Source organism: Betta splendens, chromosome 8 (assembly GCF_900634795.4).
Source record: "Betta splendens chromosome 8, fBetSpl5.4, whole genome shotgun sequence".
NCBI lineage: Eukaryota > Metazoa > Chordata > Actinopteri > Anabantiformes > Osphronemidae > Betta > Betta splendens.
Genome location: NC_040888.2, coordinates 14,022,439 through 14,162,704, shown reverse-complemented (window position 1 = coordinate 14,162,704; position 140,266 = coordinate 14,022,439). Strand labels below are relative to the sequence as shown.

At 41.9% G+C, this 140,266-nt stretch overlaps 13 protein-coding genes across 30 annotated transcripts in view; 6 read left to right on the top strand and 7 right to left on the bottom strand.

The window, feature by feature from the left end:
- The window catches only part of caskin1 (CASK interacting protein 1), a 64,975-nt gene extending 29,805 nt beyond the window's left edge, over nt 1-35,170 (bottom strand). For 2 of the 7 annotated variants that reach the window (XM_029157734.3, XM_029157736.3), the window contains exon 1: nt 34,269-35,169. In XM_029157734.3, the coding sequence (XP_029013567.1) occupies nt 34,269-34,362 (94 nt within the window). In that variant the 5' untranslated portion in view covers nt 34,363-35,169. Of the gene's footprint in view, nt 1-34,268 lie in introns of all 7 variants that reach the window. The other 5 variants (XM_029157733.3, XM_029157737.3, XM_029157738.3 and 2 more) reach the window with 5 other exon arrangements.
- A 6,667-nt stretch (nt 35,171-41,837) lies between these two features.
- prpsap2 (phosphoribosyl pyrophosphate synthetase-associated protein 2) lies at nt 41,838-48,108 on the top strand. Of its 5 annotated transcripts, none has more exons than XM_029158204.1 (11): nt 41,838-42,104; nt 43,069-43,229; nt 44,051-44,103; nt 44,830-44,896; nt 45,104-45,276; nt 45,391-45,506; nt 45,828-45,883; nt 45,977-46,125; nt 46,322-46,392; nt 46,549-46,695; nt 46,777-48,108. In XM_029158204.1, the coding sequence occupies exons 1-11, from the start codon at nt 41,853-41,855 to the stop codon at nt 46,933-46,935; spliced, it is 1,404 nt and encodes a 467-aa protein (XP_029014037.1). In that variant the 5' UTR covers nt 41,838-41,852; the 3' UTR covers nt 46,936-48,108. The 5 variants fall into 5 exon arrangements, with proteins under 5 accessions (XP_029014037.1, XP_029014036.1, XP_029014034.1 ...); XM_029158203.3 differs by having other exon boundaries at nt 41,903-42,075; XM_029158201.3 differs by having other exon boundaries at nt 41,995-42,100.
- Nucleotides 48,109-48,519: 411 nt separating this feature from the next.
- On the bottom strand, nt 48,520-65,227 carry LOC114860005 (neurabin-2-like). 3 transcript variants are annotated; one of them, XM_055510723.1, is made up of 16 exons: nt 65,081-65,213; nt 62,947-64,995; nt 61,442-61,846; nt 61,149-61,357; nt 60,677-61,066; nt 59,950-60,585; nt 56,611-56,743; nt 56,045-56,165; nt 55,162-55,266; nt 54,736-54,871; nt 54,194-54,337; nt 53,871-53,924; nt 53,546-53,677; nt 53,234-53,331; nt 53,060-53,156; nt 48,520-52,724 (listed from the first exon to the last, which is right to left on the bottom strand). In XM_055510723.1, the coding sequence occupies exons 3-16, from the start codon at nt 61,758-61,760 to the stop codon at nt 52,671-52,673; spliced, it is 2,628 nt and encodes an 875-aa protein (XP_055366698.1). In that variant the 5' UTR covers nt 61,761-61,846; nt 62,947-64,995; nt 65,081-65,213; the 3' UTR covers nt 48,520-52,670. The 3 variants fall into 3 exon arrangements, with proteins under 3 accessions (XP_055366698.1, XP_055366699.1, XP_029014030.1); XM_055510724.1 differs by having other exon boundaries at nt 62,947-65,020; nt 65,081-65,187; XM_029158197.2 differs by lacking the exon at nt 62,947-64,995 and having other exon boundaries at nt 65,081-65,227.
- Nucleotides 65,228-66,379: 1,152 nt separating this feature from the next.
- Nucleotides 66,380-76,709, bottom strand: carhsp1 (calcium regulated heat stable protein 1). Of its 2 annotated transcripts, XM_029159444.3 has the most exons (6): nt 76,617-76,709; nt 76,453-76,505; nt 68,420-68,555; nt 68,061-68,169; nt 67,834-67,956; nt 66,380-66,875 (listed from the first exon to the last, which is right to left on the bottom strand). In XM_029159444.3, the coding sequence occupies exons 3-6, from the start codon at nt 68,508-68,510 to the stop codon at nt 66,713-66,715; spliced, it is 486 nt and encodes a 161-aa protein (XP_029015277.1). In that variant the 5' UTR covers nt 68,511-68,555; nt 76,453-76,505; nt 76,617-76,709; the 3' UTR covers nt 66,380-66,712. The 2 variants fall into 2 exon arrangements, with proteins under 2 accessions (XP_029015277.1, XP_029015276.1); XM_029159443.3 differs by lacking the exon at nt 76,617-76,709 and having other exon boundaries at nt 76,453-76,610.
- A 1,100-nt stretch (nt 76,710-77,809) lies between these two features.
- nat15 (N-acetyltransferase 15 (GCN5-related, putative)) lies at nt 77,810-82,322 on the bottom strand. Its single transcript, XM_029159469.2, has 7 exons — nt 82,099-82,322; nt 81,281-81,396; nt 80,920-81,049; nt 80,451-80,547; nt 79,819-80,053; nt 79,482-79,647; nt 77,810-79,397 (listed from the first exon to the last, which is right to left on the bottom strand). The coding sequence occupies exons 2-6, from the start codon at nt 81,388-81,390 to the stop codon at nt 79,491-79,493; spliced, it is 729 nt and encodes a 242-aa protein (XP_029015302.1). The 5' UTR covers nt 81,391-81,396; nt 82,099-82,322; the 3' UTR covers nt 77,810-79,397; nt 79,482-79,490.
- Nucleotides 82,323-83,884: 1,562 nt separating this feature from the next.
- Nucleotides 83,885-86,485, top strand: dnase1 (deoxyribonuclease I). The gene is made up of 9 exons (XM_029159468.3): nt 83,885-84,069; nt 84,138-84,276; nt 84,501-84,589; nt 84,967-85,050; nt 85,161-85,276; nt 85,394-85,506; nt 85,605-85,759; nt 85,837-85,930; nt 86,013-86,485. Exons 2-9 carry the CDS (start codon nt 84,139-84,141, stop codon nt 86,058-86,060), a joined length of 837 nt encoding a protein of 278 aa, XP_029015301.1. The 5' UTR covers nt 83,885-84,069; nt 84,138; the 3' UTR covers nt 86,061-86,485.
- Nucleotides 86,328-88,954, bottom strand: eci1 (enoyl-CoA delta isomerase 1). Its single transcript, XM_029159467.3, has 7 exons — nt 88,795-88,954; nt 88,086-88,208; nt 87,875-88,002; nt 87,639-87,785; nt 87,413-87,534; nt 87,112-87,290; nt 86,328-86,796 (listed from the first exon to the last, which is right to left on the bottom strand). Exons 1-7 carry the CDS (start codon nt 88,835-88,837, stop codon nt 86,630-86,632), a joined length of 909 nt encoding a protein of 302 aa, XP_029015300.1. The 5' UTR covers nt 88,838-88,954; the 3' UTR covers nt 86,328-86,629.
- Nucleotides 88,955-89,418: 464 nt separating this feature from the next.
- Nucleotides 89,419-97,205, top strand: LOC114860689 (uncharacterized). Of its 2 annotated transcripts, XR_008695404.1 has the most exons (6): nt 89,419-89,518; nt 90,004-90,227; nt 91,406-91,581; nt 92,498-93,296; nt 93,379-93,563; nt 94,802-97,205. XR_008695404.1 is itself a non-coding variant. In XM_055510944.1 (4 exons), the coding sequence occupies exons 1-4, from the start codon at nt 89,960-89,962 to the stop codon at nt 95,407-95,409; spliced, it is 1,851 nt and encodes a 616-aa protein (XP_055366919.1). In that variant the 5' UTR covers nt 89,931-89,959; the 3' UTR covers nt 95,410-97,205. The 2 variants fall into 2 exon arrangements, 1 of the variants encoding a protein (XP_055366919.1); XM_055510944.1 differs by lacking the exons at nt 89,419-89,518; nt 93,379-93,563 and having other exon boundaries at nt 89,931-90,227.
- Nucleotides 97,206-99,772: 2,567 nt separating this feature from the next.
- Nucleotides 99,773-101,469, bottom strand: eif1 (eukaryotic translation initiation factor 1). The gene is made up of 4 exons (XM_029159838.3): nt 101,272-101,469; nt 100,521-100,684; nt 100,339-100,440; nt 99,773-100,227 (listed from the first exon to the last, which is right to left on the bottom strand). Exons 1-4 carry the CDS (start codon nt 101,300-101,302, stop codon nt 100,183-100,185), a joined length of 342 nt encoding a protein of 113 aa, XP_029015671.1. The 5' UTR covers nt 101,303-101,469; the 3' UTR covers nt 99,773-100,182.
- A 1,177-nt stretch (nt 101,470-102,646) lies between these two features.
- mfsd11 (major facilitator superfamily domain containing 11) lies at nt 102,647-109,394 on the top strand. The gene is made up of 14 exons (XM_029158304.3): nt 102,647-102,928; nt 103,392-103,555; nt 103,737-103,792; nt 103,890-103,997; nt 104,079-104,158; nt 104,257-104,353; nt 104,636-104,694; nt 104,811-104,970; nt 105,843-105,892; nt 105,979-106,044; nt 106,131-106,256; nt 106,374-106,548; nt 106,773-106,908; nt 107,025-109,394. The coding sequence occupies exons 2-14, from the start codon at nt 103,460-103,462 to the stop codon at nt 107,184-107,186; spliced, it is 1,371 nt and encodes a 456-aa protein (XP_029014137.1). The 5' UTR covers nt 102,647-102,928; nt 103,392-103,459; the 3' UTR covers nt 107,187-109,394.
- An 805-nt stretch (nt 109,395-110,199) lies between these two features.
- On the top strand, nt 110,200-120,639 carry LOC114860046 (glutamine-rich protein 2). Of its 3 annotated transcripts, XM_029158301.3 has the most exons (20): nt 110,200-110,866; nt 114,535-114,609; nt 114,832-114,909; nt 114,989-115,063; nt 115,292-115,730; nt 115,947-116,032; nt 116,158-116,285; nt 116,515-116,605; nt 116,793-117,050; nt 117,205-117,327; nt 117,564-117,632; nt 117,852-118,016; nt 118,120-118,238; nt 118,348-118,413; nt 118,510-118,611; nt 118,700-118,843; nt 119,025-119,175; nt 119,580-119,691; nt 119,851-119,979; nt 120,056-120,638. In XM_029158301.3, exons 1-20 carry the CDS (start codon nt 110,516-110,518, stop codon nt 120,184-120,186), a joined length of 2,892 nt encoding a protein of 963 aa, XP_029014134.1. In that variant the 5' UTR covers nt 110,200-110,515; the 3' UTR covers nt 120,187-120,638. The 3 variants fall into 3 exon arrangements, with proteins under 3 accessions (XP_029014134.1, XP_029014135.1, XP_029014136.1); XM_029158302.3 differs by lacking the exon at nt 118,700-118,843 and having other exon boundaries at nt 120,056-120,639; XM_029158303.3 differs by lacking the exons at nt 116,158-116,285; nt 116,515-116,605; nt 116,793-117,050 and having other exon boundaries at nt 120,056-120,639.
- A 902-nt stretch (nt 120,640-121,541) lies between these two features.
- On the bottom strand, nt 121,542-132,817 carry ubald2 (UBA-like domain containing 2). Its single transcript, XM_029158306.3, has 3 exons — nt 132,540-132,817; nt 128,324-128,380; nt 121,542-125,128 (listed from the first exon to the last, which is right to left on the bottom strand). The coding sequence occupies exons 1-3, from the start codon at nt 132,657-132,659 to the stop codon at nt 124,772-124,774; spliced, it is 534 nt and encodes a 177-aa protein (XP_029014139.1). The 5' UTR covers nt 132,660-132,817; the 3' UTR covers nt 121,542-124,771.
- A 3,920-nt stretch (nt 132,818-136,737) lies between these two features.
- foxj1a (forkhead box J1a) overlaps nt 136,738-140,266 on the top strand; it is a 5,351-nt gene continuing 1,822 nt past the window's right edge. Inside the window, exons 1-3 of one of the 2 annotated variants that reach the window (XM_055510955.1) lie at nt 136,738-137,415; nt 137,919-138,561; nt 139,426-140,266. The exon at nt 139,426-140,266 is cut by the window's right edge and continues 1,822 nt beyond it. In XM_055510955.1, coding sequence (XP_055366930.1) covers nt 138,004-138,561; nt 139,426-140,266 — 1,399 coding nt within the window. In that variant the 5' untranslated portion in view covers nt 136,738-137,415; nt 137,919-138,003. The remainder of the gene's footprint in view (nt 137,416-137,918; nt 138,562-139,425) is intronic. The other variant, XM_029160041.3, reaches the window with a different exon arrangement.

Sequence of the window (140,266 nt, the reverse complement as noted above, 5' to 3'; positions counted from 1 at the left end):
TGGCTGGCATAGTATACAGGAACATCTGCGCGGAGTATGGACTGGAAACCCCACGGTCAAAGTGGGAAACACCTCCCAAGGTGGTAGAGAACGAGCGAGCCAAGATCCTGTGGGACTTCCAGATCCAGACTGACAGAATGGTAATGGCGAACCAACCAGGCATTGTGGTGGTGGACAAAGAGCAGAGGAAAGCCGTAGTGGTGGATGTGGCAATACCAAGCGATGGCAACATCAGGAAAAAGGAACATGAGAAACTAGAAAAATACCAAGGGCTCAGAGAAGAACTGGAGAAGGCTTGGAAGGTGAAGGCCACAGTGGTGCCTGTGGTGATCGGAGCACTGGGTAAGCTCCCTGGCCTCTGGTAGAGGACACAAGCTTGGGAAGTGGATGAGACCACCCGCGTGGGGTGAGAAAGGAGTTTTTTTTTAATATATAACATATATTATATGTGTTAGAAAGGTTAACTAGACTAGGCTTCTTCACTGCCTGTAGGAATGTAACAAAAGTCCCACATTCTGGAGATTAGGACGTACAATGATTAGTAAAGCTGTACTGTAGGTGTCAGCATGTCACCTTTTACGTCTGTTTGGAAAAATTAGGACACTACAACCAAGGAAGGACATGCTGTTTATGCAGAAATGGCCACAGCTGTAATCTCTGAGGACCCAAACAATGATAGACAAGAGAAAAGAAAAAAAGAATTAAATGTTAAATTATTGGTCTCATCAAGTGAGAAATGATCAACACATACTGTACACCTGCAACCTGAGGTCAGAAATCTGTCCCTACGGTTCTACATGCCTTTAAGTTATATTATTTTTACCCTTAGGGTTTAGTTTTCCTGTCAGCTGATGATGCAAAACTGACCCACAGCTTAAATGAGCCTGGATCCAGTTTTGTGCCTCTCTGCCTCCCTGTCACACACACACACACACACACACACACACACACACACACACACACACACACACACACACACACACACACACACATACACACACACACACACACACACACACACACACACACACACACACACACACACACACACTCCCTCCAGGGTGCAGGAAACAGGACAGTCCCTCTATTGTAGAGGAGAGGAGACAGCTCTCAGCGCCACTGGGAAAGAAGCATTGATTTCTTAACAGACTATTTCTAGCCTCTAAATGCAGGGATTCATTCACGAACACTCTCTTCTTACAGTAACACACATGCACATATACAGATCAACTACTTTACTGTTACAGTAAGGTGATTATGGTAAGAGTAAGAAATGTTCAAAACAGGCCCTTTGCTAAGCTACTGTGGGTTCTGCTGTGCTCTGAAGCTTTCCGGTGTCACGACACAGTTCTCTAGAAAAATGGTGGCAGATTTACAAAATCTAATGTTTCATGTTTTCTCACAGACTCAATCTCATTGTATTGTAAATTAATTTTAGTTTCAATTCACAACAAAAATTATCTTGAGGCACATTACAAGTTACAGTAAGGTTTAAGACTTTACACAACTAAAACCCAACACATGCCACAGATACTCATGGCATTTTCAAATACATTTCATAAAACTTTGTTGTTCAGCAGACTACTAATCTAAATGATGTACAGCATGGATTACGGTTGTTTGCATGTCCAGTAAAGGTCAAAGCTCAGAAACAGCTAAGAGGCATGGTTGGTTTTTATTTGGAGAATGAGTGAGAATGAATGTTAGAAAAAGTTAAGTATAGCCGTGTAAATGTGAAACACAGGAAGTGAAGGTAAATTAATATCCTACGTGGTCTTCTGAAGGTACTGTACAGTCTGTTGGTTTCTCCGTTTTTGTACTCATGGCAAAATGGGCTAATTTTATGCTCATGGGACAGAAAAAGGCAACAGTGTCACTGTTTCTTAATATGCTGCCTCTTACCGTATGTAATATGTATCGTGCGGATGGCTGAGTATTGAGTTGGATGTCATTTTGTTCTAGGAAAATAAAGGATAAAAAGATTTCTTAGACTAGCTTAGCCTTAGCTGTGTGCCTTTCTCTTGAGTCCAGATGCTTTTTTCTCTCCCTCTCCTTCCTGGCAGTGAGGATGGAAAATAGTATGCTGGACTCTAGGGTTCCCTCTCAAAGTAGACCTGTTGTTTCCCATTCTCTCTGACTATTCCCTCCATCTCTTCAATACGCATTTATCTTCTCTTTCATGCAGTGTGTGTGGCACTTAAAGAATATTAACAGATCTTGAAGCAGGCTATTTCAGTTTGCATACATAAAAATGAAAAAGAGCTCTGCACGACTAATATAGTTGACCTGCGTCATCTGCCCTCCATATTTTCAGACATAAAAACTGCTAAAACACCAAAATAATGACAAAAATTAGGTAGCTGGCTTCAGAGTGAAGCAATGCAGTTTGAATTCAGTGACCTCTGCCCTCATTTTCTGACATCATTAAAGGACCTGGCTGCCCCACATCATCAAATAAGGGCAAAAGTTTTATACGAGGAGTCATATAAGGATAGAGAGGGTAACCATGGGGTCTCTGCCAAAATCATCCACTGCCTGCCAGACATACTGTATACACAGCACTGTTTATTGGCCTTCCCATACACGCACGCAGACAGCCAAAGTACGGTGTCATAAATGCGTACACACAGTCACAGGCATCTTTGCATCTAAACCAAATTTACATGCATTACATGTCACATTGTGAATGTCCTACTGGGATTAATAAAGTATCTACGGTACACTACAGTACATACTGTGCAAATGCCATTTCCATAAAGATAAATTCAGCTATGTACATTTGCAGACTGAAAGGCGTGTTTTTGGGCATGTACATGTGTATGAGTATGGCCACGGCATGAGCTTTTTAATCCTCATTTACCCTCTCTGCCTCCTCCCTCCATAGCAACACGTCCTAAGCAGGTAGCACTCAAATGTCATCTGCTCACAAGCACATACACACTCAAATGTCTGCACGCTTAGTCACCAGTATGGACCAGTATATACTGTAGCTGTGCATACATTGTGATTATATTTTTAATGAATCCGACCTATCTACTGACCTGGTATTTCGCTCATGCTGCTGTCAAACCCTCCACTATATTTAAAGCTTAAATGTCAGCCAACATTAATAATTTAGGCAGTCAGAAAGTGGGCTGATAGGTCCAGAGCAGCACTGCCGTTACTCAATGTCTTAAATGAGTCCAGCTCAGGAATGGCATGGCAGTGGGATTTGGGGTAATGTTGGTGGTAGTTTTACATCTGTTATTCTTTTCATCCAACTAATCAACACTCAGATAAAAACAGTTCATACTGGCCCCACAAAAGATGTCAGCCTCTACAGTGTAACACGATCTCAATACAATAGGCAGTATAGATGAAATGGCTACAGCAAATGGACAGGGACTCATAAAACAATCAATCAAATTAATTAAACAGAGGACTGAAGTAGATCAGTAAAATAATACAGTAAAGAAAATCAGCTGCCACTAAATAGTAAACACATTAGAAGAGAAAAACACCAAAAAAATTAAATTAGATGATTAGTCAGTATAATGATACTGTCAACATTTACCTGCTTGTGCAGATACACGTATTGCAGGCTGAATGGCTTTATTACATTTCAGTCTGTCGCAGCAGAACCCTGGGAAAATACTGATTTCATGATATTGCTGCAGTTGTTGGCGTGTATCTCTGCACACACACACACACACACACACACACACTGGGTTGAGTAAAGGCGGTTGCCAGGCAACAAGCATCCTCTGGCTCTTCTTCAAACACCCAAAATGAGTCAGACGCACATGGACTCACAAATGTACAAACACAAATACACAACTATTCAGATTGCTGTAATGTGAGCAGCAACAGTGTGAGTGTGTGACGTTCTTATGTTCATATGAATTGTTCAACACAGCATCTGCTTCCCCGTCTATCTAGACATTCAGCTGCCAGCTACATATAGTGAGCTAGCTCCAGTTCATCACTACAGTCAACACATTCATTACTGTAACTATAGAAGCCCTGTCTATCCTCCCCGCTGGCATGTTGGCAGCAAACGTTAATAATGTGTTTTAATTACTGTGGAACTCGAACTCTGCTATAAATCAAAGTAGACCAGAAGGACTATAAAGTTATTGAAAGGAAAGGCTGTGCTTTTATAATCATAGTAGAGACAACAAAACACAAACACATTACACCAACCACTAATACACCAGGGATAAACAGCAGCGTTCATGACACAAACGAGTGATTCTAATTTAGTGTGTTGTTTTGCATTATTTCCATCCAACCATGCTAAATAAATAAATTCCCATAATGGTGTAGTGATTTGTGAACTGCCAACAACTTGGCCCTACTTTAACTGTATAATTAGGTGATTTATAGCTGGAGTCAGGGCTTAGCTCTGAGCATCTCATTCAGTAAACACAACACTGACAAACTGACTGAGATGACATTTGGACATAATATGCACCTGGAATCGCAGATGTAATGGATGAAGATTATAAACATAGCTGAGAGTTTAACATACTGCATTTGAAGGCACAGGGTCACGTAGCAAACAGCAGTTTGAAAAAAAGGTCTGAAATGAGAACTTGGTTGATGTATTGGACATAAACATACGCATTATTCTTTAAAGATTGAACCAGCTAGATGATTAGAAATGACGAGCATACATCTCCCTCTCTGTCTCCCCACCCAATTGACACCAGGTCATCTCCGTTACTTGGAGTGCTGCCATGGGACAAATCTATTGATTGACAGCAGCGTTATTAGAAAGCGACAGTCAATAATTTCACACTGTCAGACTTGTTGAGCATCACGTGATGGATGCATAGCAATACACAGGGATGTAACCAAAACATGAAAAGCTCGACATGTAAACACATACACGTCAAAAAAAACACAATCACCAGCATACAAAACAATTCACAGATGCCATGAGTGTCAGAGAAGCTCAGAGGTGCAGCCAGCTGAATTAATTTTCTATAAATACATGTCTTTTTGTAGCACACACACGCAAGAGCACAAACACAAGAGAGAGAACTACTGTGAACTCCCTAACATGTGTGATCCTGACACATCTGTTTCTGAGGCGTTTGACAGCACATGGAGGATAAAAGCAAACACACGCTGGAGGAAGAAGGAGGATTTGTGTGTGTGTGTGTGTGTGTGCGAGCGTGCGTGCGTGTGTGCGTGTGTGTACCCATCGCTCTGATTCTATTACCTGATCCCACTTCTTCTGTTCTTCTTCAGAAAATGTCCTTTCTCTCTGATTTGAACAGTGGTGTCAAAACATTTGTTAAAGAACACGACGCTGCCCACTATCACGTGTGATCTAGATATACTGGATAAAACATGTCATTAATAATTCACGATTCATTTATCGACCTCTTCCGCTGGACTTTCAAGTCATTTTAACCAGCAGTGCTCTGTGGGGACGACAATGTGGGTCAGGAGGCAGCTGTTCTCTCACTTGAGTTCAGGCTGAATTAGCTCGACATAAGATGAATTTTAACACTTTTTCTCCAGCAGGATCAGTTAAAAATGTTTATTTGTCTGTAGAACTACTGTATTGTTTGTGTGTATTGTTTGTGTGTCATTGAGTTAAACTAATATAAATGTAAAAAGTAGGCTATAAGAGTAACACCACCTGATGGGTCAACACAAAAGTGATTTCATTCTAAAGATCAACAACTGTCAGACACACCATACGTCAGCATCCCTATGCTGACCACATCCACCACAACAATGAAAGCTTTTTAATGTGGGCCATTAATGTACAGTGGCTTTCCACCTTCTAAACACTTGATGTGAATATTAGACAACTTCTCATAAACAAGTTATATTGTAACTCCTACAGAGCGCTAAAACAAAGCCGCCTACACAAGGTTTTGCGGCAGCCTGCAGTGTTATTCTCTTATATGTGTGTAAAGCACTCTTCTTCTGTTTGTGTGTACAACAGTTGGGAAAGTGCACAAGACAGGGTGACAAGGAGTGATTAGTTCCAAGCTACTGATCCATTTGTTCAGCTGCACCATGCTCACACACACACAAAGACACGCACACACACAAAATGCATTGACTGGGCCTTAAGAGGCAGGTAAACAGGAAGTGGGCTGATTCAATTAACAGCGAGGAGAGTTTCCAAACAAATACAGTACCATCAGAGAGAAAGTGAGAGGCAGATAAAAAGACAAAGTAAAGATGGAAGAAGGGACAGGACTGATAGAGAAGGTGAATATGAGTTAAGCTGATCTATATTGAGCAACTGTGATGCCCTGCATTATTTCTATGTTGTTTAACTATATTATGATTATTATGGGTCATTAAGGGTTGAAGACACTGCAGTAGTTTGTGTTGTCTGTGGGGTCCGTGTATGAAGCTAAAGTATTGAAGCAGATGTGGAGCTGTACGTAATGATTCAGAAAGCATGCTACTAAACAATCTTGTGAGGTTGTGACTCTGTGTGTGTATATTACAGATTAAATCTATTTTTCTGTAATGTTTAGAGCCCACAGCATTCTAAATTGTTATTATAGGTGTGAAACAGACTGGATCGTTACAAAACAATATTTTCAAACTAATTGAACAAGGATTCAACCAACTGTGTTTGAAACCTGTTTGACTTAAAATAACCTAATTAGCTACCTCTCTGTAGCCAATAACATCTGCCAGTTTAAAAAAAGAAGGCTGCACTTGTGTACCTCTGTCTGAAATCAATGACTGTTTTGATAGTTACTTGAAATTGTGAGAGGTTCATCTGTTTTTATTGTGCCCAGCTCCAGAATGTAAAAGCCTGAGTAGTGGTAACTGTCAGAATGATGCCTTATGATGTTCGAATCAAATTAAATCTCCTTTTTCTCAGTATCTTCATTACTCAGTCTCTTATTTTCATCTTCGCAAGAACCCTGTTTTATAAATTGTGTGAGACTTTGAACAGAGAAGCATGTGGTTGCAGTAGTACAGTAGATGTGTGGTGTTCCCTTATGTGCACTGTAAGCTTTTACTAGGACTGTGGGTCTGTTTCCATTATAACCTGCTATTTATACACAGAGTGAAACTCTAACCACCGCTTTGACCACATACACTCAGCTTACCATGGGAGGCTGTCTCCATGGACACAAGAGTGCTCCACGATTGAGCTCTTGCAGAAACAGGAGCAGCGCTCCTATTATATAACCAGTGTTATCTCCAGCAGGCTGGCCCCATTGAAATTTTACCACAACCGATCACCTCACGCTGAAAGAAGCAGCGCAACAGATAAGTTGAAATAAACACATAGATGAGAGATCACAGCATCTTGTTGACCTTTGTGTGTTATCCACGCAAGCAACCAAGAGGAGGAACAAAGTGTGACTTCAAAGACTTCATGCTCACCTGCAGGATGCACACAACAATACTAACAATTTAAAATGTCCAATGATGTGGCAAAAAACTTCATTAACTGGATAATAACAAATACTTTTCAGAAACAGCAGTGACCTCTTGTGTGAAAGCGCGAGTATAACTGATTCGTCCCATGATGAGATGTCTCCTTGACTCCCACAGCAGAGGAAATGGCAGACATGTTTTAAATCATGTTCTATTAGCGAACTGAGCACTGAGTAAAACTAAAGTGCTCGAGGCACCATCTGTTTATGACTGGAATTGTACATCTACATCTCTTTCTCCAACCACTTATATTCCAACAGATCTGACAGAAAAGGTCAAAGTGTAGCTTCATCAGTAGAAAGCCAATCCAGGCCAGACTCTGCTGCCACCAGCACACACATGAAATATGTATTTTACTGTAAGAATTGATTATCACTGATCAGGAGACCTTGCACCGGGAGCTTTACTACTGTCACAAGCAGCACTGGTGCTCTATGGTCGCCTAGCAACTACCAAGGTTATCTCTGATCTGTAACAAGTTAATCAGAGCCATGGTTCAAATGCACATGGATGCAGGTGTCTGATCCATTTTGTGTGAATCACTCAATAGAAAATAAATATCTATAAAACAGTACAGTGACAATATAAAAAACACAATACACTTCACCGCTAAGCATAGAGCAACAAGGCAAAGAGAGAAACCAGCAACTCAGGGAGCAAAACACAAAGAACAACACCTACATAGAGTTGGACAGAAGTGGACAAAGAACTGACTGCAATGAAAAACTGCCAGCACACGAGTCATTACATGAGCGTCAGAGAGTCCAGGTGAATGTAATGGAAAGTGATGTAATGATGGGCGTGGTCAAGGTGAGAAACACAGTGACAGACAGAAAACATTACACGACTGTAACATTATATGAGTTGAACATCAACATGTCCATGTTAAGATGTTAAACATAAACAAATATAAAAAAACACTGGAATCTATGGAACTACTGTATGGAACACTGGAAATTATGGTTTGCAACATACTTAGTCCTCAGAGCTTGAGACAATTTATTCCAGGAGTTGCTGCTTCAAGTAGAGGTAAGTGCTACTAGCTAATTGTATGTGTGTATGTGTTGTAATATGTACATAACCAGACATGAACGCCACAACTAAGTGACCAATGCTGCCTGGGGAAGAAGAACATTACTTATAGATAGACAGACAATCTTTATGTCTTTAGCTGTTTGCTGCTTCATTTGCTGCTGCGTTTCCTTTTTTTTGGTGTCAATCCCCTCCACGCCAGTCAAACTGTCATCTCACATCTGACGCTATTTGCTTGGAGAAATGTTGACTACAATAACGTCCAAGTGCAGATACAGTACAGACGCCACTTCCAATCCCTGTATACTTAACACTGTGAGACACGCAGACGGCATGATGACACCCACACAGACAGGCGTGCACGCTCGCAGGCAGTGAGAGGCTTAAACAGGACCACAGCGCACCCCGGGGACAGTCACATGGCTCAGTGATCAATAGAGACCATGTGTCTGCTGGATAAAATTCTTTTCTTTTCGCTCTGCCTCTATTTTGACTACTTTCCCACTCTGGTCTCTCTTTCTGTCTCACTCTCTGTCTCTCTCTCCACTGCTCTTTTTCCAACACTCTATCATCTTCTTTTGATCATGCTAATGAAATGTATAGTGTCTTTCTTGAAAACTTTAACAATGATTTTGCTCCTCATACTTTAGATCTGGATTTCTGGTGTTCGATCTGGAAATTCTAGAACACAGAACACATGAACACAGAGATATACAGTAGTGGTTCACACAATTCACTTCATCACATATCATTCATTATTTATACCAAAATTTGACATACAAATACAGTTTGCTGGATATTTTTTGTGCTGAGATTCAAACTTATGCCATCTTTCAAATTCTTACTTACTTATTGCAGAGTAGTTACAGAAATAAGAAGGGTGTCTCTAACTCAAAATATTTGCTTTCTATGAGATAGTTGAATAATTGACAGTAAATCTGGGCCAGTATGTGCTAAACCCCCAGAATAGACATGCTGATCCTGCTTTACCCAGTAATTCATTCATAAGGATGAGAAAGGAAGAATTTGTGCAACGACAGCAATCCTGCTATCAGAAGCCTGATATATCGTACACTTGCCTAAATTACACAGTATACAGTAGTCCAATATCTCATCTCGATCAAGACTCAAGTTGAAAGATCTGCACAGTAGCACAAAAGCAACTGTGCTTGGCTAATGTTGGGTTAAATATCTGCCAGACTAAGGTTTCTGACTTACAAGTCACATGACACAGTGTCTGTATCACTGACTGAACTGCAGTGCACTGGATGTGACCTGTGGTTCTGGTTGTGAGAATATGAGTTGTGGCACTGAAGATGCCACTCAACTGATTTTCGAACAGAGGCTAAGCCATATCAGTAACAAGAACATTTTTTTGGTAATATGTCCTACTACTGTATTACTGTATCCACTGTACGCATAGAGTACAAACATGAACTTTAATGTGTAGCAGCATGCGTGTGATCTGTTATGTTTCCCAGTGAAATGTGGCAATGCTGGAGGAAAAAAAAATACACCACCCCCGCGACCCCCTTATCCTTAGCGTCATTGCTGTTCAACATCAACTGGGTATAATACTACCACTTGATCTTAAAAGAATGAGCAGGGGGTTAACTGCTGCCTTTGGGTTTCCCCTGTTATGGCAAGAGCAGAAATCACAGTGCTGGCAGCATACAGGAGGAAACGTCACGAGAAACAATGACACACACAATCCTTTCACTGTCACTGTACTGTGGGTGCCACCACCAGCACCTGGGGGACTTTGTTTTATAGAAAACAGAGAATGAGATCTACTGTAACACGGTGCAACAGCTGCATTCATTTTCAATAACAACAGGTAACATAGCAGCAGTAGTTGGCTGGCACATTCTGTTGCGTGTAAACAAATCTCAAACAAGACTCTAACTGGTATTACTGTTGTGGCTGGTCAAGGCGTAATTAACGTTGCATTGTTGCTTATTATATATATTCAAGTCATTTTAAGTAGCAGTATATATAACTTTCACTTTGTATAGGATTCAACACCAATCACTGTGTATGAGTGGGCTGACTGTGTCAGCCAGTAGCCGCTCCTCTGCATGGACTGAGCTACTATCTTATCAGGTACTGTTCATATAAAGATGTCTGAAAGAATATCTATACTGCATAAAAGCAGCTCCACTCTAAGCAAGCATTGTACAGTATAGAAGGGCTGGCTTTATTTTGAGAATTGAAATGACAGCCTTGTAGAAGAAGGGCATTAGACAGTACATGTGATCTTAATCAGGTGGCTAATGCGTCTATAGTATATTGATGTGTGTAAATATGGTCACAAACAGGGTAAAACCTAGTGTTGAGCTAAGCCGCTGTATCTCGACTTCAGAGAATCTCATTATCATCAGATTAAGCAGCTCCAGCGCAGAGTAGACTGTGCCTTAGTCAGTGGAATAAAGCCCACAAATACCATGTTAGCTGCAGAAACACCGACAAAGAAGCATGGCCAAGACAGGAAGTGATCCAGAGGGGACAGATTAAGATATGAGGCTCTGTTCGTCAAGCGTGGTGTCACATTTCAGCCAAAGAGCCACGCACAAACATCCACACTGAACCTGATGAGGCTCGTGATGGCAGCCAGTTGTAAATAAGAGTCTTCAGAGTCTTTCAGACTTAATTTGATTTTCACAACTTCATGGTGAGACATACAACTTTGGAGTCTGTGCTTGGTTTGTGGGGTGTGACAGTGGCCTTTGTGGCCTCTCTTTCTCTGTCTTTGTGGCAGCATTGTGATTAGTACACTAAAAAACAATAGCCTCATCGATACACAAACAGCAAAACCTCACCATCAGAGCACAGTTTCCAGCCTGTTCACCCAAAAGCCACCAAATAAGTTTTTTTCCACTCTGATAACACACTCTGACACTGAATGTACTGGAGCTACAGTACATATGCACTGTGTGTGTTTGCGAGGACGAAGCACGAAGACATGATGTTATCAGGTAAAATGGTACATGCAAACAAATGGAAACACGCCACAGTCAGAGCCTGGAGGCTATTTTGTTAACAGACCATCATTATGTCTCCTCTTTGGCTTCCGTCTTTAAAGAAGACACATGTTTGTCATTGAAGGGAGGGAGAGGGAAGCAGAAGAAGAGAGGATCAAAAGAGCAGTAAAATATGTAGGAGAAGAGCGAAAGAGGAAGATAAAGGCCTGTGAGTGAAACAACATTCAAAAGACAGACAAGGTTTTTGTGATGGGGCACTACTGGAGGGAAAATAGCTCACATGTGTAGAATGTGTACACACAGCTGTAAAAAAAAAAAAAAACATTACTGGCGCTGGCCTATTTGAAGGAGTCTACCTGAAGAGCAGGGGGCAGTGTGCTATAGTCAGTAGGTGTAGGAGCCCAAGGTGCACGGCCATGACAGGTGGATTGACAAGAACATACCATAGATACCAAACTGCTGGATATTTAAGCTCCAGGCAGCCAATATTTACATACTGTAGTCATCAAGAATTAGACAAAATTCTAATTTGTTATTCACACACACGCTAGCACATCATCATCATTCATGATTAGCACAATCACTGCAATAAAGGACACACTTGATATAAACAATCTTTAGGCATGACTCCAGTGCCTAAAAATAACTGTGTACTGAGCCTAAATGTATGTAGTTTCGTCTTATTATTATTATTATTATTATTCTCATTAAATTGTTATATTTTCATCGGTCTTTTTAATAATTGTATTACTTTATTATGACTTTATTTTTTAACTTGTTTTTGTTTAGTCATAGCTACAAGAGGCAAATATAAACAAAGTCTGTGTCACTTTGTTTCTAGCATTGGTGGGAAGAAACCAAATTAAAAACACAGCAGAAATAAGATAGTTAGAGGAGAGCTGGAAAACGGGCTGGAGGCTACAATGAGTGGCATGAAAATGAGATGAAGAAATAGTGATGGAGGTGACAAATTCATGTCTAGTGTGGCAGTAATCATAGCCAGGAAAAAGCCAGAGTCTGATTAGGAAGCAGACTCAGACGTGCAGCATTCGATGCATCAACAAACAACAACAACAACAACAACAACAACAACAACAACAACAACAACAACAACAACAACAACAACAACAACAACAACAGTTCATCCTGCTACTTTCCACTCCCATGCCCTACACACCTGTCCCCCTTTTTTCTGTCCGCTCCTCTCTGTCCCTCTATTATGAACCAGTGGCGTGGGCTCAAACTATTATGGAAAATGATGTTTGCTCGCTACATTTAGAGTGTGAGAGGAAGAAAGGAGGAGTAAAATACAGAGATATTGGAAGACAAAGATAGAGATCGAGACAAACGAGACAAAAAAATACCATGCACAACCTTTTATTTAAAGTTTGTTAGCAGTGAGTGTTAATAAAATAGGTCGAGGCGTATGTGTGTGTGTGTGTGTGTGTGTGTGTGTGTGTGTGTGTGTGTGTGTGTGTGTGTGTGTGTGTGTGTGTGTGTGTGTGTACGTGTGTGCGTGTGTGTCTGTGTGTCTGTGTGTGTGTGTGCAGCTACAGAAACTCTACAGTGAAAGGGCAAAGGCAGAGAAGAGAACCATGCCCTAGATTAGCTTTGACCTCTATCTTTCTCTCTGCCTCTTGTCCCCGATGAACCACACACACTATCCAAACCTCCCGTCGTCCTCTTGTTGCCTGAGACTGACAGTGAGCTGTTTCCCCAGTGGCATGCAAAATCCCTCGACGTGACTCATAAAGAACATCCCTCTGCTCATTACCATCGCTACTCCTCCTCCTCCCTCCTCCATGGGGTCCTCCACTAAACCTGCATTTGGCTCTCTAGCTCTCTCTTACCAGCTCTCTCTTACTCTTACTACCATGGTCTGCTGCTCTTGTCTCATCCTCTTCTCCTCTTTTTAATCTTCTCTTCAATTCTCCGGTCCTATCTCCATCCTCGCCCTGATCCCTAGCCTTTTCCATCCCCAGTTGACCTGTAAACCCCCGATTCCTCGCTCTGTTAGTTGCTGTCTCTTTCACCTGCTCTTCTCTTGTTTTTCTTGAGCAGTGTTGTGTTATCTCCTGCTTTCAGACTAGAAATGGGCAATGGAAAACAGCCAGTGGTACCATAGGTTAACCCTTTCCCCTTCCAATTACACATGCACACATGAAAAACAAACACATTATTGCAAACACCACACTACAAACAAGTAAATGTTGAATTTACAAGGAATACAGTACCCACAATAACTGTTGCTTCCCTTTCAGAGACAAAAACAAACCAAAGATTCTGACCAAAGAGTAAAAAAATTCTCAGATGTTAGATCCTTTAATTTGCAATATAACAATAACAGAAAAAGGAGGACTAATCAATAAACATTATAGAGCCATAGCCGTTACAATTACAGTACCAACCAAAAAGACTAAAGTACAGTGAGAGAACCAGTTCCTCTGGTCTATTCAATTCTGTCTGTCATCCAAACCTTTTCAATATCAGAACCCTTGCGCTATAAATTCAGTGCAGGAAGTCTACCAAAAACAGCCATGGCATTTGAGTTAGGAAACAGGAGCAGTGCAGGTAGACAGCAGTTAAATGAGCTTATAAAATCAGGTTGTGATGACGTTCTGGACAATTTGTCTGAGAGGATGGACAGGAATTCCAGAACATCATAATTGTTTTCTTACAAATAGCAGCAGCAGTTGCTGTTATTGTAGCTATACTGTAACTATAATAGCTAAATAATAAAGCTATCACTCAACCTTCACAGGTTGAGTGAAAACAGCTGTTCTGATTTAATTAATTCAGAAAGAGAGTAAAATAAATCTTACTTGAACACAAACACTGTTCACTGTTAAACCAGTTTGTGTAATGTGTGTATCACTCCCGCAACCCTGTGCAAGGGCTCATCTTGAGTAGAAATGCAAGCCCTAGGCTTGCTACTTGATAAGCCATGATCATTGGTTTCAGGGGTCGGTGAACAGTCAATCAGCCAAATATAAGGACAAACAGATTAAACACACACACGCTGTACAAATGCACATTTCTCTCCATGTGACATGGATATGAGTGTTCCCTGAACTATCGTGTCGAATTCAGCAGAGACGGACATTCAAATCTAAATCCTAATATAGCTCATAAACCAGGCTGGCTGTGCTGATTTAATACAGAGTCTCTCACTCTCTCTCTCTTTGTGCTGTGTGTTTATGTGGATGCTGTAGTTACACTATATCTCTAATTATTCTGCAGATCAATTACCCAGCAGTAAATTACCCTGCAACTAAACTCATCATTATCAAAAACATAAACTACAGCAGAGAGTGAGTGATGTATATGCAGCAGAACTGTGTATGTCTTTGCATATTGATTCTTGAAGCATTAAAATAATCAAATACTTCATTATTACTTTACAGTTGAGTGGCAAGTTTTAATCTTGTAAACAGGCTGCCATTAGAAAATTACAGAATGGAGGATGTGGCCCAAATTTGTGTTACAACCCAGTATACTGTATATATGCAAAATCTGGTTGACCTGGGTCACATTTCACAGACGCTACAGTAAAATGTATGAATGTGATGAGTTAGTCTATAAGGTAACTTCTACTCCAAATCTATCGTCTTTATACTGTATTATTTATTGCTATATTATTTCTGTGAAAGCTTCTTTGTGGTGATAACTGACCTGATTTTAATAATACAAAAATAACATTTTAGGTCTAAAAGATACGTCTTAAAATAGCGAAACTCCGGTGTTAAAATTAACAGAAATGATGAAGTGAGAGAAAGAGGAGGACTAAGCTTGAGAAGGCTTTGATGAGCAGAATGGTGCATCCTTCTCTCTTCTCCTAATAGAGAATGCCCAAAGAGACAATCTAACTGATGTGTACAGTATGTGTGTATATCTGTGCACTGTGGTCACAAACACAGCAAGGACCTGGTATGGATCGACTCTAGTGCATGACTGGTACACACAAGGCTATTTCTGTCTCAATGCTGGGAAACACGGACACAAATGGACAGATTAAGATTGAAGGAATGAAAAGAGGGAGAACGTCCTGATGGCAGCAGAGCAGAATAGGAGATTCAAGTGTTCTCACTGATAGACTAAACATTGATCCTATACAGTAATGTAGCTGTTATATGTAGTATTTAATGTTATTAGCTCGTGATAAGGGAGTTATTATTAGGGAAAACTAGATTGAACACTAAGGAGACTGACATTCTCATACACACTGAAAAAGCAATGTGCACTGATAAACTGTGAACTGTGCCCTATTAGGTGAAGTTTCAAACTAAAAATATCAGAAGCAGCCCTTGAAAGCCCAAATCGACCAGACTCTCACTGTATTTCACTGTCTAAAGTACAACATTTAGTTATCACACTGGTGTGGTTAGCAGCGTGATGCTGCTCTGTTTTGTCAAGTAAACCCAATGCGGCGAGACTCTGGCCAGTGACTACAGGCTTTCAAAATGACACATCTGTGTAGCGTTTTATTGACAAAAGCTTAACAGCAGCAGAAAAACGGCATCAACGTAGTATCATGGTAAGAGATGAGTAAAAGGCACCGTGGAGCACATTGATGGCCATTGTCAAGCTATCAAATAAAGGCAAGTGGCTGCAGGTCACGGGAAAGCAGACTTTTACAGTCCAGCCCCTTCACACACCCGTGCTACGTAGAGATATATGGGATGTCTGTCAGTGCCCAATGTATTTCATCCACTTGTATGTAGTCATCCATCCATCTTGGGTAATGTAAAAACGGCATTTACTGTGTTTACAGTGATCCTGTTGTGGTACAGACACAGCACTGGCAGTGCCTAGGGCTCAGGGCAGAGGGAGTCAATCTGTCTCAAGCCGCTGCTGATCTCAAAATGTTTGGTTAAATAAGTTTCTTTATTCTGTGTTTGTAAGGACGACAAACCTCTAACATTGTTGTTCAATTTAAAATCAGTGTTCACCTACAGTACAGTACTAAGTAAACTGCAGATCTCCTCTCTGTTTTGGGTGTTCATAATAGCGTTATGCCCAAGCACAGAAAGTGTCTTGGCACTTGTTATCAGGACCAAATTAATTCAGCTCTTCATACATGTACTGTAGGAAAGCATGAAGTTATTAAAAGCAAATACTTCCGTCATGTGCCATTCATTTGTAGGAAATTTGTCTTCCTCTCTACCTACACCTTGGTTCCAATGTTACCACTAATTTACTGAGAGGTAAGGGCAGTTTATTAAAATTTATATACAGGTATGTTTATCTCAGCACAATCAAGTAATAAGTAATAAGGCAAAAAGGTTCCTCAGGATCCTCACTCGGTAAATAAAGTAAAATGGTATGGTGGGCAGGGCTTCCTGTGCCCAGCAGTCATCATTGCATTACACAGAATAGGATAGGTTTACAATCACAGGAAGCCAGTCCCACAGACACAGAACCACCGAGCCTTACTGATCTAAGGCTGGTCCAACAGACCTTAATATAAACATACTCTACATTTTACTTTAGCTTTTATTGAAACTTTAAAATGTGGATGTTCATGAATATAAAAAAACTATGATAATGACAACACAACCTCTTAGTTTGGGCAGGGTTTGACAGCATTCTTAATAGGCATTGTGCTAATAGGCATTGTATGTAATACTAATGTAAAGTTAAAGGACATGAAATATCTTGGTAAGGACATTCATATTTCTAGTGGAGGAGAGTGGAGGAGTGGAGAGAAGGGGTTGGTGGAGAATGTGAAGTCTTCTGAAGCATGTAGAAAACTGATATGATGCAGCGTCAGCAGCAGCCACTTCATTTACTACAATAAATTAACCCTCAGATGTAGTTACACGGTGAGTGAAACAATTACGAGCCGCGGTTGGTGTTTCTCGTTGAGGTCTTCCAGGGGACAATCATTTCAGTTAGTACATGTTGGATGATGAAGCAGAACGTAACACTTGAAGGGATTGGTAAAGAGTAGTGGCAATGGGATACACTGTAAAAAATGCTTTTTAGAGGACAAATCTTTTGAATTCCACATTTTAGATAATGTTGTGTCAGCTGGCCAACATACCTCCATCCATCCATTTTCTAAACCGCTTACTCCCTAATGCGGGGTCACAGGGGTGCTGGAGCCTAACCCAGCTGACTATGGGTGAGAGGTACACCCTGGATGGGTCGCCAGTCCATGCAGGGCAACACATAGACAGACAACCATTCACACACTCACACCTACGGGCAATGGAGAGAGTCCAATGAACCTAATCCACGTCTTTGGACTGCGGGAGGAAGCTGGGGAACCCGGAGAGAACCCAACGGGGAGAACGTGCAAAGAGGCCCGCCCCCAGGAATCGAACTCAGAACCTTCAAGCTGTGAGGCGGCAGTGCTACCCACCGCACCAGACCAAGATGTTTATGTCAGGAGCTAGTGGAATTAAGAAACAAGTTAACTTTATAGGAAATGTAAGTTTTCACTGTCAGACCCACTATGTGGGTCTTTCTTATGCATTATCCGTTATTAGTACTGTACAGTTTATTGAACTTAACTATATCGTGAGCACAGAGAAAATGTTAAAAGACATTTGAAGTTATTTTCACATCTTAATTAGGCAGTTATAAAATTAAGAAAAGTAGTTTTTTATGAAAATTTATTTAATTAATATTTATAATTGCAGTGCAGTGATTGAACCAACGTGATCTAGTTGGGAAACCAGATGCACTGCTACTGTGTCACAATGTGAATGACTGAAACCATGTGTGTGTGTGTGTGTGTGTGTGTGTGTGTGTGTGTGTGTGTGTGTGTGTGTGTGTGTGTGTGTGTGTGTGTGTGTGTGGTAGAGTTATACAGAGAACAACAGCCCTATTGTACCTGAGTATACAGCTACTGTCTGAAGAGCTGATTTACTGATCTCCCTTCTCCATACAACAGATCATTTTACCGTGGGCATTGGGTGCAAAAGTGGCAGGCGTCTGGAGTAGACACACAGAATGTACTTTCCCTCAAAGACACTGGTTTAATTGACTCCAGGTCCTATGGTAGCAACTCCTGCAAAGATAGGTTCAGATATTGGATAGATGAAACTATGAGGGTACAGTCACTTGCACTTGCATGCTGGCATCACATGTTTTAACTGTCCTATAATATATAAATTATTCATACCATTTTTAATATTAATCTAGACCTGTATGGTAAAGAACTGATCCTTTTGCATAACTGGCATAAACAGGTTCTTGATTCTAACTTTATTGCAGCTTAAATAACAAATTGTTACGCTAGGCTTGGCAGTTTTATAAAGAACTATAAAACTGCAGTAAAATAGATTTATAGAACCTGCATCTTTATCCAACATGTCTTACCTAGACCCTCTCAATGAAACAAAGAGTGACTCAAGTTCTCAATTTTCAATCCGAGTAAGCCTCTTGACCTCAGCTGCTTCTATCTGGACTCTCTTCAGGGGTCACTCCCCAAAGCTCATTACTAAAGATGAAAGTCAACACTTTTGCTTTGCTTCTCACCTTTACCTGCTCATACGTCATGTGCTCCTTCACAAAAAAGAAAATTTGTTTAAAATGAAATAATACCATTGCAAATTTTTAGAATTGCAGCATATAAAATGTTGGATATTTGGACTTCTGCTGCAAGTCTAAACAAACTCATTTAAATGATGTAATTAATAAAAGAACAAATGCATAACTTTATAACTCAGTTTTGCATATAGACTGAACTGAAGAAAATATGCCCTCGACATACCATCCCCCCTGTGTTGGCAGTTTGCCCTGCGACCATAGTAGCATGCGCAGGGGGCCGAGAGTCCCCCAGTGGGCTGTGAAATGGATGGACGTGGATGAAAGAAAGAAAGAAAGAATGGCAAAAGAGATGATCCAGGAAAAAGTAAGATCAAGAGTGATTTGGAAGAAGCATGTGCATGGGAATTTGTGTTACCTAGTCCAAAAGGGGTTTGGGGAACAATTTGGATGAATGGACTGAAAAAGGCAGATGAGCATAGTGAAGGGAAAAACAGAGTGAGACATTGGGACAGAAGCGAGGGAGGAAGAAAGAAAGGGAAAGATGATGGATGCAGAGATTAGAAGAATGAAGGACAGAAAGGAAGAGAGAGATGTGAAGAGGGTTTGGGACAAATAAAGAATTTAATTGGGGATTAAAGAGAAAAGGGGAAGAAGAACATTTAGAATCGAAGAAAATCAGAAGAGCAGAAAAAGATGGAAAGAGAGGTGATGGATGGAAATGCTGGGGAGAAAGGAAAACAAGAGAGGACAAACAACAGCTACTCAGTGCATAATAGCCAGCGGACAGTAGGTCTGCTGTCAATCCATATTGTCAGATTACAATGTAATCCCATACTAACAAACACACACACACTAAGGCATCTAACTGGACCCTGTAGAGCTGAAGTAGAACAGCCAATGGTGAGCCAGAAATTTCCTGGCGAGTGCTGTTATAGTTGCCATGGCGATGGTTCCAGCAACACGAAGAAGAGAAAGCAGAGAAGGGAAGTGAGGAAAGATGTGATAAGAAGAGATGGGGGAGGAATAGAAAAAAAGTGAAATAAAATTGATACCAGATCGGGCGGGACCACGTCGGGTTTAGCGCCACACACACACACACACACACACACACACACACACACACACACACACACACACACACACACACACACACACGCTCACCACAAACACGAGCGTGTAGGGCCAAACCACATGTTCGCCATGTGTTATACAGCTGCATACAACCAACAGATCATACAAACAATGCTTCTCATTGGCTGGTGGACATTCACTGCTTCTCTTTGATTGGTTAATGTGCTGCAAAACAGCCGTGCGTAAAAAACCTGCTGTAGCAGTGGTATCAGAAGAGTTGACATAACACAACATGCACGTTGTGTGATACCATATAAACACACAGTGATTATCAGTCTTACTTTTTTACCTTAAAAGCAAAAAAACACAAAGCCACACTGTTACAGTTCTGTCCTCCAGCCTTCAGAGGCGCTGTTGTGTTTGTCTTGTCCCTGTCTGGTCATTATTGTCACCACTAATACCTGGTCTCCATATCTAAGTAGTTACGTACTGTAGTATGCATTGTTACCTGTTACTTTGCTTATCTGGAGCATTTACTTATATGTTACTTCATTAGTTTACTTAGCTGTTTGGTATGTATTTTGTTTGTTCCCTCTTACCTTTGTTCATGTCATCTCTATCTTTGGTTAGATATTTGTATATTTCCACTTGATTTGTTGGTATTTTTTAGTTTATGCATAATTTGTCCTGCAAGACAGTGATTTTTATTTCATACTTTTATGTTTGAGCTATTGTCCAGCAGTGCAGTGATTTTTCCCGTCCTCAGTTTCACTCTGTTTGTATTTATTATCTTTTATTCGATTTGATCTGTTTCGGTCTTGTGGGTCGTGCTTTTGGCTCCTCACTTTGTCAGTCTGGCTGCAGTCACTAAGTTGAACAGGCCTAGTAAGTTTTAGATTATGTCAGTCCTTTCTCTAACTTCTGTTCCTGTTCCTCTTCCAAACTGTCATTCAGTTAAAACAGGTAAACAAAACGAAAAAGAGAAATAACAAGAAGGCAGCTGTTGCTTTGGTAGAATCTTCTAGAATCCTTTATTTCCTTCTGTCGGCTCAGGAAATCCAGTTTCTGGCCCAGTTTGACATGACTAATCACCCTCACCAGCTCCTGACAGCAGCACGCTGCCAACCAGACTGATTCATTGAGCAGGCAGAGACACAGGGTTGGGGGTTGATGGGGCGATGGTGTGAGGGGTTGCACAGAGAGAAAACAGTGCAAAGGACAGAGCCTCTGGGAATTTATGATCTGTGTAACTGTACTAATAAATGTAAATGTACCCCCATATGCAACAAGACATGGTTCTTAGCGTAGCATTTAGATTAAATTACCTGTCAGCTGCCCGTTTTCTCATGATTAATCAAAGTCAATCAGAGACATAAACACGCATTTAGTCTGTCTCATGTTTATTTCATTTTATTAACTTCAGGCTTATATCTTAGAAGGATTAATTAAACCTGATTGATGAGTCATGAAGAGTCAAGACATTATGTAAAGAATCAATGTCTGCAGATTTTTGCATCAGCTCTGATAACTCTGTCCCACTCCCCAAAGAGTGAGAGAGGCTCTTTTGGTTGGCTGCAGGTGAAATCTGCTGATATCAAATCTGCCTGAACATTTACAGGTTAGAGTTTGTGCGACGTGAGGCATGGCAATAGAGTGCCTTTTTGCTCTACATTGCCTTGGTGTGTCTACCTCTAGCAAGCAAAAGGTGTTTCAATGTAAGGATGAGGATGTAACACACAAAGGGCAAGGTCCCATTCTGAACATGACACTTTATTCTGCCTGTTGAGATTTTCTTCTTCTTTCCCATTTTCCAAATGCTGCAGGCCTCACATTGACACTAGGGAACTCAGGTTACCCCAGCTGTTCCTGGGGTAAAACCTAAAGTCACGAGTTCAGAAATTTATTTAATGTATAATGTAATGTAATGTAATGTATTTTAAAACGGTTCAAGCCTTCTAGAGAGAGGTCTAATTTGTATACATGTATCACTCAGGCAGTTGAGAAGCCAAAGAAAACGGTGAAATATTGATGAGTTACGTGACAGGAAGAGCTTCAGCTCAGCCCCATGCTAAGCTATGAAGCTGGCAGCTCTGGTGCACCTGCAGCGTTCGCCTTACTCAAAAACCTAAGCAAACTAATTACAGACAAAAGGAATTGGTTCTATAAATGTTTGAAATGGTAGATGCAGAACAGTCTTAGCTCTAACGCGGTTCCTTGCAAATACAGATGTTTTGTTCATCATAGACACCGTTGTCTCCGGTTGTCTACTATCCTCTCAACAATTATTAAGATTTGCAGCTGTTTCCACAGACATGCTTCAAGGCTTACATATCTTCAAGCTGTAGCAACAGCTTTAACTAGCACACGTGCACCAGGTTGTTGCTCTGAGGACTTGTTACTAAGACCCCACAATGATAATGCGGCATGGGACACTTGTAATGCTCAGTGCATGACATCTTTTAAAGTGACTGAACAAAGGTTAAGGAGGCAGAGAGAGAGAGTTCACTGTCAGCACTGACTTTTAATAAAATTTATTTAAAATTTAAAATATTTCATAACAAAATCTGAGGTTTCTTAGGAGTAAGGAATCAACACATGTCATTTTGTGCAACACAACAAACACAAATGCAAAGTATTTGCGTTCCAGGCACATTTTAGGCATATTTTGCAAATCTGCTACTGTTGTGGCAGGAATCCAATATCAACATCTGTGCAACCAGTGGCTCGCACATGCACTGGCCAATGTAATAGGGTACATATACACACGCACGCACACACAGACTCAACATCTGTTCTGCTGGCCAGTCCCTTCTGGTCTTTGGTCACAGTCTTTGCATGAGGACGCACACAAGCACTCACACATGCACACACGTTATCAAAAATGCGGTTGTGCAGATATTTTGTTACACCAGAAGGTGATGTTACTGCGTACAGGAGCAGTAATGGACACATACCTTCTACAGAGGAGGTGGAAGCACACAGCTCAAGTATAAGATAATCACTTTACAAATCCATGTGTCATGGCAACAGTTTGGGGACTGGGTAAAAAAAAACATTTGGCATTTTGTGAATGTAACTCTAACCCTTTCTAAAACCAAACAACACAAGATTGAAGGAATATGCTTATAATGATGACATTGGTAATGCTACTGCAAGACTATAACACTGACTGAGTGCTTGTTGTTTGTTTTGTTTTGTTTTGTAATTAGTTGTAGATCTACTATACAATAAATGTCTGGGATGCTGGAGGACATCGTTGACTCTGAACACAACTGTTAGCTGAACCAGTTCTCTTGTTTTTTTCCTCATAAGAAACGACATATTTCACTTTACTGGCTTTGTGACATAAAATCATCCCATAATTCTTGAATCAAACAAGTTGAAGGAAAACCCAAATTTTTAAAAACTATCCACATTATAAGAGAATCAGCGAACCAGATTAACTTGACAGTATTTACTAAACTGGCCATACTTGACTACTCCGCAGCATTATTGTGCATTCCGGTCTAAATTAGTGAAAATTATAATACTAATAACTGGTAGAACCCAGAATGGACACAAACTCACTCACCTGACCTAATTTCATCAGCTGTTTAGCCCTATGTGTACAAATCTCTTTCTTTCTTTGTCTCTCTCTCTCTACAAATATATAGATATACAAGAATAGCAAGTGAGCAGATGTGATCATGGGTGCAGGTAAATTGTTGCAGCAATTTGAATTATACTGAATCCACTAGTGCTTGTGAATTCCTATGCTTGGTCCCTGGAAGTAGAACTGATAAGTACTGGGGAAGTATTTTATTTTTCGCAGTTTGTTTTTAGTTTTCTCCCGGAGGTTTGTTTGTTCATGGGGGTTCATTTATACTGTGGTTCAGAAGTATATGCTTTTGGCAAAACTGTGAAGCTTCACAATTATTTAATCACCTGAATGAGAAACTCAAGTTTGATGGCAATCAAATGTGAGTTTAATGTGAGTCTATCTGATCGTATTAATACAGGTTAATTGACATGTGTCATTGCTTAAATTAAGGTGATTAACCAAGAGCAAGAAGAGTAATAATTGAGGGTTACAAAAATCCAGAGTCTCACATACAGATAATTAAAGCCTGCTCACAACACTGAGCAGAGTTGCAAGAAGGAATGCACCACTGTCCATAAATATTATTACTGCCCTGCTAATGTTCAATTCAACTGGACCAGCCAGGTGAATTGTTCCTTGGAAGGAAAGCAGACAGTCTTGTCTTGAATGAGAAAACAGTACCTTCCCAACATTATTTTCTTGAGCCTATCCCAGCTGTCACTTAAGCACGAGAGCCACACAAGAAAGACTACCAATTACCTCTACAGGCAATTCAGAGTCTCCAGTAATCTGCATGCATTTGGACGCCGCTAAAGGCAGGGGTCCTCTTGAGTTGGAATCAGGGCTAGTAGCAGTCATTACCTCAAATGATTAAATTAAATACAGGATGCTGATCCTCCTTCCATCTGAACCTGTCCAAACTCAGTGTACGTTTTGTAAACAAGCTTGTACTTTTTCATATTACTGTGGAATCTGCACATGTTGTGCTAAACCTGATTCATATCAGGCTTGTGGATTTTGATCCAGAGATTATCTGTCTTGTTCTGTGTTCTTGTGTGGCAATTTGAGCATCCTTACAGTAGTATACACTCTATAGTATATAGTGGACTTTTACAAACGTTTGTGCTGTATTTATCATAGCAACTGCAACTTACTAAATATTCCCATCCATGTCATAGACCTAAGGGTGTGTCAGTGTACAACACATTTTCCCAAGCCCTAAGCCTGAACCCAAACTGTGTAACAGCCCTGTTTTTAGTGGCCACTCAGATAGAGAGCACCGGCATTCATTCAGATCTGGAGGCTGTGCTAAATGTATTCTCTGTGGGTGTAGGCAGAATGTAAAGGGTAGAGCTCCTGTGGAGTACAGTGAAGCCATGTCCAGACCATGTTAGTTTTAGTTTAAGACGTGAGCCTTAAGAAATGCATCATTTCCCGTCTTTATTGGCTTCTCAAACATTAATTTGAAGCAGTAACAACACACTCAGTGTTTTCAATTCACAGCGGAAACATCCTAAGGGGTTATGAAGTAGCACAGTCACACTGTGCAACAGCTAACACACACCGATACACACATTTACACTAACTAACACACACCTGCCTACAGTAATATGTAGGTGTGTGTTAGTTGCAAAGGTGCATGCAGCTGCTGTATGCGCTAAAGATTCTCCAATGACATGGCTCAGCTGTCATTTCCTGTACAGCTGAGATCCAGTGTGTGTGTCTGTATTTAAAAGTGACAACTTTTATTATACCATTATGACACACACACACACACACACACACACACACACACAAACACACACACACAGCACACACACACAGATCATGTAAATCCCCTCAGTCTGTACCTCTCTGTGCCAGTCCTGTGATGATGGTGGGGGAGAACTGTGACTGTGTTATTGTGTGACTGTGTGTATAAGCCAGCACGGTAGATGCTTAATATAATCTTAATAATCAGAGGAAAAGGGTCTCCCCCTGCCCCCACTTTGTAGCTTGTCTTTATATCAGAACTAAACCTCTTACTCCCCCATGCCCACCAATCCCATCACACATTGTGATACAGGATAAAAAGGGGAAATCTGTCCAGAGTCTATAACAAGTCTATAGCAAAGCAACACTAGACTAGACTAGACTAGATTAGACTAGACATTATAGTAGAATAGAATAGAATAGAATATGTGGCACTGCTTTATTTCTGTCCCATTGCTATGCTGTTCTCCTTTCTCATCGCCTCTGCCTTTAATTTCCCTTTCTTTGCTTCTTCATCTCACTGTTTACCTTCCCTTCCACCTCCTGTTTCGTTCCTTCTGCTGTTTCCTCTGCTCTGTCATTCTCTCTGATTTGTCATTGTCTGCTTTTTCTGCACTTTTCTATTCTGTCAGTCTCTGTCAGACTTCCATGGCTTTTCCTTTGTTTTTATTTTCCTTTCCTTCCTTTAGAGATAAACCCTTCCCTCGCTCTCATCTCCTGACCTCATCTTGTCCCTGAACTTGCCACTGACCCATTAGACTATGTGGATGTTATTTTTGGTGCAGCACATTGTGCAGATGAGTAAGTGTGTGTGCATGCGGGTGGGTGTGCACAGCAGTCAACTATCTGAATAACGGTGAGGTGGGGCTAACACTGTGCTCCCTCCATTTCGTCACAATGTTCCCTTTTCCTTAATTTCATCATTTTCAGTCTTTCATCACTGAGCAAGCTATCGCTCCGTATCTCCTTTTTCTCTTTCCTGCCTTAACATTACATCTTCCTCAAAGCAAAAATGTCCCTCTACCTCTCTCTCTCTCTCTCTTTTCCCCATCTGTTCTGTAATTCAAACACGCAGACAGCAGGAGACGGGAGTGATGATGTTTGGAGGGAAATGGAAGAAAGACCCTCATGAAACAACTTCAAGATAATAGTTAATGCAAAACAACTGGAGATGTTAGTACATGTGTCCAAATGAGTAAATGCAGAATCAGCCAAACATTACTTGTATAGAATAGATGTACAATAGACGTGACCACAGAAAGATGTTAGTTAATTTACTTTAGTTTAGGGAACTAAACTCTCAAAATACGTAAAATAAATTTTTTCTTTTTCTACTATTCTATGTTTCATCAAGTTCATTAAGCAAGCACCCCTTTGTCTTTTTAAATGTTTTAAAATACATTTAAAGGCATACTTTTTAGAAGAACCTCAATACAAATATTTTTGTATTGTTTTTTACATGGAAATGCTAAGCTAATTTATGGGTTTCATTTCATTTTAGGTATGATCCCTCAGCCACTCAGTCTCATAACTACTGTTACGGGCGAGGGTCAAACTAGACTTCACGAGATTCTAAAACACGCTCCTTAAGCGGGGAGACAAACTACAATGGCCTACAAACTGAACTGGAGGGAGGACCCAAATGCACGACCCACAGACAGGACTGACAATAAGTGATTTAATAAATAAATAGAACATACAGACTGAGAACAATACAAACTAAGGACGCTGTGACTGCAGGATAAGCCAGAAACAAAAATGCAAACTAACACATATAACTCACAGGTAAAACAAAAGATCACTGCAGAGCAGGAAACTAAGTAGCCATACTAAAACACAAAACAAGCAAACAACAGTATCCAACACAAACAGTGAACAAACACTTAAACCTGGACAGAGCACAAGAGCACGATGACACTGCAACACGTAACAAGTAACCCATAACCAGTAACAAGTAACACGTAACGAGTAACGAGTAATGCACCAACAAAGACTGTACCCAAACCAGAAACTTAAATACTTACTAAAACAGGTGATTCTAATTAACCTAATAACAGGACATGACAGGAAATGAAAAAACAAAGAACCAACCAAGAGGGCCTTAATGCCACGTGAGCCAGAGTGCCCTCTGGCTGTCTGGAAGCTGACTCACAACAGAGCCCCCCTCTCAAAGCCGGCTCCCAGACGGCAAACTTGCACGAACCAGACGAGCCGGGCGGGCGGAGGGAGGCGAGGAGGCGGGACAAACAAAACCACTTGTTTTGTACACTTGTTTGATCAAAACATAACCCCACTAACGTAACTCCCAATAGTCAAACAAGTCCCAAAACAAACTAAGGTAGTCCACAAATAACGAGTCCTCCACCAGTCTCATGGTGGGTGCCAACGAGGCAGGGTCCAACCCAGCAGCCGCTGGGAGTCAACTGGCACTCCTGGTGCCCCTGAACACGGGCCCAGCTCCCTGGTTGGGCGTCGACGGTAGAGGCAGAGCCAGCGTAGCAGCGGGTGATTATGGCGGCAAGGCAACCAGTCCGGTGGCATAGCCCCCATGAGCCCTAAGGCCCCTTGTGGACCACCGCGACGACAAACGGGAACCAGCGGCGTCCTCCCTGGACCACCGCGACGACAAACGGGAACCAGCGGCGTCCTCCCTGGACCACCGCGACGACAAACGGGAACCAGCGGCGTCCTCCCTGGACCACCGCGACGACAAACGGGAACCAGCGGCGTCCTCCCTGGACCACCGCGACGACAAACGGGAACCAGCGGCGTCCTCCCTGGACCACCGCGACGACAAACGGGAACCAGCGGCGTCCTCCCTGGACCACCGCGACGACAAACGGGAACCAGCGGCGTCCTCCCTGGATCACCGCGACGACAAACGGGAACCAGCGGCGTCCTCCCTGGATCACCGCGACGACAAACGGGAACCAGCGGCGTCCTCCCTGGACCACCGCGACGACAAACGGGAACCAGCGGCGTCCTCCCTGGACCACCGCGACGACAAACGGGAACCAGCGGCGTCCTCCTTGGACCACCGCGACGAACAGGAACCAGCGGCGTCTTCCATGGACCACCGCGACGAACAGGAACCAGCGGCGTCCTCCATGGACCACCGCGACGAACAGGAACCAGCGGCGTCCTCCATGGACCACCGCGACGAACAGGAACCAGGGGCGTCCTCCATGGACCACCGCGACGAACAGGAACCAGCGGCGTCCTCCATGGACCACCGCGACGAACAGGAACCAGGGGCGTCCTCCATGGACCACCGCGACGAACAGGAACCAGGGGCGTCCTCCATGGACCACCGCGACGAACAGGAACCAGGGGCGTCCTCCATGGACCACCGCGACGAACAGGAACCAGCGGCGTCCTCCTTGGACCACCGCGACGAACAGGAACCAGCGGCGTCCTCCATGGACCACCGCGACGAACAGGAACCAGGGCGTCCTCCATGGACCACCGCGACGAACAGGAACCAGGGGCGTCCTCCATGGACCACCGCAACGAACAGGAACCAGGGGCGTCCTCCTTGGACCACCGCAACGAAACGTGGCCTCCACTGGACCACCAGGAACCTCAAGGGTCAAACTTGGCTTGGCGACAGGAACCTCACGCCGTGCTGCCATCTGGGAAACAAGAAGCAGCCCCACCCTCAGAGAAGCGCCCTTCTTGGAGGGCAGACGTGGAGCCGGAACCAGAGCCAGAGACGAAACCAGACGTGGAGCCGGAACCGGAGACGAAACCAGACGTGGAGCCGGAACCCAACACAACGAGGTGAAGGCAACAGCTGATGTGCTGTTGCGCTGGATCGCACTGAACGGCGCCACCACCTTATGGCACCATGGTGCAGGTACTGGGAAGTTCGGCTGCGGCGTTAACGTTCCACGCCGAGGGGCCGAAACCAGAACCAGATGTTGTGCAACGGGACTGCCCCGCTGTATTTCCACGCCCTGCGTCTCCTCCAAACGCTGGGGCTGTGGAGTTGGCACATCAGTAGTGAACTGCTGATCTGCACACGTCGACGCTTCCTCCTTGAAGTGCCTTGGTGCAGGTGTAGGAGTCTGAACAGCGGCATCCTCACGCTGTGACTCCCCATCCAGTGCTCCCTCCCAAGAGCGCTGGGTAAGAGGGTCTCCCGCTGACACGGTTGCCGGCCGACGGCCAGCGGGCTCCGACACTTGGTCCTCCAAGTGCCGGTCTGGAGGAGCGAGAACAGCAGCCCTCCATTGCTGTCTCGTCGAGCGCAGCGTCTTCCGCCTTGAACGCTGACGTCTCGGGGGCTGTGCAACAGACGCAGTGAAGTTCGTTGTGCGAGCCGAATCAGGGACGCCCATCTTTGCGCCAACCCACGAGCTGGAGATGAGCGACTGTCCATGGAAGTCTGAGGACCCGGTACAAAAACGAACCTCCGAGTCTGGAAGAGGGGGGCGAAGTAGTGCGCGTTGTAGCTCATCGCGCATCGCACCCACCTCCACCCACAGCTTTGCCACACCCGGGAACTCAAACAACCAGGGTTCCTCCCACAAAATGTCATCCAGCAGCTCGACTGCAACTAACCTGGCCTCCAGCCTAGGAGCTTCAGTGGCTGCTTTCAATATGACCCCGTAGCGCATCAAAAAGTGTGGGGACAGATCTGGTCTTGCTGGATCCATGGCACTGAACTTGAACTGGTTACACACACACAGACAAACTAAACAAGTTGTACAAGCACGAAAATAAGACAAGCACCCAGTGAACACAAACACACAGCCTCACAAACAAGACAAGCTATAGTGCTAACATAGACTACCCCTACAGTAGCGCTCCACTACACTAACCGGGGAAAAACAAAAAGAAAAGGGTCGGCTGGGTCCAAATGGTTGGTGCATTCTGTTACGGGCGAGGGTCAAACTAGACTTCACGAGATTCTAAAACACGCTCCTTAAGTGGGGAGACAAACTACAATGGCCTACAAACTGAACTGGAGGGAGGACCCAAATGCACGACCCACAGACAGGACTGACAATAAGTGATTTAATAAATAAATAGAACATACAGACTGAGAACAATACAAACTAAGGACGCAGCGACTGCAGGATAAGCCAGAAACAAAAATGCAAACTAACACATACAACTCACAGGTAAACTAAAGATCACTGCAGAGCAGGAAACTAAGTAGCCATACTAAAACACAAAACATGCAAACAACAGTATCCAACACAAACAGTGAACAAACACTCAAACCTGGACAGAGCACAAGAGCACAATGACACTGCAACACGTAACAAGTAACCCATAACGAGTAATGAGTAATGCACCAACAAAGACTGTACCCAAACCAGAAACTTAAATACTTACTAAAACAGGTGATTCTAATTAACCTAATAACAGGACATGACATGACAGGAAATGAAAAAACAAAGAACCAACCAAGAGGGCCTTAATGCCACGTGAGCCAGAGTGCCCTCTGGCTGTCTGGAAGCTGACTCACAACAACTACAGCCAGTTTAGAATCTTTAATTAACAATCTTCACATCTTTGGAAGTAAACTGTAATACTTAGTACTCCCCACAGGAATCAAACTTAGGTCCTGACCACTACACCACTTTAATGTCCACACAGAGAGAAAGAGAGAGAGAGAGAGAGAGAGAGAGAGAGAGAGAGAGAGACAGCAGCAGGAGTTGAGTTCAATGACAGGAGAGGAAGGAGGCAGGCGTGGTGATGGAAGCATTTATCAGTCTCTCATGGCAGTAAACAGAGAGGGTGGGCTACACCACCGCCCTGATGCGCGAACACTGAAGCAGCCCATTAACAAACACAGACCTCAGGTCACACTCATGGTTTGCTCCATGTGTACACTGACACACACACACACACACACACACACACACACACACACACAAACACAAGTTGATTGACTGATGATGGCTCTTTCCAGACGTAGCCAGATGTGTGCGTGCGTGGGTGGGTGCGTGCGTGCGTGCGTGCGTGCGGGCGTGCGGGCGGTTGTGCGGGCGTGCGTGCGTGTCTGGTTGTGTGGTTGTGTGTGTGCATGAGTGATACAGGTGAATATGTGCAGACTGTGTGTCTGGACAAGTAGGAGTAAATGAGTTACAGCTGGGCAGAACCTTTGCTAGGGCTGGCTTCGCACAAACATACAGGTCACATCCCATCCACCCATTACCACCACAAACCAGACACACACGCACACACATACACACACATGAGCTGTGAGCTCTGTGTTTGATGCTAGGTGACAAACAGGTCTGTGTTAACATCAGCCTGGTGGTAGACTTCCTTGCTGTTTGTCTGGGACTCTCAGCTCCACTCTGTCATTATTTCCTTACTCCTTCTGCCCTGTTTGTTTTTTCTGACAGGACCGGCCCACAACCCTCTGCACCCAACATCATTTCAGTCCACCCCCCCAATCGCTCTTTGCTTTTGACATCCACAAGCGAAATTACATAAGGCTTATTAATATGTGTGTTGCACAAAGTGGGTTCTGTGATGGGGTGAGCTCCCAGTTGCACAACTGATATGGTTCTGAAGAGAAGCTACTAAAGCAGTGCTGAGCTGAGGTAGACAGTTATCCTATTGTAATTCAAGATGCATGTACATTTCATTTGCATGTGTCATGTAAAACTCCAGATGCACTATTAAATGTTCTGGTCAGTGGATGAAAAATATTTATTCAGGAGTGGTGGAGGCTTGTGTCCCTCTATAGTAGCCCCTATAGTAGCCTTGACTTTTCAACAAGCAGTCTGAATGATGCTCGTAGGATTCACAGAGATTATTCAGAGCAAAAGTAACTCTGTAATTAAAGTCTCATTTGAAAATCTCTAGCTCTATTACAGTTAAAAATTCACTTATTATTCTCTTGATCTCACTTCATCTACACCCACACAGCAAACACAATGTCACAATTATTTCTTGTTATTCAGATTTTTTGCATTTTATTTATTCAGCTGCTTGCACATTTCTTTTATATAATTTTATTGATTAATAAATGAAATAATAGATACAGAATGAAGCATTTTGTTTCAGAATGCAAAAGGAATTCTGTTTTGATAATGTACTTATTTTGCACACTGAATATAACAATTATGAGCCTATTTACTGTAAAAGATAACTGAACTCATGTTAAAAAGTTTTTAACATTTATAAATGCACTAACTGAATGTGAGATGAGTTACATTTATATAAGTGTGCATACTGTAAATATGCAGTGCACTGTAGCAGCAGCAGTAATTCCTCTGGGTTGCTTCAGTTGCTATCTCTATGCATTGAAGTCTACTAAGGATTAGCTCAAATGTGGTGCACACTGCTGCGAGCCACTGGCTTCAGAAATCTGCTGGAGTGTGTTCTCTTCATTTGACGCACTAAACATTACTGTGAAAGGAACTTCCAGTTGAAGTGCACTTCAGTGTAGCCTAAAGGTTGTTTTGTGCCCTTGTATATAATGTACTCCTGTCGGGCCCACTATTTTGGGGCACTACCTGTATGTGCTGGTCTCTCTTGGTGGCAGTGGATGCCTGTATTTTTGCACTAAAGTCTTTAAATAAAGGGGTTTCCTGCTGTAGCCTGCAGACTGGTTCCATGCCTGTCTACAGTCACTGCACCCCACTGATTGCCACAAACTGTTTTGAGGCCATGAGCTGTACTTCACAGATACCTGCGGAGAGGGGTTTGCCATCTGTGCTATAGTTAGTGTTGTACATACCAAAGTTAAAATCAAGACTGATGTTTTGCTCTTTTTAAATGCTTACCCAAATCTTAACATACATACAAGAAAACACTCATTCATACTAGTGCAACTCTCTCTGCTAACGTTCCCACCCTCAATCCTAGTTTTAAAAAATTGAGGCCAATTGTGAAAGATCCAACTAGACCAGCTCGTGCATAGGTGCCTCAGAGATTACCCAGAATAACCAGAAACACCCATGTGGGTCTCTGAAATACTGTGGTTATAGCCACACAAACATTTGGAAGATAAATGATACTCTCACTCTTTGCACTGTAAACAAGTTTAGACAGAACTCATTATGCAGTCACCACACACAAAAAAGACCCTTATTTGTAATACTGGATACTTTTATTGAAATGAGATCCACCTGCTGTGGAGTTTAGTGTGAGCACCATGTCTGATATTGTAAACCTGACTAACTGGAACAATTTTAGCAATTGGATAATGAGCAGAGCCAATTAAGGGCAAGTCAAAAGCTAATATAGCTCCTAAAAAATATGTGATATATTCAATGCTTTTATAAAATTAATTACTGGGCTGTAATGTTTTAAATCTCATCTGCTGAAATTGTAATTCCTTCTGTAAGATGCGTAAGACTTCACTCCACCCCTACCCCTCAACAACTATATCACCGTTACATATCAGCATCAGTATGGCAGCTACCAGCCTCTACACATGGATCATTCTGCAGCTCTCTCTGGCTGTACTGCATTGCCCACACATTAGAGTGGGTTGTGGACGTGAAACATTGTTGAAGGCTGTACATCGCCTACAGAAAACAAACACGCAGTGAAAGCCACAGAAGCAGAACAGACACAAATGGGATAAAATGCAAACACTCGCTGTGTGCGTTGTGTTTGACATTGAACCCTAACAAACACAAGGCCACCAGTGTCATCTCTCACTTATGAGACAGGGTCACAACTCTCTTTCCCCACATCTCCTCCACCCTCAGCTGCAGTGCACTCAGGGGTCTCAATATGTGCTGTCTGTGTCTCCTCTCACTCCACTGATCTTCTCTAATACACCCTGATGCAAGAAACCGCTCCTCTCTGAATCTCTCTCCCTCTCTCGGCTCTAAGCTTTTCACCTTCCTCAATCACACACACATACATGAACACACATCACCAGTCAGGCCTTATACATGCAATAGAATAGAATAGAATAGAATAGAATAGAATAGAATAGAATAGAATAGAATAGAATATCTTACTTGCTTTCCCTGGCCGGGGCCTTTGCAGCAGCTTCTGCACGGTGAGCAGATCCTCGGTCTTCACCGCCTGCAGCAGTTCTTGGTCCTTCCCCATCTTATGCTTTGAGCCGCTCTACTCCCGCAGCATCCTCCGACACAGCGGCGCTTCAGCACAGCCTCACCACGCGGAGGGTGCGTCTACCGCGGGCACGAACAGCCTCCCTCCTCCCCCGTTATCCCCGACTACAGAGGAGTCCCCCTCGAGCTGTGGTGGTATGATGGGATAAAAGAGACACAGAGAGGGGGAAGAGGGGGGGCGGACAGGGAGAAGGGGATGGAGAGATGCTCTCAGGTTCCCCCGCTTGAAGTGCAGCGCAGCTGGATGGAAACGGCACCGGGGCTGCTGGGCCGCTCTCAGTTCCAGTTACAGCACACAGGCGTCGCGTGCGCGATGATTTGAAAGCAAGCAAATCGTTCCTACGGTTTGCTCGTGCTTCTCATTTGTAATAACGACAAGCGCCGAATGTGTTTCCTTTGCAGTCGCGCTTCAAAACAACGATTAACCGAACGTCACAGAGTACCGGACCGAGACGATGTAGCCTCACTCGTTAGACACTGTGCGAATGACTGAGCTTTAAAAAACAAGGTGCGATCGGTGTCCGTTCGTCTCGAGGTTATTCCGCTAATATCTCGTGCTCTGCGTCGTAAAAACACAATCCAGTGCTGCTCCCGCTGCAGCCATCGCTCCGCATGCGCTCGGGTCTGTATTTGGTAGCGATTTTCTCCTCGTGGGGGTAGAGAGGGGGCACGTACACGCGCCCGCGCGCTCTACAGCTGGCCCAGCTCGTACCGCTAAATGGCTCGTGCTGCAACTTGGGGGCGGACCTGAAGCGCGGCGCTCTCCCGCCTCCCTTCTCATCTCTCCCCGACTCTGTTTCTATGGCGCTCTGCCTTCGCAACACGGAGAAGCTGGAGAGCCTGATGTACATCTGCTGCTGGAGATGCGGAAATAGTAAATGGATTCAACTCTGTCCTTTTTGGCTCGCAATTAGCTACATTTGCTTTACAGTTTTTCCTCACATGATGTCGGACTTTGATTTAGTATTTTACAATAACTAAGGCTAATGCATAACGCCTCGTCAGCAGGGATGTAGCTAGTAATTAGAGTTACCCGGGTCGATAGGGCCCCCCTCCACCCTTTTCTGGGAAAAAACATTAGATGGCATGGCGAGCAAGCATATAAAAAGGTAAATAAATCCTGTGAGGATGGAAATGTTCACAATATTAGTGTTAATGTAATTAGTTGAAACACATGACACAGAATGCAATAAAAATATAAGTATTTAGGAAAATACAGATGTGTTGAAAGGTTCCAATAAACAACAGTGTGGAGACTACAGAATTTCATGATATGATGAGATTTAAAAAAATTGTAATGCTGAGTATGTTAACCACTAACACTTGAATCTAGAAAGTTGGCATTTTAGAGATTGCAAAATGCCCACTGCAGGATTTATCCACAAATATATAACTGTACATTGCAGTTCTTCTAATTGTTGATATATTTCATTTTATATTTCATTTTGAATATATTTCAAACACTTCCATTAAATGTCAACGTTATGTTCACCTGTAAACTCAATTTCCCAGCATATGCCAGCACTTTCAGATATACAGTAAGCACATATTTATGGTCAGATTCTGTCAAACAAACTACATTCCGGAAAATAAAATATCTGTAAAGTTTATAGCCAGTGTTAGCATGTCAAGCAATATGTGCTGATGGTGCATTTTGCCAAATTATCATTTTACATTAGTTAAATGCAAGTGTTCTCCTAATCTTGTTCTGGTAAAACAAAAAAAACCCCAAAAACATATATCATATTCTGTGCTAGTTATTATTTAATCATAGAGACATGTACATGGTAGCATTATGTTTGCTGTATAAACATTTCATGAAACCTTCAAAATGATGAAACTGTGGATTTTTGATAGTTTAAAGTTTAAAAGGTTTAAACTATTCCAATTATGCATGCTTTGGTATAATGAGGCAAAAGAAAGCACATGAGAGAACATGACCCTGACTTCCAACTGAACTGTCCAGCAGCAACACCTATATTTTAGTTGTGTTCATCCTCCAGATTTTTAACTGCACTTTGCTTTCCATTGTGTGTGTGTGTGTGTGTGTGTGTGTGTGTGTGTGTGTGTGTGTGTGTGTGTGTGTGTGTGTGTGTGTGTGTGTGTGTGTGTGTTAGCATGGATGTGGGCAGTGTGCAGTGCTTGGATGCTGCTCTATGCCTCCTCCGCAAATCCAGTGAGTTATGTAAGAACGCTAAAGAGTAGCCCATATGGTACTGTGAAAGTATTTATAAATATGTCTAATGCAATAGCAGCTTACTTGGTCAGTACTAATACTGTAAATACCTTAGCTTTTTAGATTTTATTACCTGCTTTTTTCCTTTGGTGTGTGTTTCAGGAGTGTAGTTTGAGACAGGATTTATTATATGTTCAAGGAAACAGCAAATTCATGCCACGTAAACCGGTGTGTCACAATGCAAAGGAGCCTTATAGTCTCTCTCTCTCTCTCTCTCTCTTTCTCTTTTTGTGCTTGTGTAGTGGTGATGGAAAAAAAGACACAGCCCAAGGGAACTTGTCAGTTGCATATTTAATCGAGTACTGATATGATAAAGCGGTGTTTTTTGATGCTATGTCTATACCAATTAATAATAACAATTCTCAAAACCAGAGAGAATTGTCTCTACCATCTCTTTCATTTCATGACAAAAGAAATTTCTTCGAGCAGACTGCATGTTGGGAACTTATCAACAAGGGATTAAATGTTCTTGCTCATTGAAGAATCATGGCAAATACTTCCACATTTGAAAACAATATTTCGACAATGCAATGAAAGCTGAAGCAGACACAACATCACACTGCCCTCAAGTGGTCCATCTGAACGGATGTACTGAGTTGTCTCAGTGATGAATAACAGTGATGAACAATATAATATTGTAAAAAAGTAACAAAACACAAAAGTGTACTGATATTGTAAAAAGTACACACACACACACACATATATGTGTGTGTGTGTGTGAGCTTGGAAAGTGGATGAGAGACCACCCGCGTGGGGTGAGAAGGGAGTTTTTGTTATATACACATACATACTATATATCTATATATATATATATATATAATATATATATATATATTATATATATCTCTCTCTCTCTCTCTCTCTCTCTATCTCTCTCTCTCTCTCTCTCTCTCTCTCTCCTCTCTCTCTCTCTCTCATCCCCTGTGTGTATCTCTCCTCTCTTCTCCCCCTCCGCGGTGGTCTCATCCCCTTTCCAAGCTTGGGTCCTCTACCAGAGGCCAGGGAGCTTGAGGGTTCTGCGCAGTTATCCTTGCTGTTCCTAGGACTGCACTTTTCTGGACTGAGATTTCGGATGTTTTTCCAGGATCTGTCGTAGCCACTCCTCCAGTTTGGGGGTCACTGCCCCAGTGCTCCGATCACCACAGGACCACTGTGGCCCTTCACCTTCCAAGCCTTCTCCAGTTGCTTCTCTGAGCCCTTGGTATTTCTCTAGTTTCTCATGTTCCTTTTTCCTGATGTTGCCATCGCTTGGTATTGCCACATCCACCACTATGGCTTTCTCTGCTCTTTTATCACCACCACAATGTCTGGTTGGTTCGCCATTACCATTCTGTCCGTCTGGATCTGGAAGTCCCCACAGGATCTTGGCTTCGCTCGTTCTCTACCACCTTGGGAGGTGTTTCCCACTTTGACCTTGGGGTTTCCAGTCCATACTCCTGCGCAGATGTTCCGTATACTATGCCAGCCACTTGGTTATGGCGTTCCATGTATGCTTGCCTGCCAGCATCTTACACCCTGCAGTATTGCTTGGACGTCTCTGGGGCCTCTTTGCACAGTCTACACCTTGGGTCTGTCTGGTGTGGTAGATCTGGGCCTCTATGGCTCTGGTGCTCAGGGCCTGCTCCTGTGCAGCTAGGATGAGTGCCTCTGTGCTGTCCTTCAGCCCAGCCCTTTCAAGCCATTGGTAGGATTTGTGAGATCAGCCACTTCAGTTATGTTCCGGTGGTACATCCCATGCAAGGGCTTGTCCTCCCATGATGGTCCGTCTTCCAGCATCTCATCCTCTGTTCTCCACTGCCTGAGACATTCACTCAGCACGTCATCTGTCGGGGCCTTATCCTTGATGTACTATGGGTCTTGGATGTTTCATCCTGGATAGTGGCTCTCACGCTCACTAGTCCACGGCCTCCTTCCTTGCGGCTAGCGTACAGTCTCAGGGTGCTGGATTTGGGGTGGAACCCCTCCATGCATTGTGAGGAGCTTTCGTGTCTTAACATCTGTGGTCTGTATCTCTTCCTTTGGCCACCTTATTATTCCGCAGGGTATCTGATCACTGGCAGAGCGTAGCTGTTTATTGCCCGGGATTTGTTCTTGCCATTGAGCTGGCTTCTTAGGACTTGCCTTACTCGTTCGGAGGGTATTTTGGCTGTTTGCCGCATTCCTTGTTGCCTGTTCAAGGTTGCGTTTTGCCTGTGGTATTCCAAGGTACTTGTAATTGTCCTCAATGTCGGCTATTGTTCCTTATGGGAGTGAGACCCCTTCTGTGTGGATTACCTTGCCTCTCTTTGTCACCATCCTCCCACATTTCTCGAGCCCCAATGACATCCCGATGTCCGAGCTGTAATCCTGGTGGGTGGGATCAGCGAGTCGATGTGTCTCGCTCACTCTTGGCGTACAGCTTGATGTCATCCATGTAGAGGAGGTGACTTATGGTGGCCCCGTTCCGGAGTCGGTATCCATAGCCAGTCTTGTTTATTATTTGGCTGAGGGGGTTCAGACCTATGCAGAACAGCAGTGGGGACAGTGCATCTCCTTGGTATATGCCACATTTGATGGATACTTGGCAAGTGGCTTCCCATTGGCTTCAAGGGTGGTTCTCCACAATCTCATCGAGTTTGCAATGAAGGCCCTTAGAGTTCTGTTGATGTTGTACAGCTCCAAGCATTCAGTGATCCATGTTGTGTGGCATTGAGTCATAGGCTTTCTTGTAGTCGATCCAGGCTGTGCACAGGTGGTGTGTCGCATTCTGCAGTCTTGGGCGACTGTTCTGTCTACCAGGAGTTGGTGTTTGGCTCCTCTGGTATCCTTACCAATGCCCTTCTGTGCTTCGCTCATGTATTGACTCATGTGCCCACTTATCTTAGCTGCGATGATGCCCGACATGAGCTTCCATGTTGTGGAGAGACAGGTTTATTGGCCGGTAGTTGGATGGGACTGTGCCCTTTGAGGGATCCTTCATTATCAGGATCGTTCGCCCTTCGGTTAGCCATTCAGGGTGAGTCCCTCCCTTAGCAGCTGGTTCATTTGTGCTGCCAGGCGCTCATGGATTGCAGTGAGCTTCTTTAGCCAGTAGGTGTGGATCATGTCAGGGCCAGGTGCTGTCCAGTTTTCATACCTGAGACTCTATGTTGGATGTCCTGCCACTGTGATAGTCACTGGATTCTGTTCAGGGAGGTTGCTGTGGTCTTCCCTCAGATCCACCAGCCACTGTGCATCACTGTTGTGTGACGCCTCCCTTTCCATATACCCTTCCAGTACTGTTCAGTTTCCAGCCTTGGTGGGTCTGCTCTGCTGTTATTACCCTGCCATTGAGAGTACACTTTCGCAGGTTGTGTTGCGAACAGCCGGTTTATTCGTCTGGCTTCGTTATCTCTGGTGTATCTCTTTAGGCGGCTGGCCAAGGCTTGTAGCCTTTGCTTGGCAAGTTTTCGAGTGCTTCAGGTATGGTCATCTGGTTGTACCTCTTGGGCATTGGTCTTTTCATTGCACCTCTCTGGGCCTCTGTCATTTGGCTCACTTCCCTCCGAGCTGCCTTGATTTTTGCCTCCAACCTTCGTTTCCATGGTGGGTATTTTTTCTCATGGCTCCCATGGTTGCTCTTATAGCCAAGCACCTCTAGGATCACTGATGCTGAAGCGTATATCAGCTCATTGGTTTCTGTGATTGTTGTGGTAGGGATCGCTCTCAATGCTGCATTCACATCTTCCATGAGACTTTCTGATGGAACTTCACTTAGCCGTTGTAGTGGGGTTCGGGGTTGCCTGTTCAATCTCGCCATGATCTTATCTTTCAGGTCAGTTGCTGCCTCGCTCAGCGTATCTGTGCTTATTGGGGCTTCGTACCCAATTTCCGGTTGGGGAGATGGTGAAACCTCCCCTCTGACCTGGCGTCCTGGCTCCCCCTTGCCGTAGCATTTGTGTTGTATCTCGTCAATCTCAAGTTGTGATAGCAGTTGCCGTTTGTGGATGTTGGAACACTGAGCTACTAGTTGCTTCGCCGTCAGCCTTGAATGTGGGTATATATATATATATACATACATACATACATACATACATACATACATACATACATACATACACACACACACACACACACACACACACACACACACACACACACACACATACACACTCTATTCTCACCCTCCGCGGGTGGTCTCATCCACTTTCCAAGCTCGGGTCCTCTACCAGAGGCCAGGGAGCTTGAGGGTTCTGCGCAGTATCCTTGCTGTTCCTAGGACTGCACTTTTCTGGACTGAGATTTCGGATGTTATTCCAGGGATCTGTCGTAGCCACTCCTCCAGTTTGGGGGTCACAGCCCCTAGTGCTCCGATCACCACAGGCACCACTGTGGCCTTCACCTTCCAAGCCTTCTCCAGTTCTTCTCTGAGCCCTTGGTATTTCTCTAGTTTCTCATGTTCCTTTTTCCTGATGTTGCCATCGCTTGGTATTGCTACATCTACCACTACGGCTGTCCTCTGCTCTTTATCCACCACCACATATCTGGTTGGTTCGCCATTACCATTCTGTCAGTCTGGATCTGGAAGTCCCACAGGATCTTGGCTTGCTCGTTCTCTACCACCTTGGGAGGTGTTTCCCACTTTGACCTTGGGGTTTCCAGTCCATACTGCACAGTCTACACCTTGGGTCTTGTCTGGTGTGGTAGATCTGGGCCTCTATTGCTCTGGTGCTCAGGGCCTGCTCCTGTGCAGCCAGGATGAGTGCCTCTGTGCTGTCCTTCAGTCCAGCCCTTTCAAGCCATTGGTAGGATTTGTTGAGATCAGCCACTTCAGTTATGTTCCGGTGGTACACCCCGTGTAAGGGCTTGTCCTCCCATGATGGTCCCTCTTCCAGCATCTCATCCTCTGTTCTCCACTGCCTGAGGCATTCACTCAGCACGTCATCTGTCGGGGCCTTATCCTTGATGTACTTATGGATCTTGGATGTTTCATCCTGGATAGTGGCTCTCACGCTCACTAGTCCTCGGCCTCCTTCCTTGCGGCTAGCGTACAGTCTCAGGGTGCTGGATTTGGGGTGAAACCCTCCATGCATGGTGAGGAGCTTTCGTGTCTTAACATCTGTGGTCTATATCTCTTCCTTTGGCCACCTTATTATTCCCATTTTTTTTTTAATTTATTTATTATACATAATACAGATGTATTGCAAATTGATATCGTATTTAGTGAACAATTTGAAATTCTAAATATATATATATTGGCATTAACAACATTGATGCTCAACGGCTATGCTTCTGCCCGAGGTTGTAAAGACAACTTGAACGCATCTAGGCAAAGCCCTTGTCCGGATTTTGTGGCTTTTGATTGGTCGAGCTGTTCGCCCATCAACTCGGAACCTCCCACACAACAGCGGCGTCAGGGAACAGGTTGGAAAGAGCAGGAGGTTTGTAGAATCATATACTGGATCCAGGTTGTCAGCGGACCTAAGACACAAGCTGGTGAGAATTTTATCAAGCTGTGTTTGTATGTAACAGTCCTTTATGTATTTATTACTCGCTACGTAGACAGACTTGCTTTTTGTTAGGTGAAGAATCAATCTGCGCATTCAATAGCTTTGCTACGGCAAGACTGTGTTGTGCGAGCTATCGCGTTAGTTTTTCTCCGAAAACGTTAGCTAACGTCTCAGAACGTGAAAAATTTACCAGTAACTGTAGTGTATATTAAAATTGATAATGTCTGTTTTTGAATTATATATTTGACATCCACAATTCTAGACTGTGGTTTCCTGAAACTCATGTTCGTATAATATACAGCACTTGGTATGGCCAAACTCTCTGTTAGCTTAGCTTTTCGAAGCTAACCAATGTCGTTAGTGTTAATAGTTAGCATTTCCAGTTCCTCTTAGTTGTATGCACACGTTGGCTGATTTAACGCAACGGTCCCTATAAATAGAAACTAGCAGAGGTGAGATGCTGTATTTACGTTTTTATATCCTTTTATGAGCTTGTATGGTTGCAAATGTCTGATTGTAGCTCACCCTTGTGCTTGTTCTTTGTTATTTTTGTATGAACTACCCTACATGTTTGTGCAACTGCTAAACTCCTGCCGTAAACAGCATTTTGGATATGGTTCCAAATATTAATTTAAATAAGTAGCTTGAGTAGTACTGTGTGTATTAATCGAATAATGCTGGTGGCCATACATAGTAAAGGATCATTGATTGGCCTGGTCAGGCGGCTTTCAGCAGTTGTTGCCATCTTTGCATTGTGGACTATCAGATAATTAAATATATTTATTGTTATTAGTAAATATTACATTGTTATATGTAATTGTTGTTATGCTGTCAGGCTATGTGTAAGTTCTGATTACAATAACTGTAAACATTTTAATATGACTGTTAATAATTATTTTGTCTGCAAATCGTACATGTTCTACAGTTGTAAGAATTGACTAATTTCTAAAAGAAAGTAAACGCTTCTCGTTCACTGCAGGAAGGTCTCAGCGCAGCGTGGGTGCCCAGGGATCCACTGCCTGAGTGTGGCGAGAGCAGCGGCCAAGACCCCAGAGACATGAACTACACCAAGGGTGGCCTGGTCATTTTCACCGCTAACTCGCACCCCTCTAGCCGCGAGCTGGGAAAAAGGATCTCAGAGTAAGTGCACAACTTGCTGGTGGCACATCTCCCGCACACTGCATTGAAAGCAGTAAAGAAGACAAAACTTGCTGATTTAGAAAAAATACCTTATTAGTTCTGCAGGAAAAGGTTTGTTGTGTTGCGTAAAAACAAGTAGCGGCATTCATATGAGAAACCAGAAGTGTGGTATTTACTTCTACTTCCTAGCTTGTACATGGCGTTTCATCCAAATTGCTGTATATAGATGTGCTGACACGTGTATCGCGTATACATGCATGCTGGAGCTGTACACTAGATAATGGCACAGCAACATAAAACCACTACATAAAGGATTTCCTGTAACTTAGTAACATTATCTGACTTCTTCTGAGTTACTAGCTAATGCTGGTTTGTCCTACTGTAGTAAAACACACTGAAGTAAACAAGCTATAAAGCAGGTGGTTAGTTCTTATTTGCTTATACTCAGGTTACTGAGTATACAACTTATGTTACACTTGTTTTTATGAAAACTGTGACTTTTAATAAGGATCTTGTTAAAGTTGAAACTCTGATTGGTGTCAAAAAGTAAGTATTGTGTTTTTATCAAGACAGAACATTTAATAAATTTTTTTAGGATAGCGAACGACAGGAGAACCTTTAACATTATTATCTATATGTATAATGTGTATATAAATGACACCACACTTTCTTTTTTAAAGGTGTATGTTCTTATGTTCTGTTCTTTAGAAATTAATACACATTGCTTGCTTCTGATATGAATGTTAACAGGCCTCAACAATAGTTAATTTCTAGTTGTGAAACTTAAAGACCATCACTCTCTCCTTGCCCCTCTCTCTCAGGAGGTTAGGGGTGGAGCTTGGCAAGGTGCAGGTATACCAAGAAGCTAATAGAGGTAAGATTATCTGATGTAAAAACTCCTTGTTCATGGGTAGATAATATATACTATATTGTAATGTATATATGATCACAATGTTATTAGAATTAAGTCGGAAATTGTAATGTTTGTTAAATCCTCTTTCTTCAGTCTCTAGATACAGGAATTTGTGAATTTGTAGTAGTCACATCAAATCATTGATCAGGTGTTCTGGCTATTTGTTTGTAGTTCAGTCAACATTGATTAACTGCAACATTAACACTAGCCCCAGGTTGTGGTTGACTATTTGTGTTACAGAAGAGGGGGACAGTGCAGGCCATGTGCTGACAGACTGCTGTTTCAGGAATGCTTTTCAGAGTGTCTGTGTTTGGAACATCTTATCACAGAGTATTAATGCGAAATAGACAAAACAAAGCACAAGTATTCAGAGGGATAAATATACTAAATGTGCAGCCATGTAAACCTGTGTTATACTGAAGTGCATAATCAAAGTTGATCAGTGACCAGCTTCAAATGGCATTAACTGTCCAACTTTCCCAAAACATTTGAACCGTGTCTCTAGTGAACATTTGGTTCTGACTGACATTTTTGGAATGCCAACATCTACAACTTCACACTGGAGGGGGATTCACACAAAGGACTCAACTGACAGGCTTTATAAAATTGGAGGGTGTGTGCAAATGAATGTGTCTGCAAGTTTTCCTTTTGCTCTCTTTCCCTCTCACGCTATATTTGTTTCCACAGAAACACGGGTACAAATCCAGGAGTCGGTACGAGGCAAAGATGTTTTTGTGATCCAGACGGTGTCCAAGTAAGGAATAATAATAATAATAATAATAATAATAATAATAATAATAATAATAATAATAATAATTATTATTATTATTATTATTATTATTATTATTATTATTATTATTATTATTATTATTATTATTATTATTATTATTATTATTATAACATGTTTTTATTTATAACATGTTTTCCAACATATATCCTCTCTATTTTTCTCCTGTAACAGGGATGTGAACACCACTATAATGGAGATGCTGATCATGGTGTACGCATGTAGGACATCATGTGCTAGAAGCATCACAGGCGTCCTCCCTTACTTCCCCTACAGCAAGCAGTGTAAGATGAGAAAGAGAGGCTCCATTGTCTCTAAACTCATTGCCTCGATGATGTGTAAAGCTGGTAAGTTGGAGAGGAATGTGTTATAAACTAGTCATGAAGTTTGCATGTGCTGTGTTTGCTGCTGTTGAATAAATTCTGTAAAATCTTTAAAACACTGATCATGGTTTACTATAGGTCTCACGCACCTGATCACCATGGACCTCCATCAGAAAGAGATTCAAGGCTTTTTCAACATCCCAGTGGACAATCTGAGAGCCTCACCTTTCCTGCTGCAGTACATACAGGAGGAGGTAACCACTTACACAATACAGCTTTCTAACGTTTGTCCTATAGCAACTTTGAGATGAGCTCAAAGCTGTTGTCACTGGTGTGTATTTGTGGTGTGTTTTGTGGTGTGTATAAAGTTAAACAACTTTGGATACTGTTGCTGGATCTGCTCTTTGTTTCTGCACACTCAGTAGTTATATATTTACTTACTTTACTTTACTATACTTTTTTAAAAGCTAAAGCTGTACAGATCTTCAGCTTTTGTTTGCTAAAGTGTGATTAGATATTATAGATAGTATAGTTAATGTTTCTAATCTGTGTATTTCATTTCCACACATCTCCAGATCCCTGACTATAGAAATGCTGTGATTGTAGCCAAATCCCCATCTTCAGCTAAAAGGTACGTAGGATCTGTTACTCAATATATATTTTAACCAGAATGTTAATTATAAATCTTTGTTATCTGGTCTCTGTTTTTTTCCCATGTGCACAGGGCACAGTCATTTGCTGAACGGTTGCGTCTGGGTATAGCAGTGATCCACGGAGAAGCTCAGGACGCAGAGTCTGACCAGGTAGATGGACGACATTCCCCGCCTACTGTCAAGACCACTGGAGCCATTCACCCCAGCATGGAGATACCATGTAATATACACACTCACTCACTAAAAGAAAAGGAGCCCTGTGAGAACTATGTTGTATAACAGAATATTCTGCGTACAGGTTGTTTACAAAAGCTTGTGCACTGGTATTTGTTCCTTCATTGTTGGAAATAATACATATTAGCGTTTTTAATTAGTGTAAACACAGCAAGTACTACTGCCTTCCTCTTTGTCTCTAGTGTTGATCCCAAAAGAGAAGCCTCCAATCACTGTGGTAGGAGATGTAGGAGGGCGCATCGCCATCATAGTGGTGAGAGCTAAACTGCTTGTCTGTAAGCTCTAATGTTTGTTTTGAAATCATTCAGGACACAACACAAAATACACAAGCCAATTATCTTGTGATTTTTGCCCTGTAGAGGCCGCCATGCCAAGGTTAGAGTTTGAAACAAATGTGTTTGTGCCATAGGATGATATCATCGACGATGTTGACAGTTTTGTGGCGGCGGCAGAGACGCTAAAAGAAAGGGGGGCCTACAAGATTTTTGTCATGGCAACACACGGTATCCTCTCTTCTGACGCCCCCAGGTTCATAGAAGAGTCTGCTATTGATGAGGTGAATGTCAGTGGCAGCAGCTCTCTAGTGTCATGTTCATACCTTTTCACCCACTCTTGATATTTATCCTCTTTTCTCCAGGTGGTGGTGACCAACACAATTCCCCACGAGCTGCAAAAGCTCCAGTGTCCAAAGATCAAGACAGTAGACATCAGCATGATCCTGTCAGAGGCCATTCGCCGCATTCATAACGGGGAGTCCATGTCGTACCTGTTTCGCAATATAGGCGTGGATGATTGAATAGCCTGACACACACGTGTACCACTTGCCTTGTTAGAAATCTCCGGAGACATGAATGAAAAACATATACACAAGATTCTGTTTCACCTGTGTAACACAATTGTAAAGACTAAGCCTTTCCTCTGAGTGCAGCTTAACATAGAAGGTGACTGAAAACAAACACACATGTTGGTTGAACACACTGACTTTTTGTCCTTAACGGACGACTGACTGTCTCCAGTGACCCTTGTCACTCAGGAAACACCTACCTTTTTTTCCTCCATTTCTGTACCTGTAGTTCGATTTTCATCTCCTCTACATTTTTCTGTGTTTTTGTGAAAATGAATGTTAATCTTCAATTTAAATGTGTTTGAACATACTTGTTAGCACTGAATGCTGGTTTCTGATATTAGTAAAAGAGATTGTACTGCTAGAGTGCCAGTGCCTTCTACAGGACAAACTCAACACACAGGCCTTCATTACTCTGCTACACAACTGTGTCTCAGCTCATGTTACTAACTCATAATGGCTATTACAATTAATCCAGGAATATGCAGGTTTCCATTTTGTTAGCTTGTGTAGCATCTCAGAGTTCATGTCATTTTTTATGTTGTGTGAAAACAATTGATTTAGACTCCTACCAATTAGCCACATGTCTGTGGTTGCCATAGCACACTGATGCTAATCTGGTGTCATATCTACTAATTGCTAAAGCTGAAGTGGAAGTAATACAGGAAATCCTCTCTCAGTCAACTTAATGGTCTGCTACCAATCCTTTATGGAATTACATCTGTGTAATATGTATTCATAAGTCATCCATATAATGCTGTGTGCCATTTTTTTCCTCATCGGATTTGATGTTTGTTCTTGCCACATATGAGCAGCTTCCTTACAGCTGGAGAGGTGTGTGTGAGGTACCATGCAGATCTGTCCAAAAACAAGTCACCGGTTTTACTGTCTGGTCAAAAGTAGACAGTCATAATAATTTAGAAATATGTAATTTAATCTCATTACATAATTTGGAAACCTATATCAGAAACAAACTCCAACTAAGGCTGTTAGAAGTGTAATCTGAAATGTATTAAGTAAAACTTGACTGAAGCGGGTCTTTGTCACTTTACCAGACATGTTCCAAGACTGTTTTGTATTTATTTTCAGCAAGAAATAAGAATAAAGATCACCTAAGAAAAAGTATATGTTGTTTTATAGCTTTATATTTGGTTAAGATTTTTATATTAAAAATTCCTTACAGAAATACTTTTTTAAAGAATTATTAAGATTCTCCCCATCTGGCTTTGAGCCCATGGTCCTAGTTCACGTTTCATATCGTAGCTATATCTGAGTTTACCACTAGAGGAAGCCAGAGGCCACTGTATTAAAGTATCCTGTGCTGAACTAAATGAAAACTACTATTCTCATGCTGATGGATCAGTATTACCAACATGGACATGTACGTATCAAAGTACTGGTATATTATTAATATACTACTGTCAATTTGAATACATTGATGTAGTGTAATGAGCAGATCCGAGATATAGGCAACTTCCCCATCCTCCTCCTCCCCCAGGCAACAGCTGGAATAAAGTAGGAAACATTAATTCTCAATGTCGTTCATTGTGTTTTGTTTATTGTTTAATGCTGACAGACAGGTGCTGGTTCAAACAAACATGATGAGGTCAACTCAAGAACAGAAGCAGGCAGAGAAGGAAAGTCTGTTAAAGACCTGAGACACACTCACAGGTCAGTTCTTCCACCTCAGACTGTCCTGCTCCCACTATTTGGTACCGCTCCATCCTTGGTTATTCTTCACACCACACCTGATTCTAATTGATCAGTGTGTTTGAAGAAGTAAGACCAAGGGTTCATAAAAAAAAAACAATTGAAGCTGCTCTCAAATGTCATGAAAAGCAATTGTGACTTAACAATGTATTAACAATGCAAAATGAAAACCAACATTTTCCTGGTGTGATTTGTTTTATTTTTTCCTCCCAGACTTTCCAGATCCTTGATTGTAACACATTGTGAGCACAAAACAATAGTCCATCTACAATATGAAACAGGGATCCATCTCTACAGCAGTAGGGACAATAACTCTACTGGCTCCGTCTGGGTATTTTGCACATACTTAAATATTCATGTATTTAAACTGGTAACCAATAGTTACAGGACAGAATATGCCAGTTGTCCAATTAGTTTTCCACCCTGAGCATCACGAATGGCAATCACATAAACAGGGTCAAAGGACACTAGACTCGTAAGCAAGAAGAACCAGATGATGGCCAAAGGGGATCATCAATGTAAAGTAGGCACTAAACCCTATCACCTGCTGCAGCTGAGCTGCTGACAGGTCACCAGTAGGATGATGGTTGTGGGGGACAGCTCCCAGAATGCAAAGCATAGCGAGGAGCTGAACAGAACTATGACAATTAATGACAAAACATGGGTCAAGGCATCAGTCCGTCTACAATCTGTAGCAACAGGTAAATGTGTGACAGCTCTGATCTGTCAGTCTGTAATAAGTGGTAAGCACTCTTTAAACGCAGCTAACCCTAATAAGCGATGGGCAGACACTTAGCTACAGCTAGCACACATCTAGGCTTTGTAAAGGCAAAAGCAGCATGTCAACCAAGAAAAAGTCATAACAAGGCAAAGTGATCACTTGTTTGGATTTTAAACCCAAAGTGACCAGGGCTCCATTTGGTGAAAACATAGCAGTTGTACAGCTTGTATTGATATGACATAGAGATGAAACTGAAATACAAAATATTAATAGAAAAAGAAAATACTCAAGCCTATGGCTGATTTGCATTCTTTTCGTGATCCCAACACCACAGGTAATGTAAACAACCATCCCCTGTCAATACTGCTCTGATTTAACCTTCCACTGACCTTAAATCATCCCCTTCCAGTTCAAACACAAGAACAGAGATGCTGAACAAAAAACATAAGATCTGGTTAAAATCCGTTTTAAGTTAGTTAGTTTTTAATTGGAGCAACAAACAAACCAATGTGTCGTCGTTCACAGAGTTAGATTCTCCAGCTTCAACCGCTGCAGCAGGTGTCCGATCACAACGCTTGCAGTCTAAGTACTTCAGCTTTTACAAAATAAAGTCTAAAGTCTACAGCCATGCACGCGCCTCTGGAATGAAGCAAAGCACAGCAGAGCTTTAGCATGCAATTATGCTCAACGTGCTAATGGTTGTCGTGTCATGCTGACATCATCAAACCAGGAGAATCAACATTTTACCCGCCAGTGGTAACACTAAATAAAATGCACGCAGATCCCACATTTTCAGGACCATGACAACATTTCCGAGCTCATAGTTTATAAACACAACACACATAACACAGCTGGGTTTTCTGTAACAGTCTGCGATCTATTCCTGACGCCTAAAGACAAATGAGATAAACTGATCCTTTTTACTGTTTTTAGCTTCTATACGATAGTGGACATCTGCAGTTGATTAGAATTTAATTAGTCAAATGTTTATGTTAATTCAGTATGTTCGAACTAATTAGAGCTCGCCAGCAAGCTGTGCTGTTTTGATTAACAAGTATGACCTCATAGTGAATAACAGCGCTAGAGCAGCAAAATACATTGGCCATATTAAAAAATTGTCAAGTCGAGCACCATTTTCTTTAAAAAAAAATATATATATATGAACCTTGTATTTGGAACGTCAGAAACACAGCCATTGTCACTCACTGACTAAACTATTATTGATAGCAGAATAATAATATGTAGCTATATAAATGCACAGACTGAAATCAGGTGGAAGTGATTCAGGAAACATGCAGGGAATCAATGAGGCTCCATCAACATGTCCGCTGTCACACTGAGACACCTCTTATTGAGCCAACTGGGGAATATGTTAAGTGACTACACAGGCTAGACGCACCGGCGAATGTCTTTCTGCTGAGCGTTTGGAAATGATCTAATAATAAAAAATTTTAATTGTTTTAGAAAAGAATGTGGATAAACCGTCTGGACACGTTGGTTCATGGGTTCCTGAAAATGATCCTTACAGACCAAAGCATTTTTTACATAACCTATTTCGTTTCAAGCATAACGTCGACTACAATGACTTCAGTCCTAACACTGGCACTGCAACCACCCTAACCTAACCTACTAAACTAATATGTGTTTACATGCACACTTAATAACACTGCTGCTAGTTCAGCTTAAGTTAGAAAAACATTTGTCAGAAGCACGATCCTGTTACTCAGCCTTTTGTCAATTTAAATATATAATTTGAGGTTTCAAAATATAAATACAGTGTAAATCATTTATGTCCTGACAAAAAGGACAGAAACCACCATGAATTGTCAGCTGAGGCTGAAAGAAAGAATTAATAGATACTGTATAGTAAATACTGAGTTGGGGAAAAATTGCACAAAATATGTATTCTGACTTATACAAATTTAAATATTCTGGCTGCTCTTTGTTTCTGCAGGACAATGTTACCTATTAATTTTAGCTTATAAAGAACACAAAAGTGTGTGGCAAAAAAAGATCTGAGATCATTAGCTGAGAGTTTCTGTTAAGTGTATGTTTAATTCAATAAATCCAATTTTTCTTTCTAGAGCAGCTCTGCTTCTAAAAATGTTTCCCCTAATGAAGCTGATCATGCTTGTGTACATGTAAACCCACACATACTGCAGTAAACACCCACAAATATAAACCATTAGAAGCTATTTAAACAAATTTTAAACTTTTTCACACCCTGTTTGCCATTGATCATACGAAAAGAAAAAGATTTCATCGGAATCTGGACACTGAACCACTCCACCTTCCACAGCAACACATTGTCTTTCACTGGCTGCACAGCCTCACACTCGGCCAGCAGACCCATTAAATTGCTTAAGCCATTTAAACATTTAAATACATGTATAGAATATATACAAACAGTATGCCACCATGGTTCTGACCTGAAATGCACACTTCTGCCTGATTTCTTCTACCACTTGCAGAGAGCTAGTCTGAGAAAAGAAACCAAAGGCAGGGGCAGAAGCACTCTTATAATCATCAGTCACATCGGTCACTCGTCTTCTTTCATTCTTTTTTTCCTTTGGTGGCTATTTCCTTTTTCAAAATTGGCTTTTGTCACTATGGCGCAAAATTGTGATGAATCTTAAAATGAGTTGACTTCTACTTGAAATGTTTTGATTCAAATGCTCAAAAAAACACACTGTCCTCTTCAAAAGAATCCAGCTCAGTCCCAAAGAATCCAAAGTGATGGATTAGCAAAGGCAGTACAGCAACAATCATATGACAGGTGTTCTGTCTGGTTTAATTCTAGTTTCTTAAGCATTTTCGCCCTCTGTCACTCTAATAAAGCACTTTGTGGCGAGCCTGTTTATTAAAAGCGCCTTTTTAAAAGAAATCTCGATAAGATACTGTAAAGGAGGGTAAACCAAAACAGACCATCCATTCATAAAGTACATGTTGTTGTATGTGGTTTCCAAGTTAAATGTCAAGCTGTTTGCCAGGAAGACACACAAGGATTTTGGGTTTCATAAGAGGTGCATTCTGGGAACAGTTACTGACTGATGAAGCTCTGAGCTGCTGGAAGATGTCAGGTGAGGGATTGCTTCTTTCCTCTTTCTACATTGCGCTCCTCTTCCTCTCCTTTACAATGTTCCAGCTACCTGTCTGTGCAGTCAGTGGTTGATTGAAATAAAATACAGCCTGACCAAAATGAAGGCAGAGCTCCTCCTCTTCCAGTCACAGACAGGAGGTAGGTAGTAGCAGCAGTCTAGGAGGGGTTAGCGGCTTTAAGAGCGTCCACTTTGGTCTCCAAGTCTGTAATCTGCAGAAAGGACAACAAGGTTATGTTTCACTATACTGTACATATAGGAGGAAGGTAAAGTAACTGCTGCAAGAGGCTGTGACAATCATGGTTACATTTACCAGGTTCATTTTAATGGTCAGCTTTGCCCTGGACTTAGTGTATGTACAAATATTTGTATCAAAGTATTGGAACCTAAGATGGAGCCTTGGGGACCACCACTTCAGAGCAAATGTGATTCAGTATGTCTAATGCCAGTTATCGAAGGTAATACTTTAAATCAAGTACAACCTCAGAAGTATGAAATATTAAGCTTGACTAAGATAGAAATTGATCGTTTATTTGTTTTCTTTTACTTTGTCCTGGAGGTTGTCCGTTTCCTCTTTATGCGTCGCCTCGGTTTCTTCTTGTACTCGACGCTGAGCTGTCTCCTTCTTCAGGTACTCGATTTCCCTACACACACGCACGCAAGTAAATTTTGATCCTTTTTACACCCTCCCATCTACATGTAGCTTTGCTTCCTTCCTTACTTCTGCTGGTACTCTTTAATCAGTCTCTTGGCTTTGCTGTATTTCCTCTCTAGAGTTTGATACTGAGCCTGGGTTTCCTTGAGGTGTTCATCCACCGCCTGAAAAGAAACCAGCCAGCACACACACACACACACACACACACACACACACACACACACACACACACACACACACACACACACACACACACACACACACACACACACCAATAATGAGCCTTAAAATGCAAGCTAGATTGTAAATACTGAAAGATCCAATACTCAGTTCCACTTGTGAGTCGCCTCTTGGTTTTTACATTGGCTAACAAATTACCTTACACAAGGACTGTGCCTCCATCCAGTAGCCCTCCAGTTTCTCCATCCTCTCTTTACTGTCCCGGATGTTTTGCTCTAACTGAGAGCGTTCCATCCGCCAACGCAACTTGTCCTGCTCAGCATGAGCCAGCTGGAGGTAAAGGGGGTCAGCGTGGGAGGTTGGAGGTGGCATGTGGGAGGTAGAGGCAGCATTAAGTCATCGTTCAACCAACACAAGCACTGATGTTATGCTAGTACACATTCTTTGCCACAGTAGAACCTCAACATTTCAGTGCATTTCAGTTGTGCATGTGGAGATGAGATTGACTGTTCGGCCGACTCACCTTTCTCTTTAGCAGCTGGATCTCTGCCTGGGTTACCGCATGTTTAATCTGGAGCTATTGTTAAGATGAATGGAGACAGTAAAGACAGATTTAGACATGTGGATCTAAAAATCCTGACAAAATAAGCCGCTGCTGGAACAAGTCGCACCTCAGCAATATGAAAACACAGTAACTCCTCTAAAGTCTAAATGCTTAAGAAATTGTCTATTTCCCGTATTAATATATATTAAGATAGTAAACTATTATACATTTGCACATTAAATAATGTTCTCACTTTCACTCATATTTTATTGAATGTACACCATGAAAGTGTCTTTTGTTACCTCCTTGAATTTGTGGGCCAGCTTCTCTGGGTCCAGCTCCACAGGAGACAACATGTCCTGGTTCTCTGCCAGGTCAAAAACCTCGATAGAGTTCGGAAACACTGGACTCATCTCCTCCTCCTCATCTGTTGCATATTCACCAGTCTGAAGATAAAAAGAGACAGAATGAGTCCCTGTTCTGTATTTATAATTTGCTATATGATGAATTTCTTTCACATTAACCTAGCTCTTTGAATTTATAAACTCTCTATATTACATTGTTTTAAATAAATGTACCCAACTTATGGATTCAAGCCTAAAACTAGTCTAGTCTAGTGATTGGTGAAGAGCAATGAGACCTTGGACAAACATGTAGCTTGACCTGCATGTTACCCTCTCTGACCACAAGAGGGAGAACTTAGACAGTGTTGTGATTACAAGCCACACACACACACACACACACACACACACACACACACACACACACACACACACACACACACACACACACACACACACACACACACACACACACACCTTCCTCTTCCTATGTTTGTATTTACCTCTTCATCATCATCCATGTACTGTTTGTATCTCTGCTCCATCATCTCTCGCTGCCATCTTTCCTGCTCCAGAGTTTGCTGGATCAGCTGAGCCACCTCACTCTGCTCCCCCGGTTTCTCCCGGCCAATCACAAACCTGAAAAACATTTTCAATTTCATCTAACCAACACAGCTTAAGATGACTGGAAGCACAGTCAATCAGCCCATAAAAATCCAAACCACACAGCAACTGCGATCCCAACAATTGTTCAAAGGCACAGACCAACAAAATGTTTCACGCCACACACTGCAAACCTGATAACACAAAATGGATCCATTACAAACCTCGTAATTTCAGCACATACCAACTAAAAACCTGAAAAAATAAGCAATTTAGATCACAACTCTACACAAACGTTTACTGAAGCAAAAATATGCAGGACAGACCTGACGGTGCCAGTGGTGTTGCGGAGGACAGAGGCAGCAAAGCTTTGAGTGACACCGACCAGACTGGTCCCATCAACCTCCACTATTAGATCATTCACCTGGATCCTTCACACACAGAGACAGAGAAAACAGATGTATAGATCAAATACAAGAGAATAGAACATATACCACTAACTATATACTATATACTTGGCGGCTTATTTGGTAGGTTTGGGGAGTGGAAGGTCGCAGGTTCAAATCCCACCCGAGCACAAAGTGTGTCCTTAAGTAAAACACAACGTGTTTATGTGTAAAATGCAGAGAATATTTTCCCAATGTGGGATCAATAAAGTATTAATAAGTTATTATTAAAATAATGTACTAATAACAATATACAAGATAAGCAACAGAGCTGTGATTGTGTGGTCGCCCACTGTCCATCAAGACTTAAGGTAGAAGAGTCTTGAGCAGAGGTTATGTAAGCAGGTTCTGTAGAGGCTTTCAATGACCGGTTGAATGTGGCAGCCAGACAGAGCATTTAAGTTACTGTGGTACAGTAACCTGCTAACATGATACTCATATTAGTCAAATGAATAAAACTAAAAATATTTTGCTCTTATTGACAGCCCACCAAGTCATATCACATGACTCAGTTTCACTCCCTGCAACCCAGTGACTCACAGAGGAGCATATGGCAGCTAAAACAATTTAAGCATGTAAACAAAAGGAAGTTAACTGAAGAACAGACAGTAATCAAAACAGTTTCTGAGAATATCTGAGAAATCTGACAAAAGTTAGATGACTTACACACAGCAAAGACCCAACTCACTGTAACTGAGAGACAATTGATTTGAGTCTTTTCCTGCGCATTAAAAGCAAAACGCTGAGCTACGCATACGAGTACCTGCCATCTCTCTGGGCAGCTCCACCCTCAGTGACTGTCTTTACGAAGATTCCCAGCTTCTCCAAACCCATATCGGCTCCTGCACCCATCCCAATGATGCTGATGCCCAGACCATCACTGTCTGAGAGACACACACAAAAACACTGATGGGTACCTCACTAGTGTCTTTTACAAGTATGACTATACATACATTCATGCATATGTTTTGAATTATTATAACAGGACTAATACTGAGCTTTAACGGATCAACCATAAACTAGCTCATATATAATGCTATTAAACTTAGTCACTCAACAGTGTAGCTAGTGCTGCGCTGGGAGCATCGGTCACGAATGGCTGCTGGTTCAAATCTTCACGTCCAGAATTACTAGCTGCTAAGTAGGCTAATCCACACTAAGTTTAATCCCATAACGGGATAATGGGCGTGTTAGCAGACAGACAGTGGATGTCTACTAGCAGGATACTGTTAGTTATTCTGAGCTCGTATGTGTGTGTGTGGTTATATAAGAAGCTTGACTCTGACTCTGTGATGGTAAAGACATGTTTGTGTATTTGCGTGTCGACACCTTTCTCCAGCTCAACAGGAAACAGGTCCAGCTTCTCAACTCTCTTCTCCAGCTCATACTCCGCCGAGGCCGCCATGGGGTCCACATCATCATTGCGACGATCGTAGTCTTCGTTGGAGTAGGTGGTAAAGACCTACACAAGAGATCAAAGGTCAGACAGCTTCAATATCTGGCTGTTTCATGCGGTTAATGACCAATCACAAACAGACACGATGCTCACAAGGACATCTAACCCAAAACTATGACAGGAAAAAACAAGGCTACAAATCTTCCATCGGCTTCTTTTTGCATGAACGCTCACTTATTGTTCTTTGTCTGGACAAAAACCCCAAAACGATGCATGAATGCATTCACTGTTTCCACATTTCCATCACACTCTCTCTGTATGTCTTGCTATGATACCCCTCCCCCCTCTTAAAGGTCAGCAGCATCTGTCTCCTTGATGACCATCGTTGGTGTCACGGATTGGTGTCCATGGCAACCACAAGCTTGCCCAGCGTGAGTGGGAACTGGCAGTGAATCGCTGTCTCTCCTCATCCTTGTCTGTTAGATATGCTAATGTGCATGTGTGAGACACATATATAGAGAGACAGGGCCAAAGGGTTCATCTGGAGGAGGTAGTTGTTACAGTAATATTTAAATTCCCATGAAAATAGAAGACAGGTACACACACACACACACACACACACACACACACACACACACACACACACACACACACACACACACACACACACAGGGCTGCAGGACATGATTGTTAAACTGATTCCTACTGTCGTGTTTCCTTTCAGTCAAGTAACTTTAAAGCAGAGTGAATAAAAGTTCACAGCATCCGCTGCAGACGTCATGAAAACGCAATCAGAAATACAGACAACAACACACACAGCATCACAGCTCCACTGTACATGAACACAGGGCAGATCTCTACATCCTGACAGAACTTAAAGGCATCTGGCTGGTGTGGATCTCAATGTAAGGCTGCTTTGTGAGGCTCTTCTAGCAGCCACTTGCTCTCAATTATTATTTTATTTTGTAGCTGTCCTTCCCTCCTGCTCCAATCAATACAAACCACACGTACAATACACTGAAGCTTGAAGTAGAAGCAGAAGTGTGCCAGTGCAAGGCTAATCCAAGCAAGCCGAAGAGTGAATTAGCTGGACCAGTCGCTGAGGTCAGGTGGAGGTCAGGCAGGTGGCAGGTGGATCAAGGCTGCTGGAGCCTCGTCTGTCTCACGTTTGGGGCAGACCATACACGATAAGACATTATGTGTTAAGTAGAGGCAACGACAACCATCAGTTACAGGTTGGTAACATCGCAGTTGCTCAACTTAAGGCTCAGCGAAAACTGGGAGACAGTCAGCGACACACACATCAAGAGGTGCAGTACAAATCCTCTAGAGTTTATTCATTTCAATCAGAATCAGGTGAATCCACAAATTCTGACTGACCTTTTAGGTTCAGCTGACATAAATAAACACGGCAGGTGGCTTTAAATCCAAACAAAGGCCTACTTTGTAATCCTTATCAACTGGCTTCCTCTGCTTCTGTGCGTGTGTGCTACATGCACATGCATTTCTTTTCAAGAAAAACAAACACACCCTGCCACATTCCGACTGCTGAGCTCACAGAAGTAGCTTTATCCAGCCCAGGCTGGATGTGACCTGAAGAGAGATGCAGTCCCACCTGGCTTGTTCCAGCTTGTTGCCTCCAGCATGTGGAGGCAGGTCGAAAGCTTGCTGAGTACCCAGGAACATCGGACTATCACCCTGCTTGGTGAAGTACACCGAGACGTCAGGCGACTACCTGGATGCCATCCTGTTTCCTTTAGCTACATGCTGGTCCAGTTCACTAGCACAAGGTCCTGTCACTTCCTCTTGGCGGTTTCATGTGCACCACACACTCCCAGTGATTGCTTTATGGACGCTCTCAGATGCAGCAGCTATCTTATTAAATGATGTGATGTGTGGAGTGATGGCGTGTGTGCAGAAAGCAGACAGACCCAAGTGCTGTGCCATATTTGACTCAAATGCTCTTTTGAATGAAATAAAAGGCTGAATGATCTCTAGGATCATAGGATTACTACCAATAGGGACAAAGTCTGTTGCACTACTCTTCGTTTTAATCTTTGTTTCAGTGGTTATTTGTGTGTCTGTAGTGATTTGTAGTTGCTTAGCAATCTTAAAAAACAGTTCCCACTGCCTGTTGCATTAATAAACACAGAGAGAGAGTGAGCAGAGGAAGGGGGGGTATAGCAACAGGAAGTGTGTCTCTGCAGAGCTGGTTTCACCACAGCAGCCAGCAAAGAAGCAGAGAAATAAAATGCTCTTTTACAGTTTTATTAATTTAGCCACAGAGAATAAAGCTCATCTGACCTCTGTGTGTGTGTGTGTGTGTGTGTGTGTGTGTGTGTGTGTGTGTGTGTGTGTGTGTGTGTGTGTGTGTGTGTGTGTGTGTGTGTGTGTGTGTGTGTGTGTTGATATGTCACAAAGCTGCACTTATGATTGACATCAGTCTCAGTCACCTTAGCAGTAAACAAGCTGCATTCAGCTGTAGTGTACTTTTAGCTGCGCTGTGGCTGAAGAGGTTGGCGGTAAAGTGCTTGAAGGAAAATGAAAAGAATTCCTTTCTGACCCGACGCCTGCTCTGAGATAACAAGCGTCCCGCCTGCATAAGTGAACATGGCCGAACAGCAAGAGATCCTCCATCAGATTCTGTTACCGCTGTGCTCGCCTTGTCTAACAGCATCAAAGCTACCGCTTCGTGTCCTGTTTCATATTCTTTAGCCATCACGCGATAAAAGCCTGTTACTCAACGTCTCCCTAACTCAGGAAGTGCGCTGTTAATGTGATGGTTCTGTCGTAGAACGTCGGGCCGCGTTTCACAACACGCTGACCTCCACCAGCTGACTGCGGCCGTGGGGAGGGGAGGTGGTGGGAGGAAACCAGTGCAGAAGAGCTGCATTGGAGCACATGCGCACGGACGTCGGCAGGAAACACTGTGGTGAAATCAAAGAGTCAAAATCCCCGAGTGATGCTAGAGAAAGAGGAAGTCAGTCGTTTCCATGCCCTCCTCGTTCCTTCACCTTAGCTCTGCTGAACATCAGGCATGGTGTTTCTCAGTTTGTCATTAGCTAACTGGCCGAACCTTTCCACTAAAACCAGCCAGTGCTACTGTTTACTCAGGTCCACACCAGGAACATGATTGTTATTTAGTCTGCTCCACACGTAGAATCACTTTCACTTCTCACTAGCTGCCTGGAGGCGAGGACCAGATTCAAATCCACAAAAAGAAAAATCCTGCGGGTTCCGTGCCCTTTTACAGTAAGGAAGAGCTCACTCACCTTGATCGGATCCGTGCTGAACTGAATCTTCCTATTGGGCGGCGCGGGCTCGTCTTCCTCAGGAAGGCCCGTGATCTCCGAGCAACTGGTCTCGGGCTGATACGCCTCCTCATCCTCCTCTTCCTCCTCGTCGTCCAGCTGGCTCCCTCCGGAGTCGTCCTCCCCGGCGCCGCTGTAGGCGCTGATATCCACCACGTCTCCCTCTGAGTAATCCTCCTTCCTCGAGGCGTCCTCGTCGTTCTCCTCCTCCTCCTCTCTGTCCCTCCTCTTCTGGTCCTCGCTCTTCTCCTCCGTGGAGGGGGAGGACGACGGAGGCTCCTTTTCTCCGTTTTCCAAGGCGGCGTGAACCTCGGCTTGCACCAGCCTGGCCCCGTCCTGCTCGTCGTCCAGCAGCTCCTGCTGAGGGTCAGACACGGTGCTCGAGCCCCTGGCTTCCGTTGTGGGTGGTGGGGTTTCTGAATCGGCCTTGGCCTCCTCAGAGGGGGAGGCGGTGACGGCCACTGAGGATGATGAGTGTGAGAGCTTGTCTGACTGTCCAGCGCTGCTGCTTTGTGAAGGATCAGTCTCCTGTGGTGGCTCTGCATCTTCTGCCGTGACGTCCTTGTGCTCCTCCTTACCAGTGGGGGACACTTTGGCCTAACAGAGGGGACAGATAGAAAAGAAGACTGGATTAAACCTCCATTCTTGGTTTCAGTGCGCAGAGGTTTCCAAGCCTAAAGCTTCTGACCTTCCTCTCGGCTGCCTCCGCTCTGGGCGGTGGCTTGGGCTTTGGTGCAAGGGCCGGGGCTGAGCGGCGTTGTGGGAGGTAGAGGTTGTTTCTCAGGTCCCCCTTTTCGAACGCAGCGCTGAGCTGGAGCACGGTGGGGCTTACGGCCTCAGCGGGGCCTGACACTAGCGTGGCGGCGGCAGGGACCGCAGCAGGAACCTGAGCGGGGGCCAGGGTGGGGGCGGGAGCCACGGCGGGGGCCGGGGCAGGGGCGGGGGCTGGGGGCTCATCCAGTCGGTCCAGAGCCTCGGTGGAGCCGTTAAAGCGAGCGACCACATCTAGACGGCTGCCCTGGAACCCTGACGCCCGCTCCTTCTTCAGCAGGATGCGGTTTGTAGCCGCTTGCTTCTCCTGGAGAAGAAGACCACACATCAGTCCAACACTGATCTCAGGTGAGCAAAAGTAGACGAACGTAATCAAAGGGCTTTTAGACCTGTAGAGTCTGCTGCTCAAAGATCCTCCGGGTCTCCTGCAGCTTGGACAGGCCAGCGGAGGAGCCCCTGCCCTCCCCGTCGGCCCTGGAGTCGAAGCGGTTCACCCTCTCTGACACCATGGCCCCGTGCTTCAGCAGAGCGCTGTGGTCCACATTCTCATTGAGGCTGGAGGCCCTTGGCAGGGACAGTTTGACTCCCTGCTCCTTACCTGCCAACAACAAGTTGGATGGTTTGTTAGTTCAGCCACAAATGTGCGTAGTAATCCTAATATTCAGCTTGTTATGAAACCCACCAATCATTTTGGCCCCGTCCTCCTCATCACCAGGCGACTGCATCTGCATGAACATGTTCTTGATGCGGTGGACGTTGGAGCCGTACTTCTGGCCCCTCCCGGTGGGGCGGGGCAGCGGCGCGGGCTTGGAGGCAGGCTCGCGGGCACCGTGGGCGGTGTTGTTGAGGTGGTCGGTGGCCTTCTTCAGCGCCGCCAGCCCCGCCTCGTAGGCATTGCGGTGGGGGGACGGGCTCCGCAGGCTTGAGCTTCCACTGGCTGTGCCGCTCCCGTCCGGGGCCCCGTTGCCCCCTGGGGCAGACGGGGGCTCTGTCTTCATCATGTTTGGTAGATCAGATACCCCCTGGTGAGCTGCAGGTTGGCAGAGAGGACGACGGCAACATCCTGGAGCTGTTTGACATTCACTTCCTGATTCAAACAGAGAGAAAACCACATATCAGTGACTAAGTTTTATCACAGCTCATCTAATCACGAGGGCACAAAGGAGACTTAACTTCTGGTGGAAAAATAATAATAATAGCAATTAAGAAATAAAAGAGCATCAACCAGCAGCCCAACTGCTTCTTCATACGGCCCATGTAGCGGTGGAGCAGCCGTCAGAATAATCCTGTTAATGATGACGCACCGTGACCTCACGTCATCTGTGTCTCAGTGCTGCTGGAGTGAATGTCAGGCTCACTTCATGACGAAGTCGGCGTACGGACACACAACGCCGCTGCGGTCCCCAGACATCAAGCTGTTTTCTCATGATTACAATCTAATTTACTGACTGATTGCATTTGCAGCTCCCGCTGTCAGATCTGTGCCACAGCAACACCTCGTGATTGAATCAGGCCCGGGGTTCAGGCCTGCGTCCGACGACGGCAACGTGCGATGTAGGTAAGTGAAAGCAGCAGGACAGAGCCAATGACGCACAGGACCGCGGATAAGTCCCAGGTCAATCAGACCGTTACTCAATCCAACGTGGACAGAGCCAGACACGCGTCTGGTTTCTCCAAAAGACTGTGGGAGTTATGTGAAAATTCCCAGCTGAGGTGTGAAGACTCAAGCTGTGATTTTGTTTACATGATGTTTACTGATTTACTGATTCAGCATCCCCCAAAGCAGCGACTGTGTGGTGAGAGGTCAATGTACAGCCTGGAATCACAGTCTGGACAAGTGCTTTCTAACTTTTGACTGCGACAAACAACCGATGGGTCGGGTATTAATCTTCCCTGAATGACCCAGACACCTGTTGTTTTAAACAGAAACATGATTTCTAAAATTAAAACTGGCATGAGCACCTCCTTCAGTATAATAATTAAAAAAAGATAAGAAAATTATTTAAAATTATCCTAAACCACTGGATGCAGCAATCAGGTTTCCTCTGCACAGCTGACCTGGAGGAACCAGGAAGTGTTCTTTATATTCATATATATTTATATTTGTGCAGGTACAAACCATTTATAACTTAACGTGGTGTGGTATAGTAGTACCCAACTGGGTGATGATGGAATGTTGATGCTTACACAAATAAACTCTCTTCAAGGAGGTAAAATGTTATTTCAATTACTGGAACCAAACACTGCTATAGGAACCGCTGCAGGGCATGATGGGGAATGTAGGCAGCCAATGTTCTGGACTCATGCTCGCTCCAGATGGCTCTGCTGCGTATGGTGGAACTGAAAGACACACACACACACACACACACACACACACACACACACACACACACACACACACACACACACACACACACACACACACACACAGCAACACTGTGTGTTGTCTTGTGACGCTGCCTTGCCAAATAGTGACTTCTCACAAACTGATCATGTGAACCTATGTGAGCAGTTCTAATGTAAAGCACACATGCCTCCAGACAGTCAGTCACAACACAACACAACGCAACACAACGCCTGGCGTCTTTTCCTGTTATTCTTAGGATCCTGCCGGTGGCTCCGCGCCTAAGTGACAAACACAACATGTCACAGCGCAAGCCTGAAATGCACAACACGTAAACAAATGTGACTCCAGACTCCTCCACGACATCTTAGTGTCTGCTGCGTCCTTCCTGTTAAGAAGCACAGCTCAGGGCATCGTCCAGATTCAAAGCATTCTTCCATCACATACTTCACGTGGCACCTTCGACCCCTGATCCTTTGCCGTTTGGGGGGTCTAGGCAACAAGCTCTGTTCATCCCATTTCCACGGATCCTGACACTGTTATTTGACCGACGGCATAATGGTTTATCAAAATAAAAGTCAGCCATGAAACAGCGCGGTGTGACAGGCTTCGCTCCACTGGTCTGCCTCTGTTCCTCTTACGTGCTGTCACTGCACTTCTCTAGAAGCACTTCTGTCTGTAGAGACGCTTTTATTCCGTAACTAGAGAACCACACTCTGCTTTTGCTGCTGCTGCAGCTTCCTCCTCCTGCAACTGTTGTCAACACGGCGTCTCCGTCAGGTTAAAACAAGGTGAAACAACAGCATCTCTGCACCACTCAGCCTCAGCACATGGAGGCAAAGGAAAACTGACCCTTAATCTATTGACAGAAGGTCCACAGAGATCCGGAGGATTCGTGGAGATGTATCCTGGCTAAGGGTCTCGTCATAGTGTTATATGCATGATGTTAGTGTGTGGATGTGGCCTGCACATGCTTCTGCACTGACATAGTGACACACTGCCAGTTCAGACATGAGCAGTAAGCCCTTAAGCCCTCCATACTTGCGCCTCTGCGTGTGTATGTGCGTCACAGTGTTTAACAGAAGGCACATTATGGGAGCCACAATGGCTCCATCTATTCACATCACAATCGCTGCATCTGTAACGGAGCCTGACAGGCCTGGCCCAAGCGCAGCGCTCCATTCTAGCGCACGATCAGTGCGCGCTCCTGCTGGCTGGAAACTGGCTTTGTTGGCAAACCGGACACACGCTGCTCACTACGAACTCCCTCCCGAAAACAGGACACTTCAAGTGACGAAGAATGTCTGTCCAGAATACGTTCGTGGTGGAATAAAATGTAACAGTTACAGAGACTCAATACGAGCCACTGGTTCGATCGGCGGCCACGTACGTCCACATAGACCAACGCTTAATACAGCAAAAAGGTCAAATGTTATTTTGTGGTTCGCCCTGATGTTCACAATGCGCTCGAGCGGCACGATGCACTTTCACGCGGGGCTTTACAACATACTGCAAAGGGGTTGTGTGAAACACACAGAGGCCGAATTCGAGAAAAGACTTCGAAGAATCTGAGAAAGGCTCTTTTCTCGGCATGATGTGCGTGTTTTTTTGCAGGTGAGCTGGGGTTTTAAAATCGGAAGGGTTTCTTTTTCTTAGCGGCGTTGACGTTGTTTGTTTTGGGGGCTCCGCTTCACTTCACCCGCTGCGGTTCATCGCGCCCACAGCGACACTAACGACCAGCCGCGTCCGCGTTTGCAGCGCGTCGCCGGCCGGTTTAGGACCCGGAGGCGGCCGCCGCGCAGGCCCCGCTGCTGGGTGTCCGTCTGCTGCGCCGAGCCGAGCCGAGCCGCGCTGCGTTGCGTCGCTTCCTTCCTTCCTGCAGCCGCTCCTCTCTTCACAGACAAACGACGCGTTTCACTGTGGGTTTAAGAGCGTTTAATACCGATACTTGTGCCGTTTTCGCTCCGTCTGCCATACCTTGTGTTCCAGCTTGTCACAAAGAGCCCGGTGCCCGTTAGAATCCGTAACGGAGGCAGTCCATTGTCCTGCTGCTGGTTCCTCCAGTGAGAGAAACAGACTGACTGCCTCCTACTCCTCCCCCCTCCCCTCGTCTCTTTTCCTCCATCCTCTCTCCTCCTCACCCCTAATACCCTGCGCCCTTTTCCTCACCCATACACCCCCCTCTTTTTTCCACCTTCTCTTTACAACCTCTTGTTTTCACCCCCAGCTTCTTCTCTGACGCCTGTTTTCAAAACGTCTTATTCCCGTGCCTTTGCCATCAGGTGTTTTAGGAATTGTTCTCCCGTCAAATAGTCCAGATCATCACCGTTCACAGTTTGCGCTCACTGAGCCTGTTTAGTGTCATTACCGATACACTGTGTCACATATAATGATATATAGATTATTAATTATCAAGTAATTACCAATGAGGCTCATGTACGAGGCATCCATGTCGCCTAAAGTGTTTCCTGATTGTCAGGTGACCTCTGCTGCCCCCTGCTGCTCAGTTAAGGGCGGTGCAGAACAGAGTCGCTTGTAACTTGTCTGTTTTAAGTACGCCTTACTTAGGTAAAAGAAAACTATTTATATAGTATTTATAGACTTATTCAAAGACTTGCAGAAAACATGCAGTAAAGTGTACAAAGTATATACTAGTATTACTATTTTTTATTGTTAATGCTTTTAGGCTTCAACTGTGATTCAAAATTGCGCACTACGGATAGTTGAGGAGCTTCTTTGTCAGATGATGAACCAGAACTGAAAAACATTTTGCAGCCTGGCAGTTACTTAAGGCGTTCTGATTATAATTGCTCAGGGAAAAAAAATCATAAAACTGAATAAAGGAATAGAATCAGAATTTTGGCTACAGATCAGACAGTTGGTCTGGGATGGATTAAAAAGTGGAGCATAGTAAGTATTTTACTCACTTAAGCACTGTTCCATCCTTGTGGTTGTTAATCCCAGTTCTCATGTACCACTGCTTGCTTTCGACATTCAATGTCTGTCCTCTGACAAAGTCAGACAAGTAGATACAGTAAAATGTACCACAGAATAAATATAAGTAATGGAGGATACAGCCATTGAAAGTAGTATTTTGCTTGGTATTACGCCTTTTGAAATATGACATACATCTGAAGCATCAGTTGTACTAGATCAACATGAACAGAAGAGGGCAGCAAATCCTTTCTTCTGCCGTGGCTGTGGTCAATCAAGTCTGTACTGTGACACACTTCTTATGAGATTATATTCTTCAAAAAATGTGAATTCACAAAGACAAACCAGTTGAAAATGCTTTATTTCACTTTCTTTTCTTTATTGTCAAGTCATCCACACACACGAGATACAGATGATAGCAGGTATGAAACAATTCCAAGCTACAAAAACTAATGATGACTTTCTATGTTAAACATCAGTCACCGTAATTATGAATGTCTTCATGCTTTCCCAAACTATAGTATAGTCTACCTATCTGCTGGAGTGTTAGGGAAATCTCCAAAATTTCAACAAACGCAAGCTATAAGATGGTTCATGTTTCATAGATTATAACTAGAACCTCCTCCTTAATTTCATTTTCTTTTTTACATCCTATCACACTTGGACATTCAGCCTTCAGCTGCTGATGATGTGTCCTGACCAGGTCTCATGCACGGTTCCCAGCTTCAGATGGGTTATTGTCACCTCCACCGCCTGGACCTTCTCGTGTTTAGGAGGAATGGAGCAGACTTTGTAGCTCATCTCGTCACCCTCCACTGGCACATATTCACCTTCAATGCTGTGAGAAAAGGCAGGAAATTAAATATTTAGATAAAAGACAGTAAAACTTGTCTCCAAATGCCGTTAGTGTTGTGAACTTGTGACCAACGAGCTATTCAGTTAGTTTCTTTTCTCCTTAGTCAAGGTTTTGGTTGTGGTGTGTGGATTTTAATGACATACCAGCAAACGGCCTGTCTATCGGTCATAAACCTCGACAGCAGTATGTCTCACACAACTTTAGGACCAAGCAGAAGAAGATGGCTTGTGGCTTAACAAATGAATGACTGAATAGTCATATATAAAAGAAGAAACAGATGCTGAGCTGGCTGGACTGCTGGGGGACATTTTAAAGTGGTGCTCGTGCTCGTCTAACGGTCGCTGTTTCAATGTATTGCTTTTTTGACACAAATATTTGTGACAACTACGGTCTCTCATAAATGTATATCTTAGAGAGACCCATTCCAGTGCTTCATATTATAAGCCTGTGGGTGATGACAGAGGCTCTATAGTGAAGGACAATAGATAATTTGATGGCTTCCTACACACTCCTATTACTGTGTGTGTGTGTGTGTCTACCCCCCTACATAGGAGGCCTGTTGTTGTTGTTTAATGACAAAAAATAAAACAAAGCAGTCCTCTCAAGTCAACGACACCGAGATCAAACCTATTCCACCCTGTGAACATGCACACACAAAAAACCTGTGTGAATGTTGAAAAAACCCTTATAATTATCGCTATGGAAACTGCTTTCCACAGCCTGCCTGACATGTGGCTGTAGGTGAGTGAAATGTTCAGACAGGATCAAACTAGTTGCAGAGTTGCACCTGCTTTGCATTGGCAGCCTTTTTAATTATGTATAGAACTTTTAAAGCGCATCTACCCATTTTATAAAAAGAACAAACTTTAATGATAAAATAGTGAAAGAAAAATCAGAAATATAGTCCATAATAAATGTAAACATTATTTGAAACACGCACTCTGAGATATGGACAAAAATGTCGCTGCCCCCATCCGATGGTGTGATGAAGCCGTGTCCTTTGGAGCGGGAAAAACATTTACAAACACCAGTAAACACTGGACCTTCTGATGCACGAGCTGTCCTGTGGAGAGAAATACGGAAGGATGGACTTTGACAATATAGCAACATTGTCATATAGCAGGCAACATATAGCAACATTCTGCAGCAAGACCAGCCTGTCCTTACGCTGAGCAGGTCCTGTTCCTCCGTGTGGGCAGGGGGCTGGGAATGAGGTAGCCTCTCATGGGGGATGGGGAGCGGTCTCTGGGCCTATGGACAGGAAGCTGCAGGGATCCTGGTGAAAACATACATCACTGTTATATTTGCAGGCAATAGAAAATGAAATCCCCAGCGTGTGACAGGGCATAGTCTTAATGAATATTATAAATGACGGTGTCTTTTTTGTCATTTTATGCAGTTTTACTGGCTGTTTGGTGGGTCATAGCAGCAGTCACACTATGAGATGGTCTAAACTGAGACAGAGTTTTATCTAAAACATACAAAACATCTAATTCAGAGATGTTAAACAGGAAATCTCTGTTTACCTGGAGACAATGGTGAGCGGGGGGATCCGGGTGAGGTTAGGGGAGGGGTCACTGCTCGTGACCCCTGCATGAGGGAAGTGTCAGAGGACATAACGGAAGAGGTTGAAAAGGTCGCTTTGCAGAGGCTGTCCAACACCTAAGACAGACAAGAAAGAAGAAACCTCATGGCACCAACACAGACACGTAGGCATTCAAACCCAGGTATTACAATTACTTTTTAGCCTCTTTTAAATCTCAGCTCAGAAACATGAAGGCTCCCAAAAACACTGAATCAGTGACCTGCTGGTGGGATTCTCAGAACTCCAGTTACCACAGCAACGACAATTTGAGGACAAGCCGACACCACTGCAACCCAACAGAAACCAAGAACAGTCCAGTCATTCACTGCGGCCTGGGACTTGTATCAGCCATTACATCACCAGCTATGTCAACTAATTAGGGACAGGCAGAAAAGAAAAGCTCCATTGAGCTCTTTTCCATTACAGCTAATTGTTAAAAGAGAGCTGCTGAGAAAAACAAGGGGGAGGTGGGGGTGTGAAGCAAATATAATAAAGGGAGCGATGAGAGGCAGCAGAAGCAGGTCAGCTCATAAATACCCACATATCATTTCAATAGCTGTTAAAGGACTTACAGCAAAGGCCAAAAGAAACATTATGAACGAAGCCACTGAATGCAGATCTACTGCAAGAGAGTCAAGGTGAGTTCGATCAAGCATGGTTAGTCCAGCATTAAATCACAATGCGATGGATAAAAGTACTAACTATCATTAATTTTCTCTTACTCTGCTCACTCTGACTGATAAATAAATAAAACAATTAGTTACTGTAAAAAGGGGGAATTTCAGGTCACAACCAAAAGATGCCTGTATGGATTTGTCTAATGCCTATTGTGACCTTATAAAGGACAAACATATCCAATATGAGCTCACATTGTTCGTAGTCTGAATAAGGAGAATAAAAGGTGACAAAAGCCTGAATAAGTAAAGATTCACAGAGTGGGTATCCCTCAGATGTGTCTAGGTCAGAGGGTTCATTTCATTTATAATGTGTTTGCCCAGGAGCTAAACACAGCATATTTAAGGCTCTTACAGCTGCATGGGAAGCAGGAGCCTGAACACATCGTGCACTTTCATATCACAGAGCCCAGTGTGTCTGATCCATCTTAATCCAATAGTCATGGGGATAATAGAATTACAGCCTCTCTGGACAGCACATTTCCTGCTGGAGGAACAACACTCACAAAATCACTTTTCCATTATTTATTTGCACAGCAAATATGTGCGAGGTGTGTAGTAACGCAAACAAATTTATCATTATATATGGAAACTGATTACATTTAGTAAAGATATTGATATATATCAACATGTGGAGCTGCCGTATAAAAAAAGGGCAAAGAGGGCGTCTTTAAAGCGCACAGGAAGTAGGAAGGGGGTAAAATGGAAATGTGTCGGATAAGATAATGTCTGAGGGAGGCTCGCAAAACTAGATAAGGTCGATTTGACCTGGAAAGTCTCTTACATTAAGAGCCATAGTGACGAGTTGCCTCGCTGTGGCCAGATAACTACAAATTTCACACTGCAGTATATGATTCAAAACGTTATGAATTTCAGAATCAAACCCAGTTTGTGCCCAACTAATTTGTGCTAAACAGATGTAACACTGATTACTTTCTCAATGAACCTGGGAACTGTGTTGAATAAGTCGAGACATTGTGGCATAAGTAACTGCCCATCTGATCGGTCCAGCAGCCAAAGACAGGACATTCAGGGAGATGGTGGACAAACACATCACATTTCATATGTAAACCAAATATCAAACGTTCACAGGCTCTCACACATCCCCACTCCTTACGTACATTAAAGTAGCATCTAATGTTGAAGGTAAAGCTCAGGAAACATTTAGTAGCTAAATGGGAAATGCTGAATTAAAACTGTGTAGCTGTCCAGCTGCTCTCTAACAGTCACCACTGGAATTTTCCATGATGTTGCTCTCAGGACAAAAAGGTCCTGCTGTAACAGCAAATAGCAGCGAGGCTTAAAACACAGAAACACACATACACACTAAATAAACGTAACCTGACTCTCAGCAAAGACACAAACGTGACAGAGTCATGGTGGAAAATGTGATGGCAGCAACGTCATCAGGCGAGACCTGTTCAACATTCATCATACAAGAACTGCTTCAGCTCAGACCACCTGTTAGGACGGCAGCTCTCACCAGCGCATTTCAATACATTAGTGACTTGTTGCTGTGTATATACGTACACATATTCATTGTACTGTATGATCACAAACCATAGCGAGTGTGTAAATGAGCACCTGAATTTTCACCTGGTTTAGAATTTCGTCACGCACAAACAGCATCCAATCATCTACAGCCGCATTCACAGACTAAGAAATCCCATTTGTAAAAGGAACTGTTCTTGGCATTTCTGGTCTGGCGCAAATTTTTAAAATAAAAAAAAGTTTTTACTTCCTGTAAAAGTTACATCAGATTTGAAAACCAAAATAAAATAAAAAAAACACTTGTTCTGACAGCATCCGATTCTTATACCTCAGAGTTACATTTATTATTATAATATTTATTATAATATTTATTTATTATTATTTATTCTACAGTCAGAAAAAAGCATTATGAGCTCTTGTGCTGGTCTTGGCTCGAGGGAAGCAGTGTCACAAGAATTTTCCCAGCAATTAACAGAAACTTTATGTAGCTGCTGCAAATTGTGTTACTTCAGAAAATAGTCGAGTTGGGCTGTTTCCCTGCTTTCATTTCTGTCACTGGTCTGCCAAACTCTCTGCTGTTGGCACGAGTGTGGTATTAATTGACAAGTTTCATGTCATGTCATGGCATGAAAAAATGTGACTGGCTGTGTGAAGCGCTGAAACACTGAATTCTGAAATACTTCTGTTTTTAATTCTAAGGAAGAATGTGAATAAAAATTACCTTTCTACCACCTACTAGAATACAGCACCAAAACCATGAACCAACACACACAAAGCCCTGACCCACAGCAACCACTAGCATACTGGTCACTTTCTTTCCCTCTAGTTATAAACATAGGGTTGCATAAAACACTGCATTTCAAGATGGAAGCGAGAGAACACAGACATTGTAGATAAAGAGGGTGAGAAACTTTGCAGGCAGCAGGGTAAGATAAATGTGTGAGGAGCTGGACTAACATGATCACCCCTAATTGTTCGCTTTTGTTGAGCCATAATTTGTTCTCCATCCTTTGTTTCTCTGCAACTTCCTCTGTCTCCCCCAGGGAAACTCAGACGAGGAAACGTGAGCAAAAAAAAAAAAAAACAAATCCAGCAAGAAAAAGAAACATAGCTCAGTAACAGAAATAGATGAAGATAGAAAATAGAGAACAAGCATGTCGCATTTTTTGTGTTTATATGGTTGAAAAGTTAATTAACATAGAATGTTAATTTTCTTGTGGGTCACAACTTTTGCCAGGTAAGAAAGGACACAATGACTGCTTCAGGCTTAAACCCCATTGGCTTCCCAGTTAGTTACTGTGGTGTGGTTGATGATCAAATGAGGTAGCTCAGGCTGCTCACATCCTGCTGAACATAAGGCAGCTGTTTATGACACATTACGTTGCCAGTGCTGAAAGCATTCATAGGTCTATTATGTTAAGGTCTTTGTGTGCCTTGTAGTCAGCCTGAGAGGGTGAGTGTGTGTATGTATGCACAAGGCCAAATGTGACGTAGATTTCGTCTTGATACAATCTGATAAGTCACCCACCACCATCAACGCAGGTTCAATCACACAGACACCTGTAAAAGCTGAGCGTACTGAACGTAGCTGGATTTGTTTATTGGTGCCTCTTTTATTTGCATGCTTCGTTTCACATGATCTGCTATCCCACTATCATTATTCAGTATGACACTCTAATCTTATAGTTTCTGTGACTGGTTTGGTCTTCAAACGAGTCACTGGCAGCAGCCAAACATGATTTATTATCGTCAGTTGGTGGATTTTAAAGTAGAAAACTGAATATATGGAACGTTTATAAGGTAAAACACTTGCTTACATTCAAGGGGTCACATTTAAGACCTACTGCTCTATTTACCTATCTTTTTTTACTTCGTCTAGACTCAAATAAACTCCCATTCTTTCATAACATGACAATTTCCAGATTAACCTTCATCTCCCTTCCCATTCTTGCCTCCAATTATAATTTCCAATTATTAATTATTGTCACAACTGCTGATAACCACCCAATCCAAAAAACAGCAGGAAAAGGAGACATCCAGGTCTCACCCTGTGCCATTAGCAAAGAGGGGGAAGATTTTTCAGCTGATGCAAGTGTGATTTTATTGTGTTTAGACTCTCCTAAAGCCCATTACAGCTTCCGCCACGCAGACATATACTAGTCACTGCTGTGAGGTGACAGTGCTTGCAGTAAAACCATTCTACCTAAATGTAGATTCATTTAGACAATGCTGTGCAAAGCAGTGGCTCCTTTTGATCCTTTTCCTCCGATACAACAGCTCTAAAAGTAGGAAAACCTCACAGATTACAGTAATGTCACACCTGAGAACTGCTGTGTCCTAACTCATAATCATGTGCTCTGCTGAGGCTACAATATTAATACACATGAACCTCCTGTGGTCATATATACACCTAGAAGCTTTTTATTTAGTTCACAGATGAACCTAGCTTGATTCATAACAAACCTGGAAAAAAACTGCATTATAAAAGAATGACTGGCCATTCACTAGAAACACTAGTCAAGTCATCAAACCCACAGACCTACTACACAAACTTTGCAGACTCATAATTGATGTGCCACCATTGAGTGAAAGATTGGTATACAAATACTATTTGAATAAACAAACTACTGACCATCTGCAACACACCGATTCAGTAATATGACCAGAAAACATTAACGACAGGACCAACTTGATATTCTAAAAAAGTGGTTTGTTTGTTAAAGGGTCTATGGAGACAGCAGAACTGCATCAACATGGAGCTACTGTAAAATCAGCCAGAATACATTAGGGCACTCACAGGTTTGTCTGGTCATTCAAGTAACATTTCTGAGGTGCACAGGCCCACAAACACATGAAGGTGCTGCTGTGGATCTGTAAATAAGCAGGAAATTGTTTCTAACTAATCTATGATGATTACAATGACTTTACAATACTGGTTTAGCAAAGTCTTGTTTTACATCACGCCTTTAAACACATCTTTTCCAAATGACTACCTTAAAAGATCATAAATGCCTTCAGGAGACACACCTTTGACAGAGGTGAGGGGAATCTGCCCTCCAGGCAAACTGTAGGTAATAAATAGATCTACATATCAACACATACAAATACATTAGTTTGTAGAGTAACACACAGAAAATAAATACATTATGTATTTTAGGAGGCACTACTACACTCCTTGCCCATTTCTTGTTAGAAGCCGCCCCGACCATGAGTGGAGACATGAAACCATCAATAATGTATTTGTTTTTGAATCAGAGCACACCTGCAGTTGACGACTGCAATCTTGTGGAAAACTCGTAGCCAGAAGAGTACAGTGAATGTGCAGTGCCCGTCTTTCCTCCTTTTTCCCTGTCTTCCATTTAACATTTAACCTGTGTGCAGTCATCTCTATCTGGGAAATTGTTGCTATACTGCCTACAGCCAGAACACACAGGGGACTATCATAGCAGATCAGGTTGCACAACATGTAAGGCCTTCATAATAAGCTCCATTTCCCCACTTGGCAGGGTAGAAAGCCACAGCCATAAAACCCAGTGCAGCTTAATGGCACACTGGACATTCTGACAACAAACATTTATGATGGCGTAGCAGCTCAGTGGTCCGCCGATGGTGTTCCTCTCCTTGTTATAATGCAGTGACATGAGCAGATGCACACTTGATGAGACAAAAAGTCAACACCATAAAGAAACACCTAGTCAATCTCAAACTTTTCACACACCTCAAATGTCATTTCATGAGTGTTTTCCTGTTTGCATTAGCAGCTTACAGTTTTTCTCCTGTATCGAATTGCCCATTTCCTATGTCATTCACAATCCCCATATTTTTCTGCTCCTGTCTGTAGTTTCATTAGTAGTCTGTAATTTAAAGGATGCTAAATATTCATTATTTTCAATTAATAATACTATTATAGAACAGAATTCTTTTATTCATTCTCTTCCTCTAGTTCAAAGTTTATTCAACGGGTAAAGAGTAGAACCCAGTGAACACATTTATTTTAGTTTTTGTGCATTTTTTTCTTTTTATTTATGAATGTTGTTTGTTCTGTTTTACAAAACAATTGTTTTAGCCTCAAAAACTTTAATTAGACAAAAAAAACATTAGTGCCAAAATCAAACAGGAGTATTGTATATTTACATGTACACATTATCACTTAGCTCACATATGTTGCTACATTTGCCAAATTGCTTTCTGTTGACTCTGTCTAGAAAGAAACAGTATCTCTATGAAGAGCCTGGGCTGGCTGCTTGGAGTGGTGCCAAATCGGAGCCATGTGTGAAAATATGTGGGCCTCCCATTCATCTGAATGGATTCAATCTGGCAACGCAGTGGGGGTGCCAGTGCAACAAAACAATGTAAGGTCATCATGTAACATTAGTGAGCCAAGCTCTGTATTTCCTGCAAATAAATTGCTGCAAGATGCTTCAATTGATCATAAATTGTCATTTTTGGTTGGTAACTTTGTAACATGTTCATGGTTTTTCTAGTGTTTGTCATTCTCAATGATTGTTTAGTGTCGTGGGATCTGATAAGCTTTAAACACCCTAGATCATATTTCATTCTCAGCAGTGTGACACGCCTGCATCAATGCTTCATGCATCAATGCACGGTTTACAGGCAGGGCTGTTTTCCTGAATCACTGCGAAGCTGTGTCCTGACTCCAGACTACAAAACGTGATTATGTAGTCTGGGGAAAAAAAACAGTGAAATCCTGTAGAAGGAAATACCCAATTTCTGAGTAAACTGTTGATGTTTATGACTTATCCGCAATGACGTTATCAAAGGAAATAGGAGGGGTGCTTTGAGCTAGAACACATTTTAACACAATACAATGTATGATGTCTGTCCGCTTTAAGTAGGGACTAAGGTGGAAATGTTTTAATGTGAAATCATGTGTACAAGTTATTCACATGGGCAACACCATCGCTAGCCATATAGTATCTGCTGCTGGCCGATACCAATACTGTACATGTGCATGGTGGAATACAAGTGACACTGCTGGTAAAATAGGAGGTCTCTTCAAGTGATGTATCTGAAAGAATGGGATGGCCCCAGTGCATCCCTTAACAAGCTAAGACAGGCAGCAATTTTCACTCATATGTGATAAAATCATGGTTCAGCCTCGGCGTCTGCCGAAATCTCACTGTCTGATGTCGTCCAGACGTGTGAATCTGCCTATATTTTGTCTGTGTGTTGATCTGACAACGCCACCACACACCAACTGAAACCATGTCAAAACCGCCTCCCTTTAAAATCTGGGGATTTTTCTAGAACCAGACACAAACAAACATACATACTCACACTTATCTATTGCCCAACACCGCTGTCCTCTATGGGTTATGTGTATACACACACACTCACACACTCTTAAAATGAGCTGCTGACAGATACTGGCGACATCCTGCAGCAATTAATCACCCACAGACGCTAGAAGACCTCCATTCATTCACTATTCATGCTATTAAACAATTTCAAGTCTCTGAATGAGCCTTGTCTTACACAAACGCATATATAAAATGTATAGAACAACACACTTTTTGCCGTTGCTGGTTTTCAAGTTGCACTCTTGTTTGCTCCTAAATTTGAAAGGAAACGAATTTTAGTTCGCGACAGCGAACAACTCGTTTTGCAACTGCAAAGACAAGGAATTTATTTCCGCGTTTAGCAAATTGTATTACATTTTAATACAGCTGATGGTGTAAGTTAGCATGTATGTTTTTCTAAAACTTGATAGCTTAATGAACTTAGCTAAGTGCTGCTGGACTTTGTCGTGTGGCGTTCACGGGGCAAACGCCGTCTGTTTTTTACTCACCTTGTTGCTTCCAACTTCACGACGGATGTTTTCGCGACTCCAAGACAATAAAGCTGCAAATTATAAACAAAGTAAATTACAGTGTTTTCTTGTATTGTACCTCTGGTCAGAGCTTCACAGAGATAGAGTTGCGTATTAAAGTGTCGAGCAAAATAAATGTCTACCCCAGAGCGCGCGCTCTGCTTCTCAATGGGTGTTACTCAAGCGACTGGTTCAACAGTGACGTTACCTGTCTGCTCTGTACCGTAAGAGACGCAACAGTGCGCTCTTAAAAACAACGCAGTGTACCCTAAAGAAATACATTCTAAGCGATTACACAGAACACTGGCCAGAGAACTAATAACTGCAAAGTGAAATTACTCATATTGCCTTAGAAACGTATAAGATTAAGTTAAGCAACATTAACAATGAACCTAATCTGACTTCTACATCAATGGTGAAAAAATAAAAACTGAAAGAATTTTAAATTCATCGATCAAATGCTCGAACATCAAATTTATAAAAGAAATTCTGAAACACAGAAAACTTCACAAGATAAAAAAATCCAGGTGGCATGTATATGCCCATATAACTTCATTGCATGTGCGGCAAAAAGTAAATCTATTCTGTGAACTTTCCAAGCGTTCAGTACACAGATTTTTAACCTTGTATAATTATTTCCAATCATGTTTGACATTAACTGATACTATATATGGACTCAGAAACGCTCAGGTCAGATCACATACAAAATTTAACAGATTATTTATTTTCTTTGACCGGCACTGACCATAGGTGTAATTTTATTGTAGAATTCCAGTTTTAGGGAAGGACCAAAGTATTAGTTAAAGGTCAGGGTGCGGTGTTGCAGCTGCTCTCTATGCCCTGCTATACGCTTTTATACGCTGCTATACGCTTATTGTTTTCTTGCTCTCAACAAAATTACTGTAACAGCATCACATCACATTAAAAGCTGAAATACTGAGAACCAAACTTTGCACAGGAACCCACTTCTTTCTATGACCTACTTTCTCTTCCTTCAATTGAAATCTCACTACCCACACCTCAGTGCTAGGACCTAGCACGTGTAGTCAATATAAAAGGTTAGGGTTAGGTTCGTTTGGTTAGAGATACATTCTTTTGGCAGGATGCTACATCTGCTAAAGAGCCACTGTGGCACTGGATATTTTAGGTGAAACAATATTTTAAAGAGCATTCCTTCAGTTTAATGATCACAGCCAGGGGTATTATGAAAACATTTGTGTCATGTTATTTGGTGGACGATATCCTTAGGTTTTCCTGTTAGGATGGAAAGTTAAGTTTCAGCAAATATACACTATCATGAAGTCCTATTTTAAGATAAATAACTGATACAATGATGTATTGTGAAAACAAGGCTCAGGTTTATGACAATCACAATGAAAACATTAGAACAATGTAGAATAGTCACACAGCAGGGACGGTCAGACTGACACAGTCCTTACAATCAATCAAATGAAAAACAATTATTGCATACACAATATCTGGAAATTGACTTTGGAGTTACCTGCCCATGGCTGTTAAACTAACACTTTTAATAACAAATGCCCAGTATTTCACAGTCACAGAGATTTACTGACTGACTAAAATGTTGGAGCAAGGGTTGTAATTCATTATGAATTACAACTGAAAACAATAAAATAGAGGGAAACTACAATCTTGTTCAGAAAGCAACGCCTCAGCATCTTGGGTGACCTTTCATAGACAGATACGATCAGCATTTGGCACTTAAAGGTGCTAAATTCAGATCTTGTCTGCATCTACAAATATACACACATACACGTACACACCTGTGTGCATTCAGGTGCACAAGTTGCGTGACATTTGAGAGTAGGAACATTTCCCTTTGTCACCTCTCGTACGGGCCGACACAAAAATCTACTATGGGGATTAATTTTAAAAACATTTCTCTACATTAGCAGCAGTTTTACAGCCACAGAGCAGATATACATGACTGCAGCCAGTTACAATTTAAAACCTCTAAAATATTCTAGAACCTCTTTCTAAAGTCTTTAATGGATTTACATGGATGACCTGGATGACCCATGGATGAAGCAATGCTGACAGGCCCCATACTACTAAATATATTTTGTTACCCAGCAACATTGCACCTCAAAGTTTCCTGGGTATAATTCCTGGGTATAATTAGCTTCATTTTAACTCACTAACCTATTAACACAGCTAGATCTACAGTCCAGTTTAATTTAAATTATTCTTAAGTGTGTGTGTCAAAAACTAGAATAGACTTCAAATCAGTTATTCATTCTACTCAAAAACAAAAAGAGATCGGTTAGCTTACAGCTAGGTCTATGGACAGCATAGAACAGACATACATAAGAGCAATTTATATATTAGCTTGGTATATATAATATACAACAAGTATACATAGTCTCTGTGACAATAGTGGAGAGATTTAAAAGAGAAACAAGATAGGGCTTGAACCAGTCTGCAGGGTCCCCCGTATGTTTGTGTGTGTGGGCATCATGTCTGAACCAGGTCTTCTACTCTGCTTTTCTGCCATGGTACAAACCATTTGACTCCTCAGTTTTGGAATTATAGGGAAAACTTAGGTGACTTCTGTAACTAGGGGATAGTAGTGCCCCTAGTACACTAGTAGTAGTGTATATAAATGGAATAGTATAGTAACTGAACGACAAAAAAATATTGTGGTTTTATTAGATCTCACCGTCTGCCAGTGTGAAACAACACTGCACGCTGCAATGCTATAGCCCTGTTCAGCAGTAGGAACACGACTACAACTGCAAACCTGGATCTTGTGTAAATGGTGCCAAAGGTGGTCAAACACAGTTTGAAGCTGAGTCCTGGTTCATAGACAGGCTGTGAAAAGCTATGTGCAGTTGAGAAAGTGAACTTGTGTACATCTTTGTATGCACAGGGGAAGACTGATGAGATACGGAATAGCTGTGCTCCTGTAAGAGATGAGAAAATGAGAAATCCATGAACAGATAAAACCAGACAAAAAACAACATCCCTTCTCTACACCATGCACCCACCATGCTGTGTCACATTGTTCGGCTGTACTGTATTCCGGTCTTAGAGGCGATGTTGGACCAGGGTAGCAGAGAGCGAAGCAAAGACTGGGCTTGCCGGTATAATCTCTGTGGGATGGAGCAGGGGCTCAGACTGGCCAGGGTTGAACCAATGTGCTGGATATAGTCAGTAAGGACATCAGTTAAGGAAACATGATCATCACATGTATATTAAATATCTAGTCTGCAAATCTGTGTGACTGCTTTAAAATACAAACATCACAGCAAGTAACATTATGATTTGAAGACAAATACAAGTAGTGAGTAAGTGGCTTCTTTTCTTGCTTCCACACAAGGATATAATATTGTCCAGGGAGGATGACCCCCATTTATATAGAGCACATATGTAAATCCGTCTTTAAGGACGCCTCGTATGGAGTAGTAGTAGGGCAAGTAATGATGCTGCCTGAAGTCCCTGTTCTCATAGAAGTGAATGGCAGTGTTGTTGGTAGTGAGGACATGTAGGTAAATTGCTTTACAGTGGTCCTGGGCTGTTGTTGAGATGTGCTCCTTCAAACTGTCCAGCAGTAGAGAGCCTGAATGGTGGAGAGGGAGAGAGAGCAAGAGAAAGTGAGAAATTTGTTTGCGTTTGTTGACGTTTAATTTGTTTGTTTGAGTGTTTTGTTTACTTACAGAAGTCACAATTCACTATGTAAATCATGCAAATAGGGCTTTCATAAACAGAAACGTGGTATTACACTAGAAAGCACAATAAACAGGCCTTAAATGATCAACAAAGATACATAGTTTAATATTTTTTAATTCTATAATAACAGGTGGTCTAGATGTGGTAGATGTCAATTGGTTGTTTCCTATTTCAATTCAGAACAAAGAACAGGTAATAGTAAATAAAAATAAAACAATCAATGTATATGCTACTAGAAATTGTCAAGAGTGTCTGTGTTTGTATGAGCCAGGAACACGAAGTAGTACCTATGCCATGTTTCCTGAACTCTTTGACCACTCCCAGGCTTAGGATGTAGGCTACCTGTGTGTCCACAGGAAAACTGGAGGCCAAGATGTCCCCATCCTAAAACACACAACACAGCCACCATAAAATACATATTAGATATTAGATTAAAAGTCAAGGACCAAAACCAGCCGTATCTAAACAGAAGGATATTAATAAACGGGAATGCTCCACCTTTGTAACTGAGGAATGCTTATGCTGATGAAAGATACATTTTGTGAGTTCAAATCTTGCCTTTTTAAAGTTCACTCAGTACTGTTTTACGTACTCAGTCAAGGGTCTCAGGGTCATCTAATTAGCAAATCCAATTATGCATAGTGACATTTCCAAATGGCAACTTAGTGAGTGTGAACAAACAGCACAAACACAACTTCAAAAATCATAAATGGGTCCTTTATGGGAGCAACTCTGTGTTGAAACAGAACCTCTCACCTCTTTGTGTACTTTAGTCCGGCCTTTGATTTCAGCCACAATCATCCCCACGATGCCGCCTCTGAAGGTGGCAGCGAGGGAGAAGAACTTTTTGTTGGAGGTGATGTCCTGATACCATGAGTCTGGGTACCTGAAGTCAGACAGGTGTTGAACCATTTTAAATCAACAACACACAAGTGCAAAATAAAAATAATAGGATTCTTCTGTATTTGATAAGTAGAAATGTCAGACCTAAGGATAAATCACAAATCATTAATGGGATCCATCACACTGGATTCAGTTTGACTAAAATGTGTGAAATGTTGGGGTTAATCCAAATGTTATTCCATGCTAAACCTAGCTGACTGATTATGTTTCTTACTCGATTGGGAACCAGTCACCACAGAGCAGCTTGACATTCTCTATGTCATCGTGGCAGAGGAAGCGGAGCTGGACTTCACTGAGAGCTGTGGGAGGCACCACGTCACTCATTCACACCTGTATAGACCAACAGAAGGCACAGAAAGCTCTTGGTGAGACAGCAACAGTGTCGGGAATTGCAATCTAAACTAACAATAATGTTGTGCTGAAAGAGTTTTGAAAAGTGCGGTGAGTAAGAGTATGTGTAAATAAAAAGGAAAGACCCCATAGCATTAACACTACTGTAACTTACCCTTAATAAATATGATAGCATGTTTGATGTACAGATGATGTACAGCAAAACCTAATTTTATCAGCCAATTCTCACATTTGAAACACTGTATCAACAGATATAAATATAACAGATATAAACAGATATAAATAAAACTATTAACTATTTAATATTGTAACGCTACATGAAGATAAAACGTGAACTAATAACAAACACGATATCGTGAAATCAGCTGACAGTTTATTACTCCCCCTATTTATTACAATATTAACTTGTTCTCCAAACAGGACATTATGCATCTCACAGAAGACCTCGGCAGAAATGTCACGTTTTTAGAGTAGCTGGTGTTTTTGAACCGGTTACTACTTATTTTAGTCTTTATTTTTCAGTGAGACTGTTTGAGCACACTTTAGACGATACAATAGAGCCATCACCGTCGTAAGACAACAGTGAAAACACAGTTCTTGAAAATACAGGCTTTTATAAGAATGGCTGTCGTCTGCTAGTTAGCCAACCCATGCTAACGCTAGGCTAGGCTAACAGCATACCTTGTTTCAACACCCGAACTGGAAGAAACTCGAAGAGAATTGAATTCCCTGGGTTCGGTATTTACAGTTGATACTACTCCGGGCACATCATGATAAAACCCCTGTCTCCTATCAATGTCGTTTCATAGCTGTGACAATAACACAACAATTGCTAAGCTAGAAGCTCTCTGTGCTTCGCTAACAGCTGGATGTTTTCTTCCGGTTTCTGTCTCGTAGACGTCACCGTAAAGCGTTCTTCTTCTGGTTAGTATCCAAACGGTTCGTTGGTGGTTTATTGCCACCTACTGGACAACTACAGAATTGATTCGGGATTTTTTTTCTATTCACAAACTACTCACAAACTACTTTCAACTACTACCATTTTCTTCAGAGAGTCCAGACTGGTCCAATATAATATTATTATTGTTTGCGTCATATGTAAAGTGTCATATGTTAAATATTCATGCTGTACAAAATCTTCATATCAGTCGGGATTTTATTTCTGTCGATCTAGTCTAATCTAAGGCATTGTGTAATATATCTGAAAAAAAGGCATTTTATGTTCAGCTGATGTAGTTTGTCTCAGCTGTTATTTTGTCCACTGGTGAAAACCACAAGTTGCTGGAAAAAGCTTGGGAATAGGTTTCCAGATTCTACATTCCGGAACAATTAGCCTTGCATCCTCTGACAGATTTTTTTTGCTCTAACATAGTATCATTTAAAATTTAGTTAAAGGCAATCCATACATTTTAATTTAATAAGACAGAGTTTGAATTCGTCAGCCAAACAGTCGCTTCCCAAATACCAATATGCACGTATTGGCTTTGCTCCTCTTGTACTGGAAAATATATATACCTTAATCTGTGCCTGTGTTCCAACAGACAACAATAGGCCTGACAACAGCTTAAATTGACATTTTTCTTAAAAATAATAATTTCTCCCATAATATTGTTGAATTTTGAAAAAAAAAAATAAAAAAACGAGCTATGTATATTTAGTATTAGTTATGTTTTTTGTTCAGTCAGTACACTTCTGTAATAACATATTATAATGTTTCAATATTGAAATAGTAATTAAAAAATGCTTAATATAAAACATTGAGCTATTCAGTCAATCAATGAATATAAGAAAATAAGAAAGAAAAGTACTTTCAGACACAAAAGTGCACTCAAAAGTGCAAAAAGTTTTTATCACACATGACCTTAAAAGTACTTTTACCATCTGCTGCTTTCTCATTGCTACTGCGAGCAGCTAAAAATAGCTTCTAATGGTACCTGAATACTCAAGTCTCTTTAATGTATTTGAATGAGATTATTTGAGCACTAATAGCTCTGGCTGTTTTATATGAATTTCCAAACTTTTCAACAATGTAAACACATATGTGAATATTTTAAAATTTACATTACTTCATTTTCTAAAATCTAAAGTATATAGTATTTTACACATTACAATTAGGTTTCAAAGTTTAATTTTTAAGTAGACTGTTTTTACATGGCACCACATGGAATTTATTCACATATTTAAGAACACACTACACACTTCAGAATGTAGCAGATCACACTCCCAAACAGCTCCATGCCAAATTAATCATTACCCAGCCTTGAATGTGTTACCTGAATTTGCATTTGTAAATTTTTATCATTCAGTTCCATTTGCACTTGTTGCTGACTTGTGGCCTTGAAATTACGTTTCTGACCATGCAAAACATAATTTATATCCATCATTTGACCTAATAACAATCAAAATAAAGTAGTGTTTAAGCACCTCCAACATGGCGCCACGATTATACATGACCTCAAATCTTTCCACAACTCATGTCGTCTCTTTAACCCAGGTCACATGCGCTTGCAGGTAAACAAAACTCCTCACAAAAGGGACGCCATCAGGGGTTCTGCTCATAGGAGTCATTGGACCTTGAGGGATTCAGACAGACAAGCCTCTGTGCTGTACCTACAACGAGCCTACTTGTTTTCCTCAGACTCACGGAAACAGGTAGCTACACACTTTTAGCAAAAGCAAGACAAAGCAGTTTGCCACTAACTCTGAACTCTTTGGCTCAGGATGCGTCTGGTGTGGGACTTTTGCGTCTTCTTGAGCCTGCTGCCATCGTCTGCCTCTCTGCTGCTGGGCTCCTTCAACATCAGAGCATTTGGCATAAAGAAAGCCTCCAACACCACTCTGATGGACATCGTCAGCACGGTCTGGAAAGCCAGTGTCTACTCTGCATCCTCATGCATTTAGAAAACAAAATAACCTTAAAATAGAAGTCATGTCAAAATTTGATTTAAATTCATACTAGATAAACTAAGAAACATCTCCTCAAAGCAAATGTTTTGTCCCTGATATTGGTTAAAAATGTTAAACAGTGGAACAGAGGAGAGTTACTACCTATAACAATAACTGGGGATTTACATCTGTTACAGATTGTCCATCGCTATGACATCATTCTAATCCAGGAGGTTAGAGACAGTGATCTGACAGCAACCCAGAAACTCATGGAGCACGTCAACAAGTAAAACACAATATAAAGGAAAAACAATATACTGTACAGTATTAATGATAGGATATGTAGGATCAAGGGCGGCACGATTCGTCAGCTGCATTAGGGTCACTCTAGATTGCCTGTAGGTGTGAGTGTGTGTGTGAATGGTTGTCTGTCTGTTGCCCTGCGATGGACTTGCGACCTGTCCAGGGTGTACCTCGCCTCTCGCCCGTAGATAGCTGGGATAGACTTCAATGCCCTGTGACCCCACATGGGACTAAGAGGTAGAAGATGGATGGATGGATGAATGGATGTAGAATCAAAGCATGTAAAGCTCATAAACTCACATTATGATTCAGGATAAGACCCATATCTAACTCTGTTTGTTCCTGCATTTGTTCTCTCAGGGATTCTCAGTTCAGATATGACCACATCGTCAGTGAACCTCTGGGTCGCAACACGTACAAGGAGAGATATCTCTTCCTCTACAGGTAGATAAAGGCAAAGACATTTCAATGTGATTTTACCATGCAGTAATTGTCTGGTCATCATGTTGATAGGTTGAAACTGTGGCAGAGAAGAGCTGATTGTTTCCTTTCAGGGAACAGATGGTGTCTGTGGTTCAGAGCTACATTTACGACGACGGCTGCGAGTCCTGTGGGACGGACACTTTCAGCAGAGAGCCATTTGTTGTCATGTTCTCCTCTACAAATACTGGTAGGCAGATGGAGACTGATACTGATACTGTCAGACACCAGTGATACACATTTCTATCTCCTGTGTTCTTTTCTTTAAGCATCCTTCATCTTCCCATCTCTCCTCCCCATTTTGTAGCTGTGAAGAACTTTGCTCTGATCCCCCAGCACACGGCTCCAGAGGACGCTGTGAAGGAAGTGAACGCTCTCTATGATGTGGTGGCTGACGTCCGCACTCGCTGGAGCACTAATGTAGATACTTTTTAAGTCTAAAAGTAATGGGTGGCTTAGTCAATGTGTGCACATTCAGTAGGTACAGGCATGAAGTAACAAAAAGAAACTACCTGCAGAACATTGTGCTGCTGGGTGACTTCAACGCAGGCTGCGCATATATAAAAGACTCCGAATGGCAGCAGATCCGTCTCTTCACAGACAAGAGCTTCCACTGGCTGATCCCAAACGAAGCGGACACTACAGTGGGAGACACTAAATGTCCCTACGACAGGTAGGACACCTCCCTGACACGTCACCGGTGTTTTGGCAGCCACTAGCTTTTCGTACCACCTCTCATTTGTATTACAGGATTGTGGTCACTTCTGATATGATGAAAGGAGTTCAGCAAAGCAGTGCTAAGGTTTACAACTACATGATTGAGCTGAGTCTTAGCCAGAATCTGGTAAGAACATACAATGAATACGAGGAAACACAGCTCATTAACACATGCTACATGTTAATGTGTTTTTCTCTGTCTGACTCAGGCACTGGATGTCAGTGACCATTTCCCTGTCGAAGTGAAGCTGACCTGAATCACAAATCTGGCGGCTTCTCTCCAGTTGAAAGATGATGATGAAATGATGTTCAGAGAACCTCACTAACCACAAACCCATGAATTACAAAAGTAATTAAAAATGAGGCATAGAAAAATAGTGTCTAGTCACAGATAATAAATAGTGACAAAACTCACTGGTGGAAGCCCTAAAACTGTCAAAGCTACAACTCTTTAGTTGAATGTGCAAATTAGAAGTGTACATTCATTTTGAAAAGAAAACGTAGAATAAAAAATAAAAAATAAATCAATGAATCATCTGTTTATTCATCAATGTAGGCTGAAAAAGGCATAATCTACTGTGGGCTATTCAAATACATTTTCATTAGCTGTTATGTTTGTGAAGATACACTTTGGATTTCCCCACATGCCGGTAGCAAAAGACAAAAAGAAATATTAACACAGTCTGTTTAATTATTAGTTAACTTTATAGACAGACATATTAAATCCCAGTGGTGTCAGCGTAGGAGACTGGCACTAGAACACTAAATCCAGCAGGTTGTGTTAACACGGTTGTTGTGTGCCTCAGAGCTTCCTCTGTTCTCTGCTCTAGGCCTTTCTCTTCTTAAGCATCTCCAAATACATGCGGAGGGACTTCTGAATGGAGTCTCTGGTGATGAAGCTCACAAAGTTCTGGACATCAGCCTCTCTGCTGGACATTAGCTTGTCAATGGTCGGCTTCCTCATTGTGGACTTTGTGATCTGTCTGGCATGGTCTGTGAGGTGAACAGGGGGGCGGTTAGCTTATCGCGGTAGCACGGTCCAGTAGAACCATTGCAATTTGTTTTGACTGGTTTTGATCAGAAACAGTAAATGAAGTATGCCAGGCCGTTGATTTTATTTCATTGTTATGCCCTTCTACATCATCACATCAACAAATCAATTTGAACAAAGAGGCGAAGGGAGCTAGTTTGACTCTACTCCTCTAAATATTATCAGTCTACCATAACAGGGTGGATATTGAGGTACCACTAATCAAACTTACAGTAGCATCTACATATTTGTGTGGCGCTACCGAATGTGTGACGTACCTGGAATAGCCAACCACTTTGTCATGATCTGCAAAGCTGTGGTGAGAACCTGGTCTTCAGGAACCAACTGGTCCACCAATCCGATCTTCAGGGCTTCTGAAGGGCTGTAGAGCAAACCCAGCTCCAGGGACAGCTCTGCAGACCTGTGGCCCACTGTGTTCACCATGGTGTCCTTAAACCTGCAACAGCAGCAGTGATGCAACAACACAGCAGGGCACGTGTGAAAAAGAAAGCTGAGTTTAATTTATCACACAAAGGACCGTCACTGTTTACATAACCACCACACACACACACACTTTACCAAAAAGGAGCCACAATGCCGAGCTGCGTTTCATTCAGGCCAATGTTGTAACGTGGGTTGTCCGCCATTATTCTATAGTCACTTGTCAAAGCCATCAAACAGCCACCTGCAGGACTGGAACCCTGTGGAGAAAGTGAAGACGGATTTGCAAGTTTGTTCTTTTCTTCAGGTGGTTATTGCTGTGATACGGACTCTTGCTGGCGGTAAAAGAGGAGTCTTCACATACATTAATAGCAGATATGATGACCATGTTGGAGCCATAGAGTTTCAGCCACATCTCTTGAACAGCTTTCCAGAACTCTCCACAGCGCTCTGGAGTCTTCCCATACATCTCCATAATATCCAGTCCTGCAGAGAAGACCTTGGGCTGGTTCTGGGTTGAAGAAGCACACACCCGGGTAAACCAAAAAGTGCATCAGCTTGCCCTAAAAAAGATGTGCTTTTAATAGCATAATTCTGTACCGAGGTGATGATGAGGCCACGGCAGCCCTTATCCATCTCCAGCTTTTCCACACTAATGCAGAACTCTGTAAGGAAATCTAAGCTGAGGCTGTTGACTGGAGGACTCTGCATATACATCACAGCCACACCTGCAGACAGAGATACCAGGCTGTTATAATTCATTTTTTATGCTTCTAAAAACCAATGTTATTTAATAATCCTAACTCTTTACCTGTGCTTTGATCAAAGTGAACACTGACCCTAGAAGCGGTGGAGCGGTTTCTCTGTTGACTGAGCAGAAGAGGCATGGACACTCTGCCATGACTGGTGCCAACAGCCAGCTGGGTGAGAACAGCTAAATTCACAATGACACACAGACACAAGTGAGAAACCTAAATAATGATCATTGCTTTCTAACAAATTAAACTAAAACTAGCTAAACTATTAAAATTTTAGATTTTTGTAAAGTTTCTTTAATATTATTCATAACAGGTTTTTATTTCCTTCTTAATTATTTTAATATTAAAACAATAAAACGTCTGAGCCTGAGAACCTGAGACGTCTCTGCTTAGCATTAATCAAACATTATTTCAAATAAACTTACAACGGATACAGATTGGCCTTAAATGCACCAATTTAATATGCATTTAATGCAAAAACCTTTCTTAGATGTGTGATTTTTTTAGGAGGATTTTCAAATCCTAAAATTCAATTTAATGAAGTTAACGGTGATATTTCTGACCATGAGACAAACCTCTAAAATATTCTGTACATGGTAAAAAAGTCCGTGTGAGAATGAGTGGAACCTGCAGGAGAACCAGCTGAGTGTCCTGTAACCTTTGTTCCAGTTCGTCACAGAGCCCAGCTGTTTGTTAGTTAGCTAATGCTGCAACGCATCAAACCAAACTGTTCGTTATGTGCGCTTCCGTCTGCAGACGTACCAGATAAGCCGCACTTGTGTCTCAATGCAGCTCTTAGCGCCATCGTGTCTTCGCTAAAGCTTAGAGCAGGGAGAGATTGAAAAACACATACTTCCGTTACAAAAAAAAGTTTCAGGAACTACGGCAGCTCGCGAGGTTTATCGTTGCACTTCTTCTTCTACAGCTCCTTCTAGTTTCCGACCAAACATTTTCGCCACCTGCCGCTCAGCAGTACGGAATGTGTAGGTTATAACATTTAAAAAAAGGCAATTATTTAACAAATATTAAATGAATTCTCACAACCTCTAAAATTTATTTAAACAAATTTTACGCATTTTATTAAACTGCTAGATGGTTGCTAGATATATTTATAGATTTAGATAAAGTGCATAAAACACATTTAGTGACCAATATTTTATGTTGACAAAATTTCTATTGAATGAAATGTTATGAATTTGTAAAGTCATTGGCTGGAAAGTAACTTGAGAGAAAAGAGAGAGAGAGTGGTACTCAATTTATATTTTATTAAAACTGAAATACTGTAAAAGTGAATATTACATTGAAGTGTAAAAGGGTTGTGCTAACACTAAGGGTAAAGAAAGAGAGAGAGAGGGGAAGAAGCAAGAGATCATCATCATCATCATCATCATCATCATCATCATCATCAAGGTGTCCGTGGCGCAGACAAAGCTCAACAGTCTGCCTACGCAGACATCAGCGGTCAGAGAAGTGCAAGTCTACTCCAGTAAGTGTATTATTTTACCCAAATAAAACCAGTTTATTATTATGTGTTCTGTGTTTTATGAAAGCTCTAAAAGTATGGTATCAGTGTAGATAAATTGCTAAGCCTTTTTTGTACTGATATTTTCTGATTTAACAGTTTTCTTAGTAGCAATACAGTTTGATTCTTTAGGGATTTTGTACAAAGTGACAGACACAAAATTTGACACACAATGTTAATTTGTAAATGTTATATTCTAGTACTAGGTATCTTTTTTGTGTATAGCTGTATGTGTATATATATATTGTATATTTAATATATATATATATATATATATATATATATATATATATATATATATATATATATATATATATATATATATATATATATATATATATATAATTTACAAGTATTTTTGCGTGATTCCTTTTTTCCTATTTGTCTTATTTTGTTATAAACTACATGACACTTTTGCATCACCTTATTTCTGCATTCGAACGCCATAGGAAATCGATCAGAGTGCGTCACCTCAGTGTGTGTAAGACTAACTGGCGCACACACACCTCTTCCCTGCTGCTTTCGTTCTTTGACTTCTTCTGTCCAACCCTGGACCACATGGAGCTGGGAGAACTGGGCAGTGGCTGTGAAGATGAGACCTGTGACCTGGCATCCAGCTTCACAGAGGACTGCATCAACCAAGAGTGCCCTGTATTTGGAATGATTGAGTTAGGTGGGTTGAGAAGTGTCAATAATAGTAGTGACAGATGATGTTTAAGGCATTGGACGTTAGGTAGGATTTATGCACAACAAGAACACACTGCAACTACAACTACAACTAAAACTACAACAATTTGAATATTAGAGAAATTTCCTTTAGCTCAGGACAGCTGGTGGGCATTTGCTGTGACCATTTGGGGTGAGGGGACAGAGAAGAAGAAACATTTTTGTTTCAGTTTATTCACTTTTGCCAGACCCTACATCATTTCCTGTTTCCTCTGCCTGGGACTAATCAGTGTAATCACATTCATCCGGGCTTGTCAGTGTGTATTTCTTCACCATTTCTTTTGTTTCTACTGAAGCTGTATATAAATTGTATTTGCATACTGAGTGATTTTAGGTTCTTATGGTTAGTTTAGGTCTTATTTTCCTGCAGTGATTTTTAGTTTTTGTTTGGTTGCTTTGTTTGTTATCAATGAGTTTTGTTTGCTGGGCTTTTCTTTGATTAGTTTTTATTATTATTAAAAGTACTCTATATAATATTTAAATCCATGGTTGTGCGCGATTGAGTCCAACCCTTGCTGGTTTGTCGACCATTTTAATGCTGAGGCCAAACTTGCCACACTGCCTTCCAGGTTGAATTAGTTAGTTAGTTTGCTTATTTGTAATAAAAAGAGTTAATGAGTAACAACAACAGGCAGCAACAGAACACAGGCAGGTTGGTTGGTTAATGACAGTAAGTGAATATACAGTGACTATATGTTATTTAAGTATTTTTAGTATTAAAGGTCATTTGAAAACTAACAGAGCTATGAAAATATGCATTATTACCTATTTAATGTGTTATAATTAAACATCTATCTTTAGTTAGCTAATAGGAGAGTGGTTTCTCTCTGTTCCAGTCTTCATGCTAAGCTAAGCAGGAGTCATTAGCTGCAGTCCATAACTTTATTCTCAAGTTAATAAGACACTGCTTCAACATTAAAAGCTTGTTTTTGTAAGAAAGCAAATTATTTATTTTTTAAATCGAGAAATGAAATATTAGTTTTTTTCGAAATTAGATAGTTGAGAGAAAGAACAGAGATCAAAGTAATTTATAAATTACATACAATAGTAATGATATCATCAAGAACATTTTGAATCTTTTTTTAGTAGTTGTGATGATAAAAATGCCCTTGTCTGGTTCTCTAGTGTGTGTGACTGTCATCTACATTCCTCTGATGCTCTTTGGCCTTGTTGGAAATATACTAACCATCCTGGTGGTTTGGCTCCGTCCACAAATGAGAAGCTCTACCTACCTGTACCTGAGCAGCATGGCTGTTAGCGATCTGCTGATACTCCTGCTGTTGCCTCTGGATCTATATAAGGTGAACACACACACAAAGACACAAGCTGCACCTTTTATATACAGTAGAGAGGTTTTGTTCACATCCTGACCAATACAGTAGTCAAAGGAGAAATTGCAGATGCCGGAATGAAGAGAGGGGCATGATGCTCCAGTTTACTGTTGAGAATAGCGGTGTGTGCGCCTGAAATGGCTTAACCAACCACTGTGGTCCTCCCCTCAGGGGAAGCCCATGCTGCAAAATTGGGTTATCTCTTCATAAACTCGGATGCTGTGTCAAAGCCTCAGGGATTGTGTTCAACATTATCTTGCTGTGATTTCCTCTGGACAATGACAGCAGAAAAGCTAATGATATTTAAGCATGGGTAAATAAAACATGGAGTTGGACAGAACACCAAAACCCAGCAATATTTATGTGTAGATGTCAAAAGGCAATCCATATAATTGTCTGTGTTAATTTAATTTATTATGAACAGTAAATGAAAAATTGATAGTAACTCAGCTTCTAATTGATGATTCTTTATCCCATACTACACTCCAACTTGAACACACCTTTCCTCTCATTCTCTTTAATGGAAGCAAATTCTCAAATTATGTTATGTAGCGCTGCAGAGCTCCTGACATCATGTTCACAGAAAACTGATGCTGAATGGAACTACTATATTAGGAGGGTCTGACCACCTTTATAAAATAGCCAGAGGTGGAGTTGGTGGTGTCGGAGAAGAACTACACTTTCTAGTTATGCTGGTGATTACAGTTAGTATGTATTTCTTTGTCCAATCAGACCCCATTTTATACCAGCTGTAATATTATCAAGTCAGTTGTTCCAAGAATTTGGATGAGGCAGGACACTGAATCCATGGCTGTAGTCTTTTAGGATTTAGGCGAGATATAAGGTGTTGTGTGTATGGGTTAAACAGTTGTTCTGTCTTTCTCAGCTCTGGAGGCCCAGTCCATGGCCCCTGGGAGACCTTGCCTGTAAGCTCTCAATGTTCCTCTCGGAGTGTTGCACCTTCTGCACCATCCTCCACATTACCTTCCTCTCCCTTGAGAGGTACCTGGCAGTGTGCTGGCCCATCACAGCCAAGACCTTGGTGACGCGGCGTAGAACCAGGGTTTTAATCGGCTGCCTCTGGCTTGGTGCGGCCATCAGTGCCGCTCCAGTGCTGGTCATGGTTGGAGTGGAGGAAGTTGGGGGTACGGAAGGGATTAGTGGATGGAGGGAGGACAAGAGCTTGATAAGGGAAGTAGAACAGGAAAGAGTTCCTGTAGGTGAAGCCACACGTGGAAGTGCACAGGTAGCTTTAATGGATGCAGAAATAGAGGTAATAAAGTGGCATGTAAATGAAACAAAGGTTGGAGACCTTAGTAACAAAGGGGAGCAAGTAGGAGAAATACTAGATGAGACAAGACAAGAAAATGACAAAGACACAAGCAAGGAAAAACAAGATGTTGACTATAGAGATGAAGGACAAACAAACAAGCAAAACAAAATGAAAGAGGACGAGGGAGGAGGACGGGAAAGCCACGAAGAAGTTGACAGGAGAGAGTGTCGCTGCTCGGACTACGCCGCTACTTCTGGCTTGTTGTCGGCCATGACCATTCTCTCCAACATGTACTTCCTCATCCCTTTCTGCATCCTGGGACTGGTCTACAGCTTGATTGGAAGGACACTGTGGCTCCGTCCACAAAGCAGCCGCAAAGATCAGAGTCATCGAAACACTGTCAAGATGCTGGGTAAGAAACACCCCCCGGTGCTGTAAAGATCTGCACATGAGACAAGGTACCAAGAGCTGACAGATACAAAATACACCCACAGAGCATTATACAGAAACCTCCATCACAACCAGGCTCAGGGTGGATGGCCATCAGCCGGCTCCACAGAAGAGGAACACAGTAGCTCCACTTCACTGACACCAACCACAAGTAGAGCAGCGCTCTGAGAACCAAGCGAAGACCTGGAGCTAGAAGATCTTTGAGGGCATGTTGGTTTGATCATTAACTGTAAGAAACAATGAGGAGCTAATGAAAAGAAGCTAATGTTCCATTTAGAATTCTGTCTGCAGTCCTGTTAAAAACAAACAAAATGAGTTCATCAGGTTGAACATTAAATAGCTTGTGACTGGATTCTGTTTTTATTTATCTTTTATTCAATGTTCCAAATTGGTTGGAATATGACATTTTCTTACAAAAGTAGCATTAACCTGCTCAACACATGAAAAAATGATTTTGGTAACTGAGATTTGAATTACATTTTGCAAAGTTCAAGGAATAACCCTGCACCCTAAAAAATGATTTGTTCAAAAACAACAACCATAACCCAGCTGCTGGGTTGGGTTAGTGCTGGGTTACACTATTTTAACCCAGCATTCTGGGTTGTTTTTGTGACCCAACCTAGTGAGGTCAAATTAACCCAACCATTGGGTTCATCATTACCCATACATTGGGTTATTTTATTCGATTCAACCTGATGAGTCAAATAACCCTATTGTTTTGTTAAATATTACCTATACACTGGGTTGTTTTATTTTATTTAACTATATAGCTGGGTTAAATATTACCCATATGCTACGTCATTACCCCAAATGTTCTGCTCATTGGCAACTGGACTTTCTTCTTGAAGACATGTAACCATCCAAACAATGGACTTCATCAAGTCTGGAGAAGTGAAGTTTCGAAATGAAAAAGCCTTTTGATTGAAAAATAGCATGTTTTCAAGAAGAAACAAAAAGTCCAGTTGCCAATGAACAGAACCAGAACAAGAATGAATAAAACCCTCCAAAGACAGGCTTGCCTAAGCTGTATATCTAGTATAGTATAATAACAGTAGCATCAAGTTGTCGTTTGATCCTTGAGGCCCAGATTTTGTAGGACTCCTTGATTCCACCAAGTTGCTTCCCACCTGATGATTACACATACAGTATGAAGATTAGTGAAACAAACTAACTGCCAAATAGTTGGCTACAGTACACTTTTCATTGCAAAAAACCCAAAAAATAGATGTTTGCAGTTTGTCTTAACTGTTGCACCTTTACATCCTATATAGTGTGTGTGTGTGTGTGTGTGTGTGTGTGTGTGTGTGTGTGTGTGTGTGTGTGTGTGTGTGTGTGTGTGTGTGTGTGTGTGTGTGTGTGTGTGTGTGTGTGTGTTTGTACATGTGCGTGTGTGCCTATGTGTGTGCGTGTGTGTGTGTCCTCTCATTGATGAATCCATTGACTTCTTCCTGTGTTTTTCTCCTGCAGGAGTGATCGTCCTGGCCTTCGTCCTCTGCTGGCTGCCCTACCACGTTGGTCGGACCATATTCTCCTTCTCTTTCACTGCTTACACGCAGGAAGCTCACACACACACAAACTCACACCCAGACACTAATGTGTACCCTGACAGGACAGACAGAGATATGAACGGACACGCTATGATCAAGACCGAGAAGCTGACTGCACACAATCTCATAGATGACTGTCAAACATGTGCAACGACCAAAGTCAGACACAACACGGTGGATAATCTAGACACACACTTAACAGACACAGAGACTACTAGCGCACACAGGCCTTACACCACACGCACATATGCTACACCTACTGCTATACACATGGATAGCACACACAATGACACGTCGCACACACACCCTGACAAAAAGGCTTTATTTTACTACTATCTGTCTCAGTATTTCAACCTGGTGTCCTCCGTCCTCTTCTACCTCAGTGCTGCTGTCAACCCACTGCTCTACAACCTGATGTCAGCTCGATACAGACACGCTGTGCACAGCCTCATGCACAAACACTCTCTAACACAGTCACATCGGCTGCGCACCACCATCACGGCACGGCACTCCACCACCACTGTGTGACACTGTGTGTTGACTGACTGCTCACAGAGTGTTTTCTGTCTTCTTTCAAACAGTGGACACGTTTTTATTTATGTAGGGTTATGGTTATATATTATATATTAAAACTTACTTAGTAACATGAAGAATCCTCACCTGGACACTAGAACTAGAATAAATGTGTTCTCACCTGTTGTTAATGCTATATGAAATCAAAATAAAAAAGCAACTTTGTCAGACATTAAACACAGAACATGCTGTGAACAGCATTTATAGCATAATAATAAAGAAAAAAAAACACAGATCATCATCTAAAATTTGTTATATAATACAGAACCAGTGTCACACCTGGAGGATGTGTTAATTCTAAATGTGGTACTTTCCACAATTTTTGGGGGGGTATAAAGTAAACACACACGCACGCACACACACACAGAACAGGGCTACCGTTCTGATTGATGTAGTTTCATAGACGCTGAGAGGTTTTGCTGTAACATACATTACATTACGTGTGCTGCCGTGTCAGATCCAGATATAAATGTCATGGTGGAGGTTTTATCACCGCTGCAAAGAGGCGTGTAGGTCTCACTGTCTGCCAGCAGGAAACACTCCTGAATGGATTTTCTGAGGTGTGGTGAACACCTTGCCCTCAGGCCACAGGACAATTGATTTGATTGTGTTGGTAACCCAGGCAACTTTTATTATGTGAGCAAATGTTGTTTTTTTTTATAAGTAAAATATGTATATATAAAATAGATGATGACGAGTGTTTTAAATAAATATTATAGTTTGTATATTTGAACTGTTTATCAATAAAAATCCCTCTTGATATGAGGGATATGAGAATATTCATTATTTTCTTTAGCGTAAGACTATAGATTTTTTAATTATGTTAAAATACTGTATGCTTTGTTTTTTATGTAATGTTAAGTTATATAAAGTGTTTGACATAAGAACTGTCAACAACAGTAGTGGGATTAATATCACTTTTTATGTTAAATACAAAATGCTTTCTATGACTGTGGGTGAGTACTTTAATGCCTTGCTTTAGGGACCAGCTCAGCTGTAAACCAATTGGCCAAATTTGTTGTTGCTAATGATTGCTGATGATTTTTCACTGTCAGAAATGCAAAGCATTATTTTTAATAAAGACTCCGAGCTGTTATTTCACAGAGCTCTGCACCCACTTTCCTACAGTCATTGGTTTTTAGAGCACTTCTTTTCTGCATCACATGAGCTGAACCTTGGTTTTGAACATGTGACCTAATCACGATCTGATGTCCTTCTGATTCTGTTTTTTGTTTGATTACATCACGGTTGGTAAAACCCCTTCCTGTCTATCTGCAAAATCAAGCAAAGCTTATATCATTCTGATATATATCACATCATCATCTAAACCTTGTCGGCTAACTTGCTGTGTTAATGCTACTTTTCGTATTTGAACAGCTTGTTTGCTGTGTTTTGTGTCTAGACTTTGCACACAGTGACTGAAGCTCTGCTTGTACTTGACTGTTCATTTTCGCTGTGTTGTTTTGTTTCTACACCTGTTTCTTTTACAGCAACTGTTAAATGCTGAGATGGGAACAAACTGCAGCAGTTCTCCAAAGACCGTAGACTGTCTTTATGAGATCATGCAAAGACATAGCAAATTAAGCCAAGAGATTACATGTGTTCAGATTCAGTCAACAAATGAGGTTTCCTTATATATGTTACCATGCTGACAGGTGCTCTTGGTAGAAAGTAGTATTGTTGGCTCAATGTGCAAACCTTTGTTACTTATATTTGCATTTGTCCATCTGTTGGTTTTTGTCTCAAGTGAAAAGTGCAAATAAAAGTTTTGTAAAAGTTATACACACTTTAGCAGATATACTTGTTGTTGAGCAACTATAGCTACAGCACCTCTTAAAAAGTAAAAACCATGTCACAATAGGAAACTGTCTATAATTTCTCAGCGGTCAACAGAAAAACGGGTTGAGTGGCTGCTGGGGAAATGACCACACCAATCTGTAAAACTACAGCCATGCAGACCTGGTTTCTGATGCCTCTCTGGACGTCTCCATAGCCTCTTTCCTGTCCCTAAACTCCTCCTGGGCTCTGGAGCAGCAGTATTCAAAGCTGCAGAGAGAAATGACCCAGCAGCAGAGGTCTGCCTTCAACTGTGACCTACACACCCTCTTTGGAAGAAACACCACAGTAAGAGATCGTGTTATGATGCCTTCAAAGTCAGCGTTGTCCAGAAGGTTTTCATATTAGTAATACTTTAAGTGTTAATTGCAGGTGAGTTACGGGGGTGTGGGTGTGGTTGCCCTGGCTCTGTCGGTCCTCTTTGAAATGCTAGCTCATCACCAGAATGCAGGCTTAAGAAACCGCCACCCACCTCCAGACCCTATTCGCCGGATGTTTGGGGCTGGTCCAGGGACAGACATCAGCTCTATTGTCAGTGAGCTGCTCAAGCAGGTGGATGATGATGATGATGATGATGATATCATCACCCATCCATCTTGGCAGATTCCTAGCACTTCTAATGAGGAAGAGAAGATAGCAGCACTGCTGGAGAGTTACGAAACAAAGCTGCGAACTGAGCTGGTGGAGCTGTACGACAGGATGCTGTCCAAGGGACGCACAGCGCTGAGCTCAGCTGGGGTTGGCTTTAAATGATACATAAACTAAATACTCACAAAGGATATTAAGCTTATATAATACCAATGCTTTAATGTCTGTTACAGCGACTGATAAAGCAAATACTTCACTATGTGGGCAGAACTTAGCTGGTCATCATTTTTTGACCTATAGCCATGAAACATTATAAATCATAAAGAGTGATTTAGGCTTGTTAATGCTGACATAATTCATCAGTGGATGTCTTTTTGGATGCAGGTAAAGTGATGGATAAATGGCGGTGCTCTCCACATCCACACCTTCCCCCACTGGAAACGGCTGACCAACTCATCAGCTCCAGATGCTTTCAGTCAGGACTATCTGGAACGTACAGAGCCTCTACTCAGTGCCTAAAGAAAATATCTGCTCAGAACAGTACTGATCATCTCTATCATGTAATATATAAGTTTAACCAACTGTTTAACTGTTCGTGGAATCATTACTAAACATGTGCTCATGATTTCCCATTTGAATCTGGCCCTAGGTCAAAGTGTTTCCAGCTCTGAATCCCAGTTCTGCAGGGTTGCTGATAGTCGAACCTCTGAGAAACGTGAGCCACGGTGTTCGACATCGAGCATGTGAGCGTAAAGACATCCAACGTGCTCTGGTTGAGCGCTTCCTTTCAGAACACCACCTGGAGAGTGTGAAGCAGTTCTTCCAGAGCTCCCACTTGCACTATGATGCACTGATGGCACAACAAAAGAACTTACAGATAGATGATTAATTCATTAAAGCAGCTTCGTGGTTTAGTTACGCCCACCCCATTTATTGTCCTATCATACTAGAATAACTTTCTATTTAAATTTATAACTTTACACTTATCATCAAAGTATTAGGTCTTTTTTAAAGGATGCGTAGCCTCAGCTTTTTAATATATTATACTAATACCATTGCTGATCCATGTATATAATAATACAGATGTCTCATTCAATGCAATGTTGAATTTGTTTCTTGGACACATTTTTAAAGCAATATGCAGATTTCACTCATACCATTAACCTGGGTGCATGCACAGTTTTATACTGTTTCAGCCTCACTCCCATAAAAAAAGACCCTGGACAGTCATTAACTGCAGACTTTTTATTGAACCAAGTATGGATTTTGCAAAACAGACGCAAATTACAGCAGCACAGTGTAACCTGTCAATGGCTAATTTCTTTCCATATATCAATGTCACAATGTTGTGACTTTTTTTATAGATTATTGCATTCTATGAAAATTTATGTTTCAAGTGTGTGTAAGCAGATTTCTTGGACCATAGCAGGAAGATTATCAGGCTTCAATAGCAAAAACCCATTTCCCCCACCCCAAAAAAAAAACAAAAAATTACACTAGAATGATCGCACCTTGCAAGGGAATAACTAATCAGATGAAATGACTTAACCTCCTTTACACTTCGGCCAAAAAATAAATGCTCAATATTGGTCAACAAATAGTAAAAAAATAAAATGTATTGGAACATTTTAAATTAACTATTTGCAGAGTTTGTGAAAACCAACTTAATGGCTTTAGCCATTCCTACACTACAACCTGAAGGTAGGTAGCTGGACATTGAAAAGTTACCAGCAGGGAAACACTGCAAAGACAAACTCTGACTAAAATGCAGCTTGTGCATCCAACACAAATCATTAACCCTCCTGCAGCAATTGTTCTTAAAAATGCAGCTACTCACCTGCTCATGTACACAAAGCCCCCACCCATTCCCCATAACACCACTCTACTCCCAACATATGGAGACTCATTTTATTGAAACACCTTGAAGTACAAAACAAAAGTTACATGAAACAATGCTTCATTGTGTATGAGACCTAAAAAGAAAAATTAAAAAGGGAAATAAACAAAAGTCAAAATAAAGGAAGTGTGTGGGAGCGTCATCACCATTCATCCCTGATGTCATGTCGAGTTGCAGTGGTGTGACTTTGAGAGCACGAGCCTGCCCCCTGGTGTTGTAAAGGGGTTATGGTGTTACAGAGTCCCATGTTTGTCAGAGGTAATTCACGTTTTAGCTAGTAGGAGCTGGTGGGGCTGCAAGGGATAAGAACAGGAAGAGAGCCACAGCAGCACATTGAAGGAGGAGGGGGAAGGAGGGGGGGTTAATAGCCTTTTGGGAAAGACAGGGACAGGGCTGCTTAGCAGCTTCTAGAAGCCGTGGACTTTGAGCTGCTCCTCCTTGGCCAGGTCAATCTGCAAACAAACAGGGCAAACCAATAAAAATGACAATCAGCACAGACCTCAACTCTTAAAGGTGCTTTGAAACTCAACAGTGGTCCCCATTTAAAAAAAAAAAAAACATACCTCAATGAGGAACTGGCAGATATTCTTGCGCTGATCTCCCTGAAGCTGGATCACTTCACCATACTCTGGGTGCTCAATCACTGTCCCATTGCAGGCAAACTTCTATTAAAATACAAAAAAATAAATAATGAGTTAGTGGTTAAAAGGTTTGACACATTAAATATCTACATTCTAGTCAGTACCTTCTTGAAGGCCTTGACTAGCTTCTTCTTGTCATAGTCAGCAGCGATGCCCTGGACAGTTGTGAGGGTCTTCCTGCCGTTCCGCTGTTGGATTCTTATGTGGATGTAGTCCTCTGTCCCAGCTGGGAGGCGGTCATCACCCTTAGTTGCATCAGCAAAGGGGTCTAGATGAAAAAAAATGTGCACAAAGGACAGTAAGAAAAGTGCGCAAATGCTTATCTGGAGACGCTGCTTTGAAATAGACTGTTCCACTGGCGATTCCCATCGGAAGGCTCATGTTTCGGATCAACTGCGCAGGCTAAATATACATCTTAACAGCTTATGGGCGTCGGGCAGCTTTAGCTAGCCAATGCTAAGCACGCCAGCAAATGCGGTCGGTACAACAATGACATCAAGTTAAGTCACAGCGTGAATCAAAGCAGTAACTAAAACAGTAACTGGTTATTGGCAGATGGAAAAGTTTAGTCAACGTGAACGCAGTCAAACAGGCCTAAACGGCCTAATGGCGACCGTTCCAGAGGCCCGCTAATAAGCCGGGTAAAAAAGTCACACAAATAACACTTAGGAACTCACAAAAGCGAGCAAGGGTTAACGGCTTCTGCCAACATAGTCATACTAGAAACTAAAACGCCGAATCACGTCAATTACAACATAAATGAAATTTTGACATAATGTGCTCTTAACGTTAGCTCTGCTTTCAGTTGCCCTTCCCCCACCTTGTCTCACCGCACGGCTCCAGAAGACGACTTACCAAAAGGTGTGAGGTTCTGGATAGCGGACATACGATAAGATTTGCTTTCCTTTCGGATAATAACTTGGTAAGCGAGCGGTTCGTCGTCTGCGTGACTGTTTGTCTTTTCTGGGTTTTGCCTCTTTTTTTTTTTTTTCGGGACCGTCGCTCGACTCGACTTCCACAGCTCTCACAAAATGGAGACTTTCGCCTTCGCAGGACTGAAAAACAACCCTTTATAGCCCCGCCTCGATTTCAACGTCATTACGTCGTTGACGTAAATACCTTACGTCACCGGCAGCCGCGCCTTGTAACGTCCAAACGTTTCTAGATATCTATGTTTACAGGAAAAGTGAGGTCATCTAGTGGAACTGAGTCTTGTAACCAACATTTATTGCACTATGTTTACTAACAATTCCAACAGGAAATGTGTCACAGCTTTTACAATTTATAGACAAATAGAGGACTGAAATGATTAACTGAAAGTTATATTTCTTGTCAAAGTAGGTGTTTACCAAAAACCCATGTCAACGTGTCATTAAATGTTTTTATGACTGTTTTTCTGTAATGTTTCTCTAATTTGTTAATTTAAGACAAAGACCTTCATACCTCAGTCTTACAAACAGTAGCTTCTGGTCATAAACCTTAATGGTAAAAGAAAACATGCCGACACTGTTAGGATATTTGGCAGAACACTTTTTTACTTTGTTCGGAATGTGTTTCTAATGTAGTATTTATATTTGGTAAATGAGAAAATATTGCTTATAAACCCAGAATCTTGCTGCTTGAATTCCAATATATTATCAGGTTCAGGATGTCTGGTACTGTAATTAAACATCTTATACATCTTATCTTACATCTTATCTCAAATGCACACAAAACCAAACTCTATAATATTCATTACCTGGAAAACAAAAACAGTTGTTTTTTTGATAGTATTTTTATGAATCCTGGATTTTTATTTGCAACAGATCCAACAGTCTTACTTTAGGAACTGAAATGACATATTTCTTGGTCCAATTCCATTTATTCACAAAGCTACCCTTTCCTGATGAATATTTCTGTTATTAATCATTTCAACTGTTGAAGAATATTCTGAAAAGCAACCAATTACCACTTGTAAATAAAGTGAGTTAATAATTTTACACTATTAACACGTGGAAACACTTGGCTCACTATTGAGTATATAGAACCGCAGCACAGGCAACTGTGAATTTTGTAGCATAAAAAGGACGACGGAGCATGTAATACCATACTGGAAACATATAAAGCTAGAGTAAATAGATAAATCGTTTTTTGAATGAAATGCGTACAGATTACTCCATTCCAGTTGGTGGCGCTGATGTACTAAAATGTTGTTTGCCAACCGCCAATTAAAAACTAAAACGAAGAAGAAACCAGTTCTTCACAGCCATACGGTCAGCTGATTGACTCACATGACACGACTTTCTTGCTTGGCGTTTTCTTTTATACCAGTGCCTTGAAGTTCTCCGCAGCACCTGTTTTGTACAAAGAAAAACACAATGGTGCAGCTCGTTTAAAGATGTCATGGAGAAACTGAATTGCTAAGGATTACGAGTCTTCTTCAAGGAGCTAAGCTAGCTATGTTGTTGAAAATACAGTGAGTCCGCACATACTGTACAGCCACACGCTTCACCCGACAACTTCTGCGCTGCAGGTAAGTTGTTTCCTGTTGTATTATTTATACAGCTGATGTCTTAACCTGACATCACACATGTAAAAGACAACTCGCTCTCGAACAGCTGTTGTTTGATCAGTCGATTGATTAGTCGTTAAACGTTTCCTTCCGCACAGTCAAACATAGCACATAATAATTACGTATGTTAAACTAAACGATCCACTATAATTCGGCATAAGTATGTCACCCCTCCCAAAAACATTTTAATGTCTTACAGCTTAATTTTGCTTTTAAAATCCCTAATGGATGAATGTAATGCTTATTTATCTAAACAAAAAAGTTCCCGTGTGATTAGTTATATGTCAAAGCAAGCCATTGGGATGGGTTTTTAAGCATGTTTCTTTCTGCATTTTCAATTTAATATTTCAGTGAGTACATAGAGTTTTTTTGGGATTTTACTCACCTTTCTAACTTGCGTATCTCCATCTCTTTCTATTCACAGATGTGCTGTTCAGCTCAGTAGATTCCTTTTTATTCAGTTCCTGTAAGAATTTGCACATACTGTCCAAAATGAGTCCTGAGGGTAAAAGGCTTTTCAACATCATTATTCTAGGCTTCGGCTTTATGTTCATGTTCACAGCTTTTCAAACATGTGGCAATATAGAGGTGAGTTCACATGCAGTGTGACAGTGACTCAATTTTCATTCTGCACACTAATCCTCTTCAGAACAGCTGTGGTAGATTTCGCTAACTCTCTCCCACTTGAAGAAAACTATTATTTAGCATTGTTGATCAGATGTAGAATGCAGGAGAATAATAAGCAAATAACTTCATATCATTTTTACAGCAAACGGTTCTCAAGAGTTTTAACAGCACTGAGTTCCATGGCAGTGGGTACACGAGGTAAACATATGTCAACATGCTTTCAGGCTTTGTGTTTTATTGAACTAACAGCATCTGTGCATATTTGGACCTTATAATTTTAGTCCATCTCTTGCAGCATGGCCATCATTTATGGGGTTTTCTCTGCATCCAACCTGATTGCTCCATCAGTGGTGACTGTCATCGGGCCACAGCTATCAATGTTCTTTAGTGGGCTTTTGTACAGGTGAGCTGACACGGGTTATCACAAGCAAGTACCGTTTCATGCTGACTCACACCTCTATTGCCTCTGTTTTGATTGCTGCAGTGGATACATAGCCATGTTCATTTACCCATACACGTGGAGTTTCTATACCGTGTCTGTGCTGGTTGGAATAGGAGCAGCAGGTAACAAAACATTACAGCACCTATAAAACCTTTATACTCAGCCCGTTAACGTTACTGAAATGCATGTGTAACAAAGTCTTTATATTTTTATTCTCTAGTCCTTTGGACAGCTCAGGGTAATGTGCTTGCCATTAACTCAAACGACAACACCATTGGAAGAAACAGTGGTATATTCTGGGCGCTGCTTCAGTTCAGGTAATCCTGTTCCACCCCAATTGTGTACTTACACTGGAATTCCTATTAGCTCAACATTTCAGTTTGATATTATCAGTAATAAAATCCTCTGTAATAAAGCTATTGGCACCACAACAGATATATCTTTCTACCCAGTTTCCACTAATCTATATTAACAGTGAATATTTTGGCAACAAATAATAATAACAAACAATAAATACATATTTATTTATATAGAAAATGCATTATTAAAATGTTGCTTTTTGTTATTTTATTTGTTAAACACTTGTTATTTCTCTGCAGCTTATTTTTTGGAAACCTGTATATATATTGTGCCTGGCACGGACATGTTCACATAACAGGTAGGAAAAATGTCAGCTGTGCATTTATTACTACTCCTAGATCCATTAAAGCTCCTGTGCTGACTTCTTGCAAGACATGTAATTTTAAGTACATGACTCATGTTTTTTTGTCTCAGACAAAGATCGTCGGACAGTGTTCATCTCTCTCACGGTCATCAGCCTGGTCGGTTGCTTCCTCTTCTTTCTGATTCGTAAGCCTGACCCCAACACCCCTCCTTCTGACACCTTGGAGTCACAGCTGCAGGCCGAATCCTCAGAGAGCAGCTCATCAGCTATGTGAGTGTGATCAGGGTTTCCATGACTCTTGTACAGAACTGACCTGTAAGAAAAGACCAATTGTCCCTAACAGGTTTGTGTCATTGTGGTAAATGTGAAAAAAGATGTAATCTTGTTTTCAGTGTTAAGCTCATGATGACTTGCAGATGAAGGAGTAAATACAAAATTAAAGTCAAATGAAAAAAAAAAAGTTTCAATCTGGACATGTATTACACAGAAAAGCATGCATGGCATCTAACAGGGAGTACACTTAAATAAAATAGTGCAATGCACTGCAGGCTGATTTTGAGTTGATGTCTGTAGTCAACAAGCAGGAAGTGCTGTGTCACAAATGTCACGAGTTAAAACCATAAATACCAAACCACTTATACAGCAACAACAAGTTCTTTCCCACTAGTAAACGTAGTGATGATGGTATACTTCCACACTGTAGCTTGGGTTCCTCATAGTGCAGGGACAGGTGGGATGGGTCTGAGCTGTTCCCCCTTTATTTACCTGGCATCCACATAAACTCCATCTACTGTTGAAAGAAGGCTGCAAATGTCTTGGAAAATACTTTTTTAAAAGACAGATGAGAGCCTGGTCTGTGTAACAGAGCAGAATGAGACGGGTGACCTTTGATTGTAAATGGCATCCTTTGTTGTATTTCCTGCAGCTCTCTTTGAATGGGCTGTGATATAGTTGTTATAGCAACCAAGTCTAGTTTAGGCACAAGTTGAAAGGTGAAAATGTCCAAGAAAAATACGAGTCTGTGAAAATCTATGGGATAAAATGGTTCCGGCTTTATCAGTTCAGTACAGAAAACTTTGCAGTGACTTTCTGTTGTGCTTGTATTGTTAATGTTTTTTTGTTTTTTTTTTGCCTTTTTGCAGGGTAGATCGGAGCCGCTCAGGCATCTGGATGCAAGCGCTGGATGCTTTCAGTGAGTTTTCTCCCCGTCGGGACCTCTTGAAGCTTGCAGAGGATAAGAACAACCTCAGGGGTTAACATCTACTTCCTTATTTTCAGTTCAAGCCTGTAAAATCTTTGTCACCAAAGAGATGCTGCTGCTAAGTGTCTCCATAGGATACACAGGTGGGTGAATGGGTATAAGACAAACACCATGGTGTGAAGAAAGCAACTGATGAGTCTGAGTAATGGCTGCTTTGCTTCACCACCAGGTCTGGAGCTCACCTTTTATAGCGGAGTTTACGGGACGTGTATTGGAGCGATGACACAGTTCGGCCAAGATGCCAAGAGTCTGATCGGCATCTCTGGCATTTGCATTGGCGTTGGCGAAATCTTAGGTATGTATCTCTGTGTCAGGTTATTTTACGATCATCACATGAGAGCATGACGGAGAGAACAAGGAAGCAGGCAGTGGAATGTCACGAGTCTGATTTCGTTTTGTTTTCTTTTGCCAGGAGGGGGCGTGTTTGGGATGCTGAACAAGGACAACCGGTTTGGGAGGAACCCGGTGGTGCTGCTTGGGGTCATCACACACTTTGTTGCCTTTTACTTGATTTTCCTAAACATTGCTAGTGACGCTCCTCTGGCCCCAGAGGCAGGAACAGATCTACAAGGCTACATAACCCCCAGGTACAAAGAGCACTAACTACAGACTTAACTTGAAGAGTTTTAAATAAAATATATATATTTTTTTGTGCTATGTGTTACTGGCATCAAATGGCTTTGAAAGCAAAAAATTTAAAGTGCAAAAAAAGAAGATATTAATTGACCAATTCATTTCTCAATCCATGGTTTGTGAAAACCGGTCTGCTCACCCCGCGTTCTCCTAACGTCTCTGTTTGTGTGTTGCGGAGTCTCTGGGTGGCGTTGCTGTGCAGCTTCCTGCTCGGTTTGGGCGACAGCTGCTTCAACACTCAGCTCCTCAGCATCATCGGCTTCATGTTCCGTGACAACAGCGCACCGGCCTTTGCTGTCCTAAAGTTTACCCAGGTGAATTTTCAACTCGTGACTCCACAAAGATAACCTAAGCAGCAATTCTGCTGAGGCTCAACGTCCTCATTATCCATTATCTGAATTAACTGTAACATGCTTTTATTTCCCTGCAGTCCATCATGGCTGCTCTAGCCTTCTTCTACAGTAACTACCTACTGCTGCACTGGCAGCTGCTCATCCTGGTCCTGGCAGGTTTTCTGGGCTCTATGACGTTTTTTATGGCAGAGCGACTCGCTGTGTCCAGCAGGCGAGACTCGGACTACGACAGCATCTGATCTGTCTGGTGAGGAGGGCACATCTGGAGACAATTTGATCCTCACAGCTGGAAAAAGGTTAATGTTTAAGTGTCACCTCTTGGCTGATATTGTGGTATTATTACAGAGCCACTCAGTCGCGTAAGGCCTGGCTGAATGAAGCCAAATATTCATCTTTATCTCAACTTTGACTAGAAAATCAGAAAACAAAAGGAGGTGACTCTATTTTTTTGTTTCATGTTGTTCACAATTTTTTTGTATTAATCTGGGCAAATTCAGGAAATATCCTTTACATGGGGGTTATTAGTCAAACTAATAACAAACTTTGATTCAGCATTTTCAAATAGTGAGCTACAACAAGGGTGGTTGACTCACTTCTTGTGCCTGGACAGATCCTGAGGAAATGGACTGGCTTTATTTGCTGCAGCTGCTCTTGGTACATGTGTAGCCTTATAGAATGTGAAGGTGATGCTTTCTTTTGTAGGCTAATCCCCCAAAAGACCGAACCCAACAATGAATGTAAAATATCCTTTTAACTAGCACTCATTTTGCTATTGTTCTTTCAGCCAATTAAAACACAGCCGTAAGTCACATTGTTGTGTTGACATGTTTCCACACAAAATGTTCTCTTAACCTAAAACGTCATTAGAGGATCCAGTACCCAGGGGTTTGAGGTTATAAAACTGTGCTTTGAACCATAGGCACAATGTAAAAAATCTCACCTGTTCACCAGTACATTGTTGGATTTGGTCTTCTAAAGGGATTTGACTGTCAGAACTAGAATAATGTCTGCATCGTCGTTTCACGTTCTCGTGTGACTCTTGGCATCAGACACTGTAAGCACACAATGTGCTCAGATTCAATCTCATTGACTCCATGTGTATTAATGCGATCATCCCCCATACAGTTTAAATAATGAATAATAATAAATAATTGAACTTTATTGATCCCACATTGGGGAAATTATTCTTTGCATTTTAACTCATCCCCTGAGGGGAGCAGTGGTCAGCCACAGTGCGGCAGACCTGGGGATCTAGTGCAAAGTGTCTAACTCAAGGACACACTTGGTGATCTGGTGGGCTTTGAACCTGAGACTTTCCACTCATTAAGCCAACACTCTACCGACTGAGCCACCAAGCATTGCTTTCATGTCACGTGTAATAGTTGTGCTGTGCTTTCCAGTTTCTCCTACATGTTCAGTTGCGGTCAGAATGTAATCACATAATTTAAAGACACTACAACAAGAAGGATTGAAGCATTTTAAAGGGAAACAAGTTGAAATGTTTGTTTGTGAACATAAAATGGCAAATTTTTGCACTTTCTCTCATTATGCTCAAAATGCTACATATAGTAGCTACTAGAGTTTCAGTGATGTTCTTTGTTGAGTCTTGTAATAAATCCAAACTGCATCTACTGTGGCTCTGATGAGACCCTCAGAGGCAGTTTCACAGGAAATGATTAATAGTTAAAGGGAAACAGACACCAAAATGTTTGTGCAACTGTAGCAGCATGTCCATACACAACAAACCATAATAACTTTGGTGATATCATGAAATCTAATAAGTGCCTTAATGAATGCTCTAGTGGACGCTCAAATAACACAAAATAAACATAGACATAAAGAATGTGTGATTTACAACAGTACAGTACAGTACAAAATCAGTGAACACAAAGCTTCACATTATGTCCAAGCTAAGAAACCCTTAACCATAAATAAAAAGTATTGTGTTTTCAAGTAGAGTAAAACCATCATAGACTGGCTGTGCTACCATATTAATGTATACACTTTGTGTGTCCTAAAACAACAAAACTATTTAAGTGTCTCAACCACCAGTTTGGCGACCTACTTTCGTTTAGCATTAAAACAGACGTACAACTTGAACATGTTAGTGTGACTGTGAACCCTCGCTATTCTTCTTCTGTTATCACCCACAATCATTCCCTGAAATCCTAACTGGCTAAACTCACACCAAAGCTACAGAGCAATTCAATTCAAGAGGGTGTACTTTTGTTTGTAATGTTGCAGTTTATGATAACCGAACATATTTTAGTTACTTGATGCCAAATAAAGATTTTTGAGACTGCTGGATGAATCAATCTCAAGGATAGTAAGGGAAATGCTTGTGTATTAGTAAGATGATTTTTTTTAATACTTGAATGCAGTCATTATTACACCCACAGCTTTACCTGGTTGTTTTTATTTTCAATAAATTGTTGTTTTGGACATTATTCCTGTGCTTTTATAATATAAACTGCAATCACATGACATTCAGTGGATATTAGATGTGAATAAAAGAAAAGTGGTTAAGTAAAAAGAAGATAAAATCATTTAAATACAAAACACTCAGATATTTGGACACAACATTGCATCACTAAAATCAAATAGTTATACTAGAACAATAATTATACTAGAACAATGATGAAACCAATCATATACAGTACTTTATAATCACTAATGCATATGCCCTTATATTACAGATAGGCTGCATCATTAAATAGTTCCAGATATTGTGTTTTTAAAATATTGCAAATTAGAGCACCCATTTTTTTTAATTGAACGACAGTTTATGTATGGACCCGAACAAGATTGTTTATAGCTAAGCTATACGTTTACTACTTGGGTTTGATGCTAGTAGTTCTATTTTTATTACATTATATTGTAGGACAATTAAATGAATGCACTATCATAAAGATTAATATATACGTTCGAACCTTTCACAGGCTTCATGCTCGCGCACTGACGTGCCTCTTGTTGCTAGGCGACTGGTAACGCCAAGTTGACTCCAACGTGGGTATCAAAGGCGTAAAGCGTTAAACAACACAAACCTGAACATCCGGTGGCGGATTTAAAAATAAAGAAAAACGCCATTGTTATGTGAGAATCGAGCTGCTGCATTGTACATAGCTCAAAACTCCTACAAAAAGGAGGACCTGGAGATTAAAAAAAATCTTTATGCTCTAATAATAAGCTAGTCTTTTCTGTCGCGATGCCAGGACATTTATTGTGAACTAGGCCGAATGTCAATACTTCCGGTTGGTGTGTAAGTTTGACGCAGCTGCAGTTGCCGTTTTCCCTTGAACATGTTCTACCAAACTCTGAGATTAACCTAAGTTACCGGTGCCAATGGGATGCTGCTGGACGCCGTTAATAGCGACGGTAGACTGGCGGTAGTAAATTCTAAGTTATATGTTGAGTATATTACCACTGTTTACCAACTCGCAGGATTTCTAAACGTTACACACATTTCAAGGATAAGATTTAACTTTGAGCTAATGCTAACTCGGCTCCCACTAGCTTAAGTTTGCTGTTTAAGGCCAACGGTTGTCTTGGGACAGACATACAAACAAACATGTCGGAGGAGAACATCAGCTTGTATGAGTTGTTGAACCTGGCCATCGGGACGCCTCATGAGGGAGCTGTCAACTTCAGCGCGCTCCACTCGCTGCTCTTTGCTGTGCTGAGGCAGCTGGACTTAGTGGAAGTGAGGACCGGGTGGAGGGAATCTGCTCCCGGCCCCAGGGACCTTAATGTCACCGGTGTCACAGAGGCAGCCGAACAGCCCCACATCCCGACCGAGCTGGACCAGGAGGGTCACTCCGACAACGAGCTGCAGAAGCGCAAACTCACCTCTCCATCTCCCTCTCCCGTCCCCGGCGGACTCCTCTCCCGCGTCCAAGCTTGCGAGGATGGCGTCTCCCAGGTCACTGTTCTTTGAGTCTTATAACTTGTAATCAATATTAATCACGAGTTTTTATGATTTACTAAATTCAGTTAAAAATAAATTTGATTAAAATGACGTTCAGAGTAAAGTATACAGAAAAAGTGTCTTTATTAGAGTCAAAACAATTTTAACGGTAATGGATAATTATTTGTTGTACACGTGGATACAATATGAATGTAATATTGATGATTTCATGAACTAGTTTATTTAGTAGGTTGCATTTTAAGCACCTTCCTTTCTATGTTTTACCATATTGTCAAATGTATTTTATTATAATATTATTCTATATGATATTTTAGTCACAATCAACTTTTCAACGGAATGCATATGATCATTATATTGTTGCTTAGAAGATTTACACATGACTAAACTTTTAGAAAATGGAGGGAGCAGATAGAGGGTGGAGGGTAATAATATAGTTCGTTAGAAAAAATCGAAAATCAAATACATATAAAATATAAAAAAACTAAACTAATCTTAATGGCTTGTGGAAAGCTGGTTCATTGGTTGTTAATAGTAATTTTCAAGTGAGAAATTGACGGACACTTTGCTGTCATTTTATTTGCCCTATACACAACACCTGCAATCACATGATCGGCACTCAGCTACTACACAATTCTTACAGTTCACTTTGTTAATATTTACCTGAACCTTCAACCAATTCAACACACAAATCCAGTGGTTTTAGCTGAATAACAGTAAAGAGAATTGTGGCCCTGGTGATGGCAGGAATGATGACGCGTGTCTTCCCAGAAGGAGCAGACTACATATTAAGATGAGTTATTCATCCTAATTGCAGGAAATCATGTTATTTTGTAATCCTTCTATTATTATGGTTATTAGGTAAATAACATATTCTTTAAGACTCACTTTGTGTCTAAACTAGTATTAGCCACTCTTTTTCCTCTCCTCCAACCTATGATGGGCTGCAGTGACCATGTCAGCATAGCACTAAGCTGTTGATGACAGATCAGAGCACAATAGGAGATGGGCACCACCCTCACATCTCGGATGACCTCCGTGAGTCTCTGTTCAGGTTTCTGTCGTGCCGCTCCCTAAAGACAGATACTATGATCAGCGATACTCAAACTGTTAGTCTTTGTGTTAGACAACATGAATTGCAGTAATGAAATAAACAGAGTTTTCTTTCTCACTCCTGATCTCACCTACTTTTTTCCCCTGCCCTCCCTCTCTCTCTCTCTCTCTCTCTCTCTTTCTCTCTTTCTCTCTCCCTGTTTCTCTCTCCCTCTCTCTGATAGGGGTAATTAGTCCCCTGCAGAGATGAGTCTGGTTGTCAGGGGATGAATAGCCTTCAGGATATCGGGCAGGGGCAGGTGATGCTCCATCTTTCAGATGCCCTTTTGAATCATTCATGTCCTCTTTGGGCATAGTTCGGGTCAACTGGTGTAGCCGCTGACCCTGCATGCTCCTGTCCCCCATTCACCCCCCATTCAATTCACTGTCAGCTGCTGAACTACAGAAGGGTATATGCCACATGTCGTGGGGATGAGGCTGTGGGCCAGTGTCTACCTATTAACCTGTCAGAGAAATAATCTTCACTAGTAAGTGCATTGGGCTGTTGGAAGCCCCTGTTGTGCCTGATCTGAAAGCATCTGACTGATGACTGAACAGTCATATTCAGTTAATGGCTGACTGTTCTTTATGAGGCTACAGCTTAAAGTATAACCAAGATGAAGTGGAAGGCTTCCTCTCACTCTCTCACTGAATTACACCTGTCCAGGAGGTCATTTTTGTGGTCTGAGTCAGCAGAATAGAAACTGTTTCATTGATTTTACTGAAGAAGGGCATTCTGAGTTGTTGCAGAGTGAAAGCTCTCATGTTACTAATGACTTCTTTCTGTTCACATCCTATTAAGCCACAAGCGTAACAGCACAACAGAATGCTGAAACTGAATAATTTGTTTTTGATTCAAATGTGTATCAAAAGAGGAAACTTGGGCCACAAGCCATAAAAACAAGTGCTTTGTTTTCGTCATTGACTGGATTTATAATAATATTTGAAAACAACTTATCCTCATACACATTTATTTGCATTTCAGATAAATGTACTAAACCTGATCAATCTATTAATCAGTAATATTTAATCTGTACCACTTCTATCATTTGAATACAGTATCTCCTGCAAAATGATGAGTTTATGTGATTGAGTCTTTACGTCACACTCCAATGACATCTAAATTTTCTGGAAATTATACATATCTCTTAGATTTCAATAATTTTACAGACTAATAAATTCAGCACAACATGGTGCATGGTACAAACTCTGTATCTAAAATTGATGATGCATTTCCTGTACTTCCTGAAAACTCATCTATTAAGATACATGAAATATTTTAGTGCTTTTAAACATTAAGTGCTTGTTCACATTGTCTTGGCCCAGATTCCATGGCTTAAAAGAGGTGCAGTAAAGGTTTGTGAAGGTTACTTAATATAGAATCCGACACATGCATACTTTGACACGTTTTTTCCATGCTATGGGCTTGAATAAAAAACTTGAAAACAATAATAAATTATTATATTAATATATTGCTCATTTAAAATTTAATTTAAAAAAATCTGACATTTTGTTTTCAAGTAAAAACTACATACAAGTAACAGAACTAAATAAAAAGGGTCAGAATGTTAATATACTACATTGTCACTGGCCTTAACACATAAAATTTCAAATCAAAGAATAGAATAAATAAATTAATTACATTTTTATGAATTCCGGCACATTGTAGTTATTGTTATTGTAGTACCCACATAACGGTATGTGGGTTGAAAAAGTTTATCAAATGATGTGATCTCGAGATTATTCACATGCTTCCCTCAAAACAAGATGATTGAAAACTTTGTTTAAAAGATGTGTTCAGTATCAATTTAAAAAATTGGTGACCTATGTTTAATCTCAATTATTTGATTAAAAGAAATTTTGCTGTGGACTAAGTAACAATCGCAGAGAGAGAACAAATATTACAAATTCACCCAATGCTGTTGCAGAAGTAGAAAGTTTCAGTTACTCAGGTGCAGTGGAGTGTGACCACACTGTTTGCCATTCAGACGGAGCTGCTGATGACTGTGAAGCTATGTGGGGTCACTATGTATCATTGCATGTCCATGCACCTTTGACACAGGTTACACACCAGCACTCATGCAGCTCAGGAATTTCCTTTGTTTCAGGATTGCACACATCACAAAACTAGACACACACAAATTCAACATGTTCCCAATTTAAAAAGATCAAATTAACTGTGACTGTTTACTCTCTAAACAAAGTGTGAATGTCTCAAAGGAAGCTTATAGAGCAGTTAGTAGCTTGAAATGCCAGTGTAACAGCTTGATTCGCCTCATCTCAAACATTTCAATTGTTCTTTATCCTCTTTGTCAACTACTGTTGCAGTTCAGTATGCTTTTGGGGTTGGGGGGGTTTAGGGTCAGGGAGATGCTGCTATGAGACGGATCTTGCTTATTTAAACCCCTGAGGAATGTTAAAGTTCCTCAATCATAGTCCTCAGATCACGATTGAGTTATTTCAGACTGTAAAACCGTGCAGTCAAAACCTTCTGCATATTTTCACTTGTTCATTTAAACTTCTTGAACAGTGATTGATTTGAGTATTTGTCATTTGTTATCATCACACTGTAGGTCATAAAGCTCATAGAGGATCTCCATAACCAGAACGAGAATCTAAAGGAAGAGATGAAGAAGCAAAGAAAGCAGGTGAATTCCTCGCTGCTCACAAAATAATCTTCTTCCTGTTCTTTTATCAACTGATGTGATTTAGAATAAAACCATTTCTAACATAACAAAACAAAACTGAAAGTTAAGTTTACGGGTGAATGGTGAGATGATGCACTATGACCTCTTTTAAGATTGCAAATATCATTGCTTGTTATTTTTTCCAACTTAATAATTGTTAAAATAATTATTCTCAAATTCCAGTTGGATAGCGCATGTGAAGAGACAATCACTGCTGTGGAGAAGTGCTGCCACCGTGTGGACACGTTGGAGGAAACTTTGGTGAGTGTGTGTGATGAATAAGTGAAGCTTCTGTTTAGTAAAACTGTGTTCATCATAATAATTCAATTATCTGCAACAGACATGTGTAAAGGACACCTTTGAAAAGTATCCAGACCCAGAGAAGCTGTTCAGCAACACAGAAAACCTTCAAAAGGTAAAAGCCAGAACAGTCTGAACGTATGATCATGCGAAGGGAAATGCCCTTAATATGTCCAAATACAATATTTGATGAATCTTCCCAAAAGCTTTCTGCAGGTTCAGCTATGTGAACACTTGCATCTATATGTTTGTTAAAATTAATTTCATCAGACTCAGGAAAATATATGAATTTGCAGAGAAATCTTTTTTTTCTGTTTTTTCTGTTTATTTTTGTTTTTTTCAGGAGCTTTTAGACTTAAGGGCAGCTTGTCAGGGCACAGCAGTCCAACCTATACATGACAGCAACTTCACTGATGCCAACACTTCTTATGTCAGTGTACCCTCCTCCACTGACTCGTTCAAAGATTCTGTCAGGACAGCGTCTCCCACTTCTCCAGTCAACTCTGGAGAGAAAGTGATGGACATCCAGTTGGCCAGGGAGTTCTCCTTAGTCCCGTCAACTCAGCAGACCCATCTGGGTACAGAGCAGGCAGCAGCTGGTATACCCCTGTCTCCAGAGTCTAGTGGTTCACTACACAATGTGGAAACAGCAGATTCTCAGAAAAGCATCAGGAAACTAAAAGAAAACTTTTACAAGCTGGAAACACGTTTGGAGGCACTGGAGGAAGCAAAGGTGGAGCCGACTGAGCTGGTTCATCTCAGAGAATTTATAGCTAACGCAGGTAATTAAAGCAAATCATTTGATGTAACCTACCAGTTTGAAAAACCCATTATGTTTTAAATATCCTGAACCTGACCTCACACTTACACTGCTACATACAGTATTGCAGTAAATTGAAATCCTCAAAGCTCAAGCTTGGACTTACTAATTTGTGTTTTGACATAATCACTCAAATCACTCACTTTATTTAATGGTTTGATGTCATCTTTTTGTTTAGGTTTACAGAATGTGTCTAATAATCTGATGGATCAACTAAACCAGCAGAAAGCTTTGTTAGATGGTTTGATGAGTGACTGGGAAAAGGTGGGTGAGAGAACCAAAAGTGTGATATTGTTTTCTTACCCTTACAAACAGCCCTAAGATAAACACCGCAGCATCACGTACTGTCTGCTGTCAGAGTTCTTATCATGTAATGTGCTTGTCCAAAGCTGAACAGTTTATTAGATATTATGAAACCAAGAAGCCAGGAAGGAGAAAACAGCTCAGGACCTACAGAGAGTGTGTATTCAGACAGCAGAGAGTTGCATGACCTCCGACAGCAAATATTTTTCCTCAGGTAAAGATAGGACACAAGACACCCTATTATATATTCAGTCTTCTGAAGCATCCTGTGTTTAAGAGAAACATTTTAGCACATTGAAGATGAACTACAGATTAGAGAACGGTAGTTCTGGCCTTCTTAGTTGGTTTATGTGTGTTGAGGTAAATTGTGTTATAGGATAAACTGCTCAGATTAGTGTATTTCTTCGTCTACACTTTCATACTCAACCCTCCATCATGTGCAGGAGGTCTGTGCAGACACTAGAGGAGGATGTAAAGCAGATGGAGATTAGACAGGCTTTATCTGAGGAGAGAGAAACACACCAACATGAACAGGTCAGAAAGACGTTACCAAGGGACAGGGTGGTAATGAACTGCTAGTATGTAATAAAGATGTAGTATGCAATTCTGTTTGAGCAATCAGTAACTGTAAGTGTCAGTAAATGGCATTCAGCAGGCGTAAACGCTCACACACAAAGCTCTAATCTCAGTTCTGTGCTTATTTCCTGACCTGTAAATTTAGCTGGACAGCCTTCGAGGCATGTTAGAGGACATGATGCTGTCCTTGAATTTAGAGCAGTCCAGCAGCCTCGAGTTTGAGGACCAGCAGGATGAAAGCGATAGCGAGGGCCCCTGTCGTATTAATGAGAGATCAGCTGTCGAAAAGATCGACAGGAAGCTCAGCTGTCTTTTCCTGTGCTACGAGCAGCTGCAGGACAAAGTGAAATGTCTTGTCCAGCAGCAGACAGAAAGCAGAGCAGGGCCGCTGAAGATAACAAAGGTAGATCAGTACAGAGGAAAATGTAAAAAATTTGTGTGAAACCTTCTGATTTGATGCCTTCATGCTTTTTCTCATCCATTTGTTTTCATTTGTCTGTCCGCGGGTGGGTTTTTATTTATTAAACCAATACCTTCAACCACTGCGTGTATGTCAGAATGCAGAGTTGATGAATGATGTGCAGAGCGCGATTAATCACCTCCAAGCCGAGTGTGAGAAACTGCATGAAACCACCAGATGTCTGCACGAGGACAACAGACAGAAGCAAAGTCACATAGAGGTAGACAAGGAAACAACTTGTAACAATACAATCTTCGGTTTTTGCTTTGGCTCATCTCTAGACTGCCCATACATCAGCTGACATTTCCTCTTTCTTATCACTAGCTAAAGAAATAAAATGTCTAGTATTTTTTATTAAACTTTTTATTAAACATTTGTCAAATGTGTGAAGATTAAATCAGCATACTACTATGTGCACTTTTGTCTACTTTCGTTAATAATGAATTGTTGGGACAGGAACTGTATAAGACGACAGAGGAGCTGGAAGAGAAGAAGGCCGACAAGCAGATGGTGGAGAGTGAAATCGTAAGTGGCTTTAAAGAAACTCGATTAATGACTCAATCTGGCCTTTCTGCAGTAGGGATGGTATGTTCAGCTTGCTGGTTGTTGGTGGGCATGTTTAGCTTCTTGGTATCAGATGATAGTAGTTATGTTCACTCTGTCTCCGTCTTCTTATCACATTTGCTGTGTGTTTTTGCAGTTTTGTAACGCTAAATTGGTTTGATTGTCTCTCCACACGTTAAGAAAGCTGATAAGTCTGTATTGGAGAGCAAAGTAAGCCGTCTGCAGTTTGACTCAGCTACAGAGCAGCTGAACTCCATGTTCCATGAGCTGCTCAACAAAGTCACGGGCCAGGAACAGGACTGGCACAAAGTCATTGCCAAGCTCTCCACCGAGATGGAGTGTAAGGTACGATGTAGGCTTTACTGTTTAACTGTGAGGTCACACATGGTGGGTGTGGTACAGTGCTAATCTACCAATGAGTGGTCTTTGATCCCTAATCTTGCTGTAGTTAAACAGGATTGAGTTAGAGTCTGTGAAGAAGCAGCTGGAAGATCGCTGGAAGAGGATCCACGAGAAACTGCAGGCCCAGGGAGCTCCAGAACATGAAGATGCTGCAGGCATCAGAAAGTAAGTGAAGGCAGATGCTACAGGAAGATCGAGAGATCAATCCACCTCCTCTGTGAGATTCAAACCTCCAAAGTACTATACAGGCTCAAACTCAGTCCTTTGATTCCAGACAACTCGTGGACAGATTTCACTGTCTCTCCTGTGACCGACCTGTGGTAAAGCACACCCCCGGCCCGTGAGTCCAGTAACTAACCTGGTGACAGTAACTAACTTTATGCCAACAGGTCACTGAGCTGAATTTAAATTCGGTTGCTGTGTCTGTTTTTGAAAGGCATTTGGTGACGCTGCCATCTACCCCTGGGTTTCCTTCACACAAGTCAATCAGGCCTTTCACTGTTTATGCTCTAGAGCAATTTCGACAGCACTACAGGAGGTGAGATCACCTGCGCTTTGCTTTCCTTTACCTTGATCACCTTGAGGTTTCAGTCTACACACACTGTAAAGTTGTGTTGCTGTCTCAGCCTTAGACCAGGGACCAACCGCTACAACTTTGAGGTAGCTAACACAGGCAGGAAGCAGAGACGATGGAGACGCTACCACCATCAGACTGTCAACCAGGACACTACAAGATACAAGCTAAAGCCCAGACAGGCAGGAGTCCAGCAGTGAGTCAGGGTCAGGACAGGGAGAGGACAGACAGAGCACCTAAGGAACGCAGATAGAGAGAAGAAGACAATATTACAGATGCATCAGAAACCTGTCATTGTTTTAAATTGTGATGAATGAATTACTTTATTATTAGTAAAATAATTAGGTTTCCCGTTTTTCATGACCTCGTTCATTTAGTGAGCGTATCGCTGAACTGGCTGACTACAGTCACTTGGCCATGTCGCGCAGCTGTGGCGGAAGTCACACCATCACCTCATCCAGTCAGCGACGCTCCGGCCTGCAGTACATGAAGCACCATAGTCAGCCAGAAGTGGACACTGTTGTTCAGGTAGGTCAAATAAAACAATAAAAAGAGTCTTGAATTAAATACTGAACACATTAACACAGAATACTTTTGTTTAAAAAATAGTTAGTTGACCATGTCTGCAGGAGACTTTGTTTTCTCAAATTAGAAATGTATTATAGAAAACACTGACACTGATTGTCTTGGATAAATCATAAAAATTATAAAGTTTGCCTCGACAGTTATTGAAAAAAATGACATTATGAGCTTGCAAAATAGTTTTTATGTGCAATTTTCCTAAAACTTCAAACCTAAACTTAAAGTTTGGGGAGGTTCTTATCTGCATTAGTTCATTCGTGCAGTAACATACTGTAAGGACTTTAGCTTTATATCCAAAGAAATTAAGACTTTTACAGAAATGTAAAGCACTTTCTGCTTGAATTGGTCAGTCAGAAGAAGTTGACATCATTGGACTGGATGGTCATATTTACAAAGGTCGCCTGAACCCAGCAGCAGCCAGAAATGCAGAAACCAAACTTCCTACAATCTCCACCAAAGAGGGTAAAGTCTTTTCTTGACACTTCCTGAATCATTCATTCTAGTTCTAAATCATTATACCTTGATATTTTTCATTGCATTTTTTTGTACTTGTTCAGACAAATTGCCAGGAGCTGTTGTTTTGGTCTGTTATCTTTCAGCGTGTTGAACTTTTTGTGACAGGCATGTGCAAGACTAAAGACAAAGCCCGAGCATCCCCTTCACACAAACCTGCTGTTTCCCCTGAGTGTGGGTGTAGTCCTCTTGTTCCTCACCCACATAGTGCCAGAAGTGTCCAGTGCAGCCGCTCATGTGAGTCAGACACACTGTTCCTAACCCTGGTAAATAAGCAAAGAATTACTTCCTCTGCCTCTCTGTGTGTTCACAGTATCCAGCATCTCTGGTCGGGATTGGCCTGTGTCAGCCCTGGGCTGCGCTTCTCAGAGCTCCATTACCCAAACTTCAGCTGCAGGAGAGAGCAACTCAGAGCATCTGGAGAGTCAGCAGGTCAGCCTGTAGGGGGAGCCAGAGAGCTCTGCATCACTTCAGTGGGAAGGAACCATTTTAATGTGATTGTTGAGTGTTATTTGTGTTTTTGCACATCCCATAAAAGCTTGGTCAAACCCTAAGTCCAGCCTGTGTTTTATACTGTATATTCCCCTCAGACGTATTGAATATTGTTATACATATGTATTTAATGTGTAATATTCTTCCAAAGTAAAACATAAACAACATATCAGATGTTGAAACTGAGACATTTCACATTTGACAACTTATTAGCTTAAGTGGAAAGGGGTCTGTAAAATAAATATAAAAGAGAGAGACACCACCAATGTGCAACAAACTAGGCCTGAAAATGTCACTTTCATTGTTCCTTAACAGCTCGACTTACAATATACAGTAATGTGTAGAAGTGATATCAAGTGTTTATGAAGTTATAGTTACTTTGAACTAGAGCAAACAGCCTGATCCATAAAGCAGATCTATCAATGTTTCAGTTTGTTACATACGTACATAAACAACTGCTCCTGTCTGTACACAACATGTATTTATAGGCAGCAGTCGTAAAAACTCCCCCATATGTTGTTGCCTTCAACTCTCAGCACTATGTGGCAAAAGGCCAACAAAAGCCGGGTGTTGCATCACCAAGAGGAAACGAATCACTACTACCAGCAGAAGTGTACATCCTGTTCACAGAAACAACAGGCTCATAGAAGGAAGGGACATGTTAGTAGTTCAAATGAAAGTAGTTGTCACTGAGTTTCAAGTCTGGTCACAAGTTACCCGGAATCATTTCCTCTCATTGAAGATGTTTTTTTGTCCAGTGACTTCATAAGTATGTGCTGGGTGTGTTCGCAGATTTCAGCATTTGATTTAACAGATGACAGAGTGAAGATTTTACTCAGAACTAATTAGGATTTTACATAAACATATAGTCACTTGATAACAGTGATGGAAGTGGAAGCAACAGTATAATGTTAAAAGTATCATTATCAATGCCACTCAAAACCTCATTTAAAACAAAGCATCAAATGGTTATAAATTTTGAATAATTCACATTTTCTTCTTTCCTGTTGATTGTTGTACATAACTTGTGAAATAGGATTTTGTCACTGAACGTAACAACGCACTTCCTCTTTAAAGCCGTCGTGTCATGACACTCGAGTCCAGCCCATTTCAACTGATGAGAAACACAAACTGTGGCCCAGAGCGACACTCCAACCACATCCTTCCTCAACCTTCAGGCTCACTAAAGCAAACAAGACTATGTTCAGTTCTGGAAACCACAGCATCTCGTGCTTTCTTAACCATCCTTTGGTTCTTCCAGTCAAAATAAAACTAACGCTGGCAGACTTGAAGAAAAGCCAGACAAATTACCAGATCATAACTTGTTTTATTTAACTTATAAATATAAATTTTAACAAAGGACATAAGTACTTGAGAAAAACCTCTATAAAAGAGTAATGGAATAGAACAGAGTGAATGTCTGAGGGTCTGTAAGCAAAAAAAAAAAAAAATTATCCAATTGGTAAGGGGAAGAACAAGAACGAGTTAACAGACAACAGCTTAAACTCTCAGGCTGTTGGAATACATCAGCGTGTTTTACAGTCTAAACGTAGACGTAGTCACCTTCAACACTGCATGGATTTCAACAGAACTGGAAAATCAGTAATCAATGCTGCAGGAGGCCCAAACAATGGCTCCCCTGTCGGCTGAAAACCTGCGGCTCGCTCAACGACAAATCCCCATCACTAACAACAAACCAGACAGCAGCAGATTGGTCTCAACTTGTCCAAAATCTGCTGCACTGTTTGATTTAAAAGGGAAAAGAGAATCCACCCTCAGGTCACAGAGCAGAGTCAGAGCTCAGATGGTTTGTCATGAGGTCTGTAAAGTGGACCGATTTAGCACATTTCCAGCTGTGGGGATTTAAAAGCAGTGTTACACACATCTGCACATTTCTGTTGAGTAGAAAACAAACAGAACAACAACAATCCATCGCAGTGAGAGGAGAGTCTGCTTTCATGTATGTCAGAGTTCTGCAATTACTTCAAGGCGGTTAAAGCAGCAACAGAAAATCAAATATTTTGAATGAACATTATCAGGGTTCCAATGATATTTAGTTTATTCCAACGTAGAATCATGTAGCAGACAAATATTAGGATCTGTTAAGATGTGTATCAAATGGTGTGATCAAAGCCACAATGTCACATTTATTATTTATAGAAATAATAAAAAGTGCTGTGATCTTTCATTTATTGCAATTTGTGCCCAATTTTGAGTCTTGAGTTGCTGCTAAATTGATCTTTGTAGCTTTAACCAACAATTAAACAAGTTCTAACTGCAGACTTGGAGATAAGACTTAAACTGCATTGGACCTCGTACTGTTATGACACTAGGATTATTGTACAGCAAACATTTACAAATGAAATGTTAAATAGAAAATACAGCACTGCCTTGCTTGCATTCACAAAAAGTACAAAAGTAGTGAACCTGCAGAAACACAGATGTGGTCATTAAACTGTCGCACCACTTCATCGCTTGTTGAAAGACTGAAGCAGGGTCAGAAATTCATCTGGCTCAAACACGAATGTAAAAAAAGGTTGCATTCAAAACAAAGGCCAGAGTTGTAAAGTCTCAGTGTCTCAGGGTGGATTTCTTTTGTACGTTACACATCACTTGAGTTGAGTCAGACGAAACCCTATCATGCAAGTAGGAAGAAAAAAAACATTTCAAAGACTGGTCTCTCCTGCTGGAAACAAGGAGCAGGTGGGAAAAACCTGCTGGACAATAAACTGAAAAATGACAGAATCACAGGAAATGGTTGATTGTCTGTGTGAAGCTGTGAACAACAAACTCATTTTTTATCCTTTTATAAAAGGAGTTTTCCTTTTTCCCTGCATCCTACATTCTCCCTGATATGCCGCTCTCTCTCCAGTCCTCGTTTTGATTCACTGTAAAAAAAATTAAGACTCAACCACGATTGATTTTTAAATGTTGTGAGTTGAGATACGGTTGCTGAGGTTCTTGTGACTCTGAATCCAGACAGATCCACACAGCTCTGGTGTGGTTAGCCCCTCGTTAGTTCAGTCTCTACTTGTTTAAACCCTGGGATCCTGTCCGTGTCTGCAGCGGCGAATACATTCAGAGCACATGCGGGGCCTCTCCCAATTCAGACTGACAGAGGTAGGCGTGGTTGAGCTTCTGAAAGGTTGTGTGGAAAATCACTGAGTCGGCCTTTTAAACCCTCCACAGACACAAACACAGGGCAGAGGTCCGGGCAGCTTCTCGCCCTTCTGCGTCAACATATCCTCAAGTCAGATGTGATGAAATGTGCGCTCTTTTTTTTTGTTCATCAGCGTGAATGAAATCTTTTTGGCTGAGGTTTTATTTACAACTGTTTTCCATGAAACTAAACAGGAAAGTAATTCATGATGTTTTTTGGCTGGAGTTGCCCAAACTGAGGGCGACCGACTCCAGATTTCCTCTGAATCTGCTCCCGGATCCTGGTGAGCAACGAGCCAACGTCACTGGAAGCCTCGCGAGAGTCATGGCTGGCAGAAAACGTATGCATTTCAAAACGTGGCAGCTCTGAATCGGATCTGTGATTTATTGCGAGCCTAGCCTTCCCATCGCACTCTTCAACAACATGTCCACCTTTCCTCAAACCTATCCCAGTGTGTGGGATTGTGCTTCTGCTGTTTTGCATTTCTATCACAGAACGGCAACAAACAAAAACATGACTTTGTAATCAGCCAAAAATCCATTTTGAAATAATTACAGTCTAGAATTAGGCCATACAAGATATGGTATACTATACAGTTATAGTATAGTAGTATTTAGTTATGCTATAACTACAGTGTTAAATCCGTTTTTATCAGCGACATATCGATATAAGATCGCCACAAATCTGGCGGTGCAGCTCTGTAACTGAGACTGTCATCATAACTGAGAACACAGAAGAGGCACAAACTGGGCTCCTCCAGAGCATGAGTGTCTGAATAAAGCTCTGCCGCGTCACAGCACTGCAACTCAAAACTCCGCTGTTACCGTGTAAAGCGGTTTCCTGCCCCTATATGAAACTTGTCTTTATGGTTACACATCCCCACAACATTTATGATCTGAGCCAGTGACTTTGTTTATCTGCTGGTTATTGTGGACTACCTGCCAGATTGTTTCAGAAACCCTATGGAAGAAACAAAAATCAGAAACCATGAAGCACGTTAACAGGTCACGTGGCTTCTACCCCCTGGAAGTGCTCTAAAGAGTCTTAGGACTGGCTGCATCAAAAAAAAAAAAAAAACATTTTGCTATTCTCCCCCAAAAAAGTGGTTTTGGGATCAGAGTCCAGCTTAAGTATCTCAGTGTTGTCAGTGATCTCAAGGTTCTTCCTCAGCCTGGGTGATGGCGTAATGATGTGTTTTAAGCTGCTCGTCTTAGAAAATCAAGACCGGAAAAAGCATCTTTGTCTTTTTCCATGCATTCCACACACGAACCCCCCTCCCTCCCTCCATTTGTCCTTGCCCACCCATTCCCAAAACAGATTTGCTTGACTACACGTGTACCACTCCCTCGGTGCCCCACCACAGCCTGCCACTCAGCCTCATCTTTGGCCTTGGAGCGCCGACACGACGGGGGGCTGCTGGGAGCTGCTGGGCTGAGAGACGGGCGGCCACATGGGAGTCTGTTGCATGTGATGATGGTGGTAGTGGTGGTGCATGTGGTGGCCCGTGGGCGAAGACGGCGGCAACCAGGCCGGCTGGTGGCTGGGCGGTGAGGAGGCCCAGAAGGAGCTGAAGCCAGATGTGGAGGAGGCAGCTGGAGGGGAACAGGCCATGGACATCTGGGAGGAGCCGCCGCCGGCGCTGGACCCGCAGTCAGACGCTCGAAGTTTGGAGAACATGGTGATGGCGTCGGGGAAGTTTGGTGGTGTAGCGGGAGTGTTTCTGGGAGCACACATCTGGAGGAAAAATAAGAAGTGGCAGGAATTAGGAAAATTTTATTTGAACAGTAAACTTTATCTTTTAGAAAATTACCTATACAAAATAGTGAAATGCACCATTTGTGTTTTTATGTGTAGATAATTGGAAAAAAAGTACACACACAAGGATGGGGAGTTCATGCACAGGGTAGCGCTTGCCTGGGGGGATGGGGGAGTTGAGGGGGGGGGGGGGGGGGGGGGGGGGGTGAACAGAGCAGTTGAGAAGAACTGAGGTCATGAGTCCATGTCCCCCCACACAAGGAGGGCTCATATTTTATTTTTTCAGGATAAAACAGAGATGATGCACACATACAGTATTTCCCTAAGAGGAAGCTGATGAGCTATTCAAAATGTATTTACTTTGCCATGAGCTAAGTCTGATTGAGAAATCCTGTAAAGTCCCAGACTGAAGGGACTTGGGACTTCAATGCTTTATCAGTCAACACAGGATTCAGGAAACAGGGGTCCATACATTTATTTATTTTTATTGCATATTGTTCTTTTTTTCTAAACAGCTTTGCTGGAGGTGAAAGAAACGCTGTGTGCTGACATTCACACGGTCGCGCCTCTTATTTAGGTAGACAGCATCATCCAATACAATGATGCAGAAAACGATGGCAAGCTCATCTACCACGATATTCATTAACATGCAGGAATGAAGGGAGTCAAATCAATTGTCTCCTCCATAGTCCATTTAAAAAGGGAACTGTGGTGGAGAAACTACCAGTCAGAGGGTTTGGCTCGGATTAGAAACCCACATGCAAATTGAAACGACTGTAACAGGCTGTTGCAAGAATAACGAACAAGAGACACTGTAAAAAAACAAGAACCTGTAGTGAGAACATCAATTGAAGTGTATTCTGAAAAGTGTTGCTGTCCTGGCAGCCAAAAGCACACACACAGGTCGGGTTGCAGCCAGATATAGAGGAAGAGACTCCCAGCTGTGCAGCATAGGCCACGGGAAGGAGCAGTATATTTAGACCGAGTCGCACATGTCTCGTGTTAACTCCACTCACCATGGGGACATTTTATTTATATATCTGCATATATGTCACCATAAGTGAAGGTTTCCTAAAAGCCCCTCTCCATCGGTTTCTATTGATTTGCAACTGTGAACTGTTTCTCGTCTTTATAATTTATAATATTTTTTATTATTTATAATAATAAAAATAATAATAAATTTAAATAATAAATATAATAATAAGGTTTTTAAGGTTTCTGGTAGACAAACAGGACCACTGACGTATCAACGTGAGGTTTTTGTATTTTGGATGCAGTCCCTTGTGGGTAGAACACCCAGACACCCACCAACACAACCTCTATCACATCAAAACATCCTCTTTTTGTTTATTTCCCTCCTCTTGCTGACATTACAAACACTGGCAGAGATGAAACCGTTAAAGCATTCCAAAGTCAACTGTTCCAGTAAAACCTGCAGTGACAACAGAACCAGCTCAGGCCTGAACCACGCAGCCAGAACATTTCTCATGTTGACATACGACAAAATATATATCAAGTCCGTAACTATTCCTCACTCCCTGCACCGATGCCTAAAACTATTCACTCTCTTCATCTGTAGTAATAAACTAAATACATTTGTGTTGTGCACATATGAATCATACAGGACATTTATTAATAATGAAAGAAAACATGAGAAGGAAGTAAAAGTGGGAACACACAAACACAGACTCTGAGATGATTGAACCCCTAACCTGAGCGACAGGAACACAACGAGCTAACCACTGCACCACGGCCGAGGCCCTGTTTCAATCTAAAAGACTGAAACTTAAAGACAGAAACAATTAGTTTATAGGGCAAAAAAACTATTTGTTCCAGTTGTGAGTTGTAGAATAAAGTCTTTCATCATATCCTCCCACAGTGGCCTCCCAGCAGCACTGACTCAGGAGCAATGTGTCACAGCTTCATGTAACCTGGCTCTGTTGAAGCAAGCCACTATCTAACATCACATTATCTATTTAGACAAATGAAAACAGCTCAACCTCTTTTACAGTTTCATCAGCTGTAAAGATGGTCAAACTGTGTGACTCAAGTAGAACAAAGATTCTGTAGGTTGTGCATATAGTAACAGTGCAACAGTGATTTCCCCCATGATGCTTTTCCTGCTCTGTACTATTTCTGGCTTTATTGTAACACGTGGTTACCCAGATTATTAGTTCTATATGCTGCTCTTCAAGTATGGGCATCCATAATAATCTGAGTGACTCAACGTTTGTTTTTTTCGCACGTGTGTAATCCATTACACATGCTTTAAAGTTATGAACGAATAGGTTTTGAAGCCAGTTTCTTTTCTGCTGAGCAGCATGCAGCCACTGCAGCTTGGAGTTTCTTGGGCTTGAAACAGAAACCACCATCTTGCACCTGGTGCTCTGATCAGCCCCGTCAGCCCTGTGCTGTTCAAAGCCTAGGGGAAAGTTGATGTCATCGCGCTGCACCCAAAATAATAACAAACCCAGTCGAACGCCTCTCGCACACTTCCTCACTGCCTCAAGCAAAGACAAGCTCAATGAGGGAGATGTACACCAAACGAGTGGTAAGAAAAAGAGAGAAAGACAGACGAGCTGTTCCTGCAAGACCAGGATCAGACAAATCCCAGGATGCAGCAGGCTGCCACAAGTCTGCACTGCCTCCAAATAATAATTTCATTCAAACAGACTTAAACAGAGGGCATCCTTTTATTAAGCCAGTAATTGCTGTTACAGTGCAGCACACACCCTTACGTATAATTCTAGGCCCACCCTGTAATGAGCTTTTAACTAAGAGAGTTGTGATGGAGGCACCTTCTGCTTCGAAACCCCATTTGTGATTTTATGGGTGGTAACAACTTCAACCAAAGACGGACTTCAGCTCTGCAACGTGTGTTGGAGCTAAGGCCTCAGGCTGCTTTTTAAATGATTATGACATTTACAAATTGGAATTACAATAGTAAGCCTGACGTAAACAGCTCACAGTCCTGCTCCTAATCATATGGTGCGAATGTAGCATCCACCCGCTCCAACTCTACAGCAGCAGGGCCTGCGGGGAGTCCTGACGGGGCGTGTGGCCCAGATGTGTGCGTCTGAAACGCTGAAAGTTGAGTCTGACAGGTCAGTGGGTGCATCCACCCCTTCATCAGCTGTGAGAGCTGTTCTGTTTAAGGAAACCAAATATGCTTACCATCTGGTGGTGGTGACTGGGGATGTTGGCCTCCTGGAAAAAGGAGCTTAAGGCTGTCTGCAGAAGAGAGAGAGAGAGAGAAAAGAGAAAGCGAGTAAGAGGAGATCGTGTTCTACAGACTAGGACTTTGATTATTCAAAGTATGACTTCAATGATTTCCACCTATGGAAGATACAAGTTTGGTTGACCTGTTACATGAGATAATAAATTATGTTTGTGACACTTTTTCAAGGTTTATAGACCAAAACATTACAAGTGGCTAAAAACAACAACATATACAGTTGTCCTCTTGAGGTTTTGAAACCTTAGACTAATAAAGTGAGAAACAAATCTATGAAATATAAAGAATAAAAACAATCTCTGGCTCTACAAGAGGCGGAAAAGTCGACCGGTCGAGAAGCTGAACAGCGGGTTTCATAGCTCCTTCCCTGCGCAAACATGGAAATGAGTTGGCTTCTTGTTCCTCTTTGTTGTGAACACAGCCAAGGCCAGCATGAACACAAACACACTTCATGACCTCGGAGAAACACAAACAACGGGCCGATACGAGAGCCAGCCTAAACAGATCAGGGAGCTGCCTTTTCCTCCCAGCAGGAGGAAACATTCCTGCAATCCCGACTGCAGCGTGACTCATGCTGGTGATGGGAAAGACTGAGAGAGACGCCGCCACTCGCACTCATTTGGTTTATAAAGAGCCAGTACACATTTCCTGCTGTCGTCTTCCACACACACAAGAATTTTAAATGTCACTTTTGTTGTAACAACAGTACCAAAGTAGGAGTCAACTGACTATGAATTAGAACGGAAGAAAATCAAATCCATTCAGAGGGAACATGAATCTCTATATATCACATTAACCAGGGTTTTCAAAGGTTAGTGAAGCTGTAAAAATACAGCTCCAAACAGGAAACTAAACATTCTCATACAGACATTCCGGATGCTTGACCCTCTGACCTAAATAGATTTGTAAAGTATGAAATAGGAAGCTTTATCACGAGTATTTATGAACTGAAAGAATGTTCCTCCAACAAATTAACTGTGCTATTCAAGAAATGGAAAGGTTGTTCTTCCCAGTGATTGTACAGTCAGCTGCTGTTCTGTCGCACACGTGTGTACAACACGTGTATGAGGCCTGGCTGTATTATGAATGGAGCTGTGCATGTAGCGCAGGTATGGATCCGTCTGAGGGCAGACGTAAATATGAACAAGCCTGAAGAGTGAAAGAACCACGTTCCACTGCTCAGCGAAGCCTCTATTTCCTCTTAAGAGGAGGCCTCTTTCTTACAAACCCTTCAATGAGACCCCCCTCCACCCCACCACCACCAAGCCACCCCTTCCCCCCACTGGTTGTTTGACAACAGCAGCAGCAGTGCAGGAATGTCTGCCACACAACGTGACACACATTACCAAGCGTGAAAGTGCTCTGCTGCTTTTGTGCACAGAGCAGACGAGTTCTTGCCGTTCTTTGTCTCGCGCCAGTGTATTTCTCAGATGCAGGTTTGCGTCGGAGGTCAGACAGTGAGTGTTACTAAACACAAACGTCAACCAATATGAAGCTCCTGAACGTCATATAAAATAGAACATGCCTTACATAATAAAGCCAAAGGTTCTTGTTTATGTATTGAAAAAACATGTCTGTCTCGTAGCAGCAATGAAGAAACCATTCTCTTTTACTGTACACAAGAGCAACAACATTCTACAACTGAGCGTACAACTAATGCAATTGACTTTTTCTTTTAAATAAAAATTCTCTCGTGAATAGTCATCAACATTCAAAACTGAAAAATGATATTTTAGTCACGCAGAAGCTGATGATCAGACAATAAATTAGATTATACTGACAAAGCCAACATTAAGGATGTGGTATCGCAGGACATATAATATGCAGAAATAATGTCACAGTCTCAGCAGTAATGGTGACAATATTCTTGTGAAACCACAAGTTGAGCTGGAACAGGTTTCGTTTTCATTAGCAGTCACACTTTTGAAAAGCTATAATACAAGTAGTGTAATGGAAGTAATTAATATTCAAATCTTGCCTCTATTCAAATCCTTGGTGACACATTTAAGGAGTAATCCAACTTGAATACTTTTACCTGCTGAAATATCCTTATACACCAGCCAGATTGCAGATTGAGTCATGTTTCCTTATCGGGGTAAATACAGCTTTAAGGGTAAAGAACACTGACAGACTGTTGACTGGCCCCAAGTCAGACTCCAAAGCAGAGCACTGAGGAAAATCAGGCCACTGCTGTCACACTGACAGAAACAATAGCCTGGTTACTATGTTCTCACACTGAGCCACTGACAGACAGGCTCCAAACACAACACCAGCTGGTATTCTTTCATCACAGATACATATGTATAAGACCTGTAGATCAGATTCCTGGTCAAGTGGTAAATGCAAAAGTGAAAGGATAAGATAAAGAGAGACTGACTCCACGTGTGAGGAGCTTTTACTAAGTATTTCTTTCTTTTTCTGAGAAATTTCTGTGTGGGTGGGGAGAGAATATCAAATTGGGGAAGTTCTGTTGGGAAAGAGGGTTGATCTTTTCTGTTTCAGGCTTAAATTTGATGTGCAGTGTTTCAAACAAGGGTCATTTTAACTACAACATACAAAAACATAGTTAAAAGTGCCTCTGCTGACACAGAAGAGGTTAGGGGTCAGGAACAAGCCCTCCTGAGGCTAAACCCTCCTAAGAGTTAGTCTTGACCCAACCCCTACCTCCTCCATGACAATGTTACAGCAGTGTCAAAGCGTGAAAATGTTCCTACAATTACCCAAATGTCTGTTTACTGCTTAATTTGCTCAGTGTGTGCTAATATACATAAGCATGGCAGTGTTTAATAAGATGACTATGTAGAGGCATAGAACATTTAAAGAAGAGATTAGGTCTTCTACCCTGTCAAATCCAACTCGAAAACTTCAAATCTGCAGTGGTTTTAAATTACTGCCCTTTAATCAGATGTCATCAGTTTGTGTTTTCGTCACTAAGACCTTCGCTTCATTTGTTTCGAGTGTTTTGCTGTCCAGGTAACATTAAATGACTCACTGCAGTCACAGAACAATAGCGTTACTTATAAAACCCGTTTTCACATTCAAGAGGATGGAACCAGGGAAGATCTGCCAATTGTTTCAGCCGTACTTTACTGCTGTGTGGCTGTTTCTTCGGCCCCTCTGCTAAACCACCTGGCCCCTGACCTCGATACTGGCCACTCAAATATGGTGAAGCCACAACAGATCACTCAATAAAGCAGACGCAGGCGTGGTCTGAGGACAACCATCTGGTAGCTTATCATTAAAAGTAATTCTAGTGTCTGTGAACATGAGTATTTAGCAAAAATTCTTTGGATCCACTGCATTAGACAAAACATCTATACTTGGACCTAAAACTGATTTAGATTGTTAACATTGCTACATGTTTCATTAAACGTTCAGTGTACACCCTAACTAATAATGATAACCTACCAGTTACTGCAAGAACATTACAGTTTGCTCTGTCCGTGTCTGTCTGTTCAACTCTGCCAAAACAAAAACAATCCCATGATTTAGCACAAACCAAAACCTCATTGACTAAACCAGACTTTCCATCTTAGTAGTTAAATAACAGAAAGAGAAAATTCTCCAGTCATGCAGTAAATCTGATTAGGAGAAGGTTCGAACCAGTTTAGCAGGGATGGTGTCATTTGTCACCCCATGCCCTTCAAATGTAGAAAAGGGAACCGAACAAACAAACCAAACCGGTAGTTTATAATCTGAGTAATGGATGCGGGTGTTGCAAGAACATGTTTTCAGACGGGCCTGGTCTGACAAGATGGCATCAGTGATTTGCTTTTGAGATAAAGGTGAACGTTTTACGATGACAACAAACGAGTTCTTAAGATCATAAAAACCACCAGCTGACTAAAGCGACCGTGAGGTTTTGTAGAGGTTGGGTTATCGGGCCACTGACTGGACTAACAACAATTAGCATAGCAATGACATGGTGGATTCCTATCGAGAATGTAAACAAAAACGGCCATTGAGTCGAGCACCACGTCCTCAGCGCTGCTAGCTTAGCCAATGTTAGCTACAAGGAGCGCATGGTCACAAGCCAGGACACAAAACATGAGCAATCGTTACACGTTTCTCGGTTAGTTTTCAGTTTGTGGATTAAATCAATGGGATAAGGACATTCGGTGTAAACTCAAACAAACCCCCAGCGTTCACACTCACCTCAAACTGCCAGTGGGCCGCCTGTAAAAGCTGCTTCGCCTGATCCGCGGCGCAGCCTGCTGTCAAAACAAACTGGTTGATCATTACTTGATGTCTGAGTTCCTCCATATTTACCGACATAACCCCTTTCCACGAATTCGCTTTCGAAACAAACGGAATAAACTTTCTCCTAAACCTTCGAATTTAACGCTCCCTGTCTGCCCGTCGGTCCGTCTCCCACCGCTGAGTCTCCGCAACCTACAGCAGCAACAATAATATTTTCATGCCAGCACCAACAACAAAGAGTACGGCGACGCTGATTGGATAATTCGAGAGCAAGATAGTACTAGCAAAGCGCTGATTGGCTATCTGGATGAAGCGTTTATATTAGGTAAGCGCTTGATTTGTCTGTCGGGTACACCGGCGTCGAGTGGAGACAAACAATGTTGAGTTCAGCAACATCCGCTCCGCCCTCTGCGGTTAACCTGGGTCAACACACACACAATTTATTTCACCTCCGTTACATTGATGTAATGTGTTTGATTGGCTGGTGAACTTAATTCATAGAGCTGATTGGCCACTTCTGTTGGCAGGTAATGGACACAGACACAAAGAGTAAACATTCATTTTTTTTTTTTTATAATCCGTGAAAGATTAGGTAAAGATATTTATAAAGGCCTTAAAAGCTTTATCTAGCTATGGTGTCATAGCTTCGTGTAGGTACGTTTATGGCTTTTTTGACTTGCAGTTTCCGTACAAAATATACAACTGACAGTCCAGAATGTTTATGGAAATGGACAGTTATATAATATATTACTCATTAGTCATTTCACATCTAGCATTGCTAGATAGTCACAGTCATGGGTTGATTTACATTGTACAGATTTTTACCTGACAAAATTCAACCTGACTGTATGTAATAAATACTCTGTTATTTGCAGCATGTTTGCATTGATTATATTCTGCAATTTATCTTTCTTGGTGGGTTGTCTGTGCTTAGAAGGTGTAAAAATAAAATAAGAACTTCCTGAAGCTGTCTTCCACCAAAATCCGAAACATGCATTAGGGCCTGGTGTCCACACGGAGGACCAATAGGACCTAACAGTTCTCTAGATACAACAACACTAATCTTCTTATCATCTCGGTGCAGCTCCGGGCCTGAAGCGTGTCCAGCTTTCTTTCTGCCATCAGACTGAATAATTCAGCTGTGGTGCAGGTGAAAGCACATGTGACAGAGGAAGCCTATCTATTATGCATTGTAGGAGGGTGTTAAATGGGTGGGTGTTTGGTGCTGATCAACAGTAGACTGAGGAAAAGAACACAAAATATGACATCTGCTCAAAACCTGTTGTTTCATTTCATCTTTACAGTACAATGAAATGGAAGATTCAGAGGCAACCGAACCCAAACCTCCAGCAAATAACAATGTGTCTCTTACACTGTATAATCTACATACTGTTATCATTACTTTCACATTTTTTTAAATTTTACATTTTCCCCTCTCCTAAAAATTTGTTTTATTAGGATAACATCTATGTTGGGTTCAATATGGTCCAGTCATGATGCTGAGGGCTATTCACTACTGAGGTGCATGTGTTTGTTTATTCACTCATTTCTATTCCCTGGAGCTGTTCTGCAGCCATCCATGCTGCCCTGTGGCTACCAGTGAACCAGCTCGCAAAGTGGTTAAAGGGTCAGCTTGGGGTCATTTCTCCATCAAAACAAACACCTACAGCAGAGGTGAAGTTATCTTGAAGTTCAGTAGTGAATGATTAACACTAATCTGTCTTTATAAACTGAACCTTGTCACAGGGGTCTCACACAATGTCCTGTTTGTTTTTTTTAAATCACACAGTGGCATCCTTCATGGGGATGGTCCTGTGACTTCCCCTCCATTCCTGTGTTTTTACAGTATGTCACTGGGTTCGACCCTCAACTCACAGCTGCAACGTCTAAGTGATCACAGAGAGTGTTTCAATGCTTTTGTGTCAGGGGTTTGTTGTCTTGTAATCATCTGTGTGTTTGACTAGTCAACAGTTTCACAATGTGCCTTGCCAAAATAAAACTACTACTTAAACAACATGATGTTAAAGGGCTGTTGAGCTTGTGTACTGATAGTGACTGCGTCTGTTGTGTTTTTCCTTGTGTCTGTTTGCCATCAATACACATAAGGATTAATTGAAAAACTTCAAATTGTTTTTGGAAACTGATTACACTGTGCAGCGACAGTCAAAGAGAAATGAATTATCATTAAATGGTTTGTGGCGCCCTCATCTGCCCAAGTACAAGAACTACTAGAACTATTTAATTCCAAAAGATCATATGAACTCACTCATTAACTTTTTTAGCTTCTTATTACCTGCAAGTGCTGGAGCCAAGCCAATATAGGCCACCACACATATGGACATAGACAACCCCTCACTCTCAGATGCACACCTACAGTCAATTTACCTGTCTGTTTTTGGACTGTGGGAGGAAACTGGAGAAAACCAGTGTCTCTGTGAAACTACATCAATCAGAACAGTAGCCCTATTATGTGTGTGTGTGTGTGTGTGTGTGTGTGTGTGTGTGTGTGTGTGTGTGTGTGTGTGTGTGTGTGTGTGTGTGTGTGTGTGTGTGTGTCGTGAGTCAGTCATGAGCCTGGTCTAGTCCTCTCTGACCCGCCGCTCATAGTTGCTCCCAGTGTGACCTTTGACCTCTGCAGGATGTGACGTGATGACACTGAGGAGTGTCCATCTGAAGACTGAGCTTACATACAGCAGTACTAGTAATATCACTTCCTGGGGCATGCCCTGGCAATCATTCCACATTGCCAGTCCACCAAGGTCCACAGTCCACATATGTGCAGGCATCTACTCACTCAGGAAATTTAGAGTGTCCAGTTAACCTGACTGCTTGTCTCTGAACTATACAAGGAAGCCAGAGCATAATCCGGGACCTTGCCAATAACTAATGTATTAAAACATAAACTGACAAAATAAAGATCTCTGTAATGCCAGCAGCATAAAATATACCGCTTCAGACAAAGACACAATTTTATTTAAATAGTACCATAAAAAAACTTTGGATATAGAGTTGTTTCATCATGCTACATTTATCTGACAGTTGTGCCATTAAATACATAAGGGTCTTACCAACACACATAACAACATAAGCAAGACAACATGACAACATCAGAAGGCTCTGCATGGACGTCACTGTTTACCACAACAACAGTAATACTCCAAACATAAGTATGAGCCTTATCTACAAAAGCCTTTAAATTGCAGATAAAAGAGAGTTAGTTATGTTATTATTACTTATGTATCCAGTCTGAATTACATACAACAAAATGTAAAATTAAGACCATAATTAATCTAAATGAATATTCTTTTTGTGGAGAGAAATAATTTATCTTATTTTTTCTCTATCACTTTTGCAATTTTGTGATTAATTAATTAATCATCTGTCAAATGAAAAAAAATGTCCAAGTTGAAACTTAATTAAATATGCATCATTATTCTTTAAGACAGTCAACTGGATGATGTGCTCACACACAGATATTTGCTCTGTCCGTTTCAATGACAGTATGAGCATGAGCGCAGTGTTTGAGCCAATAAAAGTAATTGTCAGACAGTAGACTGCAGTGATGAGGCAGCCTTTTTATTGCTTTACAGTTGCCTGTGTGAGGGGCCTCAGGAAACCACTCAGCCACACTAATAGAACGTTGAGGGGGCCAGATCTTTTTGTTTTGACTTTCTCTCCTTTTTGGTCTTATGAACAAAAGTACATTCCTTCACACACGCTCCTCCCTGTAGGTCCAAACTGTGTCCAACCTTTAGTTTCTTGCTGATTTTATAAATTCAGGGAGGATTTTGCCAGAACTGTGTGTACCTTTTTATTATGATCAGCAGGCCAGAGGGGGAAGAACACAGATCCTTCTCTACAGTGAAAACATCTAGTGTTCTATTAAACAACCCTGCTTTTAAACGTACAGAAGCATTATGAGCTCAGACATAAAATCAGATAAATGTCCTTGAACTATTGGCAATCAAATATTCAGCATATACAAATATACTTTGTAGACGTGTAAAAGACAAAAAACACAAAAATCTGACACTGTCTTATTTGTGCCAAATTTCACCTTTATCGCTCTACTCCAATTTAGATCGACAGATAGACAGATAGAAAGATAGAAAGACAAAATCTCTTTTTGGTGAATTTAATTGTATTAAAATAAAACTATATGTTTTAACAAGAAGAAACAACCATATTATGTTACACATCAAAATTGGTTTATTCTGAAACAGTGATTGTGTTTTTCATACGAACAATATTTTCAAATAAAACTCCACAATATTTTCCTTAAGAGTTTAGAAAAGTCTGCAAGTTGCAACTTTGGTAATATAAATGTTTTAGTACAGTCAAACCCCCTAACCCTGAAAAAAAAAATAAAATACCTTCATTCATAGTACACAGAAACTGATCCTGAAAAAAAGGTGCCAGCAGGTCCACTGGATTGTCCTCAGGCCTTAGTTTGAGAACCTTGAGAATAGCCTCAGTTGACTAGAGAGTGATTAGAAACGAAGCGCTATAGAAACGCGTGGGCCAATAGAAGTGCGAGAAGCTGTTTACAAGGGGGTGTAGCGTTTCTATGGTTGCTGAACAAACCTCCTGCACCAGGTATTAAACTGTCTCCCAGACAGATCCTGCAGCCCGCTGACATCCCTTATAAAACAGCCTCCGCGGAGCAGAAGACGTGTCCAACACAGCGTACAACCAAATCCACGAGAATTACTCATTCTTTCCTTCTGAGTTTTAAGCTGACAACAGGTGCATTGGAAACACGGTGCGGCTGAATTGGTGCTTTTCGTTTGGGGATTTAAACGTGTTTGCAGCGTCGCACAGCCGCTAAAAGGTGAGTTTAGATTGATTTGGTCAAAAATTAAAACTACATTTTGAAGGAACAAACTTTCTTATGAACATAAGAACTTCAATTAACCGAGGGGATGCCTTTTACGCATGAACAAGTGTGCGTATTACCTGCATCATATTTTTTCAGATAATTACAGAGTTCTGTAAACTCTATCGTAGGCTTGTTTGCAAAGGCTCTTATTAAACGTTTGTGGGTTTAAATTCCGCTTACATTCCGTTGGAGATGACGCACGCTCCATGGTGCGTCCAGTGCGCTTTGGGGGTTTTCAGGAAAGTTCTAAGACCGGGGCGGAAAAAAGTCTCGGTGTGCCGGGAAATTTAGATTTTAAAAATAATTTAGATCCCAAATGCTCTAAATACCTAGACATTGGAGCGATTATAATACCACAGGGTCTTGTGTAAATATGCAATTATTTCACTTTACATATACAAGGTCTTTGTTTTGAAATATGGTCATCATTGTCTCGTCTTCGCACTTTGTTGAAGTTGGGTGTAAAATTTCGGTCCTGTCAGGGGCTGGCAGGAGGAGGAGAAGACGAGACGGGTCTAGGGTGACGGAGGGGAGAGAGCCATGCTGTCTCTGAGCTGTACCGACTCTTGGCCCGACGGCTCTGTGATGCTGGAGGAGGAGGTGGTATCCGCCGCTGCGCAGGTTGAGGAACGGGACAGTGTCATAAACCACAACAACAGCTGCTGCAACAGCTCCTTTAACCTGGACGACAGCCTGACCAGCCTGCAGTGGCTGCAGGAGTTCTCCATTCTCGGTGCCAACGTGCCGCAACAGGCCCAACAGCCGCACCTGTTCGGCCACCAGCACACGGGCTCCGACGCTCCAGCCTCGCCTCTGGCCGGGGACCCCGCCTCCATGGGGATGCCCCTGACCCCGGGGAAGCCCACGGCGGCGGCCTACAGCCGAATGCAGGCGCTCCCCGGCGTCGTGGCGTACGGTCACTGCCCCGATGAGGTGGACTACAAGACCAACGCGCACATCAAGCCGCCCTACTCATACGCAACCCTCATCTGCATGGCCATGCAGGCCAGCAAGAAGACCAAGATCACCCTGTCCTGCATCTACAAGTGGATCACGGACAACTTCTGTTACTACCGCCACGCTGATCCCACCTGGCAGGTAGGAGCGCACACCAGCCCCTGCCCACTCCTGTGTTATCGCACACATTTACAGCGTGTAAAAATGTATTCCTTTCATAATCATCGTTACATTTTTGTCCTCTAAATCACACCAGCACAAAGGATTTTGTGATTTATAAAAACAACAGAGTCCATTTTAGAGGAACATGAGAGGTCTGGGCAAGCTGCCACTGTTTTAGCGACTTAGCTGTGTGTTTAATTAATAACTCCAGAGGCCTAAAATACTTTCTTCAATTTCACAAAACCCCAATAGAAAATCACATTTGTGTCTTTAATCTGCTCAACACCGCCTTTGGGCCCTTTGGTTTCAGTTTGGACAAACAGTAATCAGATTTCCCCCTTGGAGGGAAGGAATTTTAAAGAAAAGTTTAATTTTGTTGGATAAATCATTGATGAAGCGGTTCGCTGTACTCCTGTGCCTCAGAGTCTGGCTTGCACATTTCAGAGCACTTTGTTATTGTAAGCTAGTGCATGGGGCAGATAATATTTAACAAAGGTCATTGGGTCACTTCTCTATTTAGACTTTGGTGAAGGGGGCCGGATGAAAGAAAGGGTACACGGTGCATGAATGTGACATATGGTCCTCAGCCATCTGAACTTCCGTTCTAAAAGAAGGCGATTCAGCTACATCGAGGCTTGATATCAAGTTTAAGAAAGCATAGCTGTTTCTTAAAGCCAAAGTACAAAACCTTCAGGTCATGCAAATCCACATCTCTTATTTACAATCAAAGCTGAATTTTTGCTAATTGTTAAATGGATGGAATGAAAAACTAAATGGAGGATTAAATAATACCAAGTTAAGCATGTGAGCTAACCTGTGATCTTCTGCATCCTTGCGTTCCAGAACTCCATTCGACACAATTTGTCGCTCAACAAGTGTTTCATCAAGGTTCCGCGGCAGAAGGACGAGCCAGGGAAGGGCGGTTTCTGGAAGATCGACCCACAGTACGCTGAGCGCCTCCTGAACGGTGCCCACAAAAAGAGGCGGCTGCCTCCGGTCCAGATCAACCCAGCTCTGCAGAACAGGCTCAGGGTGAACCTTCAGCCCCAGGCCAGAGTTCCTCGCGGCCCCACAGGAAGTCAGGTGGGCCTGTACGTCAACCCAGAGTCCCAGATGCTCCTCCAGGAGTTCGAGGAGGCAACTGGGGCTGACCAGAATTGGGACCCTCATCTGGCTGAGGGGACCATGCTGGGGGCCTGGCCGGTTGTTAGGGGAAGAGGTGGGCACAAGAGGAAACAATCACTGGGCTACAGAAATGGCATCACCAAAGCTCCCCGGCGCTCCAGCTCTCCGCTGTTCCCTGTTGACGAGCACAAGGACATAGGACCTCTGAAGGGGGACTTTGACTGGGACGCCCTGCTGGACTCAGCCCTCAACGGAGATCTCACGTTGGAGGGCGGGGAACCTCTGAGCCCTATCTTGAAAGATGAGCACCTGACAGTGCGAGGAACCCATATCTCGCCTGTCGAAGCCCCTGCGGGGATGGCGGACGTCCACGTGCTGGTGGAGACACAAAGGAGTAGCGACGTGTCAGACTTTGACGAGGAGACTTTCCTAGCCACGGCCTTCCTGGAGAGCCCCTGGCCCGAAGAGGAGGAACACAGCCGCAGCGACTTCCTCTGTAGCTCCAACGTCAACCTGGACCAGCTGTTTGACCTCGACGAGTCATTAGGCGCTGACCCCA

Excerpts from the sequence above, each read along its gene's own strand:
- prpsap2 (XM_029158204.1), top strand. The coding sequence starts at position 41,853 with ATGCTCAACGGCTATGCTTCTGCCCGAGGTTGTAAAGACAACTTGAAC. Across the intron at positions 44,897-45,103 it reads GTGATCCAGACGGTGTCCAA|GGATGTGAACACCACTATAA; the intron begins GTAAGGAATAAT and ends CTCCTGTAACAG. Across the intron at positions 46,126-46,321 it reads CCCCAGCATGGAGATACCAT|TGTTGATCCCAAAAGAGAAG; the intron begins GTAATATACACA and ends CTTTGTCTCTAG.
- LOC114860005 (XM_029158197.2), bottom strand. The coding sequence starts at position 61,760 with ATGATGAAGACAGAGCCCCCGTCTGCCCCAGGGGGCAACGGGGCCCCG. Across the intron at positions 60,586-60,676 it reads CGGAGGCAGCCGAGAGGAAG|GCCAAAGTGTCCCCCACTGG; the intron begins GTCAGAAGCTTT and ends CCCCTCTGTTAG. Across the intron at positions 56,744-59,949 it reads TCAGCACGGATCCGATCAAG|GTCTTTACCACCTACTCCAA; the intron begins GTGAGTGAGCTC and ends TCTCTTGTGTAG.
- carhsp1 (XM_029159444.3), bottom strand. The coding sequence starts at position 68,510 with ATGTCCTCTGACACTTCCCTCATGCAGGGGTCACGAGCAGTGACCCCT. Across the intron at positions 68,170-68,419 it reads CCGCTCACCATTGTCTCCAG|GATCCCTGCAGCTTCCTGTC; the intron begins GTAAACAGAGAT and ends TGTTTTCACCAG. Across the intron at positions 66,876-67,833 it reads ATTTTTGTCCATATCTCAGA|CATTGAAGGTGAATATGTGC; the intron begins GTGCGTGTTTCA and ends CTTTTCTCACAG.
- nat15 (XM_029159469.2), bottom strand. The coding sequence starts at position 81,390 with ATGAGTGACGTGGTGCCTCCCACAGCTCTCAGTGAAGTCCAGCTCCGC. Across the intron at positions 80,548-80,919 it reads GGACTAAAGTACACAAAGAG|GATGGGGACATCTTGGCCTC; the intron begins GTGAGAGGTTCT and ends TGTGTGTTTTAG. Across the intron at positions 80,054-80,450 it reads GTTCAGGAAACATGGCATAG|GCTCTCTACTGCTGGACAGT; the intron begins GTACTACTTCGT and ends TCCACCATTCAG.
- dnase1 (XM_029159468.3), top strand. The coding sequence starts at position 84,139 with ATGCGTCTGGTGTGGGACTTTTGCGTCTTCTTGAGCCTGCTGCCATCG. Across the intron at positions 84,590-84,966 it reads CTCATGGAGCACGTCAACAA|GGATTCTCAGTTCAGATATG; the intron begins GTAAAACACAAT and ends TTGTTCTCTCAG. Across the intron at positions 85,277-85,393 it reads GTTCTCCTCTACAAATACTG|CTGTGAAGAACTTTGCTCTG; the intron begins GTAGGCAGATGG and ends CCCATTTTGTAG.
- eci1 (XM_029159467.3), bottom strand. The coding sequence starts at position 88,837 with ATGGCGCTAAGAGCTGCATTGAGACACAAGTGCGGCTTATCTG. Across the intron at positions 88,209-88,794 it reads ACACAAGTGCGGCTTATCTG|CTGTTCTCACCCAGCTGGCT; the intron begins GTACGTCTGCAG and ends TTGTGAATTTAG. Across the intron at positions 86,797-87,111 it reads AAAGTGGTTGGCTATTCCAG|ACCATGCCAGACAGATCACA; the intron begins GTACGTCACACA and ends TTCACCTCACAG.
- LOC114860689 (XM_055510944.1), top strand. The coding sequence starts at position 89,960 with ATGACACTTTTGCATCACCTTATTTCTGCATTCGAACGCCATAGGAAA. Across the intron at positions 90,228-91,405 it reads ATTTGGAATGATTGAGTTAG|TGTGTGTGACTGTCATCTAC; the intron begins GTGGGTTGAGAA and ends CTGGTTCTCTAG. Across the intron at positions 93,297-94,801 it reads AAACACTGTCAAGATGCTGG|GAGTGATCGTCCTGGCCTTC; the intron begins GTAAGAAACACC and ends TTTCTCCTGCAG.
- eif1 (XM_029159838.3), bottom strand. The coding sequence starts at position 101,302 with ATGTCCGCTATCCAGAACCTCACACCTTTTG. Across the intron at positions 100,441-100,520 it reads TAGTCAAGGCCTTCAAGAAG|AAGTTTGCCTGCAATGGGAC; the intron begins GTACTGACTAGA and ends GTATTTTAATAG. Across the intron at positions 100,228-100,338 it reads TCTGCCAGTTCCTCATTGAG|ATTGACCTGGCCAAGGAGGA; the intron begins GTATGTTTTTTT and ends GTTTGTTTGCAG.
- mfsd11 (XM_029158304.3), top strand. The coding sequence starts at position 103,460 with ATGAGTCCTGAGGGTAAAAGGCTTTTCAACATCATTATTCTAGGCTTC. Across the intron at positions 106,045-106,130 it reads TGTCTCCATAGGATACACAG|GTCTGGAGCTCACCTTTTAT; the intron begins GTGGGTGAATGG and ends CTTCACCACCAG. Across the intron at positions 106,549-106,772 it reads CAAGGCTACATAACCCCCAG|TCTCTGGGTGGCGTTGCTGT; the intron begins GTACAAAGAGCA and ends TGTGTTGCGGAG.
- LOC114860046 (XM_029158301.3), top strand. The coding sequence starts at position 110,516 with ATGTCGGAGGAGAACATCAGCTTGTATGAGTTGTTGAACCTGGCCATC. Across the intron at positions 115,064-115,291 it reads ACACAGAAAACCTTCAAAAG|GAGCTTTTAGACTTAAGGGC; the intron begins GTAAAAGCCAGA and ends TGTTTTTTTCAG. Across the intron at positions 118,414-118,509 it reads GTAAAGCACACCCCCGGCCC|GCATTTGGTGACGCTGCCAT; the intron begins GTGAGTCCAGTA and ends TGTTTTTGAAAG.
- ubald2 (XM_029158306.3), bottom strand. The coding sequence starts at position 132,659 with ATGTCGGTAAATATGGAGGAACTCAGACATCAAGTAATGATCAACCAG. Across the intron at positions 128,381-132,539 it reads CGGCCCACTGGCAGTTTGAG|ACAGCCTTAAGCTCCTTTTT; the intron begins GTGAGTGTGAAC and ends TCTCTTCTGCAG. Across the intron at positions 125,129-128,323 it reads CCAGTCACCACCACCAGATG|ATGTGTGCTCCCAGAAACAC; the intron begins GTAAGCATATTT and ends TTTTTCCTCCAG.